We start from the raw sequence: 144,179 nt of genomic DNA on the forward strand, positions 1-144,179 counted from the left end.
TTACATCTGGCTTTGGCTCGCAGGGAAAGGATGAAGTGACTTGGAAAGCTGTTGCAGAAATACAGGGGCAGAGAACGCAGTGGCCTGCTGCTTTTCATGATTACCTGATACTCTGCCCAGCGCTCTTGGTAAGAAGGTGGCTGATACACTCAGCTGGGTCCCGACCCTGCCCAGAGGCCAGTGGTCTTGCAGTGTGGCTGGTCTCCTTTGGCACAGGGAGTCGTGCAGGTAGTCAGACCTCTCAGAGCTGTTTGAAATTCCTGAAGGTACCACTATTAATTGCAGTCAGCTATAATGAACCATGCAGGAAGTTTTCTCCTCTGTTCCCACAATGAAAAAGAGAACTAAATTTTTTTATTTATGTTTTTTTTTAAATGACATGCACGAGCAGAATGGGCATCCCATTTTACAGATAACACAAAAACTCAAATTCATGTTGGAGCCACTTAATTTCTACTGAAATTCTAACTCCATTCACTGAGGCTGGAGTGGGATTCATTTTTTTAAATCATTTTTAGCCATTGCCCTTATGCAGTACCTGTTTTGAAGAACTATATTTTCAAGCCCTTTCCTCTTTAAAAGGAAATGTGCTCTAAAAGAGTGATCCCCAAAAACTGTGTAGAATATGGACTAGAATGCTGGTGTGGAGGGAAGAAATCTGTGAAAAACCCCAAAACTAAGGGAGCTGGAGGAGATGGACAGGAAACCTATTTTCCCATTGGCACCTCTGATTTTGTGACCTTCCTGTAACGATAGCAAATTTGGAGCTTCCAACAGAATGGGAGTGCTTTTCTCAGTTTAATAGGTAATGTTATAAATCTTAATGTTAGAGTCTATCTGGTTGTCTAAGTTACTAACAATAAAATGTGAGTCTAAGCATGTGAGCAAAGCATTGTCTAATAATATGTGCTTATATTTCGCTCACAGTTTCACTCACAGTAGGTCCTGTGGAAGAGCCATAAGTCCATGATTCAGAGTGAAGTCATGAGGTATGACCATAGGTCACTTTCCTTGATTAGCAAAGTGCTATATGCTACTGGGAATGCAAGCACATACCGATGGATGTTTGTGTGACTTGCCCTCCCACAAACTTTATGCAAAGAGGCTGACAGTGCTGTTAGCAACTACAGTCAAATTTCAATGTTCTCTGTTATAAGCGTGTATAAACCAAGCAAAAATCCCCCCCAAAAGAAAAATAAGGAAAATAAAATATGAAAGAGCAGGCATTCCCTTTCTTTGCAGATGACAAACCCTGACCTGGCATTAGATGTCACACCGACGAGACGGTGCTACACGTCTTATTATAGCATTGCACCCGTGCTGTCAAAGTATTTTTTACCACTTGTGTGGTCTGTTGTGATGGTCATCTGTCATGCTTATGGGTTCAAGGACAAAATGGCTGGTTTATGTAAGTGTTTCTCCATCATCTCTTGATAATGTCATTAGGTTAGAGATGAAGTGTCTTGTGATTAAGTTTTTGAGAAGTTATATTCAGTCACTGTTAATTGTTGGCAGATGCAGATATATTTATTAGTAATTAAGTGTCATTCAAAAGGAAATTTACAGTTATCTTAAAGTTATTTATTTTTTTAATGTGAACGTTATTTTAGATTTTTTTTTTTTTTTTTTTTAGTCATTAGAGGTTTTAGGTTACCTACATTGGCTTAAGGTCTAGCTGGTTATTTTGTATTTTATTTTTCTGCCTATCTTGAGAAATAAATATTAGGCAAAGCTGAAATCTTCTTAGGCTTTCTATGTTTAATGACACATTGCTAAGAACTTTGAGGATCCTTTGAATCTTTACTGAGTTTTTTAGAGTATAATAATTAAAACAAATGGTTGAAAGCTAAGCAATGTTCTGCACTAATCCATCTGTCATATTGGCCTTTAAAGCGAGTTTTATTTTTTACCAGGAAGATAATTTTGGTAGAACTATCCCTCCCTACTAATAATCTGTGAAAAGTTTTTACAGAATTTGATTATCCCCTTGAGGAAGGTAGAAATATTCCATGTTGCTAGGTTTAACTTGTTGTCATGCAATCTTGATTTTTCTTCTCTGTTGAGATAGCTTACTTGATAAAGCACATGAGTTCAGAGATAAAGGTTGAGCAAAAAGGAAGCAACACAGTTGTGAATGGTTTTAATGCCACAACTTTACTATAACTATACCATTTTCTCGTTGCTTCTGCAAGTGCCCTGTGACAATACAAGGTTTCATTTTTGTGTTCTCCAAACACACACAGTCTTTTTTGTCAGACTGCAGCATGTTCATGAAATGAGGATGAAGCTCTCAGTGGAATGTTGTAGCAAATTTGTTTTGTGAATCTGAAAGGTCTGAAAGAGAGGAGCTTTATTTGGCTCCCTCCAGTGTGTCCCTGTTGAGTTGCCAGTGGGTCTTTAGTCAGTGTTTTTCCATGTCTTTTTCCACCTTCAGCCTGTTCAGAGGTTCAAGGTAACCAGAGTGCTCCAGGGGTGTAACTGATTCATTGTAGAGTCCAGGAAGAGTTGAAGAAAATATGAGCAAAAATCCATCCAAGAAAAATAATTATGGGATTTGGAGGAGGTAGGTAGGGGACCTTGTGTCCTGTATGTGTGCATCCCATTGGTACCTCTGCTTTCTGTATTTTCCCTGCTGTAAATGGAGAGCCTCATCAGCTGAGGCTCTCTTTAACTTCTGAAAAGTTTGAGTTCTCGAGTATATTATCTGTGTAGCCCCTGTGTCATATAGCAGAACTGATCTCAAAATGGTAACCTGGTCAGCTGTCTGCGGTTTGGTTTTGTTGTTTTTTTTTTTGTATTGGCATACAGGAAGAATTCTTATAAGGTGGAAAAAATATCAGTGGATTCAGTCGTATTTTTTTGCTGTTTTTTTTTTTAAATAGAGCATTATGGTGGCATGAAATTTTCAGGATGCTTTGAATGTTTGATCTGAAAATGAGAAAACCTCATAGGCTTCGGAATGAAAGTAACTGATACTGGAAGGGGATTAAAAATAAATACTACAGAAATTTTGTAAAATATTTTAATCTTATGGATGAAATATTTTTGTGAGTAATAAGTAGGACAAGGGTTCTCTTGGGGTTTGAGCCTTTCATTTCTAATGTATCAATTCTTTCTTCTTTTGAAATATACAGGGAAAGTGCTAAGGTAGCCACCTTACTCCATAATCTATTATTTGAAAATAGGCAATTAGGAGAGCAAATAATTTAATATTAGTTGACAGATCATTAGCCTGTAATACAAAAAGAAGGAAAAGTCAGGAGCCTAAGGAAGCAGTAGCTATATTTGGAGTGAGGAAGAAAAAAAGGTCTTAATAGTGACGCACAGTAATAGCTAAAGAATAGGCACAAGAAAGCAGAAAATTGCTGGTACACAAAAAATTTGGACTGTGTCTCGCCACTGAAGCTGAGTCAGCTTGAATCTGAACACTAATTGGTGCTCATGGCCTGCTCTCTGTACTTCTCCTTCATGACCTGGTCCTGTCTCAGGTGATGGTGTGTGCTGAGTACCTGAGTGAATGGCAGCTGCAATGAGCAATTTTGGGCCTCATTTCCCAGAAGGCTGGGTCTTCATTAGGAAAAATGTGTTATGAATGACTGAAAATAGAGTCAAGCCCTGGTGAAGATAAAGTAGCTGGAAGATTTAATGTGCTAAGATTACATGTATACGTCCTCCCATTTCAGGAGGGAGGAAATGGGAGAATATGTTGCAATAAGGGGGTACAGCCTGGAGCATGAGTGTGAAATGGGAATTTCGTGAGACTGAAATAGGAAGCTGGACAGTCCCATGAGTAGCCTTTTAAAATAGAGATTTTCTTATAATGAGTGATTTAAGGCCACCACAAACCTACAGTCAAATGCCTTGGCTTTCTAGATCACATAATTCATAGTATGGCAACAAACCTTGTTATGGATCTTTCATAATGAAGAAGGAAAGGTATAGGGGATACCTACCCTACATGTCAAACTGCTGCCAGACCTGTAGGTGGTAATACACGTACCACCTGTGTGAAACCATTCCAGTAGATAACAGCAGTAGCAGCAACAGGACATGAATGTCCTAAGACAGGGAAAAGTGCATTCAGCAGGAAAAAAGGAGACATGTTTTTCTCTCAGGAATTTGTAAAGACTGGGTTGAAACTAATAACTAATCCTTCACTCTAGGCAAGTCAGTAAAATGCATTCTATTGTTAATTTTGGGGGATTTAATTTTAGGTATGATAAATCTCTAGCTGAACAATCACCACCTGAAATGCAGTTTGCCAATTACTATGTTGTGATTTTGGATGGCTTTTAATTTTAACTAACTGTAGTTAGAACAATCATTTTGCAAAGCATTTTTGTCTTCTTTCACTTTTTTAAGGAAAATTTTTTTTTAAAATTAAATTTAAATAAAATAAAAGTTTGTTCTTCCCTTTTTAGTGTTCATTCAGAACACTTACCTTTTGTTAAATTTTCTTTTCTTCTCTCCCAGTATTAAAGGTTGTCTTTAATTACTCTCTATTTCTTCATGGCAAATTATTAGGAAGTAGAATCTGTAATGGTGATTAAAACAAATGTGAAGTTTTCTGTATTCTCTCAGAAACCTGGATTCTGAATAGCTTAGAGTAATATGCAGTTCTTGAATATTATCTAATTATATGTGTGTTTGTTTTGTTTTAGTGTTGTTTTTTTTTTTAAACAAATCCCTAGGAGAGTAGAATCACTGCTCTCTTTGTAGTTTTAAGTCCCCATCCTGCAAAAATATTTGCATAACAGTTTAGTAGCTACTCGCAATTTAGGAGTATATACCCTTCTGAGTTTGAAGTGCATTTTTAGAGAGACCATTTAAAGTACCTTCTAGATTGCTGGCTGGATATCTAGTTACGTGAGATTATTCTATAGGCACAGTTTAGTATAGATCTCGTTAAAAATTATATGTATATAACATCCTTCATTTAAAATAAGGATGTGGAATTTCAATGACATGTTTGGACTGACTTGGCATTGAAAAATGGAGATAAATAATAGACATAGATTTATGGAGGAAAGACATCTTAGTTGGAGAACAGGTGAAACAAACTTGGTTAGTAATGGAGCCTGTCCCTCCAAAATCTGAATATAGGGTAAATATAATACGACATATGTCGTATGTCGGAAAAAATAGGGAGTGATCTTTTGAGTCAAATGGTAGCTGACAAGGCTAGGAGCTCTCGGGAAGACTATTCCCTCTGGTTACTCTGGTTTTTTCTTTTGTTTTATATTCTCCATGTATACATTTACGATTGTAACAGAGGAGTCCCGGATTCCAGCAACACCTTCTGGCAAGGTTTTCCTTCAGCTGCTTTTCCGTCCCTCCTCTCAGTTAGATGAGGACCCTGCTTATGGAGTGCATAGAGGTGCTCTCGGGAAACTGCTTGTGCTGGGATTCATCTCACCTGACTTCAGACGTCTCTGGGATCGATGCCTAAATTGGAGGTAGTCACCCTAAACTCCTTGTGTAGTCAAAGGAGAGACACATGTATTTTTAGTACGCAATTTCCCCGATCCATTTTCAGTTCCTTCTGGCCTGTGCCCTGTTTCTTTCCATTGACTCTAACAGAAGTCCGGGAGGGGGTATGGGATACCAGATGTAGGTATATCCCCCCTGTCAGAGGAATGATGCAGTTCTGTATAGTAATTGACATTTTTAATGGGTGTTGTCAGTGCGTATTTCATGAACAGCTTTCTTTCACTAATACAGGAGAGCAGAGTAGAGGAGGAAGGATCTTATAACACTGATTTTGGAGGAAATGAGATTATCTAAATAGATAAGTAAGCAAATAGTTTCCCCTAGATTTTTACGTGAAATTGAAGTTTTTAAACACAACTACCTCGGCTTGTGCTGATTCTCGATGAAGTGCTGCTTCTGTGCAAATGTACAGACTCTTTAATGCATAAAAAATGGCTTAGGCCCAAATGAAATACTACAAGTTTGTTCTACGACTTCATTTTCTATGTGTTTGTGTGGGCCAGAAGTTCAGGGTACCCTACAGATATGAACCATAACCACAAAACAGGAGACTGAGTTGGGATTATAGATGACTGAAATTTTCTAATGAGCAGAGATGCTCTGTACTTCTAATTTCAGTTAAGGATAATCAAAACTTCCTTGCCTGCTAATTTGTGAGCTATGGAATGATCTCTTTTTTCTTTTTTTTTTTTTTTTTTTTTTTTTAATAGAAGAGGTAAACTCTTCTGAAATATTGTCTCAGTGCTGGAAATTCCTGAGGTAGTCTAAATGGAAAATATTAATCAGTATTTTTGTATTTATAAAACTGATATTTCAGGCCACAGAGATTTACCCTTTGTGCCTAGAGTGAGCCCAATAGTTTATGCTTGAATTAGGAGTGCTTGGTTTGGTACAAAAATCTGTTGTGGCTGGTTCTGACTGGCTTATGCCAGACTCTTTTAAAGATGCAGTTCTCTACAGTCCTTCACTTTTTCTCTGTCATACATAAAAATCAATTTCTTGTGTTTTAATTGTATTATGGATTCATATAAAAACTTTACAAAACTATAAGCTAATTTAATGCTTATTGTAAATGTCATTCATAATGATACTCATGTCAAAATTAGCCTCACCACTCATTTCTCTTCACCACGTCAGAGAAGTGTATGAGCTGTTGACGAGGGTCGACATTTCATCAGAGACCTTTGCAGTTTTCTGGAAGCCCTGACTTCTGGAGGGGAGACACTAATTTTTTATTAGAAAAAGAGGATAATATGTTTTAGATCTCTTGGCTCAGCTGATCTGCAGGGAAAAGCCTGAAAATACGAGCTTAATTACTCCTCAGTGTCCAGACACCACAAGAAAAAGGGATCCATCCTGAGAAAGATACTTTTAAGAGGCATTTCAGGAAGGGGATTGTTTCAGAAGGGGTAAAGGCTGACTAATGAGTTTATAATGCCAGGAATTGGTAAGACTGTGTTCTGGAAGTGAATTCAACCTGTGCAACTGGAGGCACAGAAATTACTTCTCCGTTTTATCTTGTGTGTGATAGCTAACAATTTAATCTGCTCTGTTTGTTGTGCAGGTCGGATGCTCTTCCTGGTTAGAGGATTACTGGAACAAAAAAGCGCCTGTGCTTTCGAAACAATTAGTCTGATCCTCCAATTGTTTGTGTGTTATAAAGCAAGATAATCTTTCAGATGTTAAACAGATGTGTTTAGATTCTGAATAATTTGACACTCAGTAATGTGCTGGGTGTTCTGATCACCCAGTTGCAGGCCCATGTTTCATTTGGAGGTCACCTTAACAAAAGGAGGTCTCATATGAACAAGAACTTGGCGTGCCTCTTTGATCAGTCACTTATGCGAAGTTACTTTCCCTTTCAAAGAAAATTCTTGCTGAAGTATGAGATGTGAGGTTTGCAGGAGTCCTGGCCGATTCAAGGTTGACTGTTGTGTAAAACAGTGTTGGGCATGACCACAGTCTCTTCTGATCCTTAGATCTCTTATCCAGTTTGTAAAACTTGAGCAGGAGTGTGTGAGCAGGGAGGAGCAATTGAAAAGGATGGGAGCTGGATTTTCTTCAGGGCCTATTTGTCCCTGGTGGGATGACTGTTTGCAAAATGAGCAGTATCTTCTCCCTTTGACAAAGGGGAGATGATAACTTTTTCTGTAATAAACATTTATTTCCTTTGAACTCATCCTCTTTGTCACTTCGGTTGCGCCCTTTCTCATCATGTCCATTGTTTCCCAGAGTTTTGTTTCAGTTTGGTTGTTGGTGGACAGAGGAGAGGAAATGAGCTCTCATGTCAGGGAGGGAGGACCAGGCTGGCAGATGTGCAGCACCACTGGCAGTGCAGGTTGTCTGGGCGCTGTCAACTACTGCTGGCACCGCTGGAAGTTTTAGAGAGGCTGGTGCTGGTGGCGTTTTACTTTAGCCCAGATGCAGAGTTATTCCTCAGGGATGTGTGTCAGGATGGCAGCTGAGGCTGGTCATGGCATGCCTTCCTCCTTCCCTGAAGAACCCTAAGGGCTGCTGCCACGTAAAACAAACCCTACCCCAGTTACCCCCACTACTCCCTGATCCCAAGCACAGAACAGCTGCTAACATTGGCTTGCACAGATGTGTGCTGGTGAAAGGAGTGCAGGCATCCTTCATCACGCTCTTTGTTTGGGTTAGGCGCTTTAAAGTAGGTGCTTCAGTATTCATTCACTGGCTTATCCTCTCTGCATTTCTTTTTCTTGATTTTTTTTTTTTAAGGATATCAACTTGTATGAGACGAGGAAATGGACAACTGTCCCCATTAGAATTGCCGCACAAATTGGCACTGTATCATTTCCTTGTTTATGCTCAGATGAACTTTGGTTTCTGTCAGTTCTGTTATTCAGATGATGTGAATAAAATCTGACAGTGTAACAGAGCACTTGAGACATGAATAGTGTGCTTTAACACTAACCTGAATTCCGTGGTTCATTAAATAAAGGATGAAAAGAGCGTACTAGTCCACAATCAGATTGTCATGTTTGCAGTGACTTGGATGCTCTGTTACCTCTGTCTCTCTGTGTGCTTCTCAGGGAGTTTTTAAGTCACAGGAAAACCACTTTTACTTGCCCACGCTTTGGCTTCCTGATTGTTTCAGATTTCTAACCCCAAGGTAGTTGGAGCTCATACACTCAAAGTCTAGCAAAACTCATTGTTTTCATACCCTCATTTGTCCTCATTAGTATGTCTCTGATATAGAGATTAGAAATCCACATGATTAGAAAGAGGCTCAGCTTTATGCAAAACTATTCCTTCTCCTTGAAGGGTGGTAGATCAGTGTTGTGTATCTCCTTGGCTGGCACCATCTCTTTCTCCATCTTTTTTCTCAGATATTGCACTGTCAGAAGAGGGAGTGCACTGTGAACATCACTGGATGAGAACACTTAGTCCAGATAATTTTGATTTCGTGGCTTAACATGCAGTGATTTTACAACTATATATAAAACCAATGAAGCATTTAGACTGTTAGAGGTTCCAAAGGTCTCAGGATGTGGCTTAATTGTTCTAGAAATGAATCCGTTGGGATATGAGTGTAAATCTGTCTTCTCGTCGGTCTCTGTAGTATAGTCCTTGTGCTTCTGAGGAAAATGTTTGACATTTCAGAGAAGAAAGAAGTAATATAAAATGCAGGAATGCTAGTTCTTCATATAGACCGGGGGATGTTGTAGATAAAGCAGGAACACACCGATTTATGCATGTTGTCATATTCGTGTTAATTTGTTATCATTTTTGAAGTGGTAATATCCTTAAAATAAGTATAGTTGTTTCTAAATGGTTTATTTTTAAAAAGACGTGTTCAGTTCCTCTCTTCAGCTTTCATGCTTACACCTCAGACACATTGCAGTGAAGAAACTTGGCTTGATCTTCCAGACCTCATCAATTATAGCCAGGTAGGCTTCTGACCTAATACAGCATATATGCTAGTTCTTGATGACATAGGTAACACTTAGCTATTTTTAGTTAGCCCCACTCATATCCCATTAATTCTTTATTTCAATAGCCTGCAATGAGGATTGGCTAAAATCACAAGACTAGGATCAGAATTAGAAAGAGTTATTAGGAAACTGAAACTTTTGTTATCTCCCTCACTCGTACAGAGCTCACAAGGGAAGAATACCATGCTGAGGCTGCTTTTCCTACCTACCTCACCAAAAGCAGTTCTGAAATAATTTTTATTGTGTTGTATTTGAAGATGGTGATTTAAAGCCTCTTTGTAAGTATATTTTGTTAAGCAGGCAAAAGACAACGCAAGGACACTCAAATGGCTTTCCATTTTGCCATGGGTAGCAGATGGGGTCATTTAACAATAAAGATTACTAAATGGGCAACTTACACACTGTCTCTGTCTTCTCGCTACAATTACATACTCTCACACATATATCATCTTGTCCAGAACCGTATGCATACAAATAAACTGCAAAACCACTTCCAAAGCTATTGTAAGAAAGGAAAACAGTGTTCAAGTTTTATCTTGTAATTCCTTCATATCAATCACTGGCTTGTACCTCATGTTTATTATTCATACGAGAGGTTGTAAGGTGGGACATCTTTTTTATGCAGGACAGATTCATTTTCTGGTCATGGATTGCAGATATGAAGGGGTTTTGTTTATAAACCCATTATGTAAACTCTTTGCCTTGTTAGTAGTTTATAGAGCATAGACAGCACAATTCTTTTCCAACTTAAATAAGCCTTAGACTGCTGTAACTCTTGGGAATTCACTTAAGTTATTCCTGGTTTATAGTACTGTAAGAGAAGAGTTGGAGAATACTTGGCTTTAAGAAAATGGAACAGGTTTGAATTTTGCTAATACCTGGCATTATGCATTCCCAGAACCTTAAAATTACGTGTGTCTTGTAGGAAGGCATTTTCTTTGTCAGAACGCTCCTAATAGAACTTGTTTTGGAAATCAGGAATCTACAGCATTCAAACTGTAAGTTTCCAAGTCTCTGCCACATTGGATTTGAAGTGTAATGATGTCTAGGGAAGGGTACATTTATTTTTTCAGCCTGTACTGCTTGCTTTTGGAGCTTTTAGATTTCCATAACCAAGGTTTGCATCCCAGTGTTCATAGAAAGGAAACCTAGATGTGCAGGCTATATCCAAATTAGATGCAAAGTTATGTGCCAATATTGCTTATGAGAATGCTGCTGTGAAATTGTACGTGTTTTGTACAGGACTCAGTTCTTTATAGGTCTGAAAATGGTGGGATATGGAGTCTTTTCTCAGCTACCTCTGAAGCTGACTTGGTTAGGGGACATTAGCTTCCTTCAGAAATCCTTCAAGAGTCTTTTTGGTAAGATCAGTATCTATCTGTTAGACCAAAGATTGAATTTAATTGAATTGATACAAAGTGTGTAGATTGGAGAAACTATTAGGGCTGACTGCGTGGGATGGGTGGCATCATCTGACTGACCCACCACTGCCTGTGCTGTTGTTGCTGTGGGCAGGGAATCCTCTTCTCCAGATCTGCCTGAAAGGCACCATTTACATGCTCCCCTTGCTTTTCTCTTTTCCTTTTTCTTGAGCTGTCTGTTTTGACTGTGCAAGTCAGCAGTCCTTAAGGAAAGTCACCTAGCAAGATCATCAAAGCACTGACTTATGTTAATAATAAAGCAAGAACATTAGTAGATCCGTATTTTCTACCTCTGAAGGAATACATAGGAAGCAGAAGTTACTGAACACTTGGAAGGATGTTTAGCTAACAACATTGCATCCTTTTCAGAAAATTGCTTCTCTGACTAGCGTCTAGTCATTTCTTGAGTGACCCCTGTATCCTACTGGTTGTCTTGGTATGTTTCCTACATTACTGGTCCACACAGTGCTCTTCTGTTGCATTATTAATGGTAACCTTTTCCCCGCAAGCTGTCTTGTTAGTCAGGCATTGTTTTGACCACCTGGCCTGAGTTATCCGGGAGGAAAATGTCAGTGGACAAACTTGTAGCTTGTTTGGTGCCCCTTCAATAATGCTGCTGTTGTTTTGTGAGTTTTTTTTCTACCTGTGGTAATTTATAGCAACTGCCACGCTTGAAAGTGCAGAGCACAAAGTTGTGCCTATAATCATGGCTAAAGGCAGATCCCTGAAACGTTGAGCTTTGCCTTAGTGCTGTGGTTTGCATCAGGATTTCAAACGAGGCAAATCGTTCATCTAGGAGAAACAGAACAGCAGCAGGGAGCCCATAGCCAACCAACCAACACAACCCCCTGCTTGACCCGACATGTGATCAGAGAAATGCAAACACAAAAACTTTCTCTGGAGAAATGTTTGTGGATGGCAGCTAGCCTCTGTCTTGTGCTGCCATATCTAAGCATGACTGGTTGCCTGAGGTTTGCTTTTTTTTCCATAGGAAGTGTATGATTGCCTGATGTTCACCAGTGTTTCTTGCAAGGTAGCTGTCAACCTACTGGGAATTCCAGATCAGAATAATAATTGCAGGATTATCCTAGCTCTGCTGGGTGGTGTTTCTTTCCTAATGCTTCCCCTGAGCTTTGTTTGATGTCTTTTGTGAGTCTTTCTTAGATGGAGAAATGGAAAGAAATACTTGTTTTGCTCTTCTAGCATTTCCTAGATAGGAGAAGGGTTATGAATATTAAATTTTCTATCTATTCGTATTTTCACTCATTTACTGTTGCTATTTTCCAATAAACACTTCATTGTAATAAATATTATTGAAGGCTCTGGCATATGATCATTAGAAGTAGCAATAAATATTCGGGGCTTAATGTTGAGCCGGTCTAACGGAAGACAGTGTTTCTTGTTGGCTCTGGTAACTTTGGATCATGCCCTAAGTGCTCTCTCAGACTTTTGATGTCTGCTCACTTTCCAATGAACTCTGATAACCTTAGTGTAACTGAGATGCTGAGAGTGTTTAAAGAGTGAGAATAAAAGGAGGAACTGAGTTATTTGACACTAGATCTGATAGAGAAGGAAAAGAATAATGTTGTAGGAAAGAAGATGTAATCTTAAATATTTACCGCTGTTGTCGATGTCTCTGGACTGATTTAATATGGCATTATAAAAAAAAATAAAAAAAGTAAATTGTGCCGGACACATTTTCATTCTATATGAAAAAATAAATTTAGCTGCAATCCAGTAAATGTTTAGGAAAGTAACAGATATTTTCTTGTATAAAGAACCTAAGATCAATATCACTAACTTTTCAAAAGGACATAAAGTTGTGCTTTTATTATATGTTATAAATAACATTGTCCTTCATATTGTGTCCTCAGGCAAACAGATCAGGAAGTCTTTATGGAGCAGAATTTGAGTTCAGTGTGCTCAGGTTTTTGCTGCCTGTGTCTAGGTTCCACATGTTTCCATATCATTACTGTGTTTGGGTTTTTTTCCCTAAAAAAGTTTACCTGCTTTTTTTGGGATGGCTGTCTTTTCTAGGGTTACTACTTTAGCCCTGGTTCAGATATATATAGCTAAAGAACAAAATACTGCCTTCAGAATATTCCTTTTAGAGCTAAGCAGGGATACAGTGCCTGGGATAGCTACAAAAATCTAATTTTTTCAGTTGCTTTGGTGGAAGAATAAAGTGTAAAGTAGCTCTTGTAACTTTATGTTTAAATGTTATTAGTTTTAGTGAAGTTACGTGGAAGTTAAGCCTTCTCCTGCTAAGCACACAGCTGTTGAAATGAATGAGTTGGTTGTAGTTTCTGTACTGCTCATATACAATTTGAAAGCACATTTATGTACCAGCACACTCCATAGCTCAGTACAGGGTTCATACTGCAGCAGAAATGGGTCCTGAGTGGTTTTATAGCCACCATGGCCAGTGTTTTTCTTCTGGCCAGTGAGTGGTGAAGAGCCCACACACAGCTCTTACCACCTCCTTGGACCCAGAATCAGAAATTCTGGGCAAATGGTACCCGCCTGCCTGCTTAAGAGCATGGGCAGTTTTCAGGCAGGGCAGAAGTGAAGTTGTTATTTGTTCCCATATAAGCCCTGTTTCAGGTGTTGAAATGTTTCACTAGGCAGTGGTCAGCCTAACCCAGGGTGGTGTCCCAAGAGCTACCAGTGTCAAAGGGCTCAGAGAAAAAGTTGCAAAAACCACCCTGGATAACAGCTTCTCATCAGCTGTTATCTATATGTTATTGTCTGTTGGGTATATTTTCACATTGATGTAAGGATCTATTTGGGATTTATATGGACAGTGTTAGATCCACAACCTTAATCTTTGTGTTTTTAGTTTGACAATTAGATTTAAATTGGCAGTCATGGTGATTTATATTTAATTACATTTTATTGCTGACTATTTTTCTGGCAGTATCCTGTCTCTAACTGTCCAGGCTGGCTTCTGAAGGGAGCTAGTTAGAAAAGTGCCCCTCCAAGGGCAAGGATTAGAGAGGAAAGACTCTGAATGAAGGGTCTGTGCTGAAGGAGGAGAGAGTGGTCAATATAGGCAGAGTAAATGAGTATGATGTTTTTCCCTGACTTCTGTTTCCATTTTCTTCCAAGGCATATTACCATGCAAAATTTGCCCGAGCTGTCACATGTCTAAGGAAGACCTCATACGTACATAAAGGCAAATGCAAATTGGAAAAAAAAAAAAAAGCCTCTACTGAAGTAGTTCTTTTAAATAGCCTAGTAATAATTTAAATAACCTGTGAATTTATAGGAGAAATATTACACAAAAATATGCATCTCTAGAAGATGCTTGTTGGGCCTCAATTGATTTGTTGGATACAGATCAGTAAGCATTAAATTTATTATTTCTGGTTAGTCTTAGAAACCCACCGAAACACTGAATTATAGCATGAAAGAACACATGTTTAGGGTTGATTTTATTCTTAAGGCAAGGGCTCAGCATTAGTGTAGAGCTTAAATCTCGCTGCCCCTGTGAATTCTTCCCCAAATCATTGTCCTTTTTGAAGCCTGGAGCAGATTTGCTGATAAGGCACGAGTCCTTGGTCTTGATAAGGAGGTCCTTGTGCAGAGAGAGCCAAACCACCCACCTCCGCTGGAGCTTGCTTCCAGGAGGGACCACCGCCATCCTGGTCCTCCAGCATGGTTAGCTGCTCAGTGGAGCTGGAGGCTTTGTCAGGAACGCAACAGTGAATTAGCATCAGATGGCTAAAGCTGTACTGCCCATAGCTGTCTGCTCCACCCCGCCAGTCGTAAACCAACTTTGATGTCAGGTTACCTTAAAACGCTGAGCGGAAAAGCAGGGTGAGTTAGGAGTTGATTCATGAGTGGATCAGACATCCCTGCCTCCGGGGCAGCAACATCTGTTAGGCAGGTGGGGAGGAAGGCAGGGAGTGGTAGCAGCTTCAGCTGTCCAATTTTCATCTGCTGCTGCATGTCTATCAGAGCCCTGCGGTCACAGGTTGCCCTTGATTAAAATGTCCTTCCCGGGCTGAGAGTTGCTGCTCATTGTTCTCAACGGCATTGAGGTTTACAGGATCAAAGGTTCTGGCTTTGCTCGACATATGGCCACAGGCCTATTGCAAAAGCAAACTCTTCCTACCAAATGCGCCTGAACTGTGCGATGCTTTCTCCAGCCCTCAATGTGGGGAGAGGGAGGACTGCAGTTTGAAACTCCAACAGCTGCCTTTTCCTCCTGCTTTTCCAGTTTTTCTGATATCTTCTCCACCTTACTGGATTTGTCAATATCTACACTTAATTTTACAAATCTCAGTCATTTTCGCTGCTTATGTTGCACTACAGTTTTCTAGCATGGTTCAGGAAATCTTTTCGCTGTTCAGACCAGCTGCATGCAGCAGTTAGCCACCCAATACCACAGGGTTAGCCTGGTCAGCAGCATACTCTCTTTTGGGGCATCCCAGTTGTTCTCAATCTAAAGCCCACCTATCATGGACAAAAATCCGTGGTCAGTCCTGGACTTTGCAGCCAAAATAATTAACCTTAAAAATTTGGGTGTAGTTTGAATTTTTTTCTGCTTTGTTTGGTGGCTTGCTTTTATCTGTGGGAGTCTCTATGTGGTTTTATTAAAAATGATAATTGTCATTTATGAATGGTTTCCTGATGTCTTGAAGACCACAGACTGAGGAATGCCAATCATCTGAAAAGTCTTGCCAGTCTCTGAGAAATTTCAGTCACAGCCAAAGTCTTTATTAGTAAAGCAGAAGTTGCTGAGAGTTGTCAATTATGCTTGTATTTTCTTGACTAACCTCTCAAATTCATGTAAGATGGAATGAGTTGGTTTCCCTGATGAAATTTATCTGGTGGCGTACTCTGGAACTTTACCTAAGCTACACTTAGACTATATGCTGGGGTCAACTATGGTGTATCCAGGTGTCCTCTGTATAGAAGCTAGGTTTCAGGAGTAAAAGATGGCTTGGAATGCATGTAGATGCAGAACTGGGAGAAGGTATGAACTCCTGCCTTGGAGTGGAGTGCATGCCAAGCCTGGTAATACAGATGGAGCCCAAACCTCTTCTGTTTCTGCTTATGATGACAAAAATAGCATTGCTAAATAATACTGGCTTTCCTCCTGGCATGAAATCCATTAAAAGGAAAAGACAGGCACTTGTTCTTGTCTTTTATCCTGAAGCAACTAGTTGCATTGGAAGTGGTGCTGAAAGAAGGAACCTCACTGTAGGATGTTCTGGCAGTACTTACTCAGCAGAGACAAACAAGGGGGGAGAATATCAGAAAACAGGATATATGGGTAAGCAGGACAAGCCATGTTGTAAAATGTTTCATCAGAAACTGAAATTTTTCTCCTTGGTTCTCTTCATAATTTTTTTTTTAAATTGTTTTTCAACCGTTGCCTCTTATTTATATGTATTAGTGAGAAATACAGGAGTAGTACTGCTGGTGCTCAGACCCAGCCTAAGTGTAAAAGCTGTAGTGGAGCTTCTCTCAACTCCCATTCACTCTGAGCACTGGAAAAATAAAAATGCAGATGCCTAGAATAGGCAAAAAAAAAAAAAAAAATCAGTATTCCCAGTGAAACACATCCTTATAGTCTCCAAAAGTTTCTTCTGCCTTTCCTATAGCCAGTTCAAATCCTATTATTTTACAGTTATGACATTATTATTCTTCTAAGATGGCGAATCAGATATATACCTTAGAATAGGAAAATATTAGGCATAACGTATCTCTTCACTCATTTTTAGTCTGCTGCTAATGAGCCAAGATTGACTTGGCTCTGTAGATGTACAGGGCTAGATTCAGATTAGACACTAAATACACTTACATCACAGGAAAAAAAGAAGTTGCTAGTTCTCTGAAAGAAAATGTTCCTCTTCTACGCTTTCATCTGCTTGCTTTCTCTTCCTTTTGCAGACCCCCTAAATTAATGAGGGATTGTTTTTTTTCAGTTAATTAGAACTATTAACTAGATTATTTAATTATCCGAAGTTTAGTGAATCACTCTGCTTCTAGAGTGAGTAAGAAAGATTTGATCAGGTAAATATGTATAGCTCAGGCAAGTATCTGTTTAATGTGGGAGTTGGCATGGGTTTGTGCCAAATTTTATTTTAGTTTGGTTTTTTTTTTTAGTACAAAAGGCAAGATGCAAATAAAGGTCATCAGATATTCAATCTGTTTCTGTCTCTCTGAAGTGAGTGCTAGTGATGCATTGGTGAGGTATGGTGTTGGGTGTGCTCTTACTTCTTCCATTGCTTTCCTTACTCCTTTCCTTCCAATCAGGGTCTCTCTCTCTTGTTCTGCCTCAAATTAATGGATGAAGATAACTACAACAGGTGGTGTCTCCTGTGGGCTTGCATATGGTTAGGGTGGAAAAGGCACTACAGCCACAGACAGACTTGCACTAGACCCCTAGCAGACATTCCCGAATCTCTTTTCCACGTAGCCCTTGCTACGCAGCGGGTCGCAATGTGTCTAATCGCACTGTAACGAAGGATTAAAATCCGTAAGTATGACCTGCCTCAGAAGAAGAGTGGGGAACAGGGAAGGTGTTGCCAGTCCCAAAGTTCCCGGCATTTCTGACTTGTTTCCTCCCAGGCAATCTTCCCCAACTCCTGTTCTCATATGTTCAGCTTTATACTTTTGCAGCTTTCACTGTAAGAACTGCTACTGAGAGGATATAAGTGAAATTGTCAACCAAATGTTTTTATTATCATCTTTGAAGCTTTATTTCTTATGCTACATCATTTTTCTCATTCAGATCTGCTATTCTGAGCGTGTGCCTCAGGGAAGCATTAGAATAACATATTGACTTCTGCAGCTCCTGCCTCTCTTCTTTCTCTAACAAGCACATACACGAGTTTAAGACCCAGGCAGGGTGCATGGAGCCATCATGCCGACGGCTGTTGAGCTCAGTTCCCCTCTTTGACCTTTAACTATGTCTGCTAGAGCCTGCTCTCAGACTCTGCCTTGCTGGTGCCCAGGGCGCAGGCAGTGCCGGATGATTGCCTGCACACCTCCACCTCACCTCTGGTCTTGGGCAGCCTTTTCCATCATGTACTCAGTTTCCTTCCTAATAATTCCTGGTTTCAAACATTTTCTCTGTCTTGTAATGCTAAGACAGCATTTTCCACAGTGACTTCAGGGCATCCTAGTGGTACTACCTAGTTTAGAGCCATAACTGTGCATGCGCGTTGAGGATTGCTGCTTCCATGTGTACCATGAGGCACTTGCCAATGTAGTGCTTGCCAAGCGACAGGGTTATAATATGTTAACATGCAGTTTTTTGCAATTCTTTGTAGCCAGCTTAGGTTTGATTCACCTGGATAATTTTGTGTCATGGTCAGTTTGGCACTTTGCGGTCTTCTCTCTTCTCAGATTGATTTATGGAGACGCTGGGGATGCAGAATGGGGTATAGCACAGACAGCCCTGGTAGTCTTGCTCTGCTGCAAAAACTGTCCCTTTCTTTTTGTGTCTTTTAACTGGTTATTAATCCAGGAAGGGATCTTCCCTTCTCTCCTGGGTACTTTTTTTGAAGTTAACTGAAAGTTTGGATGTAATTAAGCACAGAATGTAAACCTTTGGGTTCAGAGGCGGGGCCACAAAAATGATCAGAGGGCTGGAGCACCTCTCCTGTGAAGAAAGGCTGAGAGAGTTGAGGTTGTTCAGCCTGGAGAAGAGAAGGCTCCAGGGACACCTTATTGCAGTCTTTCAATACTTAAAGAGGGCTTATAAGAAAGATGAGGACAGACTTTTTAGCAGGGCCTGTTGTGATAGGACAAGGGGAGATGGTTTTAAACTAAAAGAGGGTAGATTCAAACTAGATACAAGGAAGACATTTTTTATGATGAGGGTGGTGAAACACTGGAACAGGTTGCCTGGAGAGGTGGTAGATGCCCCATCCCTGGACACATTCAAGGTCAGGCTGGATGGGGCTCTGAGCAGCCTGATCTAGTTGAAGATGTTCTATGATTCTAAGTTAATTAAGCAGGAGGAATCTGGGTTGTGTTTGTCTTTTCTTCTTCAGGAAAGAAGTTGTGAGTGGGGTAGATCTTTCAAAAATCATGAAGGAACAAGATGATATCCTGTGCAGACAGAAAAGCATACCTCCTTCAGATGGTTCAGTCTTTGTTGTGGTGTCTTGGAAATAGCATGGGTATTTCTGCTAAGCACTCTGCATCGTTAAATACTGTAAGATCTTTGCATTATTAATTGTTCTCACATTCTTTGAAGCAGGAAAACAGCCAAAGGTTGATAATCTTAATTCCCAGTCCCCTTATATAATTTAACTAGTGTTCAGTGACCTTTAGCTGGAGAATGATTTTTCAAAAGCCTTTTCAAAATCTATTTTTTACATGACGTCCATACTTTCAGCTATGCCTGAGATTTTGCCAAGCTTAGGGGAAAGTCAGGACATTATACAAAACAGATCATCTTGCTTCTAACCACACTCCAATAAAGAAATAAAATAGATCAATAAAGCATGTTGAAGCCATTATAATCCAGATTTTGGAAATTCCTATTAGCAGAGCACTTGCGGGTATTAACAGAAAATATATTTTCTGTAAGGATGAGTGGCTGCAGTAGCTGCTGTCGCTCAGTGACTGAGAGCTTTCTCTGCATGCAGATATCATGCTCAGCTCCAAAATGTGTCATTCAGGTGGAAGACTTAATATGTGCCTTATTATGGTCAGATTGGTAAAAGCAGAAGTATGTCAAAAATCTGATCACCCTTCAAACTAAGCTAACCCTTTTTTTGGAAGCTTGGAAATTTTTCACTGAGATGTTCGTATCTATGTAGTCCTGATTGGGCAACAACCTTTCTTCCCCCCTCTTAAGATAAAATGTCAAATTATTTAAACTCTGTTCACTTGAAGATACTGATGGACAAATAACGGATACGTAAGCAATAACAAAATCATCAAATTCGGTAATATGTTATCAGTGATCCAAATAGCAGAATTCATTGCTCTTTTTAACCAAAAGCAAACCAAAATCCTTTGTGTATTCCAGAGCAAGGTATTCCCTGGGGAAAAAGAAAGTCCAGAAAATGCTTATTGCTTGACTTGCTGTGGCATATTTCCTATTGTAATAATGAAAATTTCCAATTTTCACCTGTTGTAGTTTCTAGCTATTCACTTTTTATATGCATAAATCTTCAAGAGTAAGTTCAGGAAATTAAGATAGAAGCAACAAAAAGAGATCAATTTTTGCTGTCTTTTTTAAAAAAAGTTTTACTTTGTTTGAATGGTTCCTCTTATAAAATAAGGTCCATATGTTGCACATTTTGAACTACATCCTAGACTGATCATCAAAGAAATGGAGAAGAGCATAGAAATGTGGGCAAGACTGATTGATTTATTAATTTTTAAGGAAACTATTCCATCATACATTGTTCACATAAGGAAGAAAACCCCAAGTGTGAAAAGGTTGCAATACAGTGAAATTTCTTATCTTAAAAAAAAATCAGGTTTTAAATGAGCTAAATTTTTCTGTAGAAGTTATTCTTCCAATTCCTCTCCTTATGATGGTCATAGAAATGTAGGCAGAACTGAATTACTGTGTCCTGAGAAGGCCAGAACTGAGTAGTCAGCAAAACAAATGACTAATGTCTGATTAATTCTAAAGTAGCTGAGATAAAGCTGCTATAGGACTATGTATTTATTTGCTTATAATGTTCCTAGCCCAAAGTGTTTTGCTGAGCACTGACATGTTGGGTAACTTGTGTTGTAGGGCATGTGTTAGTTTCCTATAGCTCTGGTAATTATAAGTACAAGAGATCTATAAAGCAGTCAAGTTACTCCTCCTGCCAGGTGAGGATTGTTTTCCAGAGTAGGTGTTACACTTTGTTGTGGTATTTAATATCTTAAGGGTTCAAGCCTCCAGAAGAGCATGTGAGTCTCTAACTATGGTCACCCCCAGCTTCTCTGTGAGAGCAGAAGAAACACAGCAAAATGAAGAAGTCAACCAGCTCCCCTTGAGCACATGGGCTGTGGGCAGGAAGTTTAATGCGTTTTCCTGTTCTCCACTTCATCCCATTTTTCTCAGTCTTATTTCTCATTACTTCTTGAAATTTAATCCTTATACATACGAGTAGTTAATTCTAATGGACGTCTGAAGGGTGAAGCATTATATGCCAACGTGTGGTGTCAGACCTGGAAGGTATAAAATGGAAGTATGATTCTGTCCTTCCTCAGGAGACAACGGGCACATGCAATCCTTTTTTTTGTGTTGTGCTAGGAACAAAATAAATGACTTTTATGTTTGAGTTCTAATGCCCAAGGCTAAATTTATAGAACCAGCAGTTGCTATAGATGTAGTGCTGTTTGTGATCAGACTTGTTTTGGAAACTGCTGACATGGATCTCTAGCTCAACGGTTTCTGAAGTTAATTTTCCGAGTAAAGTCTCAACATAACGGCTAGAGCCATTAAGTCACTTCCAAAGAGATTTTAACTTGCAATGAGTTTGTCACTGTTTGGAGACATTCCTAAAGTAAATGCCATCTAGATTTTACATGATGTCACATCCAAAGCATATTCCCTGAAAAAGGACACACTCTAACTAGAGGAAACAAATACAGAGAACAGACTTTTTGTTCTCCAGTTATTAATAACTTTAACTTCAAAATTGAAGTACTTTAAAGAAGTACTGCTGCTCCAGTAAAGATCCTCAAGTAAGTCCTTCTTAATAACTATTGTTCCTACCCCCGTTAACACCTAAAGCAAATAGAAATGAAGCTCATAAGTGCCGGAGGGAAATCAGCAAAACCTTTTCTGTTGAAGTCACCAGTTACAAAATGTTGCCCTTTTAAAGCACATCCAAGCATAACAGCAGTCTCTTTCTCAATAGGTTAAGTAATCTTTTTTCATTTGAAAGGCTTTATTTGATTGTGTACTGTTAGAGGGTGATTTGCTGTTTTCCAGTATTAGTTTACAGGGACTTCTGTTGCAGGAAAGATTTAAGTTGTTTGTTTTTCTGGTAGGATTTTTTTTGTTATTATTTTTTTATTGACTTCCAGAACACTTTAAATGTGAGGTCTCGTAAACAAACCTGTATTTTCATGAAGTGACATGTAGGATTGCAGACCTCTGTGTTAGAAGTGAGGTATAATGATCTATAGCTGTGAAGTTAACAAGCTGTCAAGCATTAGGTATTTAAAAAAATGAAACTGTTGTTTACCCTTAACTATCCAAAAATACTGATATACAGGCTTTGCACCAGTTTTTAAAAAGTCCAGTTCTGCAGTACAAGGGGCATTTATTTACATTTTCTTGTCGTATGATTTTTAGTATTATGAATAATATCTTTTTTCTAGACATGTAAAATATAATTAAACCTTGAATATATGCCTGAAAGCATTCTGATAGCAAGAAGTCATTGTAAATAGTGCATTAGTGGGCCTCACTTGAAGCTGAATAGTATCAAATTGCTTATATTCAACAAATAGGAATAAGATACTAGTTCCTGATATAGAGGAGCATTCCTTGTGAAGGTGGCTTTGCAAGCAGAGCTGCTTGGAAAGCAAAACTTGCTGTCCTGAGTGCAGCTCTCAGCTGTTTCTGGGTCCCAGACTAATTTTGCTGTGTGGCTCTCTGCCGCTGTCTGTCCATATACCAGTTCGGTCACTACTGGCTCAGGGTTCTCCACCCAGCCCTCCACTGGACAGTGGGAGTTTTCTCTTTGCCTTTTTGGCTGGGATTCATTTGGTCAAATGTAGACCTCTATGGTGTGTCTCCATCTGAGGAAACTGCTAGACTCCATTTGCAGTCAATGGAAAAAAGTATGACTGGGGCATGACTGATCTCGTTTTGTGATATGTGAAACAGGTCAGATGGCCCTGGCCCTATAAATGCCTTTTTCTCTGCTGTCTATTAACAGAGCCTATGGTGCAATCTACAGTTGAATGTTATGAAGCCTACCTTACGTGACCTGTCAAATCTTAGTCATCTAAACCTAAGTGTTGGCAGTTAAATATATGTTTTGGGGAAATTCAGAATGGTCATAAACCCAGGAGGAGTAGTAGCCTGAGGAGCAGAGAGCTGTGAATATGAATATTCACCTACTTGAGGTCAAGGCTTGCTTGAAAATGTTGGCCTGTCTCAGTTTACCATCTTGCAAAGTACAATAATACTGTTTTTTAGTTGCAAATGATTTTGTGCTCTCCATAAGGTAAACCAGGCCTACAGCCAGAATCATATAAGAAATAAAACATCAAGGAATGGCAAGTCTTACTCTCTTTGCACTGGCCATTAAAGATAACTTGATACAAAACCTGATGTATTAATCCTGCTTTTCATGTGCGTTACCATCTATACCCACAGGACAATAGGATATTAATTACTGTAACAGTGCTTTCTGAATGTACCCTTATTCTGTAAAAAGAATATTTGGTACCCCTTTCACGTTGAAAGTGTGTGTATGGAATTGGTAATATATAGTTCTACCTAAAGAAAAAGACACATCCTCTGTTTCAGGATGCCTGTGGAATAAGATTTGCATCTGTGTGACATTTGCGTTATAATGCAGCTCTTATGCATTGACCTTTTGGCTCTGGGCAATGTTAAAAATGCTGAATTGCCTCTTAGATGCAAAACAGCAGCAGTGTCTCAAATACAAGCTGAAAGCGTATCGCTAATAAATGATCAACTGTTTGCTGTTAACAGCAGCAGTCTGAAGCCCTTCATCCAATTTAAGTGATACCTGTAATAGAAGTTCTCAGTTTGGCCATTGGAATCTAAGTCACGCAGGATGAAAGCACGTTAAAATGGTGAATTAATATAGCTGCTTGGGATTGCAAGGAGAAATTAATAAGAGACCGTGGGATCAAGGTTGGCTAGCTGTGATTGAAAATTAGAAGTGTTGAGCACTGTGTGATTTCTTTGGTGTAAATGGAATGAAAGCAATTTTGAAAGCTTAACAAGTCTGTCTCCCTGTTGTTCTTTGTAATTCAAAGCAAGTGTGTTTGCTGGTAATTTCTGCCAGTGTCTCCTGAAACCCCAAGATTTAGGGAGAATAACTCTTTCTGTTTTCTAAATTCTAATCTTTCTTCTTACTCCTTCTGAACACGGGAGTCTGGGTTAATTTTAGAGGGGAAATGCAATTTGAATGTTATAAGCAGTGGCATCTAGGTGACTTGCAGAGGAACTCTGCAGCCTGCCCTGGACCCACGGATCCCCTTTTGAGATGCCACAGCTTCTTGCTAGTCCCAGTGCCTGGATTTCCTTTTGGTGGAGTTGCGATGCAGTTGGACCATGGGCATGGAAGATGCAATTTGATTCTTTAAATTATACCTTCTTCTGAAGTGCCCTGCAATGCAGTCTGTCCCAGTCCTCTCCATTTGATACATAAATTTGAGAATTAAATATATTTGATCTCAAGGACGGTCTAACTTCCATCTGCTTTTTGGTATATTGTGTTATACAAGTGCAAGAAGAGGAAATATGACCTTTTTCTAAGATAAAATATTGAGTGTCCCAGTGCCAATGGACTGTGATGGACGATGTAGTATCAGGAGTATTACTGCTACGAGGAATGTTTTTCCAGGCTTACAGTTTGCAGGCAGTGACAGACAGATAAAAGAAGTGACTCAGGTACTTAACCGTAGGAGACACCTACACCTGCTGATATAACCTCTGTATGGCTGGCAGATGTGATACACGATCTATAAGATACCTGTGCCCAGCTGGAACATCAGCTGAGGCAGGAAGATACCTGCAACCATTGCAAATGGACTAGACACCAGTGTCGAGGTACATGAATTCCTGTCAAAGTGGTGAGAACTTAACAGTGGCCTCCCAGACCTTCTGTTTTATTAAGCTCCTTAGGATGACAGGTTCTGCTCTGCTCTTCCCTTACTGGCAGGGTAGTACTTTGTCTGCTAGCACTTGTTTTAAAAAGCTAGCAAGGCCAAATTTGGTGATAATATTTTGTCAATCACCATTATAAGGGAAGAATAGCTGGGTTGACACTTTTCAACCCAGCTGAGTAATTCATACTCAGAACTCATAATTTCTGTAATAAATAGAAGATTTTCATGTTGTATTGGTTTCACAAAGAGAGGCTTTATAGTCTTTAAATTGTTCTGTGGCTCTTCTTAAGGTGAGTGTAAGTGAATAAACAGGAAAACATCACAGTAAGGTTTCCAGAAGTTGTTTAAACAAGCGCCACTTTGGTTCCATGGTGTATCAAATCTGCCTCATAAAATGACAGCTGCTGCAGCTGATAAAAATGTAAAAGCTATGGTACAGAAAAAAGGTCATACGTTACCTTTGTACCTATACAATAATTAACTACTGATCAAGAACTACTGTCTGCCACAGAGGGGTAGTAGGTTTTTAAGTGCATGGCCAACACAATCATTTACACCTTTATGTAGTTAAAGCAAATAATTCCATTTTATTTTCAGAGAAAATGTGTAAATTTATGCCTATTTTCAAATTAATTATTTTATATTGAAATAAAAACAACAAACATATTGCTTCCCTAAACACTACATCATTTTCCTCCTTAGAACAAGATGACTGTACAGAAGGAAATGGGAGATGTGAGCTTCTAATGCGTCAATTAATTTCTAGCAGTGCCTTAAACGATAAGGATTTAGTCTTGCAAGACTCTGTAAAGCTGGGTGAAATTTTTCAGTGAAGATGGGGGAAAGAGAGGAATCTGTGACATAAATAATTCCTATTCTTGGACAAACTCTTATTGTGAGGACTCCTGTAAGGCACGACATGGCCTTAAGTCATCACATAAGAAATTTAGGTGTGTGAGGGCCTCACGAAGATACAGTTAGAAACACACTTCCAGACCTAGTAAGGAAAGGCAGAACTACTCAGGTAAGAGAATACTACTTGGAATAATACCTCAATAATTCTGCTTGCTGATTAGATGTGCATTTATTGGCAATTATTGTTGTGCTGCTTCCCCCTCCCTCCCCACCCCGAACCTTCTTTGTACTTTCCAGTTTTTCTTTTTAATTAGTTCTCTTCTTTGGTCCTAACATGTAGGAGAATTAAACAAGGCTCTTCAGGCTGCTAGTAAGATCAAAATCTGTAAAATGAAATGGAAGATGGAAACGAAACTTTGTTTGAACATTAAAGAAAAATAATTATGATGAAGATCATAATAATAAGACGAGTCTTCAATTACCACAGCAGTCTGGCCACGAAACTATACAAAGGGAAAAAAAAATTCTGCCCTAGCATCTCTCATTTTAATTAGACTGTGTCATTTTTAAGTGCTGCCATAAATTTTACCACCAGGTTTATAAATCCTGACTTTGGGCCTAAGTCTGATTTCAGATCAGGAGGTGCTATGTCCACACAGGTTTCCATGGATTTACTTCAGAACAGCTTTGATGTAGGCAAGGACTTTTGCCTCTTGTGTAGACCAAACCAAACATAATACAAAGAAAACAGCAGCTGAAAGAAAGCAGCTGCAGAACAACAGAGTATCAGTGAGCCTGGATTTTAGGTGCTACAATTAAAATTTTTCACTTTATGTGCCTCTGGTATGTCTATGGTGATGTTTAGTTGCTAGATAGGAGGGGATGTATAGATATGAATAATCTGTGAAGCCTACTGGAACTGGCATGTGCTAGGAGCTGGTAAGCTTTTCTGCCTGGAGCCCAAGAAAGGCTATTTGTAAAGTAAGATAGGCAATATGGCTGTATGGCCAGGCCCAAAGAGTTGTGGTGAATGGAGTTAAATCCAGTTGGCGGCCAGTCACAAGCGGTGTTCCCCAGGGCTCAGTGTTGGGGCTAGTTCTCTTTAAAATATTTATCAATGACCTGGACGAGGGGATCGAGTGCACCCTCAGTAAGTTCTCAGATGACACTAAGTTGGGCGGGAGTGTTGGTCTCCTGGAGGGTAGGAAGGCTCTGCAGAGGGATCTCGACAGGTTGGATTGATGGGCTGAGGCCAACTGTATGAGATTCAACAAGGCTAAGTATTGGGTCCTGCACTTGGGTCACAACAACCCCATGCACCACTACAGGCTTGGGGAAGAGTGGCTAGAAAGTTGCCTGGTGGAAAAGGACCTGGGGATGTTGATCGATGACCAGCTGAATATGAGCCAGCAGTGTGCCCAGGTGGCCAAGGCGGCCAACAGCATCCTGGCTTGTATCAGAAATAGTGTGGCCAGCAGGACAAGGGAAGTGATCATCCCCCTGTACTCGGCCCTGGTGAGGCCGCACATCGAATACTGTGTTCAGTTTTGGGCCCCTCACTGCAAGACAGACATTGAGGTGCTGGAGTGAGTCCAAAGAATGAAGCTGGAGAAAAGTCTAGAGCACAAATCTGATGAGGAGCAGCTGTAGCCTGGAGAAAAGGAGGCTCAGGGGAGACCTTATTGCTGTATACAACTACCTGAAAGGAGGTTTTAGCAAGGAGGGTGTTGGTGTCTTCTCCCATGTAACAAGCAACAGAACGAAAGGGAACGGCCTCAAGTTGTGCCAGGGGACGCTTAGACTGGATATTAGGAAAAATATCTTCACGGAAAGGGTTATCAAGCAGTGGAACAGGCTGCCCAGGGAAGTGGTGGAGTCACCATCCCTGGAGGTATTTAAAAGATGAGTAGATGTAGTGCTTAGGGACATGGTTTAGTGGTTGACTTGGTAGTGTCAGGTTGATGGTTGGACTCGATGATCTTAAAGGTCCCTTCCAACCAAGATGATTCTGTGATTCTGTAATATTAAGAAAAAACATACAGTAAAATTTGATGCAAGTTATCCTATTGGGAATTTTTCTTCTCTTATTGAAGAGTTTTGAATTTAGAAAGCAAAAAGTTGTCCCCACGACAATCTAAAGATAATAAAGTCATTCCTTCAAGTGTTTACAGTGTCTTCTGAGAGAAAAACCTTATGCTGGTGTGCTCATTTTAACTTACTGAGTCTACATAGCATATGGAAAGATTGAGCTGTAAAAAGTTAACTTTGACCACTTCTGAAATGCAATTATCTCTTAAGAGTGTGCGACTGCATTGACAAGTTTCATAGAGGAAATGGAGGAGGTAGGAAGGGAGGGGAGCAGGGGGCCCACAGGAGCTGCCAGTCGTTGAACTGTAATTACCTGAGTAGAAATTTAATTAGGGCGCTGTCACTGACAGAGCTGATTTTATAAAGTTGCTACCCAATCCTTATTGATCCTAACTGGACTCTGAATTTATTGTTCCTTTGAAAGATCAGCTATTTTATGTAATGTCTGTGACATGCTTTTTGGAGAAATCCTAAGTGGTGGCTTTGGGATGGGGAAGAACTCCTGAAGCGTATGATGATCTTGGATCATTTGTGCAAACAATAGACAGCTTCAGTTTTCACTCTTAATAAGACACTGTCCTTTCTCTTATTTTTATGGTAAAAAAACTGCCTCTGTGGTAGTGAAGAGATGTTGTTGGTAACTCTACACAAGTTGGTGGAACTCAGGAAGGTTATCTCTTGACTCGCCACATCCCTCAGGTACGCAGGCAATATTTTTTTCAAAAATTGCTCCTGTGCTGCAATCAGCATGTTTGCAGCCTTGCAAAATGAAAGAAGCTGTATGTAGTTGTTCATCTTCAACGGGCTTTCATTTCTGTGCAAGCACAGCGGTCTTGCTGGGTCCAAATTACCGTCTCTGGGCACCATGAAAACTCTAGGGGATTCACTCGTTAAATCAACCCTTCAATGAATATACATGGAGGTTGCTTTTTTCTCTGCAGGTGTGTGACTAGCATATCCATTTAGACCAGTGAGAGACCTTTGTTTTAGGAAAATTCTTATTGTACACAGGGATTTTGTTCTGTTTATGCTGTAATTTTTACTCACATAAAGCTACATTTAGTTTTATGCTTTTTCTTTTATTATTTTTGTCTTCTATTATAAGCCTGCTAATAGAAACTTCAGACCTGTACAACCTCCTCTATTTTTGTGCATTTGGGAATAATTGGAATTTTTCCATCTTTCTCAGTTGGATTTTAAGTGTGACACCATCTTTCCCTTGCATCAATGCTGAAAAAGCCTGTTATAACTGAGGTGCAACTGCAGACTTGAGTAATGACTTAATACCCACCCTGATCTCCTGTTACATTACCAGAAGAATAATGTAATTGAACTATAACATCATTTTGGAAGTTTATAAGTGGGATTAAGGGGAGACCAGACATATTTTTTCTAGTGTGTGACTTTCAGAGATACTTCACATATTGCAGAAAGCTATTAACAGGTTATAGCAGCTATGGAATGTATTTTAAAGGAAAGCTAACTGTATAATTATTTGGCTTTGATGAAACTGCTGCTGGTGTCAACTGCCTAGCACTAATTTCAACGCTACATTGGAGCAGAACGTAGATAGTTTTACAGTCTTCTGTTGTCCTACAGCTAGAAGTACTGGTGCCAGTATTGCCTGATATTGCTGTTAACACAAAAAAATCACTGCCCGCCACAGTAAAAATAATATTTTTTTTTAAAATAAAGTACAGCCAAGCGTATTAGAGACTTCATTGTCAAAAGCGATCCACAGAACACAAAATTAGAAGTACATACTGCCATGTCCTCATTGCAAAGGTTGTGCTTTAGCAGTTTCCTATTCAGCAAAAAAACCCTAGCATTGGCATCCCCTGCCACAGCAGCAAGGTGACCGCACAGCTTAGCCTTTTGCTCTGGTCATTCGCATGTGGCTGAAGATTCCCTTGCATGATGGATTTTTCCATATCTTTTCTTACTGTAGTTATTACAGTTTTAGAGTCGCTGAATGTTTTGACCTCAGTTGCAACCTAAGCTGATCCTCTTTCTTTATGTTCTGCTCTGATATTATTTTCCTCTTCTTTTGTCATACTTACCTGGTTTGGGAAGACAATTTTAAGTACCAAAAGGTCAAGAGCTGGGAATGTGACTGTGACAATTAAATGTTCTTAAGATTTCCTCCTGCTATGCTATAAATTAGTGAAGACATTTCTATGAAAAAAAAATTATTAATCTTAACATGAAGTGGAGGTAAAACTAAAAAAAACAATGTACAGTGTTATTCATCATCTTTATAGGTAATTAAATAATTCCATAATGTCTTCATTTTGATTTTAAGTATGCTTGAGTGTGTGATAGAGAAGTGTTAACAGCAAAGTTGGAACAGGTGGAAATGCTTCCTCATGGACCTCAAATCTTTTTGACCTGGCATTCATGACATAGTGATATGCAATTTCCAGAATGAAGACCTGAGTTATGAGGCAGCTGTTGGGAAGAGTTGAGGAATGCAGGCATGTATCGTGTTATGCTCCCGCCTTATAAAACGTCCATCTCCCACACTTATTCATATAGAGAGTTTTCAGCAGAGGAGCAGTGCAGAAGCTATGCATTGAACAGTAGATTTTAAATGGAAAACGTTGTCTGCTGGCGTGTTTTATGTGTTGCTGTTAAAGTAGGCTTTAAACACAGGCAGAACCAAGCTTTAAGCAGAAGATCTATTCTGCCAAGTAATTTTGTAAAAACCTGAGGAATAAGGTGCTAGAGTTGTCTCAACTTCTGTTAGATATTTGGAGTCATATGTGCTGTCCTTAGGAGGAAAATGAAACAGAAGTCTATTTTTAACATAAAATCCTGCTAGCCCTGCACAAGTGACACGACTCAGGAAGATGTGCTGTGTTGGATGGTCAAAATGGTCAACAGGTTTGTTTTCAGTGCTACTTGCTGTCCATGTACCACTGTTGTCTCAGATCCTATGTGTACTCATGCAACTCCTTCAAAGTCAGTGATGTTTGCATTGACTTCTGATGTAATTGATGGCATGCTCTGAGGGCAACGAGCTGGTGAGAGCAGAACGGTTGAAAGAAATACAGCCAAGGACTCTTTGCGAAGCTGGGAGCTAGGCAATGTGTGATTGTGTATATGAGATCAAAACATTAGATGTAGAGTAGAAACGGAGCTCCAGGTCTTTATAAATCTGCAAGTCGTAATAAAAAGTGTATTTCTGGAGACATTCAGGAGGGATATTCTAAAACACGTCATTGAATATTCTTCCTCTGACCTCTTTTAGGCATGGAGTAGAAGTCCCCACTATTGTTCTTCCTCAGTAACTGCATAACTTTTCTGGTTTATTTTGTCCTGAGATGTTGCAACTGTAGTAATACATAAGACATCTCTGTTCATAGATAGTCTTTGGTTAGACTCTGTTTCGTCTGGTACTGTATTGCCCCATAGTTTAGTATTATTATGACTTTAGAATTTTGCTTTCTTATAATTCTTACTACTTCTGTGCCATCAGCATTTTTTCCCTGTTTTACCCCATTTCCCCCTTCACCAATAAACAAAGCAAAGAGCATTAGTGTTATTACAGTTCCATTGAGTATATTGTAACTTAATGACCTGCGTTTAAAAGGACTCTTTTTCAGTTTTTGATCTGTAACAGAACTTTCCTTTTATTTTTCTTAATTACTGAACTTACTTTATTTCATTGAATGTGAAAAATCTGTAAAAATCTTTTTGAAACTCTGAATCTGAATCTACCTTCCAACTTCTGTTTCTGTTTTAGGAATTTTTTGCAGTTGTCTAGAGGAGGAGGACAAATCTCATGCTCAGAAATTTCTAGTGAAAATTCTCATGTAGGCATTTTCATGCTGTCTACAGCTCAAATGGTTGTCATCCTACTAATCTTAGGTAGTGTAGAGTTGTGTGTGTACATATACATATATATCCTATATAAAGTATCAAGAATCAAACATTTTGGTAGAATTCTGTGCACACATTGGGTTCATACTCTAAAAACAAAACACAGAGGAGACTAACTGCGACAAATTTATTATCTCGGCATCTACCCACAGGGGTGAAAACCCTGCAGTTTTCTGATACATGACAATGTTTCTCCCTGTCACCTCTTGTTTTTCTGAATAGATCTATGTGCTATTGTGAAACTCATTAGAAAGCTGGGCTGTTTTTCAAAGCTAGCTGTTCCCTTGCTTGACTGGGGTGGAGACATGCAGCAATAAGTTGTTTCTTCTGTGATTCCTTTTGTGTTCCCAGGGTCTGCTAGTCCCAAGTATGAGCAAATTGTGCCTAGCCATGCTTATATGGGTAATGATATATTTTTTTGCCATCCAAGGGCAGCTTCTTGCATTTTTTTCTGCCTTAAGCAAGATTTTCTGCCAAATTTTGTCCATCACTGTGTCGTAATAATAATAATAGTGTTACTTTTGCGTAGCTAGAGAGAAGCTTGCTGTAGATTGGATCTAGCATAATAATGTCTTGACATATACTAGAGTACACGCAATTGCTTCAACTGATAGTTAACATCCATGGGAATGGCTTTTCCTAGAGATATGGAGCTTAAAAATAACCAGTGACCCTCTGACTCTCCATCTGGTTGCACTTGGTTTAAAGCTGGGCTGTGTAATGCTAGATAAGCAGAGGAACTACACTACCTTTTGTTATGAGAGCCTTTTATGGCCCAGAAGGATTGTATGAATGTCTCTGAAAAGCAGAGGAGCTCAGGGACAGGTCAGAAAGACAAACACAGGAGGGGGAAATGATGCAATATTTTTAAGTTCCTCTTTTCCCTGTAATACACGTGCCCTACAAACCCTCTGTTCCACTTTTCCCAGTGTTGTTTCCGCAGTTATCAACATTTTCTTTGCCCAAAGATATGTCCACACCTGTATATTTGGCAGACTACCGGCTTTACTTTAATGCTAGGTGTTGGATATGTGGTCTTGTTTCTTGTTTTTGTTATGCTGCCATTATCTGACCTGGTGCGTTGTAAAGGGGCCTTGTAGCAGATATACTCTGCTGTAAGTTTACCTTACCTAGATGACTCCTTTTACCCTCCTTGAGTGTTATGGGGCAGTTAATCTGATAAAAACCTCATTCTGCCGCCTCCTCATCTGAAGGAGCTTGCAATTTATCCCTCTTGTTGATGCACATAAACACATGTCTTAAATGGGTTGGTAGGTAATCATTATCTTGAAGTGGCAGGCAGTAATTGCTGTATTAAAATTCTATGTAGCTTATTTGCCATGCAGGACTGCAGCAGAATTGTATGTACCTTGCCAACAAGTTTATTAGGGATGCCTTAGGAATCATCTTTTCCAATTTTTAAAAAATTAATCACGCATAGTTTTCATATTAACTTAGAACAGGGCAAGGGGTGAAAACAAGACAGTTCTTGCAGCACACTCTGCATGTTCTGTGGCTTTTTATGAGCCCAGTCCAACTCTGTCTCTGCTGACCCATACCTGAAAGAAGAAAAGGAGACGTATTGTACTGAATCCACCTTCTCCAGGCAGGGTTTCTATTCCTTGTAGAAAAGATACAAATTAAAAAAAAAGTTGGAGTTTCTGAGCATTTGGGCTGACCTTGCCAGCACTGCAGTGGCTATGGTAACATATGTTGGCATGTGTCACGATGTTAACATGGTGAAGGTGGAGACGCTGTCTAGCAGAGGTGCAGAGTATTTGCGTAGTACAAAAGATGACAAATGACATAACCTAAGCCTGCAAAAGTACTAGTCTGTTAGTGATACTGTTTCTACACCAGGGATTTTGCTATCTTTATTTGCGTTGACAAAGTGATTTATTCTCCTCTTCACTACCAATGGGTGTGGTTGTAATGGCAAACCTTGTTGTATAGGGAGTGTTCTCTCAAAAGAATAGGAAACCCTCTCAAAAGTATAGGAATTACAGCAGTCTAAAGAGCTGCTTTTGCACATCTAACAATATTTTGCGGAAGAGACAGAGGCTAACATGGGCTTAGTAGTTGCCCACCTTTATGTAGCTGATTGCAACAATTTTAGTGAAGCAGTGATGATCTTGCTCAGCTTCCCATGTTATGAGGAAGTCTTTGGTTCTGGTCCATCAGTAGAGCTGGATGAGGAATCATGTTGTACCATGTGGCTTTATTTTCCATAGCGTTGGGTCCAGCTGGGTTTTGTAAACTGACTGAGTCTTGTTGATGTGTTTACACTACAGGTGGGAGAGATGCCTGCCACATCAACGAACCGGTGTGGATGGACAGTGGCACTGGAGCAGCCACAGCAGTGTGAATACCCGGGGTGAGAAGATGCCTGTGTGTGCCCATGTACAGAGCGGTCTGAGGAATTTCTGTTTCATAGACTGATTTATACTTGGAAATTAAAGACCAAATCCCTGCCTTAAAGGGTTTGCAGCCTAAATCCTAGTGAAATACATGGGACTACTTAGCAGATGAAAGTTAAGCATAGGAGTCACTGGGTAGGTAGTGGGACTTGTGATGTTAGCTGTGAATACAAGAAAGCAGAAGTGGCAGGTGATGAAAACAGAAGTCCCAGGATCCTCCCGTGGTCCACAGTCATTTGGAGGCTATACATTTTTTTCCTTGTTTTAAAAGCAGAGTGAAAAATTCCCTCTTGTTTGTTACTCACATGGGGGAAGTTTTGAGAAAATTACCAAAATTTTACATTAGAAAACCTGACATGTACTCTAAAATAAAGCCCATTTTGCTGTTTATAATTCACTAATCTGTAATGATTTTTGCAGCAAGTAGTGATGCCACAAGCACAAGATTATGATGAAAGTTATGAAAAAAGCAATAGAAGCAAATTACATATTAATAATGGATATACTGAACTCAACAGACAAAGTAAGGTGGACTGCTTTCTGTTTATAACAAAACAAATTGCTTGATAGCCATGTAAAAATAAAATGATCAGTACCATCAGCATCTAAGCAGTTACATGCTGAGATTAGTCAGTGATTATTTCATTGGATGAGATTCTGGAATAAGCATAGTTAAATCACATAGACTCAGCCATGTATTTCTTACTACACTGCTGTGCAGAAAGTAAATGTAATGATTGCTTCCCTTTGACTTTTCATGCAGCTTGTGTAGTATGATATATAAATTTACTGTGTTCCTGATTACTACTGCCAGCTGGTAGAGTTACTTTTGAAGTGGAGGTGGTTCATATTATAAGGTTCAGCATTTTCTTGATGGTTCATGACAGAGGTCGTTGTGCAGCCAACATACATTTCTTTAAAAAACTGGATTCAAGAAGCTGCTTATGGACCTTCATCCCTGTTTCCTCCCAAGAGAACATAAAACTGATTTTTTTCTTCCTTTTAATGTGGTTTTTTTTTTTCTTTTTTTTTCACATGTAACCGACGTACTGGAAGTAACAGTAGAGTTACCAATTTCAGTGTACAAATGTTATTTGATTCAAAATGAGGATCGGCCAAACTTACTTTGATCCATGAAATCTGTCGGAATATTTTTGGTTTTTTTTTTTTTTTTTTAATTTACTATTATATATATATTGAAAAAGTTCATGGCTGATAATCTGCTGAGCGGTGCTTTTTATGTCTAGAAGACTCTACCTGAATAAGCAGGAGTTTAAGATCTCTGTGAGAACTGAATAGCATTCAAAAAGTTAATGCCTTAAACACAGCAAATGGGTATCTCTTGAAGGGTGTTATGGGCTCGTTAAGGTCTGAAACATAGATGGACTCTCTGATGTAAGGTAGTTGAACAAAGAATATATGAATTATAAGAAATGAAACAAGTATGGTGGAGAAAATCCTGCTTATTTTATTCTGACATCCAAATTACCCAAAATTACTCCAAAATTTTTGGATCCATATCTGGAGCAGAGTTGGCCCAAATCAAGTTCACTTGCAAAAGGGCGTGAGAGGAACATATTGCACTAAAGCATTCTGGGCAAGAACAACCCCATGTATGAGTACAAGTTGGGGACAGACCTGTTGGAGAGCAGTGTAGGAGAAAGGGACCTGGGGGTCCTAGTGGACAGCAGGGTGACCATGAGCCAGCAGTGTGCCCTTTGTGGCCAAGAAGGCCAATGGCATCCTGGGGTTTATTAGAAGGGGTGTGGTTAGCAGGTCGAGAGAGGTTCTCCTCCCCCTCTACTCTGCCCTGGTGAGGCCGCATCTGGAATATTGTGTCCAGTTCTGGGCCCCTCAGTTCAAGAAGGACAGGGAAGTGCTAGAGAGAGTCCAGCACAGAGCCACGAAGATGATTAAGGGAGTGGAACATCTCCCTTATGAGGAGAGGCTGAGGGAGCTGGGACTCTTTAGCTTAGAGAAGAGGAGACTGAGGGGTGACCTCATTAATGTTTTTAAATATGTAAAGGGCAAGTATCATGAGGATGGAGCCAGGCTCTTCTCAGTGACATCCCTTGACAGGACAAGGGGCAATGGGTGCAAGCTGGAACACAGGAGGTTCCACATAAATATGAGGAAAAACTTCTTTACTGTGAGGGTAACCGAACACTGGAACGGGCTGCCCAGAGAGGTTGTGGAGTCTCCTTCTCTGGAGACATTCAAAACCCGCCTGGACGCGTTCCTGTGTGATATGATCTAGGTAATCCTGCTCCAGCAGGGGGATTGGACTAGATGATCTTTCAAGGTCCCTTCCAATCCCTAACATTCTGTGATTCTGTGATTAGTCTGTTGGTTTGTCAGCAGTGAGATCAGTCTCCTCCTGTACTAATGTACCACTTCTTCCTATCTACAGCTCGAATTGGCTCAGCCAACTTTGTACTTTGAAAAAGTTTTACTAAAAACAGTGAAATACTACTTGTTTGAGTTTTTTTCTGGGGGAATTAGTTTGAAATATTTAAGCACTACAAAAGTTTCTGACCTAAATGAACAGTGTAAGAGACCCAGGGGTCTCCTTTACCTTTGGCTTTTTTTCCACCTGGAGAAAACTTGATGTGCTATAATCTGGCTCTCAGAGGTCCCATTCCGAAATTTATCTTCCTCGTTTTTGGCATTTAGATCTGACCACTACTTCCTGAGGAATTTAAAAGGGAAATGTTGAGATGTTCGTAGCTTAAGTGCATACAGATGTCAAATTGTTTTGTGAATGATATTCAGCAATGTTAATGAAAAAAAAAAAAATCCTATGATAGAAATTAGTGAAGATCAAGATTTGTTGTTTTTTTTTCTTTTTTCATATGTTTCCTTGAAGTTGTTGAAAAATACATCTTAGAAAACTTCCCTCTAAACTGAAAGCAAGGAATTTAAAGAGCATGGTGTGGGGTTTTTTTTTAGTATGAGTGAATGGTCTAAAACAAAAGAAAAAATTTCAAGCAAAAATGAAGAGCAACATCTTTTTTTCTTTTTTTTTTTCTTTTTTCTCCCCCTCCCCCCCTCCAGATCTGAAGTATGTCTGAAAAGGGCTTATACAAATTCATGGTGGAGATGTGTTCTGGCAATTATAATAGTGATAATTCAGATGCAACTTTTGTGTCAAGAAATCTTGGAACTGCAACTGTAGTGATCTTTTCATGGCCTGCAGGCAGATGGCATTTGTTGGGGAACTCAGTTTGCCAGGCCTTGAAGAACTGCTGTGGTGGTGGCATTGAGTAGGTATACAGCGGTTTACAAGGTAACCAGAAATGACTTATTTATTGTGAAAAAAAACCTTCCTAGAAGAGAAAGGTGAGTAATACTGGGTCAGTATTAACCATAGACCTCTGGTCTTACTTTTTTCCACTATAGAAAAAAACCTTTGTATTTTTTCTTAACTTTTAGTTGAGAGTGCACCAAAGGAACACATCAGGATATCATGGAAAGGCTTCAACATGAAATATGCAACTAATTGATTAAACTAGCCAAACCTGGAAAAATGGTGAGATCTCTTAGTTACAAAGTTTGTTTCTCCAATTTTCTTGCCATGCTAAGCCAACCTACTGTGCGTGAATAGTAAGTCTAGAATCAGGACAAACTGTGATGTCATTAATGTTTTGGAGATGTAGATGAAGGTGAAAGCTGGCCAGCTGATGGGACGAGGCTGCGCAACGTCCAAAAGCAGCGGTGCTGCGTTTTGCATTGGTGGAGGTGTCACTCTGAAGGCTATCTTTTAGCGTGATTCACCCAGAGCATTTCTGTTTTGTTTCTGTCTGCAATGGCTTTGGATGCTAACCCAAAGATGTTTTTTTGACTGAACAGTTTTGTTGACATACACACTGGGGACACGAGAGAATGCAGAGATAAGCATGCAACAACTGAATTGTGTAAATGAGCAGTTGTGACCCTGAGTTGTTCCAGTGGTTCTGTGATTTAATACTCTCTGCTTTGAGTGAGATTTACTATACAGTCTACGTTCTCAGAGTCTGTAGCATAGAATTTCATTGTGCTAGAAGCATCTGTTAAATGACTTCCAGCCTCCTTTATGCATTAGTCCAAAAGGGGGAAAATATATAGAATAGGAGGCAAAAAAAAAGAAAAAAAGGTTTTATTGCAGGATAGAAAGAAAGGAAGATTTAAAAAATGGAAATAAAAAGAAACTGGCATTTGCTAGTTGAGTGTTCATGTTAATCCTCTTTAACACACACGTGACTTCAGCTGGAAAACCTCTCACATTTTTCAATCTGTTGTGGAGCAGCAAGCTTCGTGACAGTCATAAGAACCTTTGAAAATCTCTAAGCAGTTTCTAGCCCCTCTCAGCATTGCTCTCTGACTTTGTAGGCTGACAGACTGGCACTGCTCAGAGACCTAGGACCAAATGATAAATACTAACCCTGCTTCTATGTATTTCAAATAGTCTGTTATACCATGACTAGAGGTTCAAAATGACATGTCAGAAATTGATGTGTGGATTTAATACCATTTTTTAAAAGAGACTTACACACAATTTTTAGTTTCAAAGTGGAATTTAATAATTTGTAGCATGTGCCATAAAAAACATACCCTGGAATTCCCTGATTTTGGTTCTCAAGATATTTCAGAGCAGCTACTACAAGTACTGAAAGGATGAAGCAGAGCATAATTATGAAGGCTTTCCCTCTTGAATGACCATAAAGATAATAAGTTTTAAAAAAAGATGTAGCACAATAGATCATTTTGTGTCTTGCATTGTCAAAGTTGGAGTAGGTTCATACTTTGTCATTTGCAGTACTTATCCAGATTAATTTTAGATGTCTCAAGGAGCTGGATTTTACTGCCATATATGCCCAGAGCTACAGACACAGGGTTATTTCATTGTTTTTTCTTTACTGGGAGGTATCTTAAACAGATTATCAGGAAATATGGGCTGACTGAGAACACTTTCAAAAATAATTATGGCTCATATGGCCTGCCAGTATGGAGAAACTATATGACAATGGTTTTAGACCTTAAAATAAAACTTTTATCTTTGACAATTCAGGAGAAAGACCAAAAAGCTAGAAAAGAAAGAAAATAGTCAGTCTTGTTGGTTTTTTTTTTCCCACCATTAATTTTTCTGTATTATCTAAACATAAGAACTGAGAACAGCTGACTGCGTGAAATGCTGTTATATGCTAAGCTTGGGTGGAGTTTATTTTTATCTGTTTGGTGGTATCATACTGTCTTTAGTTTGACTAAATTTTTAACACAGTGATACTGATGGTTCCTTTCATATTGTATGAAATGAGATATGTAACTGTCTGGAAACACCAAACAAGTCATTTAGCTCTTCACAGATCTCATCAATTATGACAGCTTGGATTTTTTTGTGTATAAATGCTTCAGTTAGATTGGTTGCCAATAAACATTGTAAACCTATGGAAACTGAATGAAGGGTGAAACATGGAGACTATATCTGAAAAGATCTATTTTGCATGGTGATTGTGGGATGAAATGTCATGAATACATATGAGGATGTATTTTGCCATGCCAAGGTATTATCATGAAATCAAATTTTGATTAATTGGTGCTGACAGACTCTTCTTGCTAGTTGATTTCCAGGTCCTAGCTAGTATTAATGAGTGCAACGGCAATTTTGATACTGTGTTTTATAAATATAAGGGTGTCAGTTATGCTTTCATGCACAGCTTCTTTGTTAACTCAAAAGGTGATCTGTAAAATTCACACATGCATGTAAATTTAAATGAAATTTATCTTTTCCTTGTTAAATGATGCAGTGAGAGATTAAAAAACATCCTGGAAAGTGAGATATCCTAAACAGAGGGAAAACCCTTTGGGAATGTGACCCTGAGAAGTATGGGAACCTGGTCCGCAAATCCTACTGCCACTAAAATTCTTATGGCAGGTAGTAAAGCTCACTGCAAGTGTTGAATTGTATTTGAAATGATTTTTTTAAATGAAATAACAGTAAAGCAGTGTATAACTGCACTTAGATAAAGCTTCTGACAGGTGATATTTGAAAGATAAAACTTATAAAGGGACAATATAGGAATGGAAGCAGTCAGGCAGGCTTGGGGAGTGGCCATCAATTTATGCACACAACTGCATTTTCAACATAATTAGCTGTCTAATTGAGCATTATAATTTAACTGACGAATTTAAACATGTAATTTATTTGAATGCACACTGCTTGTAATCTGTTTATAATGTTTTGCTCTTCAGGATGGTGTCAGGCTCTAGAAGAAGAAAATATCCTTCTGATGGACAGAAAAAGAACCAAAAAGAGCATATTGAGGAGCCCTGAAAGCAAACAGATTTCTGTAATTTCAAATCAGAAGAGGAGTATGGAAGCAGAAAAGCAATGCAGATAAAGTTAAGTACTGAGCATAACTGTAAGCAGCATCTTAATTTTAAATACCAGAGATGATGTACTGCACTTTGTGTTATCAGGTTATCGTGCAAAGCTGACTACTTCAGCTGGCAGCTAGGTAGGAAGGAGATTTTGGTAACCAAGGGGTTTAAACTGCACTTCTGTCTTGTCTGGAGGAAAGAAGTGTCCCTTTCTCAAGGTGATGGATATTGCCAGTAGGTCTGTGTTTACGCAGGGGCAGATTCTGACCCTGAAGTTAATAGGCTACACTACAAGGTGGTCACTGAAACAGAGGTGTTTTTTTACTTCTGCACTGATCATGCTGGAGTGGTGCTGGTGCCTGCCTGCCATTTTGGCTGCTATTTCTCTCCTGCAGTCCTTACAGCAGTGCCTCAGGTATGGCTGGCTCTTTTCATATCGGAACAGTGACAAAGACATATAATCCCCAGGCTCTGTTAAAATACACACAGAGAGTAGCCTGTCAACTGGTTGCAGAGAAAGGAGCCAAAAGTCCCTTCATTCACGCTTGCATACTCCCTGGTGTGCCGAAACGTTCGCTCTCTGGGTGATAGCTAAGCACCTGGACATCTATTTTCAAGGCAAAAACAAACTGATGCATGTTTGGTTTTGTTCCCAGAATTTTTTTTTTTTTATTTTCAAGCTTTATTTGCTGAGTGAAATAATTGCAGGTTTCCTTTTAACCCAGTAAACTTTTGTACTGTTACACCTCATTATGTATTTTGTGGTGCTGAGTTTTGAATCTGCTGCTTCAATTACAGAAACTGCCAACAGACATATGAAAATCCAGAATATAGAGGCTGAAGCATTCCTGCTTTTTAGCTTTGGAATGACTTTTGCGTACTCTGACAATTTCCCCTTATAAACTAAGTTAGTGACAGCTACAGTTACAGAATGCAAGAAAACTAATGCAAAATTTTACTGCCAAAATAGAGAAGAAAACAACTTTTTCAAACCAGAGATTCACACAATTCCTGGCTTTTCTCCCCACCTTTCTCTCTGCTCTCTGCCCTCCCAAGTCAGTAATTATCAGAAGTGGACAAGAGGAAGTAAATGCAAGGCTGTGCGAGAGGAAATAAAAACGTACGGGTCTTTTACCCCAAGGAGTTGCAGCTTTCCTTCTGACAAGACATATTGTGATTTCATGTCATTTGAGTTTGTTAATGCTCAGTGTAGCATAAGAGGTGATGGAAGAACTTCTGGCCCTGGTGTATGTGACGTGAGGAGCTTTAGCTTCAGTCTTTAGCCTAAGTGATTAAAAATGGCATTTGTATTGTTTTTTTAAATCAAATGAAAATGTACTGACTAAGCAGATGATACACTGGACTGTTTGGAGTGCGAAGGTTACTTCATTTTCAGATTGAACAAGAAGAATTCACTTATTAGGAGATCCTGATATGGATTTTATAATCTGGATAGGTAAGGCTGGAGTAGGATAAGCTCACAAGATAAAATTAAAACAGGGTATGTAAAAAGCTTTCCTAATTCTTGGAGAGACTCGTCTGTCACTGTGGCTCCTCTGCATTGGTGCATAGGTTCCCAAATGCATGGTTGCATGTGTGTGCCATGCAGAAAGCAAGAGGAAAGGGAACTCCTCCAGGAAAACTGGACTTTGTACCCTTCATGGGGAGATGAAGGGAGAGTTAGGAAGATGGGCAGTGGCTCAGAGCATCATTTCTCATTTCCAGTTCTCTGACAGAGTAGTTGTCAGGAGGTTGAATTTCTATCTTGCTGCCCAGTGTGTTCAGAATAGCTTTTGTCAGGAGAAGCAATATTAGAAATATAATGCGAAATGCATTCTATAAAATAAAATACTTTACTACTTTGATCTTTCAGTCCTTTGCACCGTGCTTCATGGTGATACCCTCCATTCTGTGAAGATTAGCAAGGCTGTGCATACGAAGAGTAGAGCATATCAAAAACTCTCTGCTCTGGCTACAGGATTGGTTGGTACTTTTTGGTATTTTGACTGTTAGTGCCTCTTCTGTTCTTCCTTGATGATAAAGGAGCAACGAAGCCTTTCCCGTTTGGAAGGGGAGGACCAGTGGAAGGGAAGAATCAGTGGTATTACTCCCAAATTACCTGTAATAGAGTAGTTCCTATTTTAACGATATTGCTCGTTCTTGCTGTCACGTCTAGAGAAAAACAGAAATTCCCATCTTTGTACCCTGAGTCGAGCTGAATAGAGTGCACTGTCAGCAAGTTCGCTGATGACACAAAACTGGGAGGAGTGGCTGACACAACGGGAGGCTGCGCAGCCATTCAGAGTGACCTAGACAGGCTGGAGAGTTGGGCGGGGAGAAATTTAATGAAATATAATAAGGGCAAGTGTAAAGTCCTGCATCTGGGCAAGAACAACCCCATGTATGAGTACAAGTTGGGGGCAGACCTGTTGGAGACCAGCGTAGGGGAAAGGGACCTGGGGGTCCTAGTGGACAGCAGGATGACCATGAGCCAGCAGTGTGCCCTTGTGGCCAAGAAGGCCAATGGCATCCTGGGGTGTATTAGAAGGGGTGTGGTTAGCAGGTCGAGAGAGGTTCTCCTCCCCCTCTACTCTGCCCTGGTGAGGCCGCATCTGGAATATTGTGTCCAGTTCTGGGCCCCTCAGTTCAAGAAGGACAGGGAACTGCTAGAGAGAGTCCAGCGCAGAGCCACGAAGATGATTAAGGGAGTGGAACATCTCCCTTATGAGGAGAGGCTGAGGGAGCTGGGTCTCTTTAGCTTAGAGAAGAGGAGACTGAGGGGTGACCTCATTCATGTTTATAAACATGTAAAGGGCAAGTGTCATGAGGATGGAGCCAGGCTCTTCTCAGTGACATCCCTTGACAGGACAAGGGGCAATGGGTGCAAGCTGGAACACGGGAGGTTCCACATAAATATGAGGAAAAACTTCTTTACTGTGAGGGTGACCGAACACTGGAACAGGCTGCCCAGAGAGGTTGTGGAGTCTCCTTCTCTGGAGACATTCAAAACCCGCCTGGACGCGTTCCTGTGTGATATGGTCTAGGCAATCCTGCTCCGGCAGGGGGATTGGACTAGATGATCTTTCAAGGTCCCTTCCAATCCCTAACATTCTGTGATTCTGTGACTCTGTGCTGGAGGGAAGCAGATGAAATAGCTGAAGAAATGGCACCAATGCCAAAAAGCAATCTGGTAACTGCTGTTTCCCTACCGAGGTTTCTGGTTGGTTGTGCACCAGTGTGGACAGACACACAAGGCTGGCTCATCTGGCTGGTCAAGTCCTCCTCTGATGTGCAAGGCTGGCATAGCCAGAGGGGCAGGCAGGACAATAAAAAAGCTCTGGATTAAACTGCTTTGCTTGGTGCAGGCTCACCTGAGCTATCTGGGATAACGATGGGTACCTGGATCAAAGAGTAAATTCTACATTATTCATGGAGATTCACTGGAACTTGGGCATTCATTGCCCCCTGGAAAGGGGTATGGAAAAATAAGAGGAAATTCTGAATGGCTTCTACTTTAGCTCAGAATTTAAAGAGTGTGCTTTAAGTGGGAGAAAAGGTGAGAAATAAAGATGAAAAATGAAAATAAAGCAACAACGAGTAGCAAGATATCCCTCATGTACCAAACTCATTACTGCCATGTCTGAGGAGATGCCTTTAAATCTGTGTTGTTTTCAGAAAACCAAATTGGGATATTTTCCCTAGTTTCTCTGAAAGTGTTTAATAAATTGAAGTTAATTAATTATTAATTAAAAAATATACTTAGATAATCAGCATGATCTCTCTGCTAATAGGCTATACTTATGTCCAAATAAACATTTATTCCTTTTTTTTTTTTTTAAATTAAGAATAAATAAAAGCCTGCATTGCGTAACCTGAATAGAAATAGATACAGGAGAAGGTCAAGTTTCCCCCAACTTAAATTTCTGCGGTACTTTGACCTATTCGCCACTAAGTGTTCACATGATTTTCTGTGCTCCCTCTTTCCACATGCAGAAGGAGTACCTTTTGCAGGGAGATATTGTGCTACTCGAAAATGACCATAGTTAAATTCATGTACTGTTTTTACTCAAGTACATTTGTACTTTGACTCATAAAGCTGATGGGGTACCCTCTAATGGGGACATCTATATACTCAGGACTGTATACTTAAGGGGAAGGTCCCTTCTGTGTGTGACAGGTTATGCAGTGGGGAGGATTTGCTTTTGCTATAGAGGCAGCTGACTATATACATTTTTTTAGTCTATGTATTGGCTCCAAATTTCAGCAGTGTGTATGTGAGAGAGGAGTGGGAGTCTTTCATTGAACCCCTCTCTGCCACCCTCCCTACGGTGAAGGGCCTGGGCCCTCTGCAAAGGTGTGAGCACTACTGATTATATCAATTTATTTTAAGGCAGCAGTCCTCACAGTGTGCTTTTATAGAGCCCTCTCAACTCTCCTCCCTGAAGTGCAAGCAAGATACTAACTAAGAAGAGTAAAACACTGTAGTTAGCGTCTGTTTTGTTGTAAAAGAGCCTATGACAAAAGTGGAGGCATTTGGTAGAAGAGCTTTCTCTCTTAATCTTTAGACTGGATTAGATGTGGGAGGGATGGAAAAAGGCTAGAACTGGTACGTTATACACAGAGGAGGTTGAGCTGTTGGCTGTTTATAAGCTTATATGTGAAGCATGAATTTGAAATGTACTTAGAAATCCATGTCACTGCTTTTTGTTGTCGTGGAGACTTGACTTCTGAGGCCCTGGATAACCTCTACCTCCCTGCAAATGTGGTGAGGGGGAAGAGGGCAGATTTCTGACATGGCAGCTGTTTTGCACAAAATTTTGAAGTCTAGACCAGACAAGACAGAGACACCCTCATCATGCCCACGCAGTGCATGCATCTGCTGTACATTGGCTTCATAATCTTCTTACTAAATGCCACAAAACATGATAAAATTACTACGCTTGAATAGACAGTGTCTCTGAAGGGTATATTGTGAATGTGGAAAAGAGGAACTTGGCTTTCAAAGAAGAAGCAGAGGCTGAGCTCAGCACTAAGATGCTCTTCTCTATTGAAATGTGCGAATAATATATGGAGCCGCACTAGTACAAACTGCTGAAGCGCCTTGGCAGTGCTCCAGACGAGTGCCCTTTCTGATGGAGTTTTTAATACTTCAAGAAGACATAGTATATGCATTTAGATGCCAATAAAATGATTCCCTGTAGGATCCACAGGTTGCATTTCGACGCTAAATTACAATGACAGTGAATGATTGGCCACCAATTACCAGTGAAGCATTCCTGCACACACGTGCTTTTGCTTTTCTGCAGTTTGATCCCATCTTGTGGTCAACTCTGTCACCGCTTCAACCCTTAATTGAGAGGCTTCTGTTCGTCTCTCTCAATGCACGTGTTGTGCCATTGCTGCTGATGCTAAAGAAGCCCAAACCACCTGGCCATTTATTGACTGGAGCCTGACCTTACCGTGTTCATGACCTGCAAGAGGTCATTGTAGCCAAGACTTGTTTGGTCTCCAGACAAAAAGCTACATTAAATGAACCAAAAGAGAAATCCATAGATGCAACTATTGCTGCATCTGGCAATTGAGAGAGGAATGAGAAGGGAATAAAAAATCCCATTGCAATTATTCTTGGGTAAGAGTGTAGTTTTCTGTTTCAGAAAAATGAAATAACTTTGAATGTATGCTCCATCTGGTCTTAGTTGTGTGCAACAGGAGGGGAGTGAGCTTGCAAAACCTGACAGGAAAGAAGGGTGACCTTCTGTTAAGGGTGAGAATAAGGAACTGGAGTTCAGATTAAGATGAGTGATCTGAAAGATTTCCCCATAGAGTGCTCAGTAAATTAAAACTTTGCTTAAATTCTTTAAATTCTCCTTTCCAAGATTATGGATAGATTATTTTGGTAACAGAATTCAGTGGCTGAATTTATCTGTCACACCTGTGAATTGGGATAAGTATCATAAACCCTTTTAAAAAAGAAGGATTTGATTCATAGTGGGAAAAATGTGATTCACATCAAGTACGATGCCTGGCCAAATAGAGCGAGTAAGGCAAATGTCCCAGGATCCTGTTTCTTGTATACATGATACTGTGTAAATTGTATGAAAAATACAATGAAAGTGAATAAGGATGAATTAAATAGCCAAGCCTAAATTTGATAATCTAGGCAGCTGTTGTATGAGTTCTTCACATTATAAGCCTTTTATCTAGTGTGAAGAATTCTCATCAGGAAAATGGAGAAATGAGCTAGGAAAGAAAACGTTCTCAGTGCTAATTCTGTCTCTATCTTGATTTTTTAAGAAATCCTAATTTTTTTCAGACGTGCTGATTAATTCTGTTCACATGCCCAGCCTAGCCTGAGACAGCTCAAGTAAAATCCTGACTCCCTGAAGCCGACAGCAATCTTGCCATTGTGCCAGGTATCTGGCACATGCAGTTTTGACGGAAATTTACCCTGAGGTCTTGATTTCTGGAAAGCTGTGGGGTATCTCAATGTTTGCATCCAAAAGCTGAGGAACAATAACATAGTGACTCTGAAAATTGTTGTCTCATTCTGCTGATGAGAAATGCAAACACAGAAAAGTCAAGAATAATATTTATGTACAGCATTGCTTAGGTTAAAATTGCATGTATCCTGAATATGCAAAACGAGATCGTATAAAACGCAATCATGTTTTCACATACACCAGGGCTTCAGTAAGAATTGGCTTTCTCCCATGTGGAGCTTTCTTGCCTAGTACCAGGTGCTAATGATTCTTGTCCGCTTAAAAAAAAATTATTAAAAAGTCAAACTGTTCAGCTGAAATCATCATGCCTTTTGAAATAAAGCCTTAATAGTGAGAGAAATAGGACTTCTGAAATCCTTTTTTTTTTTTTTTTTTCTTTTCCAGCTGAAAATTGACTGGCAGCTATCAGCAAATTGGAGACAGATAAACTTTCAGAAGTATTTGCTTTCTGAACTGCTGTCATTGTCTGCAGTCTTCTTGGAACCAGATTTGTATTTGCTGACTGCATAGGCATTTTGTTGGAAGATTTTTACTGAGAATACAAGAAATAACATTTGAATTGCTTTTGGATTTCTTATAGGATTTTGTCTTAGTTTTAAAGCCTCTGAGCTGGATGTGTATTTCATTCTTTCTCATTTTTTGTGTTTTTTTTTCTAAATATCTTCTTTCTATCCAGCACAAAATGGAATGCAAAATAATTAAGCGAGTAATTTGTGAGTCTCTGACTACAAAATAACACTCCCCTCAACATTCTCAGCATTTCCATTTTTAACTAAAGCTTTGACCTGTAGTAGAGACAATAACAAGTTGTTTTATCTTCTCACAGTTCTGTGTTTGCATTATAACTTAAAAACCTGTCCCAATCTACCGAGATTTTTGTACGCTTCATGATGATACTATTCTCAATTCCCAATGACACCTTTTAAAATTGCTTACAGATTCCACTCCCCCCAACACTAAACTATTTCTCAACACTACAAAAGGAGCAGAAAATCCCCAGTCAAAATTTTTCAATGCTAGATTATCTACATGAAACAAATACTTTTAGGTATTTTGCCCTCCTTTGACATTTGAAACCAGACTACCGCCTTCCTACAGGGCTGCTTTCCGAGGCTCACAAACAGCTCGGCATTATACAGAGAAGACTCAGCTCAGTTTTCTAAACAACTTTTTCATGCCATGCCACCCACACAAAAAGAGTTTGGGGCTTTCTTCGCCTCTTCAGTCTTGATATACTTCCTTTTTTATTCCCCTGTCTCCAGTCAGTGTGGCAATGTGTGGCCTCGAGGCTTGGCTTGTGACTCTTTGGATTTACTCGATGCAATAAGCTGATATACAAATGCCCAGAAGGATTGTCAAGGTATGCTCGTTACACCTAGAAATTAAGGTTTTTTTTGTGGGCTTGAGAAGTGGAAACTCAAGTCCAGGCTTGAATTTTAGGTCCTTCACTTTGCTGTGTGTGTGTGTTGTAGCGTTCCCATAAAGGGGAATGCTGTGTGTTTGTGTGTTTTGTTCATTCCCAAGGGGAAATACCAAAATTGTAGCTGCTTTGGAATCGGAGATACAGCTGTGTGCAGGTATTTGGCATAAGCTCTACTAGTGTGAAAAACAGAGGTGTCCCTATATCAGGCATCTTCAGCCTGTGAAGGACTGTAGTATCATTATTCCCAGTGATGCCTGAGTATTTCTTTTGCTGGAGTAGTGTGGCGTAATTGACAGAAAGGTTGTGTTATACGCACCTTTGAAAGGTCCCAGCAGTGCAGTGGGTCCTGGTTGCCAGAGCCCACCGATGGCAGCAGGCAAGGAGCATGAGGAGCTGACTCCTTCAGTTAGTGGCTTAGCTCTTGGCAGGGTGTAGGCATAGGAGGATGCATGGGCTCGACCGGTAAGGATTTCTGTTAGAAACAGACAGCGGGTAGGTAGTTCAGGGCTGATGGTGAGATTCAAAAGGAAACCATTTCACAGGGATGATCTCAGTTATGCTTTAAAATGTTTGTTCAGGAGAAGATGTATATGAATTGAGGAAAAATAACAGCCAGAGAGAAACAATAAAAGGCTGTGCACAATGCTAGCTGCTATTAGAGGTTGAAGGTTTATTTTCAGAGCATTATTTTTAGAAATGTAGCTTCAAATAATTTCATTGGTCTAAAGAAAATTGCACCTTATACCTGTTTGTTCTGTTTTCAGAGTGGATTTTTATGGAAGAACAGGGCTGTTCTGAGTGTTGGACAGGTTAAGCCCTGTGCTTTCAGAAGAGCTCTCTGAAAAGACCCTGAGCATTGTGTGTTGTGGTTGCATAGTGATACCACAGTCTTTGCTCTGTGATGAATAATTCAAAAGAAAGTGGCTGGTGGGCTACAAATAATTGGAACAGATTTTGTGAGTATACTGTGTAACGGGGGCAGCAGATAGTAATGGGCCTTTTCCAGCTTCTTGTCCTCCTTGGGGCTGGGCTCAGGTGATGGAGAGTTCTCAAGAAATTTCCAGAATATAAGAAATAACCCCCCAACACCAAATAAGTATTCCTTATCCTGGATGGAACCAATAGTTGGAAATAAGGCTGAGCTCAAAGGAGAAAAAGTGGTCCTGTTCGTTTATTTTTAGTGGATAGCATTGAGAAGCAGTGTACCCAACATACTCACTGGTAAGACTACAAATAGCGTGATCACTAGCAAGCTGCCAGCATTTAGGAAAAACAGTTTTCTGCACCCAGCCTTCTTCATTTTCCACCTTTGAAATGTCACTGGGAATTTCACATGGTCCTAAGCTTTGCGTGCATATCCCTATACCACAGAAGCAGCAAGCACCCTTTTCCCTGCGTGGGAGAGCGTTAATAGCCATGTCCAACGGGCAAATGTGCATTCTTCTGGCTAGTGGTCAAATGACATTTGAAAGCCTTTATACTGTCCAGTGTTACTGACTAGCTGATGCAGACAGATGGATTGCTGGGAGCTGCTTTGGGATCATCTAGGGGGTTACTGAGCTTTTGGTTTGATCTTGGAACCATCTTCCTGTGTAAATAAAGGGTAAACATTAGTTAAGAATGATTACCTTAAAGTATTAGATATTTCAAGAAGTCATGTGTTTCTTCATTAAAAAGCCTTTGAAAATTAAAATGAAAGTCATCAGCCCAACCCAGTTCTGTGGTTAAAGCTTTTTCCTGCTTTGATTTGATCTAGTTACTTACTTCAAGCGTTTGTAATCTTAATGGGGGGCAGCTTATGAAATGTACATTGGGGGGAAAACAATTCTGCATAGCACACCACCTACTCGTGGCTTTGTAAGTAACCGGTGCCGTGAAAATTGGCTTGGTCTGGAGTGTGTGGTGACCAGAGGAGGTCCTGCCCGCAGCCGTCCATGGCACATGCTGGAGAGGCAGTGGCTTCCCTGAAGGGTCGGGCACATGGTGTGGTGACAACAGGAGTATGAGCTGTACAGAGAAGTGAGGGATCAGCTGCTGTGTGCATCAGCAGACGAGGGAGAAATAGGATGTGTTCAGAAATTAGGCAAGTGCTACCAGTATGTAGTCAAAAACTGTAGCCACTTATGTTTTCGCCTGTGTGCATTTAAACCAGATAAGCTTTATTTATTTATCTTAGTGCAAATTGTTACAGGTGAGCTATAACTGAAAATGAGGCTTTAAAAACACTGCAGTTTTACAGCTGCAATGCATTGATACTCCAGGACCTCCTGTTACTCAAATAAATTTAAAAGCACAGTAGTGCTCTGAGCTCAGTGCCTGCTTTACAAATGATAAAATGTTTTAACTGCTACCTTTTTTTCCCCCCTCAATCCTAGGTCCTAATTAAACAGTAACTGTAAGAGCAGTGATGGCAGTAATCATTTCTCTTTGCACTGATCTAATCTGAAGCCACGAGCAGCTGCAATAGTTATGCTATGAAGGATTTTTCCCCTCTGGCATGTATTGCACAGGCTGTCTCTCGATTAGGTTACAAGCGCTTGAAGGCTATTGATTTTTGTTCCGTTTTGTGAAAACGCTCCTCTTTTTAACAGTTTAATTTCTCAGGTTTGAATTTTGAATGATCAGGTCGTGAAACAAAAGCATTTATGCGTCTGATTACCTGTTTATGTGCTCCAGGAAGCTCTACGATAACACAAAAAAACCCCTTTCCGATTCCTGAGCTGCTGGAGATCCCGTGCTCTGGGGTGCTGTCCTCCTCCTGCCAGATCACACACGTGAGGTGGCTGCAAACGTTAATAGTATTTCTTAAGGGGAAGCGGCGTTGCTTACCAACATCCTAGAAACACGCTGCGTGTATGAAAGTGACTGTGCTGTGGAAATAACCCTGAGTTCTCGTTAGGCTGATTTGGGTGTGTTGCTAAGCAACTCAGGGTAGTAACAAGGGGGTTGTAGATCTATTCTTTAGGAAGGTACAAATCCCTGTAGAAATTTCCAGGTAAGTAACATAGATGTGAGAGAGGCTGATCAACTGCGACACAAGAAGTAGTTAAGCCCTGCAAACTTAACTTTTGTTAAGAGGAGTTTTTCGAGAAAGAAATTGGATTAGACCCAGGGGTGACGTATCCTGTTTGATTTCTTTTCCCCCGTGTGCTCTGACAAGCTTTGTGTTTAGGCAGGCTTTTTTTTCTGGCTCTGAGTTGCTTTAAAAAAATTTGGGAGTGTGTCTTGGGGTGTCTCGGGTGATATGCTTAGCTTGATTGGCTCGGTTTGCTTGCGAGTGCTTTGTTCTTCCCACCACCCTCAGGTCAGTTGTGCAACATGCCCCTACGCTTTAAAAAGGAAGAACAAAAAAAAAAAAAAAAAAAAAAGAAATGCTGAGTAATGCCAGAGGTTTCTCAAATGGCTGATGCAAACCTGGAGAATTTGCATCATCATTCAGCTGGAGTAACTTGGTATGACAAGAGCTTAAATACAAGTCCACGCGGAAGCTGAGCTGGTTTCCAATGATAGGGCAGTACCAGCTTGCAGTGTGAAAGCGCAGGTGTTCCTGAGCAGGGCTCAGACCACACTCAAGGCTCAAATACACTTTAAGAGCTTGCTACCTGTGAGTAGGAGCAGCTGGGAAGATAAGAGAGGGCAGAGGAAGAGACTAAGTAGTTGGCTACACAGAGAGGAAATAAAAAAAACCTTGAGTTTCTGCTGCAAACTTTTTTTGCCTGTGCTTGCTGTCGGTGTGCTGGTGGCACTGTAGCATGTTCAGGAAAGCTGCTGTAACCACCGTCTCTAATAGAAGCTACTTGCAGGGACAAGCTAATGGCAGGTTGCCCTCTATGGACAGTGGACAGCCAGCCCAGGAGGGAAAAGTTGTGCTGAAGAAGAAAGTGACACTTTTGAGGGGGATATCCATCATCATTGGCACTATCATTGGAGCTGGCATCTTCATCTCTCCCAAAGGGATCCTGAAGAACACGGGCAGCGTGGGCATGTCCTTGACTGTCTGGACAGTGTGTGGTATCCTCTCGCTCTTCGGTAAGTCCCTTAAAAGTTTCTAATTGGTCCAGAGGGGCGGCTGGTGGATTATTGCTGCTATTTGTCGGATTTTGCCATTGGATAGCAAGGCACAGTGTGGAAATTGAGGACCAATAGGGCTACAGAAGGTTTTGCTGTGTGATAGGCTGCATGGCAGGCACAGAGGTATGCAACCCCTGTCCCCCCGGCACCTTGTCGGTAGAGATTGGAAGCATAAATTATTGTTTCTTATGGGTCCCTGAAGGAACGGGAGAAGTAAATGACCATTTTACGCTATACAATGTGCTGTATGTATAATGTTTTTCTTCTGGCTGTAGGAGGTAGTTTATGGTTTGCTTGTAAGGCCCCTGGCAGCTGGGGATGCAGGTCGCTCTGCTCAAACACTGGCGAAATGTTTAGACAGCTCGACTTAGTTCCCTTGAGGCTGAGCAAAGTCTGAGAGGAATAATTCCCACTGGACGTAAGCTGTATTGGCATGAAAGGGAGTGAAATAATAACACTAATAACCCTTCTCCTCAGTCTTGTATTACTGCTCTTCACTTTATTCCCCGCTCACAATGTTGCTTTGAAAGGTTGCGCTGCAAAAAACAGCGTGACAGAAACAAATTTGTAATGTGAGTTTTGTTGCTGGCCTGCCTATTGTGACAGCTTTTGCTATTTTTGTGTATTTTTGAAGAGCACTAAATTCTGAAAAATGCCGGTTTATTTGTTCTGTACACAAAGCCCCCGTTCAGAGTAGAAAACCCCACCCCGGCCTCTGCGGAACAGAGGGTCCATTGACCTACTTAATGAGTTAATCTCAAAGAAGCTGAAGAACTAACATGAGTATTGGCTTTATGTAAAACAGAAATGACTTGTTTTCTGGCAGGAGGTAAAGAGGACAAACATGGACTAACACGTGTCTGCTTAATAGGTGGAACATGCAAATGCCACCCTGTGTAAATTGGCTCTGAGATTAAAAGCAACATGGACTGTTTACAGACTAAGCCCACACAAGCCAAACAGACAGTGCAAGCGAGGACCCATTTCGGTCAAATGTTAACTGTATTGATAAAACGTGCAACATAATCTGTTGTACAAATGTGGAAGTCCTGCCTATAACCAAAATTCACATATAAAGAAAGACCTCAGATACCATTCGTAACCCTGTCAGAACACCTTGGTCTTTAGATTTAGTTAAAAAAAAAAATCTGCTTAAGCATTGCATTTTTGGCTTTAATAGCTGTAATTTTCTGGCTGTGAAGTAAAGTCTGTGCAAAAAAAAAATCTCTCTTATCAGACTGATTTTCTAGGTCATTTTCCAGATCTCAAGATATGAAGAACTGTGTAATTTGGCCCAGCAAAATATACTATTTCTCTGAATGGACATGTTACAGTCATTTTTTTCATATTTTTTATGGCATGGATGTTTTTAGTTCCCTGCATGACTTAATTACAGTAAAATCACATGCAAAGATCACTTAAGGTCTTGCTGAGGCTGTATGTATAACATCTATCGAAATGCAATTTCATTTCATCCTGAACCTCAACAGAAGAAGCTGGCAAGAGAAAACCCATCAATAGCTTTTTTTGTTTTAATGTGGCTGTAAGAATTCCTTAAGCACATTTTCAGGTAAGCTGAAGAGTTGCAGATAAAAGTTGCCACGTTGATGCAAAGCCCCAAACAAAGCAAATGAACAAGGATGGAATTTGTCGTAATGTGGTACAGCTTTGATGGGCCTGTGCGTGTTATGTGGTTTTGATAACTGTAGTTTTCATCTTAAAGTGCTGCAGCATAAAAGCATGCAGGGAACAGAGCCGAAATGAGTTCGTATGTGTTGCTGATCTTAACTCCATATCATGCGGTGTTTACAAACTTTATTACTGTTTTCATCTGGCTTCTCAGACTCTTCTAAAAGGGCCACCTACGTTTATTGGATGTCATACACTTCTCTACTGATGTGGTCTACCCTTGGAGCTGAGAGTCCACTGGCTTTGCAACTGGGTGATGGCTCATTAAACAACAGTAGCAGATGGTGCATGGGTGAAGAAGGCTTCATGCAGACCCTCATAGTTGCAGCGTGCTGTTCCTGGCTCTGTAATGGCAGAGGCCACGCGTTGTGCCAGCAGCAGCCTCGGGGAACTCTCAGAGCTGCCGCTTGCTGGGGATGCCACTAGCACTCGCTCCAAAGGACCCTGAACCATATCTTCATGAATTTGGCCCCCCTAATGCAGCAATGTGATGATGATTTGGGTTTTATTTCAGTCAGTGTATAAAAGCACCAAAGGATGAAATGAGCCTCCTGCTATGAAAACGTGAAGTTGTCTGTATTTAGGGTGATGCAGAAATGAACTGAGCTTTCATTGCATTAGTAGTACACAACAACACTGCATCAGTGCTGAAAAGCCAGGGCTAAGCCATCCCCTGAACTTTGTGTGTAAGGTGTTGGGAGTACTATTGAGGAAAATTCTTAATCTGCAGTTCCTGCTTCTGTATTTTGGCCAGTTGATGGCTTCGCCTGTGGCTGAGGAGGGGGAATACAGTTTTCAGGCTTTTCTTCAGAGGCTGAGGCAGGCATCTCTGAGGCTGAAAGGAGCTGATTGTTGTTTGATAACAAGCAAATGTGTCAGAAGGCTTTCACTTGGCTGTGGAGTCAGGCTGGCTGGGGAGCCGGGGTAGCTGGCGTGACATAGCGTTTTGTTGTCCCTCTTCATGAGATACGGATGAGTAATGAAACGAGTTGATAGCAAATAGTTTGTTCAGTGGCTTACACGTAAATGTAACTGGATATATGTATGGTTTGGTTAAGTGCAGGTCTAGCTGAATGAATGAAAAAAGAAAATTACTTGAAAAAAATGTTTAAAAATGTATCAAAAGTAGTTGTGATACCACAGCAGCTCCATTGTTTAGCTTATAAATGTTTTGAAAGGTATTTTTGGATATCTCTCGTGATGCTACAGTTTAATTCTCACAGGTGCCCTCTGCTATGCTGAACTAGGAACATGCATTAAGAAATCTGGTGGTCACTATACCTATATCCTGGAGGCCTTTGGCCCATTACCTGCTTTTGTAAGAGTCTGGGTTGAATTACTCGTCATTCGGTAAGTGCATCATGGCTTTTCTGTGTTTCTTTTCTGATGACAATACGCTTTTCAGTCATAAAGAAAAATCTCCAATACATGATGGGAAAAACAAGCCAAATGTATCTTGGTCAATGAGTTATGTTATTTTAGAACACAGAGAATTTAACAACGCTGTTTTGCTCATCAGCATTGAAACATTCAAGAAGACATACATGCATGTATGGGGGGAAAAAATGATTCTGAGAAAACTGCCCACCACACAAATTCAGCTACTTGCTTTAATTTTGCTAAGCTTACTGTATCCATTAATGTCACTAATAATGCTAATACCCATGCCTATATATAGTATAGTGGAAGAGGACAATCACCTTTATTTTTTTCTTAGTCTTGGTACTAGCTTTTGGAGCGGTTGCTGTTGTCTGTGGATACAGGAATAACTCCTGGTGAAGCTATTGCCCAGTAGTTTTCAGATTTGGGAGCACCATGTATTCTTTATATGTCATTTTGGGTCCCCATTTTTTGTTTTTGTGGGGTGTTGGAGAACTTAATGCCTGATTACTATGAAAAGCACTAACTGACCAAATAAACATCATTAAGTCCTTATATATCTAAAATGTCCGAAGTATTGTTTTGGTATGTAAGCCTATGGCTCATGCAGCCCTTGACAATGTATAGGTGAATTACAATATGAAGATACCGAATCATATCAAATCAATTTTCATAATGTAAATGGATCTTTGTATCAAACTCAAATGTGGCCCTTCGATTTTTTAAAAAAAAAAATTTTTTTTTTTTTTTACAGTATTGCTGAGGCTGGAGAGCTTGTTACAGGTAGAACAGGACAACTCACTTACGCAAAATGACTTTGGGAACACTCCATTCCTGCCTCAGGCTGGTTTGCACTCTTTTCCCCTCTCTCTTCTGCAATCAGCAAATTAGTCACAGAAGCACATGCCTCATTTCAAATCACAACCATGTTTACATAATATTGACAAGTTCTAGCACAGACTGTTGAGTTTTAAAAGCACTGACGGTGCTGAGTCATTATGAATCTATAAATCTTTATCTTGTTTCCGGAGGAAATAATTGTATATGTCAGATGGTCCCTTACATCCTCCCCACCCATATGTAACCTTTGAATTAACAGCGTAATTTCCATCAAACGTGATGAAAGAGCAGATGTCTTAACCATATTAACTTTTTGCCAAAAAGGAAAACCAGACAGAGGAAACAGGCTCTATGTTTTCACCGTGAGAAGCACAATGCTGTGAACGTAACTATATCATTGTACATCACAGAATCAACAGAGGAGGGTAATGTTAGAAATCCCCCTCTTAACCTGCACCTTACCAGGCAGGAGGACCGTATTAACCTGGGCACAAATATCCACAAGAAACCAGGCTTCATAAATCCCTCTCCTCCCAAAATTATTATTTTTTTTTACATATGACAGTGTCCCAGGAGTGTCATGAAAATGCTCTTAGTCATTATGATCTGCCCCACACCCAGAAAATAACCGTCTTGCATGGGAAGGAACATCAGTGGATTCTTTAATCATCAAACCTGAGAGGCAGCGAAGGAAATGTACTTGTTATAACTTGTGATGATCAGAGCAGTGCTGCGGAAACTGTGTGGAGTTTTATATCCGACTCCTGCATCAGTAAACTAATTGGCTGCTGCTGTCAAAGAAGTTGAGGCCTAATATGTGTCTTGGGTTTTTTTTCAGTACATGAAGTTGCACACACACTTCTCAGCTAAGCCGTTTTTTCCTCTGAAAGATTGCAGATTTATCACATCCACAGGCTGGTGGAGCAGCCGCAACCAAAATAAACATTTCCTGCTCTTGTCTATCTTTTCAGTCACTATTTTACAGTCTAGGACACACTTAGACTCTGCCCACATACTGATTAAACTGTACCAGCATCACCTGCTGCTTAGATGTGCCTTACGCTGCGCTGCTCCTCATCCAGTATAAGCAGGAACTTTTTTTCTCCCCAAAAGTCAGGTTGTGGGTATATTACATACATTCAAAAAAAAAAAAAGTTCTCAACCAAGTGAAGACAACTGTGTGAATTTATTGTCTGTAGTGCTTAACTATGGTGGTTGCTAAACACAGGTTGAGTGAGAGCCACTGCCAAGTGACTCACTCACCTCTGGTATGTGCTGGGGCACTGTACCTGCTCCCTTCCTGGTGGCTTTTTGTGCTCCTTGCCCTTCACTGAAAGCTGCTAATGCACTTTCTGTCTGAGCACACAGCTGTTAAGGGACTGCAGCCTGTCTTTAGGGTTGCAGTCAAAAGGAAAATGCCCCAATCCTTCAACTTCCACCTCCATTGATTGACTACACTGCCAGCAACGTCTCCCCCAAACATGGGAAAACAAAAGACACAGCTATTTATTAGAGGTATAATTTAGGAGCTATGTTTTTAAAAACATAGTGGTGAGGATAGCAGTGACTGCCTCTTTAAAAAGGCCTTTCTTAAAATGAGAGGGAAACTTCCAAGTTCTGGTAAAGGAGCCAGGACTGAGGAAAAAAGTCTGTGAAAGCTCCAAATATCTGATCCTTCATCTGATCTAGGACACTTCAAACTACTTTTGGCAGGCTGTGGTATTTAAAAGCCAGAAGCCTGGTGATCTTCTTATGCAAATCAGAAATATTGCACCGAGGTAAAGTCAGTAAATGTCTGTGTAAATCCATTCGGTCCCTGAGTGAAGGCAAAAGTTGCAAAGCCAGTTGTGGGCCAGTAAGAGGAACAGTCCTCGTTCATGGGGGACACACAAGCACCAGCCCTCACTTGTCCATGCAGAAACTTTCCAAGGAAGATACTTCTGTTCCTTGCTGCTCTGCAGTTCGGTCCAACGCAATGTGTGACATTTTGGTTGATTCATAACGCGAAAAAAAGTGGGTTTTGTTTCAAGGGCGAAACTCTCTTGTGGAAAATTCCTTTATTGTTTGATGGAGAATAATAACGTCTCTGCAGAATTTTTACACTGTTCCATAGCATTTTTAGCAACTATAATTTTATTAAAATTCTGTAAGGTGAGGCATTTTTTTATTAAATGCTGCAGGTTTTTCCACAAGAAATTTGCATGGACTGTTGTTTAACTCGGAAATCCTTTGAGGCAGAATCATATGCCCTTTTGTCCTTATTGTGTGTGAGCGTGTGATGAAGCACAGAAGCCACCAGCTGTCCTAAGAAGGGTGAACGTATCCTCCCAAACCAAATGTGAACAGACCGCTGGAACATGCATACAGTGTCTGATGTGAGGCACGGGGTAATTTGCTGTTAATATGTGTCAGCGCTAAGGCTTCTGGCAAACATTTAGCTTGTCTCAAAGAGAAAGGCTGTATGAATACTACGAGTATTTCAAATTTGTAAATGCAACAACTGCATGCCTGCCTTTCTTCACATTTCTCTGTTTCATGGTAGGTGCTTTCTGTACTTCGAAGATTTTTGCTCACACTTGCAGTGCCAGGAAGTTGTTAGTCAATACAATGAACAAATTTGCATTTTAGGAAATCCCATTTTAATTCATTTTTTGCATTATATCAGATTTTAATAACAGACTTAGGTATGTTTTGGATACTTAGTAAAGCAGAATTCTCAGCTTGATTGAAATTGATTTGCTTGTCTCTCTGAGGGGTGAGATATACCTGGCCACTAAAATTCAGTCCTCAATGACTTTTACTCAGGGTTTTGCCCATGTAATCTAATTCTGGCTGTGTTTACTTCAAACGAGTGAATGAAGATTTCTATTGATACCTTTCATTTCTGTTTAGAGGTTTAGATTGGATATCAGGAAAAAATTCTTCACTGAAAGGGTTATCAAACATGGGAACAGGCTGCCCAGGGAAGTGGTGGAGTCATCACCCCCGGAGGTATTTAAAAGACAAGTAGATGTGGTACTTAGGGACATGGTTTAGAGGGGACTTGGCAGTGCTGGGTTAACGGTTGGACTTGATGATCCTAAAGGTCCTTTCCAACCAAAACGATTCTACGATACTATGCTAATGGCTGCTTCACATCATGGAAGTTGTAAGAGCGATCCTGGTAAGAAGTGTTGCTGTCAAGATCAGAACTGCAGAGCAAAGCTAAACTGCTCATGGTTTCCTGCTATGTTCAGAAGTCATGGCACATAGCAGCTTAGTTACAAGCAGGCACCAAAATTAAGTGTAGTTCACAGTTCTGTGATAGTAAAGTTACAGCATGATCCTATAAGAATATCATCTATATACTATTGCAGATTAATTATGTGATTTTTTTTTTTGTTGTTGTTTTTACTCTAGCCCTGCTGCCACAGCAGTGATATCATTGGCATTTGGACGTTACATTTTGGAACCCTTCTTTATGCAGTGTGAAATCCCAGAACTTGCCATTAAACTTATTACAGCTGTTGGCATCAGTAAGTATCCAATTTTAGGTTTCAGGGAACGGTTAAGATGATGTAAATTGAAAAAAAAAAAAAAAAAAAGAAAAAACCCAAAAAGTAACTACACACTGATCAGGTAGTCGTTTGCTGTGAATCATTACAAAAATGACTGTGCATCCAACACCAAGGGCATCAGCGTGACTTTTTGCCTGGGTATCTGTGTTTGTGAACATACGCAGTAGTAAAAAGAATAGCAGACTTTATTAATGGCAGGGAAAATCTACTGCCAAGACTGATTCTGTTGCCACTTGAATTAATGGCAGAACTCTCATTACTTTTGTGGAAGCAATTTCAGTCCCTAAGAGATGGTGAGCCAGTGCCAGAGATATGGAAGAATGATTACCTGATTTTAAGTGCTTTGCTCTACCTCTGTTTTAGGAGGCAATCAAGTGCCAAGTATGATGCCATGAAGAAATGTAGTTCTCTTGAGTGGAGCACAGGCAACATGAGATCATCTTCCCTAGTCCTGCTCTGTCCTTCATAGCAATAAAACTTATTGAGGCACTTGCAGTTCAGGAAGCAGGAACCCAACTGATGGCTTTGGGAGCAGGGTGTACAGCTTGGTAAAAACGCATGTCTGTTACCAATTAGCTTGTTACTCTTGCTAACTTTGCAATTAGTGTAAAAGGGACCATTCAGGGCTAGAGAGAACCAATAATTGCCAGCGGAAGGAGAGAGGCTACCCTGAGATCAGGACCTTCAGAGTGTACCTGGATTGGTGCGGGAGGCTGCATGAAATGGGAAGGCACAAATGGAGATGTGAATGGGACTCTGGAGCAGTGTGCCTGTAGTGCTGGAGACTTATTTCCAGTTCTGTCTGGTCACTGGTGATGATGCTCCTTGCACATGTGCGAACACATTCGCATTCAGCTGTGCTGGGAGGAGAGTGCAGAGTAGACCTGAGTAATTAGTAACAGATTGTTCCTTTCAATTTGGTCTGTGCATGTACCAGAAACAAAAGGACCAGGAAAGGGTATTAAGACATGCAAAATGATCAAAGGCACACAGGAGACCCCTTCGGTTTTGCACAATAATAGGTTCAGATGACTTTTTCTTTCTTTGGGGTAGGGAGTTCAATTGACATTGAAATTTGCAGTCTCCAGGTTACTGTGGCTTTTTGTAGAGCTCTCTTGAGAAGAGTTCCCTTCTGCCAGGAGCATTAAAAAAATCAGTGTGTGACCACATTTCTTTCTAACTTAATTACACACAAACTATAGGTTTCATAGGAATAATTGAATTAAGGGCTTGAATTTTGAGGTCAATGACTTTTCATAGCTGCATCTGTCTAAAATATTTCAGTACAAGATAAGGGTGAAACAGATGTTCGGTAACTTCAAGGTCACTGAGACAGAAGGAATGTTAAGTGAGGACTCCATCAAAGCATTTTGTTAAGTGCATGCGATTCAAGCACAATAAGTGAACAATTTGAAATAGGTTTTTATTGCTTTTAATTTGATTGAGAATCTGTGTGATAAGCCAGGGCTTCGCAAAGTAATTAAACAAAGAAGTAGCATAGCAGGGGGGGTGGAGTTAGGCTGAAATAATTACAGCCTAAAGGGAGAGAGGAGTTCACAGCAGACTGCTCCTATGGTGAGCATGGGTCTGTACGGCACAGGTAGGATGAGATGTCATTTCACCAAAAGAAGGGATTCTTGTGGAAAGTCTGTAATGGTGAATGGGACAAAGCTGAGGAAAACGGTGACGCGTCAGACTAGAGGCTTTGTCTTTATTCTTTATAGTATGTTCTACAGAGGAGTTGCATTTGTAGTAGGTTTTGATCATATACTACACTTAAGCTCAGGGTTCCCAGAGTGTATGACCATTATTCTTGTACGGTAAGAAGTAGCTGTTGTGGTGGTAATTGTCGTGAATGTTTTGTATTGTGCATGTCGGTGGAGTGATAGACAAGATTAAAGTGGTGTTGAGCTGAACAGACACACTGGAGCCCTGAAGATCTTATAATCCAATGTAATGGTGCCAAAGGTAGTGTTTGCTTCCATTGAAGATTTTAAGTTAATCAGAAAGGGAACTGATCTCCCATTTGTCTTCTTATCCACTCCTGGACCCTTCTCCCTCCTCTGCCTGATAAGAGTGCTCACTCCCTATCTGTCTTTATTGTGCAGGGGGAAAGGTAGTGGGGAGCACCATTAAACTCTGTCCTTGGGTGAGACTTTGTTCTGTAGTTTTACCTTGTCATTTCTGATCATACTAGAAAGGGCAGGGAGAGATTTTTAAAAATCTCCAGGTTATTCCCCTGCCCCCAAACATAATCAGCATATCTAAACGATTTCTGACAGATGTTTGTCTAAACTGGTCTTAAAACCTCCAGTGAGGGAGTTTCTAAAGCCTCACCTAATACTCTAGCCCAGTTTTTTCTATCCTCGTCACGAGACAGCTTTTCTCTTTTTTTTTTTTTTTTTTTTTCCCCTCACCTCAACCTCCTTTTCTGCAATTTAAGCCTATCATTAAAAGGTTGCCTGAGATGGATGCAACCAGGATTATGATGGGGAGTGGCAAATGCTATTGCTCCTCTACCAGCTGCAAACAAGTACTTCTCGTAGAGGGGCTACAGCCCATTCTGCTCCCTGCCATTCCACCTCAGTGCCTCTGCGGTGAAAAAGGAACAATGGTGCTGCAAAGAAGTTGTAGATCAGATGAGAGCTAAAATGAAACTACTGGAGGTGGTGACTTTTAAAAAAACCCTCATTCTTGGTTTATTATTTATAGGAAAAGAGCATGTGCTGGGTACAAAATTCCCCTCTAAATCACATCTGTTCTAAGCAATTTTGAACAATCTGTAGAAGCAAATTTTCTGTTCCACAATATGGTGCTTTCATTTTTTTTTTTTTAATTTTTTAAAAATAAAGCAACCAACCAAAAAGTCCAAACATTTCAATGGCTCAGTAGAGAGAAAGATGCTTGTGTGGAGGTTCTTTTCAGATACCCCAGCATTCTGAAGCAAAGGCTACCTGTTCTTTTCAAACTTAGAAATCACTTTAATTCACTCGCTATTTCCTAAGCAGATGTCTGTGAGGAGAAAAACCTAGGCAAATAACTGGCTATGCATATTTCAATCTGTCAGTCTGCCATAAACTTTTCCTAAACTCTGTCACATTTAACTGTACCTGAGAGAAGAGCAAACACCTCAAAGTTATCTAATTACTACAATTTGATGGAAATAAGTGGCCAGGTAAAGAAGAGAGAACCTGGATGTGTCCTAACATAGGGAAGGACAGCTGAAGAAAATACAAACAAGAGACCAGGCCTTCTAAATGTCCAGCTTTGCTTGAGTTGGACACAACAGTCCCAGGACACAAAGCAGAAGGGATGCCGTCCACCCTTGTTCTGATGCCGAAGATGGACTTTTTAGGAGAAAGAGTTAAAAATTCATTTGTTTCTTTAAGTGAAAGCTGGTAGACTGCTCCGTGTTTATTGTTTCTTCCAATGAAGAAACATCCTATCACCATGCCTACTACCATTGCAAAGCATGGTGATAGTGCAAAAACCCCCTATGTTCGTATATTGCTTTGTTTGTATCTCGTAATTCTTCTCCTAATGGTAAGCTTAAATGTACTGGTAACAGGAAGGAATAAATTCTGCTGTGCAAAGGTATTGAACTGTGCTATCAATATGTAACCTGAATAGGTACGCAATCTTAACTGAGCCTGTTCTAATCTTTTCACTTGGCCTCCATATCAGAAAGCAGATAAACAGGTTTCAGCTATTAAAAACCGTGAGACTGAAAGCAGGTTACCAACTCTCGCATGTTTTTACACTGATTCATGGATATTTTGGGCATTTTATGCCACAATAATATATAATTTCCCCCTTCTTTTGGAGGTCTGACAAAAAAACCCCAAATACCCCAAACTATGGCTGTTAGAGGCAATATTATGCTTTAAAACCAAGGTCAGCTATACAGATCTATCAGTTCTTGCTGGCAAATACTCCAGCCCAAAGCTTTACTGGCATAAATTTGGTGTGGATGTGAGTCTACAGTTAGTTGCTTTGTGGGTTTTTTTTTTTCATCATGTGAGATGTTACAGACATCACTCTCTACTGATGACAGTTTTCAGACAAGCAGTTTAAATTAAGACATCTCTCGGCTTGCAGGGATAGCAAAAGCTGCTCAGATGGGTGCTTTTGTGCCTCCCGTGACTTCATTTTAATTGACGCATTAGGATCTGCAGGATCTACAAATTGAGGGTGTTTTTTGCTTTGTGTGAATGCCTTGACCCTAAAAGCCTGACAAGTGAGGGGAGGGCAGTTTCCTTGGTTTCCCACTGAGGCAATTGTACATATATTCTTGAAAAGTAGGCCAGGATGTAATGCTTACTGCTGCTTCTCCCACTAGATTTTGTTATCCATCTATAGTTGTGGCTGTGTGAAGGAAAGAGATTGTGAAAAGCAATGTGATCGGTGTTACCATTGTGTCTGACTGTTCATGAACCCAATTTTGTTCTCCCTCCATACTCCCCTCGGTTAAGATTCATCTCACTTTTAGTTAGGTGTTTGGTTTAAGGTAATTGGCTATGGTCCCCAAAGAATTAGTGGAGAAAGAGGGAAAGAGACACTTCCTGAAGGCAACTCATCTCATCTGAGATAGGTATCTGAAAGAGGTGTTATTATTCATCCTCTGGAGGTAACTGTCTCTTCCTTGAGAATGCAGCCACACTAGATGCCTGACTTCTAGTTAGCAAAATTAGAGATGAGTCCTCCATTCACTGTCCTTTTGTCTGGGGAGTTGCTGATTCCTTCTGATCTTTTCTGTGATCCTGTATCAAAGCATCTGCAATCAGTTTCTTGAAGTATCTCCATAAGACCCTGCTCGTAGAAGAGAGATGTTTAATAATGACCATAGTCCCAAGATGTAATTTCATTCTCGAACCCTGGCACAGCTGTCATATTCTTTTCCTGCTCTTTAGCAGCTTTCTTCATGACTCCTCTTCTCTGTTGCCTTTCACTATCCAGTTGCTAACACAACCAGTATGGTGCTGATACATGATAGCAGTACAAGCCCTACATCCCTATATGTCTGTTATGCCCATAGAACTGCTAACACTAAATATTATAAGACGACAGTACATTCTTGTAGCCTACTAAGTCCAATAAAATGAAATTCAAAAAAAATACCAAATTGGTCTCAAACCTTCTAACTTAAGTCTTAGCCCTGCAACCTGAACTACTATATTTGTGCAGTTGTCCAGCTCTGCAAGGGACTTACTCTTCTAGAGGACCATCAAAACTAACGTCACATACACTGGACTGACTGCAGGTGTAGTGTCCCTTCAGCTTCCCGATTAAATGAAGGTCCTTGCAGTGTCCATTTCACTTTTGCTATTTGATTAGAAAGCCTCAGATGAAACATTTGGCTGGCTTGAACTCATGGTTGAGGATGGAGAAGGTTTTAACTTCATGAAAATACCAGCTTGCATGTTTTTCTTTCAAGGCAGTGTAGCTCTTATACAGATCTGGCCTTGTGATTTGTGTGTGGCTGGCCAGCAAGTAAGGTTATGAGTTTCTGTGTGAGTTGACATTGGTATTTGTACGAATTTGCCATCCAGTGACATTCTGATATGTGTATCAGGAAGGTGAAACCGATGGATTAGACAACCTTGAGAAGGGCTCTCTGCAGGGAGGATGCTCACGTTACCTATTGTGACCTGTGTAAGGTAACAGATCAATTGCTGCAGTCAGCTTGAGCTCTGAATAAGCTGGATGTCAAATTGCAGATACTTTCTTACATGTGAAACTCTTCTTTGCCATTTTCTTGCGGCCTGGTCCCTTCCTGGGCTTTGTCTTCTGGTAAAGAAAAGTAGGGTAGTATTGGGGCAGTAATGAAACAGGCCCCTAGATTTTTCTGTTTCCTGCCAAGTGTAGGTATATAGGGAAGTAAAGTAGTAAAAAATAAGTACTTGGATCTCAAGTGATGCTTTGCAGAAGTCCAAATAATTTCTTTGTGACTTAGAAGAGAATGACTCAGTCCTGAAATATGGTGAAATACAGAACTGGAAAAACATTTTGACCTTTAAGTTCTTTTTTTGGTGAAAAATTTACATTAAGTGATGTTGAGAGTTTAAGTTGACTTTGGTAAATTGTTCATTCAAGAGTGGGGCCCTCTCTTTCCCAAATAAAAATTCCAGGACATACTTTTTGTATTTTTTTTCCTGGAATTTTAATTTTGTTAAAAATATCTAAAAAATACATTGGAGTCTAGATTACTTGGAATTCTCTCCCTTTTCCATTAAAACAAAACTATATTTGGTTTAAACTGAGAAGATTTTTTTATGATATGTTTTTTGGCCTTGCTGGTGAACAGAATCTATATAAAAGACTTAGGATAAATCAGTGGATTTTGCTGCCAGAAAGCTTGTACCGTGCCAGATTTACAATGCAAGCTCATACCAGCTAGCTCCCAGACTCTGTCGGGAGATGGCAACTTGTGTTTTTATGCATCCCAAGATGTGTGATATGCCTGATGATACAGAAAAATCAGTGTTCTTGAGAGAGTTTGAAGTACAGGAGGACTGTGATAAGGAGATAATTCATTAGTTCCATACGATGGCAACAAAGAGAAGATGAGTGAGCTGTAGCAGAGCGGGGAAAGGGACTTTTCATCTTGTGAAATGACTCACATTTTCTGTTCTTTAGGTAATTTTTTTCTTTTAGTATCTAAACTCCTTTATTGTTCTGTTTTGCGAGAGTAATTGTTTAAATAAGCTAGAAAAACTTGCACTCAAATTATAAGACCTACCCTCCTCCTGTCAGTCAGTGCTGTAGTAAAGGCCAGAAGATGCCCTCCCTGACCCAGAAGAAGATGTGAGCCAAGCAGGCAGGGCGTGAAAGCCCTTCTCACTTATCTCTCTACATGTTGGTGAGGTGCAGACCTGGGCTTTGTTTTTAAGAAGTAAAAGGTTTCTGCTTCTTCACCAATTCCCAACAAGGACAGGCATGTTATTTGCGCTCTGGCCCTCTCGCATCTCTGGTGGTACGGCAATGAGGGAGGAGAAAGAGCGGAAAGAGGAGTTGGGGGTGAATAGGATAGTGAGTGACAAATTTATGCAGGGCTTAAGTGAGGCTGAGAAAATTTAATATGATTATTAGTTGTTATTGTTTTCTGAAAATGCAAATCTCTACTCAAACTAGAACTGCTACTGAAATCTGTTGTGACAAGGGTTGGGCAATTAATTTCTTTCATCCAAGGCAGGGTCCTGCCAGCCCATCGTCTACCGACAGCTAATGATTGTGGGTGAACGAAGCTGTAATTTGGTGTGGAGGGAGCCAGGCAGAGGACAGAGAGACAGACAGGCTGCGCAGTGGGTCAGACAGAGGGGCTCAGCAAAAGCGTTTCGTGTGGAAGGGGAACGTGAGAAGTGGGAGGGAAGCAGCTGGAGAAAGTTATCAGGGTGTATTTCCTTTAACACATCAGGGTGTATTGTGTGCATGGCCTCTCTGCTGTCAAAGAGTTTTGTGGCGATTTCAGCCACATGAGTATTTCTTTCTGACTTTTCTTTTTCCCCTTGCAGCGCTGGTGATGGTCCTGAATAGCACGAGTGTCAGCTGGAGTGCCCGCATTCAGATTTTCCTTACCTTTTGCAAGCTTGTAGCAATTCTGATAATTATAGTCCCTGGAGTTATCCAGCTAATTAAAGGTATGAAATGAAAAGTAAATGCCTTTAAAGTGCTTTTATCTTTACCCTCCCCAGTCTTTCCCCACCTTCCTCCACCAAATAATGCTTATAGCAGCAAAATCTCTTAATTAGACTGTGCTTGTTTAACTGAAGTTCTGTACTGTCATGTAATTGATTAGAAGTGTAACTACACTGGGATGAACTGGTATTTCCTTCAGCATGCCAATGAGTCTATTCAGATCAGACTCGGTTTTCAAGTGAGCGACAGGATTGCTCTTCTCTGTAACTTGCCTTTGGCGTGAACTTTGTGAAAGGGACAGGATAGGTTTTAATGACAGATGGGCATACCCCTCCCCAAAGCACATGCCTAGTCCAGGCAGAATATGTCTCATTTAACTGGGCTAGTGCCTAGTCCTGTTCGGTACTTGGTATGTGGTGGCAGAGGGGGGGTCAGAATTGGGGAAATATATTCTTCAATTTTTCATTGTATGTAGAATAATAGAATGGTTTGGGTTGGAAGGGACCTTAAAGATCATCTAGTTCCAACCCCCCTGCCATGGGCAGGGACACCTTTCCACTAGACCAGGTTGCTCAAAGCCCCATCCAACCTGGCCTTGAACACTGCCAGGGAGGGGGCATCCACAACTTCTCTGGGCAACCTGTGCCAGTGTCTCACCACCCTCACAGGAAAGAATTTCTCCCTAATGTCTAATCTAAATCTACATTCTTTCAGTTTAAAACCATTCCCGTCGTCCTATCACTACATGCCCTTGTAAAAAGCCCCTCTCCAACTTTCCTGTAGGCCCCCTTCAGGTACTAGAAGGCAGCTAGAAGATCTCCCTGGAGCCTTCTCTTCTCCAGGCTGAAGAGCCCCAGCTCTCTCAGCCTGTTTCATAGGAGAGGTGCTCCAGCCCTCTGGTCATCTTGGTGGCCCACTTCTCGACTCACTCCAACAGGACCATGTCTTTCTTATGTTGGGGGCCCCAGAAAGAAACAGTATCATGGATGCTGTTCTATCACTTTGGTGATGTAAATTGTGAAGTTAAAGATGCTGTACTGGCAAGAGAAACTGTAGTTAGCTATTGCATTCATGGGCTTCTGGCCTGCAAGTACTGGATGCTCATGCTGCATGCGTGCTTTACTTCTAAGTGAAAAACAAAAGCATACAGCTAAAGGCAATAGTCTGGGGCTAACTCTAGCGTCGGAAAGGAAGCAGAAGTATTTGGAGGACCAGAATTACTCTACGGACTCTATCAGTGTTGCTGCATAAGCAAGGAGTGTGAAAACACACCTTTGCTCTCCCCAGCAGCACCCAGCATGGACATGGCTGCACAGGCCTTTCCTCCGCTCTCTGGAAGCCGTTTGGGTAAAGCCATGCTGGCAGAGAAACTCTTTTCACTGACAGACTTCAGCTACCTGAAGAGGCTTTTCCATTACAGCCCTATGAGCAGCGGGCGTGAGATGGTGACCAGCCCCAGCTCACTCTCCTTACAATGACACAGACAAAGCACAAGGAGCCATTCAGCGCAGAGGGTCAGAAAAGGGAGTGCTTTTTAATGAATAGGTGGCAGATTTTATCTGACAAAAATTATCACAGTTGTTGGCTCTGGCCCTGGGGATGCTCTTTTGTGCTGCTTCACAAAGCCTTCCCTCCGAGTTACCAGCACAGCGCTGGGCTCTGCGGTGAGCTCGGTTTCTCAGGAACAGGCGGCTCTCTGTGGTTAGCAATAGACTCTGAAATAAAAGTTTTCCTGTCTAGCACTCTGCTGATTCACTATTTCTGTTTTCGTGTTTTTCACTTCCTTTCTGGCAGTTGCAATGCCTCTTCCTTCACCTCCTTTCATGTGCAAAATTTCTCTCTGTTCCCATGCGTCCCATTTTTCCTAGACCTTTGAGGCAGGCCTTTGGGACCTTCCTCTGGCTACGGCTCTTCCCTTACCCAGAAAACCTCCACCTCTGAGGGCTCAGTAAAAACTGAGTAGAAATATTTAAGATATTGGGTTTGTTTACCTTAAAAATGTTGCTTGTGAGTGAAATGCTAGCAATGTTCCTTCTGATTAAAATGTTAAACAAGTGAAATTTTCCACAGCAAAAACTACAGACCTCATTCTGCTCTTTCATGTTGATGTAAGTCACTGCAGGAGGTGACAGGGCAGTGAGTGTCATCAAGCTCAGAATGCTTTGAAAAAAACTAATAGGACAAGTTCTGCTATTGCATGACTAAGGATGCCATGAAACCTTTTACGATTGCTGGCAGACTACAGCTACAAGGGTTGGGTCAGGAATTAAGGTCAAGGGCAGAATCTGAAGTCAGTGATCTGTTGGATGATTAAATGTTCCATGGTGAGGTGTATTTATTTGTTTTAAAGTAGTAGGTGACCAAAGAACTTATTTTTCAATATTGTTTTTGTTGATGTTGCAGGAGAAACACAGCACTTTAAAAATGCATTTGCGGGGAATGATGCCAGTATTATGGGATTACCACTTGCTTTCTATTCAGGAATGTATGCCTATTCAGGCTGGTAAGTTGTTGAAACCTATAAGTATTTGTCCTGAAAACAGACACTAATGCTCTAACAAAGACATTTATTTATATGAAGAGATGAGTAGGATGGTCTATGTCTTTTGCTAAACTACATCATGTAGTAAGGGTAGATCTCACCACTGTTCCGTACGCTCAATAGTTATTCTGCAAGCAGCTCTACAAAGGAAAGATTTTTTTTTTTACAGTGTACAATAGGTAAACACGCACTGAATACTAAAAAAATCGGACTTTTATTTACATTCTTAAGACTAGAAATAAAGGCAACAAGAAAGGAACGTTCTTACAGTTTGTTTAGGTATTGTGATAATAGGATAAAAGGGATAATGAAGCTTTAATTTTTGTTGAACAAGTCAGTAATTACATGAAAAAATCCATTAACTGTTACAAAGTTGTGGATCTCCATCCCACTTGTGTGGACCTCAGCCTTTGCTTTGTAAAAGCAGTATTTGAAGAATAAGAAGCAAACCACGATAACATCAGTATAGACCACAAAACAAGGTAAAAGAAAATAAGTTCTTATGCCTCTTGCTCAGAGAATTGGACCTCACTTAACAAGAAGTGCAACTGGCTTCCATAGAAGTCAAGTGCTATTGACTGTGAGCAAAGGCATGAGAACCTGCCTTCAAGTATCCTGCTCAGAACTTACTTTCAAGTTCTTTCCCTCTCCCCCACCAAAGTACACAGCAGCTGGTTTGAAAGGCGCCACAGCTCTTCAAATCTGCCTTACGATTTATTCGTGCTTTGCGAGGGCTCCACATTGCATAGGGCCAACATGCTTTTGCAGCAGCCGTGTGGGGGGAGGAAAAAAGAGACTACAATACACAGAGTGGGCTTATTTTGCGATAGCTTTGTCTGCAGGTCTTCCCTTTCCATATTTCACAGGCAGCCAAGTTCTTTACCTTGCACAAAAGGCAAGGGATGAGAGATAGGGGTTTTATTTATTTAATTCGGAGGGACAATGGGCCGAGCGTTTGAGTCCTCTGCCAGCCTGCAACTCCCTGGTTGCAGGAGCATTATAAACACGCGCACTGAAGTACTGAACAGAACTTTTATATTAAATGGTGGGGGGTGAACCCAAGAGAGTCCAAAGCCTTTATCTGTGATAGATATACAAGAAAAGAGCCTGGCATTTTGAAGTCTGAAAGAAATTGAACTCATTATGCGGACAGTCTCTACCTTCTTCCTCTCTCTCATACAACTGCCTCTCTCTCATATCCTTACATGTGGTGGTTTCTCACTTTTAAAATATTACCCAAACTGTATGTTTTTCTATGAAGGCAATTTTAAAAGCTCTTTAATATTATTCACCACCGAGGCACAGTTTGTTTACTGTAAAAAGCTGCATCAAAAATACTGTTATTCTGTTGCTTCTTTCCCATTTCTTTCCATTTTCCACTTAACATTCCAAACCCCTGCAATAAAAATAATCTCTGTTTTTCCTTTATACCTTCTGACTTTTATTTCAAGGTCCTTATTTGCCACTTATAAAAGAAATTATCAGGAAAAGACCTCATTTGGCTAGTGCTTCTTCCCAGCTGCCTATTTGTCTTTGTCACCAGCTCAGATTGATTGCCTCAGAGCACAGAAGAGCAGACCATTAAGTGGAGTGTCAATACCCTCGCACTATCAGTTTCATGGGGCTAAATCAATCCAATAAGCCAAATGAGAAGGAGCGTTGCAAGTATTGGTGTTGTGTCCCAGGATGCAGGCAGAATTTTATGCATATGCTATAAAACTATTCACTTTTAATGATACAGCTTTAAAAAACAAAACAAAGGTAGTATCACTTATATATGTGGGTTCATACTCTGAAGAGCAAGTGCAGACTATTGAGTGTATAAAATGCTGGGTGAAAAAGGGCAAGTAGAGAAAAGAGTGCAAGGAAGCATGTTTTTGCATCAGTAAAAGGACTGACGCAGGGCTGTCAGGTTACTTCTGTCCAGAAGTAGGACTAAGACCAGAAAGAAACAGCTGAATGTCTTACTTGTCAGAAGCCATGTCTCCTTTGAACTATCCCAACCCCTTCTTTTGTGCTCTGTGCACTAGCAAGTTCAGAAACAGGTACTGAAGTGGTTGTATAAGATGGCAACTCTAGTTTTACAGAATTTCATGCGCAGTCACAAAATCACATATTTTTTAAAAACTGTGAGCCAGCGCTAACTTGTTCTGCTAACCCAGATCTGGTCCATCTTGTGATGGAGAAAAGTTCCCAGACTTTCTGCCAGGTCAGGTACCATTTGTTTATTCACTGTAGCACTGTTGGGTCAGATATCATTTGTCTTCCTATATCTGTCCTAAAAGTAGAAAGCCAGCACAAACACTGTATTGACTGCTCTGTTTAATTAGCCAGGATGGGACTTAGTGCCCATATCTGAGCCAGGCACATCTGTGTGGTCCAGCGACACACAGACCTAGTGCTAATAAATGCACAACAGAGGGTTCGGTGACCTTGAGGCTTTCAGTTGCTTTGTATGCAGGGCTGTGCCCAGTGAGTAGTTCCTATGAATTCCCATACGTAGCTGTCTCTTGGACGCTGCTGGAATACAACCAGGGTGCAACTGGTACTGGAGGTTGTGCAAGAGCACGCAGGATTAGTAGCCTGGGTTTGTGATCATATATGGCACACTAGTGTCAAAATCCTGGTTTTAGGAAGGGGTTTTTGAGGCTTCATGTATTTTTATTGTTAAGAAGTCCTTGCTGAGTACCCTGATGAGAATTTTTGCCAAATATAACCTGAAATTTTAAAAGGCTACAGCCACAAATCGAATACGAGGCTTGAGGGTGCATGTGTGTTTGTGCGTAGGATTAGGGTAAACCTTAATTTGTCTAGTATGCTGGGGAAAAAAAAATTAATTTAATTCCACACTGACATTACATAGCTTTTGTCTGTTTTCTGCTTTTCTGTCTTTTCTGAGAATTCCCTTCCTGAGTGTGGGGATGAGGGAAGGTTAAATTTCACACTCTCCTTAATCCAAACACAGGTCTGCAAAGTCTACTGTAATTAACAGCAGTGCTTAACTAAAAGCATCTTCTCGATTCCTTGGGAAAGAAATACAGAAGAGAATCTACCAAACCCTTATAATACATTTTATAACTCTTTTCTAGGTTTTACCTCAATTTTGTTACTGAAGAAGTGGAAAACCCTGAAAAGTATGTACCTAATGTTTTTCTTGACTTTTCAAAAATGGTCGTAAAATTTAAAATCCTATAAATGTAGTGATCTTCAGAAATTCTGCATGCTGGTCAAGTTGCTTGCTTTCCAGCAGAACTGGTATCTATTTGAATTGCAACTGCTTGAAGATTTGCTATTTTTGTCCTGTCATGACCTTGTTATGCATTCTGCTTTTATGTGCACAGAAAGCAGAAAACTAAGTAGATCTCCAGGGTTCTGATTCTGATTCTTCCCCTCAGGATACAAGCAATTTATCAGTGGCTCCTTTCAGTGGAAGTTACTGGTATCCTGTTAGGGAAATCTTACCCAAGAAACTTACCCGCTGCAATATTTGGCAGTTTTGCTATGTTTAAATATTAATCAAATACTTAGTTCTACTTGTTTTAGATGTCTCAGAGTTGCAGGATCTTGAATACACATAGCACAGCATCTGATCTAATTAAGCTGAACAGGGGTTATTGGTGGGAGTCTGTTTCAAACCAGAGACGAATAGTCTCACGGCGCCTGTCTGTAAAATATGGAAAGAAAAGCTGTCCTGTTACAGAGAGTTTGATTTGGCAGATCTATTTTGGTAGAAATGTTTTGGTACATGCAGCCAGTAATAAAATAGTATTAACCTTTTCTAAAAATCAAAGAAATTATGCCTTGTCAAACTAAATTGGGTTCTTTAAGGAAATTAACAGTTTACTTGATTAAAAATTAATGGATAGATATAATTTTCTTAGGTATTTAAAAAAAGATACCTGTCTGGGTACCAAATAACTTACTGTTTAGAAAAACCCCAAGCACTGTACACCCCGAGAATATGAAGCTACATATCTGAGAGGTGTAGAGAAAGGGGTGAAAAAAAAACAAACCAAACAGCCATCGATGGGGAGCATGCAGAAGGTTTTTAGTTGGTTTCTTCAAAGTCTGAACCAAGCTTGGTGCTGTTTGGTATTTTCTTCAGTGACCTGACAATAATTATAAAGAAATTGATGATAAAACATGAGGATGGCAGAAAGACTGGCAGATTTCCATTGTTTCAGTGCCTTTGAGGGGTCTTGGGTGTTAACGGGCTCTTCGAAGTGATCAGGACATGTATGCTGAAGAATGTATGACTGGAAGCTGAAACCAGGCAAATGCAGGTAGAAAATACAGCATTAATATTTAACAAGGTGGTTGACTAATCATTAGCACAGCTACCTGTGTACAATTGGGTTTTTCGTTGGTAGTTGTCAGTTCAGACAGAACGCCTTTTTAGAAGCCGTGCTTTAGTAAAACACAAGTCATTTGGCTTGGTGGAGAGCAGCTGGCTAACTCTTCCCAGGATGGGGGCATGCAGGAACTCAGGCTAGATGATGTAGTAACAAATCTGAGTTTAACGAACAAGGATCTGTGTGCTTTATAAAAGTCAGGGGAGGCAGACTTTTGGAAAAAAAAAAAGCAACCCACTTTTTTTTTTTTTAACTTTTGAAAAATTGCTGTATGGCAGACTGACTTGAAAAGAAATGTGAAACTAAATAAAGGAGGGAAGTGATTCTGGTCCGAGACTTCTACTGCTTCAGGAAATTCTGGGGAGATGGCTTAGGAGCCAGCATCTTGGTGATGTGATCAAAAGCATTTGCTAGCAGCAATATAATTTGTAAATTATCATGTGGTTACCATCAATACTGTGTGATGTTTTTAAACACGCACATGCCTACCGCCCCTTGGGACTTTTTCTACGCTTCTGTGTCTCTGCAGTCCTCTTCACTGTATGGTGATTAGCTGAAATTATTGATAGTTTTCACTACAGCTATTTTGGTTTATGCTGACTTTTTTTCCTTGTGGTTTGAGTCAGAGGAGTGCATATTTTTTGAACATGTTGCCCTCTGCTGCGTAGGACAGAAAGGCATAGTTCCTTTTTTTTTTTTTTTTTTTTTTTTTAGCTAAGCACCCATTGAAGCATGTTGTATCACAGCTAAGAAAAGTGGTGTGGGTTAGATTTCGGAGTTTTCTTCATTGCGGCTGGGATGTGAGGGAGGGAGACACTCTTTTCTGCCCCCCTGTTAGGAAACCTTCTGTGTTCTCTAGGTTACCCTTGGAGAGCTGCTGAAGTTAATTGTGCTGCTAGTGGGGATGCAGGACCGGGGGCAAGCTGCATAGCCTGGCTGGTTTGGTGTATTCCAGGACAGCTGTGGAGAAAACAGCTCAGTGTTACATGTGCAATGTTGTCGCAAAGCTGTTAAAGCTTCCCTTCATCACTCCTCTTCTTGGGGTTGCACTTTGAGAGGATGAGAAGGAAAGATGCCCAGTGTTTACAGCAGGGTGCCTGGGATCATGATCTCCACGCAAAGGTACAAATACACAGTAGAAGAAACTGGGATTTTAAACATTGCTAACTAAGTGGCAGGTGATGGCAGGGCAAGCAGATTGCTACCTGCTGTGCTGATGGAGACCTCGGCACCACCTGTAAACGGGGATTCTGGACTCTGTTAACCTGAAACAAGCAATTAAATGAAACAGTTGGAATACATTTTTTATCCAGCTGCCATGTGTGAACGTCTCTGTTGGAAAGACATCCTGCTGAATGAGGGCCTGCTCCACCACTGTTCCCAAAGATATAGGGCAAAGGAATAGTGTGCAGTTATCCCGGGGGCAACTGTCTCAGCTCCCACCAAACTCAGTGCAGGCGTTAGGTGAGCCACTAATTGTGCTGCTGTTGGGGGCATTTATTAGAACCCAACTACTTTTTTTTAACCTAAAATGCTGTCTTTCCTTTCATTCTTGTTGTATGCCTTATGTTAAAGGTTGCATGTAGTGCTGCGGAGGCATCATGTAACTGTTTTTGAAAGAGTAGAGGGAAGTACAGGCTTGAACCCCTTAGAGTCTGTAACAGCTCCAGATGTGCAATTTGTCACGTTTGTCGTCGATGCTTAGGGATGCAAACTACTTACAGGGACAGAGGTGAGCATGGTGATGCCTTCCGCACTGTGTGTGCCAAGGTAAATGTTTGTCTGCAAGTCAGTCACAGTTGCGTATTTCCAGGTGTGCAGCAGCTTTTAAAGTACCTGACGGCTGGTGCTGAGATGAATGATCAGCACCGTCCCTGCGTTAACCAGCCTGCTGCAAACCCGCAGTGAAGGGTACTGAAAAAGTTTTGGGGAGGATAGCAGAGTTAGAGCTGGGGGAATGCAGAAATGCTCTAGCAGAGAGAGGAGTTGCAGCGGAGCTGCCAAGGGCACACGTTTGTGGAGACCTGGCTTTAAGTCCCTTTTTATCTGGAGAGTCCTGGACTCCCTCCCTGCTTTTGTGGTACTGTGGCGGGTGAGAGAGAGAGATGGGTCAGGGCCTAGAAGATATCCTGAAATGCACAGGAAGGTGGAAACAGCTGCTTTTAGACATCAGATTTTTCCAAACAGGGATTGCTTTGTTTGCTGTGGTGTGTGCGGCACCGGGAAAGCTTGGTGGAGTACAGCAAGTGCGACTGGACAGGTAGGAGAGAGGCAGGGGAAAGGGGGATGCTCGTGACCTTGTGCAGGCCTGGAAGCCTCGTGACCTGAAAGTCCCCTTTGCGCTCCCTCGCACTGGCTGTTTGTGCAGGCAGAAAGGGCTGCTGAAGGCTGTGGGAACCTGTGTAGGTGCTGCAGTCTGTCCAGGTGCAATAAATTGCAGATTTAGGTCTATAAATAGGCATTGAGATACCTAGGCAATATGAAAACCTAGACAGAGCGAGCTGACACAGCGACAGTGGAAATGAGCCAAGTGGAGAGGAAGTGCCCCTTAAATTATAGAAGGGAGAATGGAAAAAGGAAAAAAGAATCTTAAAGTGAATGCCATTACCTTTTGAACAGATTTTTGGAAGTGGTGCTGAGTTCTCCTTTTGGAAATGTCACAGTCCCTTCTTTTCTGTAAGAGAAAAAGGACATTATTATAACTCCAGTTATCACAAAATGTAAAAGTAACTGTTTCTGTCTCCTGCTAAACCCCCTTCTGATGTCTCATTTTTAAACCTGGATTGATTTCTTTATTCCTCTTTGTTAAAGTATTTCCCTCATACAGCATTAGTAGGACCTGAAGCACCATGAAGTTGATGTTTGTTTTACGAGGAGCTGCGGTTGCAGTGTTCAGCTGCTTTAATGTACAATTTTTTTTTAAAAGAGCCTGAAATAATTTTATTATCAAGAATATGTGGGACAATGTTGAAGTGTAATGATAAATTTCTTTTACTTTTGAAAATTATGCTTTGCATATGTGTGCTGGGTCCATCGCGATTGCTGTTTGAAATGAAATATCAGAATAATCCTTGAAGCAGAGCTTCACTAAAATAACCTCATGCAGCCACGTCACGTGCAGCTTTGATCTTTTTGATTTTCTTACATTATAAGGATCAACCCTACTCAAACTGAGGTCGTATTGTATTGTATTGTCTAAATAATAAGCAAATGAAGGAACAGCCAGGTCTCTGGGAGAGAGTTTGTCACCTGAAAATTGTCAGGAGCCGTGTTGCCTGGAGCAGTAAATTTAGAGGACTGGAAATCAAGCGTGTTGAACTTTCAAACTCATTTCTTATACACAGTCTTTGAGCTCATCTGTATTCTTGAGCATCCGCTCTGTACTCTCAAGAAACAAACCAAGCTTTTTCAATCAAGACCCTAAAAGCAGCTTGTGCCTGAATGTCATTTCCCTCCTCCCTTCCCAGGCAGAGCAGGGTCCAGGATCAGTGCTCTAGGTTGTCAAGAATTTTGACGGACTCCAGAGGAGAAAGTAACACAGGAGTGTTTTTACATTACAGCAATGTCTTCAGAGCCTCGTCAAAGTCAGGGCCAGATTGTGTCAGACGCTGGCCAAAGATAATCCTGTTTTTTAAAAAAAAAAATATGTTCTCTGCCCTCAGTATGAGCAGATGATGAGCCCGAATGCTTCATGTTATAAAGATTAGGCTCTTGTTGGAAGAGAAATAAAATATTATTTCACTTAAAGGAAGAGAAACTAAGACTCGAATTCCTTAATGACTTGAAGGAAGTCTGTGATCAAGTGGGCAACTAGAGGCATTGATTCACAGTCCCACTTTAACTCAAAATTATATTATTTCTTCGGCAGTGTAAGTTTTTGTTAGTGTTGTTGAACTTAGGAAATATTTTTCCTTTAGTGGTCTTCAATTTCAGATGTATGAAATGATAGGAGATTTTTAAATATTTTACAGCAAAAAAAAAAGTTAGATTCCTTTGCAGTTGCAGTTAAGTATAGCTGCTATTTGGCATAATACTTTGTTCTTTTTTTTTTCTTTTCTTTTTTTCCCCCCTTCCCTTATTGGGCCATTTCATTTGCAAATATTCGGTTTCTGTTTGTAAAATAACTTTGGTCCAGCCCAGGCAATCTATCATTGTTTAAAAAGTTACACAGTGCAAAGAACATATTATTGAGATGTATAGTGTTTATAAGCCTGCTCTCAGATTGATAAATCATGTCTTGTGCTGTTGAAAAGCCAAGAAATGAATTGCTTAGCTATGACCTTGGGGTCTGAGATTAGTCAGTTTGTCTATTAGATTTTTCCAGTGTTCTTCTCACTTCATTTATTCCTTCTTTTCTAAGGAACCGAGAAGCAGTAGATGTATAGCAAGTCACCAAGGCTTGATGTCATCAGACATTTTGTAAAATCAGGATATTAAAATGTTTGATATAACCTGTTTTTAAATTGGGTTTAAATAATGTGAGTGTCATGTCTAATTAATCTAATATGTACCACCCATTTGTATTAATTAATGTTTAAAGTCACACTTTTCATCTATGAGGACTGAGTGGGAGAAATGTGGTATTAGAAGTTTTTTTCACGGTGCCTCAGCATCATAGAGATGCAGATGGATGGGTGGGGAATGGTGGCTAAGACACGGAGACTCTTCCAGCTCCCGAGATGTTTGTAGCCATCTGATTTTTTGGCACTTCACATTAGCATGCGCCCCCCTTCCAAAATCAATCAGAAACTTGAACTACACTGTTGCTCACTGCCAGTCTAGACCCTGACTAGTTATTCCTAGTAATCATAACAATGAAAAATATTTTCAATGTTAATTGAGAGGATGCAAGCCTTTGCCATTTCTGCCTCTCTGCTTCTTTGTTCATTTTTGTTATTTTATAATTTAATGACAGGCTCAACTCAGAAGAGGAATATTAATATTGATATTTATTATCTTAGGCACCAGAAAATGAATAAAGTCAGAAGTTTATCTCCCTGCAGCTATGCTGTCTATCATTTCAAACACACTTCATCAGTGGTTTTTATTCAGGAAAGACAAATGACGTAGTTGAAGCACTGAACTGGGACTCAGGAGATCTGGCTCAGGCACAAACTTGCTGTGAAAATTGGAGGGTGGGTTACTTCATCTCTTCTCCTCCTGTTTCCCTCCTTTTTCTTCTCTCCTTCTTTTCTCTATTCACTTTATGGAATGGGAAGTATCACCTCCTAGCTTCATTTCTGGAGTATTTATGTCCTTCCAAGGTCAAGGGTAAGCCATGGGCTACAGGGAACCAAGAAAAGTTTATTTGGATTTAAAAATCTAAGCGCCTACTTCTTGAACTGAAGATTTTAGCAGATTTATTAAACACTGGGTGTGGCTTCTGTAGGTCCCGGTCCTGTAAAAGGCTCATATGGTATCAGTGGAACAAGGACGCCTGTGTAGGTCCCTATGTGAGTAACTAGCACCTGGGGGTGTTCCCCATGGGGAAGCAATCTTGTTTTTAAATAAACTTTGGACAAGCCTTTCTCACAAATTAGCTGGGCATAAATACAGTTCCTTCCTTTTAAGTCTGACACTGGGTGCAGGTACCCTGCCTCATTATAAGCAGAATAGCTTTGGTACCTGAATTTGAAATCTTTCTTGTAAAAGATCCATTTGATTCCAATTCATTTTCTTCATGTCAGGCTACAGTGCCAAATATTCAGTGCAGAAATTATATTATTACATTGTGATATTTTATCAGAAGGTAAACAAAAGAGACAAATACTAATCTTTCAAATATTTTGCAAAGCCCATTTGCTCATGTGAATTCATCAGATTACTTAAAGTGAAAACCAGGTCAGTTAAGTGAGCATTTGCATTTTTTTTTCAATATATTATTTGTGTCTTGGCTTATTTTTCTAGTTGAACACTTATTCTCCATCATAGAATGAGGATGTTCTAACTACCCTCTCCCCAGCTATTTTTATGTGTTACTTCAATAGAAATCTTATTCTTTCTAAATTTTACTGTATCTAACAGCACAACAGGCTACCTAAATTCCCTCAGCTAAGCATCTTAGAAGAAGAGATGTCCCAACACTGGTGAATCCAACATCACTTTCCACAGTTTAATTGTCCCCTGACTGAGGGATAAAATGATAAATTCACAGTCACGTCTTCAGAACTATAAAATACTTTAATAGGGAGATGAATCTGCCAAATAAAGAAAACAAATTAATTTGCTAGGTCAGATATACTTAAACAAAACCAAGCATAGGTTTTGCTATTTGTAATTAGTATGAAAAGACATTTAATCAAGAATGTAATTCAGTAGTATTTGTGTCTCTTTCTCCCTCCCATAATTACTAGCTCATAGGGGAGCTGGCTCACCAGCATGAAACTGTTCTTGGTAAAATGAACTTTACTTTTACTCTCTCACTAACCTTATTAACTACTACTTGCATGCCTCACATCATCAACTCATTCATTATAGTTTTTTATAAATGACTGATAATTCATGTCTGAAACTAAGTATTTCAGTCTTGGATGTTTTTTGATGGGTTCAGATTTCTAAAATCTCAGTATAGGAACTGATTTTTCGCACTTCATGAAAATAAATGTTTTTTAAATAAGGGATGCTGCTGCTTTTGCTGCAAGCTGGAAATTCTCTTATGAGTGGGATCCAAATGTTCGGAGTTGCTTTGCCCTTATTTATAATCTTTTTTCGCTAAACTTCCTAGTTTGGGAGACTTTAATTGTCCTATAGTTTGGCACATGGGGGTTTCCCAAACTGTGTCACTTGAAGACAATGGGTACAACATTGGGCTGAGAATTACTTGACAAAATATTATGTGAGAGGCAGTGCAGGCATTAGCTGTGACATGATATGCTTCATAAATACAACTTGCTGGTAGGAAGGAGTAATTATTACTTAATTTTGCACCTGATCTCAGCTAATTTTTTGTGATAGTTTGAGGCAGCTTGTATTCAAAAACAATCACAAAGCTGGGACAGGGGGGAGAATTATTGAAAATACTCTATGGCCAGCTATGACCTCAGTTTAGACATAGTCGTATTGCAGTCAGATTTTCTTGAAATGCTTCCTAATTCCTAATGGGGATGCCAGTAAATCAATAAGGAATAAATAAGCTTTTATAAAAAGCCACCAGACTTCCTTCAGGACATATTACTTTTGCTGCTGCACTGTCCTGCATGTCGATGAATGGAACTTTTAGAGTCACAAGTAAAAGGATCTTGAAGGAAATGTCCATGCTGGGACAGGTTCATCTGAGTTCTTGCTCCAGCTTCTCCTTCTCTCTCCCCTCTCCATCCCACCCTCTGCGAGATGTGCTGTAAATACCCTAATCTTGTTCTACCAAGGATGGATGCAATTAAGCGAGCCACATGTGAGATATGAAAATGTTTTGAGGGCTGCAACTTGTTTGTGGGCCATACTTGGGGCCTGTCTGTGATAGGGTTTGGTGAGGGTCACAGAATCCACAACATGTTTCCAACCAGCTGGAGTGAAGAAGGGAAACTGTGATTTTAACGGTGTTAGCAGCTTGAGTTAAAACAGGGAAAAGGTCAAGATGGAATTGAAATTGTAACCCAAATTAAAATCCAAATAGTTGGGTTCTTTTTTTTTTTTTTAACTTCAGTTACACTGAACTAGATTTTTGGATTTGATAATGTGGGTTACCCTGTACTCTTGCAGTGCAGACTTTTCTTTGACCCTGCAATTTTCAAGAGTTCCAGCACACTAGGTACCATATATAATATCTCATAATTAACTGAGGATGCAGATTCAGTCATTTGGTTCTTATTTTTCCCCATTCTAAGCTGTTGAACACTGATTCCTCCTACCACATCTGGGTGTCCCTTGCCCCACGGGTGCAACGGGTCCTCCTCAGCAGCAGTGCTGTGTCATAAGGGAGGAAGCAGAGAGCACAGCTGGAAAACATGGTGTGCCACGCAGTTTGAGTCTGGAGTGATCCAGATGTGTGCAGAAAGACACTCTACAAACCTGAATCCCCTACCTTGTCTTTGACACGTGCATCTTGTGTCCGAGCGGTGCCTTGAATTCACCAGAGCAACACATGCAGACAGCAGAGGGGCTGGGAAGATGATGCACTGCATGAATTCACCTGTCATCTGGAAGAGGGATCACAGAGAGCAAAGGCTTCAGCAGCAGGGATAACAAAAGGGCTGCAGGTTTCATTGGGCACTATTTCTCTTCCTTACCTCTGCAGACAGTCGGAGGTAGCTGCTGTGTGTGTGTACTGCCTTCCAGAGGTTGCAAGTCTTCCTTACGCATTTACTTAGCGACTGACCTAATGGATACTATCACAATCTGTAATGTTCAGGAATACGTATGTGACACACATTCAACATATGTTATTATTTTTTTCCTTTCCCCTTTTGCAGTTTCTTCTTTTTTTTCCCCACCCCTTGTTTTTGGTGCTTATATCAGTGCTGACTCCTGTGGTGCAATTCCACACCATGAGAGAGAGAGATGATCCTCGGGTAGGCTTTTCAAGCACCAGTATCTTTGTCATTGGTAGCAGCTTTCTAAACACCAATTTAGCATTTGAAATGGTTCAGCTGACTTCCAGACTTTCTATCTTCTACTTCCACTTTATTATCTTTCTATTTTAATGTAAAAGAAAAAAAAAACACCCTGATGTTCTGTTTAGAAATTGACTGCAGTGAAGAGCTACCTGTGACAGCGTTTAAACTGATATACCAGTCAATATGTGTAAATTAGAAAAGAGACTGATGTAATCTATAGCGTCTGTAAAGATTTCAAAGATGTACCTTGATCATTAATTAAGACAATAAGGATGTCTCATAAAATTACAATTGAGGAGACTAATAATTCACTATCGAATGAAGAAAGGGAAGGTCACTTGTATAATTACCCGTTCTAACATTTATATTCCTTGTATAAAATGCTCCTACTCACACAAAAGTCAAGCTTATGGCCGTGGAAATATTCAGGACTAGGAAATGCAGATTTAATACCTAAATTTTTGAAGTATGATTTGTTATTTCTTACAGTCAAAGCTAGCTTGTAACACATGCCTGGCAGGGGTGTTTAAGGAAGAGTGAGTGGAAAAAAGGAAGAACAAAAATGAATGCTGTAGATGCAGGGTTAGATCAGTATTGCTGTGCTGGGTTTTAGCTGTGGATATGTGTATTGAAATTAATAGTGCTGTTACTATCCTTTTTCTCTTAATTGTCTGATATAGGATCTGATTCCAATTCCTTTTATGTTTCAAGAATGTAATAAAGATATTGCAAAGGTGTTAGCACAGAAATCAGAAAGGCAGTCAGCTACCTGCAAAATCAAGGATATTCACCAAACGTAGCTGGAGGATGGAACGAAAAGATAAACTGCAAAGGCAGAGGCCATAATACCACAGTGATATATGCCAGAACGCAGGGTTAGTAGTGGTTCTGTTCCTGTGCGTGCTGCTAGGAGGGAGGAGGGTCAGGCAGGACGGGAGAGCAGGCTGCCTGCATGATGGTCTCCCTGCTAAGGCAGTGTCTACACTCAGGCTTTCACTACGCTTCAGAAGCCGTTGCTTTGGTATGTTTGTTTCTGTTTGCATAGACACTGTGATTTAAGATAAAAGGCCCAACTTGAAACGAAAATGACTGAACGAAATCTCTCAGAATTCTGGAAACACTCGAAACTTTTTGAAGCTTACTTGTAGTTCTGAAAATGGTTCATTTAGGCAGGGTCCCGCTGAAGGAGAGGTGTCTGCTGGGGGGAGAGGTTCCTGCAGGCTGACTGGTGGAATGAGTGGACAAGCAGGTTCGTGGGCTGCCGTGATGCGTAGCCTTATTTTTCTGATCTAAGAGTAGTGGAGAAAGGGGGTCTGGGCTAATCTCTTCTGCAGGGGATGAGGATATTTCAACATTTTGATTTTCATAAGTGACTGCCTTCGTCAATGTAATGCTGATGTAAGGTGTCGTGACTGGGTAAGGGTGAAATTATTGCCCTGAGCGTACATGGAAGAGGCAAACATCTGCATGGAAGTGGATGCTTGAGAGGCAAACCCTCAATCAGGTTTCTCATCCTCTGCCAAACCCCTGGCACCTCTTTTGAGGAAGCAAATTTCAGGAACTCATCTGGAGCTTGCAGCCCTCCCTCGTCCTCCGCAGCGGTGGAAGTGTCTCCTCGGGGTGCCGAGCACCCCGCAGATTTGTGGCTGTCACGGAGAGTCTGGCAGCACCTCTGGCTCCGAGTTTCCCAGAGCTTTGGTGGATTCGAGTCGTAGGGGTGCGATAAGCCTGTATGCTGGCTTCAGCTGGGGGTGGTGACTGCCAGGGGGTCTCCGCGGTGGCTGTTGGGTTTGCCTTGCACAGCACAGCATCGCCGTAGAGCCAGTCAATCCCTTCCAGCCCTTGTGGCTTGGTTTGCTTGCTGATGCGATAACCTGCTGAGTGCAAGGTGTGTTTGCTTTCCTTTCTGTGTTTGGTTTTTTTTTCTTTTTTTTTGTTTGTTTCTGTGAATCATTGTTACTATGAATCAGCCCTGCTAAGGAAGTAAAACAAACGTTTATTCATAGTCTTCCCGGGTAGTTGGCAAGATCCTAATCTGCTTTACCAGCAGGCTCATGTAGTGTAACAACAAAACAACGTAACCTTCGAAGATTCCACTGCCCTCCGTTTTCCTTCATTTTCACCACCCGAAATACATGCAAGACTATTTTAACATCTGTTTCTCTTGGACTGAGGGACATAGCAGTGCCTGTACAGAAGGGTGACAGTATCCTGTTTATGGGAACCCCGAGCTGCTCAGCAGAATATTCATTGCAGGAATAAAAATCTCTTGCAAGACTGATGTACTGCTAAAGGTCCAGAGCTGTAAAACATACTGTATTTTACTGGAGAGATCATGGGTCTCTCAGGGCTAAGCTACCTCTTCTCTTAGCTGCAGTGAAGGTCCCAGGCTCTCATTAGACATTGTTGTTCCTTTTGGTGGTTCATAAGCCTGACTGAATTTACTGGAAAAGAGGAGAGAGAGCAGTGCATTTATGGTAGATAGAAGAGTGAGTAAATTCACCAGATTAGTTATAACCAGATGGTGGTGGGGGGGGAATGTCCAAGTAGGTATCAGATACAGCTGTGTCTATACATTTACTGAGTCCTTGGTGCCAAACACACTGGGCCAAATCAGCAAATGTTTTGTCTAGGTAAGAATTACTGGTTTTAGAAGCATTTTTTTATTTAACTATGATGCATTGCCTCTCTGTGTGCTAACGCAATGCCTGAAAACCCTGATAACCGCTATCAGACCATGCTGTGGGCTCACAGCTGGGTGAGGTGACAAAGTGTGTGTCCAGGTGAGGTGGTTCAGAGCCTGCCCTTTGATACAGAGTACGGTCACTGCGGCTCCCCACAGCCTCCACAGAGATGACTGTGGGCTCTGTGGGCATTGTACTCTCTGTGAAAGAAACTAAGTGTGGTTTGTATAAGTTTTGCTGCTGATGCTGCTCTGCAGCGTAGGCAAACCTCTCCCGGGTTTTCCCCTTCCCACTTTAAAAGAGAAGCTCGGTTTCCTCTGACGCTGGTGCCTTTATTTCCTTATTTACCAACGGCATTAGCCATGGGAGAGGCAATTCTGAGCACTCGCCTTAATGTTTTGCTCTCAGATTTAAATCTGGGTTTCAAATAGCACTGAAATCTCACTGTAAAACCCAGCAGAAGCCAATAAATTCCTTATAAAATTGAACAGGTGTAGATCAGTCTTTGCTCACGGGTACTGCCAGTGTAGGTTACATCCTGCATATAGAAAAAAGGGGAGTCTCACAGCTGGTTTTCCTGTTATGTGTAAAAGCAAGCCAACACCCACTGCCTATGGGTAGTTATATATGGCAGAGACTGCCAGTTTAATTCACAGTGTGATGTTCTGATGTGTACCATGGTGCAGCCTTTCCTGGCTGCAGAGGAGCAAGAGCTTCTTTGTGCCCCTTTTTGTTTCCTTTTCCCTTTAATGCTGAGCCTCCAAAATGACACAGTGCAGAGTGCTAAGGCAGTGTTAGGTGAGCGCGGTGTTATACCAGAAGCAGTAGCAGCATCTTGCATGCCATTAACAGTAACCTTTCGCTAGAGCACCATCTAAAACTTCTCTAGGATGATGCTGGCAATTGACAGAGAAAGTGAGATAGCATGTTTTACTGGCAGAAAATACAAAAAGGGAGAACAAAATACAAATAAAGGAATGGACTACTAAAATTACAAGGGTAGTATGTTCTTTATTGTACTTATGTGCATCAGACTGGAGTTTTATAACTGTGCAAACAGTTATTAATGTGCGCCATGTCACAAAGAGTACTTATCCTTTAGAACAGCATCGTCAAAATATCAATAACAATGGTATTATCACACACAAGAACATTAATATATTCCGCTTGGTTCAGCCAGCAGAATAACTTACTCAACTTTTACACCGCTTTTTGGATGAGACATTCAATGGGGTTGTCTTATTTGATTATTCAGCTTTAATAAGTAGTGAAATTGCTGACTTGTGTTTAAGATACGTAATAGTCATATCAAAACAAGACAGTTTGGCTTTGTGCATCTTTCCTGTAGATAAGCATATCCCTTTCTGTGTGAATTTCCATCAGAGGAGGCTGTAGGTTCTTCTTACCCAGCGAGTACTCGGATTCCTACTGCCCTGCACAGCCTTTCCCTACGTGGTAGCTGTTTTATGTGTGTGCTTATGGGTGTAATGGTGTTCTGGAAGTGGGTCACTTACAGTGTAGCTTATACTTTGATAACTGGCTGTGAGTATGTTGGAATTTCAAATACACAGTGACAGTGATATTTTAAGGAAAGAATATTGTTAACTAACAACCCATAAGGGTTTTCAATCATTTAAATTGCAGTACAGCCTATACCCATGAACTGTAAACTAAGAGGATTTATATAAGATTATAATGGCTCCAGAGGAGCTGTGAAGTGAATAATCTGCATTTTACAAGTTGCACTGCTGTGGTCTATTATGTCAATCCTCATTCACTTGTAACACTTGTTGTTGAGCAAGTACTGTTATTTGCATCTTCACCTTGTCATTATGTTTTGCTCATTGCAAATAGATGGACTATATAATAACAGTATTTAATTTTCTGAAGTGTGGTGGAATGAAATGTCCCTTAGAAGAGTAGTTTTGATATCATCATTTGAAAAGATCTAACAGCAATGGAGAGACCTCCTCCAAAGATCGTGAGAACGGATAGAGAATAGGAGCACTCTAGTATGACAGGAGGTTTAACTTCTGTGTGGGGTTATTTTAGAGAAAAGAAGAATTAGATTCATCCTACAGTGAAGAAATGACAGGCACTTCTATTTTTTCATATCTGTTTATTACAGGAAAAAAAAAAACAGCTGCTAAACAAAACCAGATAAAAGTAAAGATTTATTTACAGAGAGCATAGAAAGCCATGAAATTCCTTTTCCTTGGGCAAAACTTCATTAGAGAATGAGCTTCTCATGGGTCTAAGGACAAAATATTTCCATAGATGTGAAAAATAAGCAGAAGCACTTTAGGATTCTTGCTTGGTGCTTGTGAAGGCCATGAGAAGAGTCTTTTTCTTCGTTGCAGGCTATCCCAGACACAAGTAGGTCCCAAGTGTGGGCCACCTGGGCATGGTATTGACCGTTGTCAGAGTCAGGATGCTGTCCTAGAGCAACTACCCTGGGGCGTAATGAATTACATATTTTCTCTTCTCCTACGAAAATAATTTCCCCCACAGTGGCCCAAATCCTGCCCTCTGCTTTGTGCTTATTTTGGTTACTGAAACAAGCCTTGCAAGCACTTTTGCTAAACTAATACATAAATTTGTTCTGTTCCACAGAGCTGGGTGTTTCCTCTAGGCTTACTCACGGATGCAGATGTCAGGGAGGCTGGTACTGGACAGTGTGCTATGGAGTGCCGGGATCCAGGGCTTTTTGATGGCACCAGTACATGGTTTTTAATAGGTTGATTTTGAGTCAGAATAAGAGTGCAGTAAGTTCTGTGTAAACCATTGTTATTTTAGCATGGAAGAGTAGCATATCATTGATAGAGGGTACACTGAACAGCATGCAATTGCAAAGCCTTAAAATCTGAAGTCTCATTGACCATATGTCCAAAATCATTGAAAAATATTCAGAATTCTGGCTACTTCATGTCACTATCCAAACTGAAAGAAACTTGGCTTACAGAAAGGTTTCAGTACTAACTCTAAGGGTTATGTTTAAGATTTCTCATCGTGGGCACAGAAAAAGGAAAACTCAGCCTTACTGGTGATTTTGAAAATCCTGTATATTTCTCTTCATGACATCACTTCATCACTTCTCTAAAAAAAAAAAAAAATGCTCTTCTCCCATGCATGTGATTGTAGTTCAAGTGTTATGAAGTTTTAGTGAGAGGGGATTTCAGCTTGCTGATAATTCCTTTCTCAAAGGCACTGAAGGTAATAAAATAGAAAAAGTTGATATTCTCATTTGAACTCCATTCAAGCGCCTCCAGTTACTGCATGCTGCAAAGGCATATTTCAGCTCACACTTGGAGTTTTCTGGATTTCTTTTCTGTGTCAGAACTTAGTAGTTTCTTATAGAGTTATTTCAGGGGGCTATATGGGCTGTCCCGCGTCTGTAGCCAGTCTGCTAAGGCTGTCCTTAGCAAGAGCCTCATTTCCTTGCTTTCTGCAGAGAAAACTATTTATCTGCCAGACCAGCCCCCTTCATAACAGTGCAGTATTGTTAAGACATCTCCTTTTAATTTCATTTAAACCCTTTTATATCTTTTAAAATGCTAATGCTTCAAGGCACCCGCAGTTACCATTTTTCTCTTTTTGAATTCCTTCAGAAAGAGTGCCTTTCTTGGTAAATGATATTTCAGTTTCCATGGTGCTCCTTATTACGAGTAGCTGCTCTTTTCATCACCGAATGGTGCAATTTTCATTCATGCCGAAATATCAATGGTAACATACAGCAGCAAATTATTCCTTTATGATCCTTGGCATTGTGGAAACTTTCCTGCTTAAAATTAAATGTCAAGGAATTTAACAAAGATGAAAAATCTGACTCCTTTTATGCACACACACACAGAGGCACACACTCCTCTCTCCATCCTTCTGTGCACCTAAGCATTTGTCTGCCCTTGTTACCATAAGGAGTCATTAATATGCTACCACCGACGCTTCCTAAGAAGTTCAGCTGCAGGCCCAAGGGGACGGCGTTCCCTCCTGTACCCTCCGCCAGAGCTGAGAGAGGTGTTTTGTATTCAAGCTGCTTGTTCCCAGGCTCTGAACTTGAGCAGCTCGTTTTGGGCATGATCGCAGCCTCGACAGCCTGCTCCCTTGCATTACTCAAAGTGTCACTTTGCCTTTTGCCGTGCCATAAATCAGAAACATATGCCCTCAGTATAGACAACAGAAATACACACAGATCAAGGCAGGGCTCTGCTTCCGCTCCAGCCCTGCTGCCTGCAAGTGCTCAGGTACCTGCGGTAGTATGGGAAGGGTGCTGTGATGGGCAGCATGTTTTTTAGTGGGATTAGTGCAACCTGGTCTAGTGGAAGGTGTCCCTGCCCATGGCAGGGGGGTTGGAACTAAATGATCTTTAATGTCCCTTCCAACCCAAACCATTCTATGATCCCTTTTGCAACCGTCGCAGTCTCTTTCCCTGGCCATGACATTATTGTTACGTGGTAGCCACTGCCTGCTGTCTTAGGTTTCCCAGCTATGAGGCCTGATCCACTTATTTCTCACCTCAGGTTCCCCTGTTTCTACTGCTAAATATTCCCTCCAGCTACTGCCAGCGCTCTGCCAACTGCTGCCTTTGTGCTTCGTGGGAAAGTGACCATGCAGGGTGGCAGCTCTGCCTGCTTCTAAGTCTGCAGAGGACTTCAGGAGACTCTGTCTTTCCTTGAAAAAGCGATTCTGCCTGAGGAAAGTAGACCCCGTTCATAAGTCAGATGCTCAGGGAGTTTTAATAAGTTCAAATTCCCAGGAAAGCCTCCTGTAATAGATGAAGCTACTTTTAATACGCAATTATACCACACCCTCCTTTTTACATTTATTTTAGGTGTGGCAGTGAGGTACGTGTCTGTGTGGAGCAGTTACGAGGAAGTTAGACCCGTGATCCCGTGCTAGAATAGAGCTTGGAGGAAGTGCTTTGACTCTCCCCTCTCCCCTTCGTTTCCATACATGAGCTCAGTGCAGGCAGGTGTTTTGTTTTTACAACCCCATGTCAGGTTTGTGGTTATAGCTTCCTTACCTCCAAGCAAGCACCGTGATTTACTATTGCTCCTCACCATAATCTATGCTATGGGCAGTGCTGTAAGCACTTCCAGCAAATAGGCCTCAGAAGAAAATAAAATGCTTGAGCTTGCGAAAGAGCAGAGGTGTTCCCTTCATCTCCTGGTTGAGCAGGAGCTAGGCAATAAAAGTCAAATCTCAGTTTTTGCATCTCTTGTGGAAAAGGTCACAAACTTCCTAGGGTACATGAAAGTTTCCCACAAATTAAATAAAGGGAGGATGTCAAAACGATGACGTTAGGTAAAAGCATGGAAGTCATTCATCAGCCCCAGGAGTGACAATGTATTTGTATTTGAGTCCTCTGAATTTAGACTATGTTGCTTTTTAAAAGGCAAGCTTTTGTGAAAGAGAGTGGCAGACACTATTTTAATTACAGAACCAACCTAAACCACACCTTAATTGCAATACCCTAGATAAATGAGCATCTTCATCCAAGCATCTTCACTGTCATTTTAGGTTTTGAAATGCTAAATGCAGATTCTTTGCTAGAGAGCCTGCTCAGCTGCTGCCCCCATTTCCTGGCACCTGACTTTTCTCCAGTTAAACCTCCCAAGCTTTCTGTGGACAAGCATGTCTGAGTTTCCAGGGCAAGCCTAGCTCCATGCAGGGGTGGTTAGGCCTGACTATTGCAAGGTGAAAGAAAAGCCAGCTTGGGTCCTTGGGATCTTTAGGTCCTTGGGAGGGGTGTGACTTGGGGTCAAGTTACAGTGCAAAATTAAAGCCAGGTCTGATTATTCATCTCTTGGAAGCAGTCCTAAACTTTGTGTAATAGGTTTGAAAATGAGGTAATGTGAAGATGTTGGATACTGGTACTTGATGGACATATGGAAATGGTTTATCAGAGGTGACTGAGAAGTCACAGGGGATGATTTATATCTTATGTTTCAAGTCTGTGTGCCATTTCTTTTTTAAAAGAGATATTTTTTAAAATTAAGCCCCCATTTTACTTGCATTTCATGTTATTTCAGCAGGTCTGTGTACTGCCTCTTGTGCTCGCTTTCTGGCTCCTAACAGTGCTCATGCCCTTGCTGTACGAGCAACACGCATGGCTAAGCAGAAACAGTGTGACTAATATTTCGTGTTGTAACCTTGAAAGTCCTTTGTGGATTTAGCTGTCATCTTTAATATCTGCTGTCTGGGCTAAGTTTTCTGTAGGAATGCCAGGAATACTATCCAATCCATGCAAAAAGGTTCAGGATCTTGCTTAAATGTGAGACATCTCTTTAGCTGGCAGTCCAAGTTTCAGAGGAATCCATTCCGCTCTTCAAAGAAAGGTGTTTCATAAAAGGTGTTGGCTAGGCAAGTTAGCACTTGGGCCATGATGTAAAAGAATATGGCACTCTGGTGAGGTCTGGCTTGCCAGCCTCAGTTGGTACACCATGTAACCGCAGCCAGGTTCAAATCTCTATTAAAATAAAGCAAATCGCCTTGCTTTATTACCCTCAGTCTCCTCCTCAGAGCTGTTGACAGGTCTGCTCCTGCTTGGGACTTCAGCTGGGAGGGTTTGCCTAGAAGGAGATGTTATGGAGAACAGGGTTAACCTGTGCAATTGGTACCTTTCTAGGTCTTAAGTTTAACCAAGAGAGTATTTATGCAAATTCACTCTTTAGGAAAGCCTACTGGAAAAGGTATTGAAAATATTTGAGAAGTTAATAAAATCTACTGCCCTTCCTAACACACTTGTAACGCAGTTTGACCCTTTAAAGTCAGTTGGTCATAGAAGACCTGTTTTATGAACCGTAACCAATTATAATCCAAATCAGTGGAGCCAAACACCAGGAAGAAAGCAAGTGATTAGGCACAGCAGAAGCTCTTGCCTTCTCTTGCTAGGTGATAGAAAGAAAGAAAGTGTTTAAATGCAGATTGCGGCCTGATTCTTCCCTCTCGTATCCTAGTGTCGTGCTCTGCAGATGTCAGAGGTACAGAACCAATGTGTTGGAAGGGAGAAGGGAGCCCTTTAACGCGCGCTCCAGCAGTAACATCCGTGGAGCGTGTGGCGGCGTAAATGAGAGCGCAGCTTAATAGCTAATCTTTCCTTTTATTCATTTCTCCCATGGAAAATCATAATCAAAAGAAGATGAAGAGAAGTCACGTAATTTAATAGTGTCTGAGCTGCAAGCCCACAAACAGCAGCTCCAGTCTGGAACATAAGGCTGGAACATATTGTGAGGCAACGAAGGGGGAGAAGCGGTGATCTGCTGAGGAGAACCTTCACTACAATAAACAAAATAATAATAGCTTGTTGCTAATGTCAGTCATTGTTGAGACCCATATTAGCATTTACAAATACATGGATTCAAGAGATGCTGTGATGATTCCCATCCCCTTTGTCCCTCTGTTCCTGGCTTTGATTCTGTCCTAGGAGGTGTCCTCCTTTTAAGTTTTGCATCCTCCTTTTCTAACAGATGGCTGAGATTGTAATTTTTTCACATGTTGACATGATGAGAACCATTTGATCCCTTCAGTGTAACGGGCTGTCTTATAGGCTGCTTTTTGCATGAAAAACATGCATCAGAGATAAGTAAGTTTACATCAAAACATACTGCTTTGCTCTCCAGGGTTCAGGATTGCTATAGCTCACAAAATGACTACCCAGGAATGGCAAGAGATATAGGTTGGGCTCTGGAATGTGGCACTTACTAAGCCAAGCCTATACATCTTCTGGTCTTGCACTGAAGTCCTGGGAATATTAAATTACCAGGGCTCTCTTGCTGCTTTCTGTATTGTATTTGGTTATTTTTTCCAGTGTCAGGTTATTTGGATAAATTTGCACTTGTGACTTCTTCTGCCAAGCTTTGGCCCTACGGACGGTGCAATGGATGATTAGATTTTTTTAAGAGTGCCAAAATCTGGAAACAGTTCATTTGGAAAATTGCTTAACAGATTGCAAATGGTGAATAAATTATTGCAAGAGGGAACTTTTGAAAAGGATCTTGAAACTCCTGCAGTGGTAAATTTTCAACTAAAGAAATATAGCATATACAGGCTCATGCTCATGAAAAACAAGGAAATCCTTGCCTGGAAACCATGTGAAGGAATTAGGACTTTTCCTTTTTTTTTTTTTTTAAATTAAATTTAAATGTAACAGAAAATATCTTTCACAGTTTCCATAGCACATTAAAGATGTGGTTTATCTCACCTAACTTTACCAGTAATTAGTTGATTTGTTTAGACCTTGTTTATGTTTCCCGGCTGGGTCCCGCTGGCACAGCTTTTTCCAGGACAGTCGACCCAGACCGTTTGTAAAACCTGGATTTGAAATGGGCGCAAGGAAGTGATTTTGGTGCGGCTTCTGAATGACAAAGAATGCGGTGACGATGTGTTTCATACTTGTGAACTCAGCTGACATTTGACTGTGTGTTTCTTGTTTCATAGAAAGAACAGCCCACAATGGTGACAGCGGTGACAGCTCTTAGCGCTCGCTGTTTGTTGTTATAAAAGTTGTCATTAAGCTGGGGTATGAGCTGTAGACTTCTGGGAATGCTTCTCAACTGATTTATTGACATTGTTCTTATCCCCAGGTTCTCGCTCTGGCTTTCTTTTTCCCTTTTTTTTCCCCCTCCCCTCCCCTTACTCAGTCTACTCTGTGTTTTTTCTCTCAAAAATATTTGTAGTGCAGTACCAGAGCAGATTATCAGAAGATCTATGATTCTGCAACACTGAAGGTCACGTCCAAAACCCAGTGGATATCCTGATTAACTGAACCCTGTGCCCTGGCTCCAGGGCCCTTTACAGGCTTTAGGAGGAGGAAATTTGCTTCCAAGCCATACACCGTAGCTTGGCAATGCATTTCAGCCCTGCAGAGCCACAGGATGGACTAGCTGTATTACTAATGCTGAATTTCTCTGTGATGGTAGACTCTTCAGTGGCTTTTTTTTGTGGGAAGCGCAAGGTAGATGCGCTCTTCATTTAAGTTGTTATGGTTTTTCATTACAATTGCTTTGTATACAGGGCAGAAGGGGAAGATTTGGCTTTGAATAGTAGCTAGGGATGAGTCAATCTTAAAAAAAATGCGTGGAGGTTCAATTCAGTTTTCATCGACATTAGAGGCTACACTAATTGTCTCTAACCTGATTTTATAAAGACTTTTTAATTATATTGTCAATATTTTCCTGATTTAGCTTTCCTCAGGATTTTTTTTCCTTTTGATACTGTTTTTCTTCAAAGTTCTGGGAGAAGAGATGAATATCGCAAAAGACACTGCTGGCAGCGGCTTCCCCTCCTACCTGAGGGGCAGCCTGCTTGAATATGGTCTTGTCAGTAACGCATGAGACATGTCCAAATCATTGTATAGGTCTGGGGCTAACGTCAGCACCTGAAGGTTTACTCAGAAAAACAGCTGATTTGAAAATGGTTTTTCTTGATTTTGAAATAAATCTGTTGAGATTTCACTCTGAGGTGAAATGCAAAAGGAAAGCACTGCCCCTACAGTAACCAGTAGCCACTTCAATGCAAGTTCAAGTCCTGGGCCTGCTTTAAGTAAATAAAATATTGTATCTGAGCACACACAATGCTATGTTTTTTAAGCCATTGGCCATTCTGAGGTCTTTACTGGTTGGATGAGATTTCTGTCTTGGTTCGAAGATATTTTTCCTAAGAAATGTCATACTGAAATGGTCAAGTTTCCCATCAAAAGTTTTAGCTTCAGTGAATCAGTCTTAAAGCGAAAATATTTTTTTCTTGAATTTTCTGAATTTTATTCCAGTGCAGTGACTGTAGTTCATAGCAGAGTTTGATAAGGATATCCTGTTGCAAATTGGGCACTGCCTCTTAAATTGAATGGATAGAAAAGACACGATTAAAGCTCTCACTTAGTGGTTTTACATATGGTTCGTACCTGTCTGTCTGTGCTTTCAGATGATTCGAGGACCAAATGTAAATCTCAACTGAGGTGTCAGTGAGAAGTGAACCATACTGTATTACTCATTCCTAAAATCTTGAAAATCTTTCATTTTTCTCTAAATCTGTCACCGAAAGCAGTGCCTAATAAGCAGCACTCGGAAGGGCTGTATTTGAACCTATGGCAGCCCTCTGCATGCCTGCTCCTGCAGGGACACAAAAGGAGGTGCAACCTGAGCGCTTGCTTCGCTCAGAAGATGAGGACTCAGGCACTTAGAAGTCACAGCATCCCTTGTGCTGCTCCAGGTGTGAGTTATGATCTGTGGGCTTTTTAATGAATAGTGTTTGCTGTCTAGTTCTGGCGTGTTACTTGGGTTTTATTCTTCTCCTGAGGTTTTTTTTGTTTGTTTGTTGTTGGTATTACTATCCAAGGGGGTTAGTGCTCTTCAGCATAACAAGGCAGGACCCACAGTTCGGAAGCATGATTTTTTTTCTTCACCTTAGTTTTGAACTGCCATTTTGTTTTAGAGGAAATTAGACTGGGATTTAAATTAGCAGCAAATACAGCAAGCAGGTGTTTGGTAAGAGAAGGGACAAAATTTAAGTTTAACAATGTGGTTTCAGTCATTCAAATGGTATTTGTGAAAATAGTACACATGTGCTGTCTTTGGCTGGAAACATTTTTGTAAGGCTGGAGTAAGTGCTGATTTATCCAATAGCTTGGTGGTTGAAGCATTCATCTGTGGTGTGGAAGATATAATTAAAATCTCTGTTCTGCGAGGCTTTGAAACCACGTATCGCTACCTTGAATCAGATGCTAAGTGTATTGAATTCAGTTTACACCCAGGTCAGGTAAGAAGCTTAACCAAACTGCTTGCAAAATATCTGGCAACTGACCTACATGAACATTTGTTTGCACAGACATATTACCAACACGCAGTTCTGCAGTATTTCTTGAGTCAGTCACTTTGTGTTTTTTTTCCAGCAGTACAGCGCTTGTATTCTGGGCTGTTTGCTCTGGTCCTTGCCATTGCCTTCTCCATCCACAAGCACATCCCACAAGCTAACTGACTCCCCTCCTTCCAGTTGCTTCACCTGAGACTGTGGGTGTGAAGTAGGAGTGGGTTAATGCAGTGTCATCGCGTCTACCCCGATTTGATGCTGCAGTATGGCATGATCCTCTGACCTACCTGTGTGTCTGGGCTAATGCCAGTATTTGACACCATGGTTTCTAAGGTGGGCAAGATGTGCAACAGTGATACTGTCCCACTTTATTTAGTCTCAGTTTTCAGCTCTATAAAGGCATAGCAATGTCAAGGATTTCTTTGAGAAACAAGGACTGGTAGTGAAGAGGATCCTTAAATTTTGACCCAGCTGTGTTTCTTTGAGGAAAAAAAATCAGAACGCGATGAATCTTTGTGCTGATTTTCAAAACACCTTTTCCTTTGAGTTAATTGCAATAGTTCTTTAGGACTGTGCTTGTGGCCTCTTCTGGGACACCAGAATTCCTCATTCTGTCTCTCCTTTGTCCCACCGGATGGGGCTACCTTCACAACAAAGTTCTCTAAATGTGGCAACCTTTGCATCTCTTCAAAAGCACTCTTAAAGTAGACAGCTGGAGGGAACTGGCCACGAAGCAGGAGCTCTCAGCTCTCCTTAGAGGGAGCACACATACTACATCTTTCCAACTGCAGCTCTCGGCCCTGGAATTAAAGGACCAAACATTGGTTTCAGATCCGAGTCTCTTCTTGGTGTGATGCAGATATCAATGATATCAAGCAATGATATCAAGTGGAAAGAGATTAGAGTAACACTTGTGGGATCTAGTTTTCGTTCCTAACTCAAACATTTGCCTGCAGTGTGGCTTCAGATAAATTAACAGTACCTCTGTTCCTCTTTAAAATAGAAATAATTCTGCTTTTCTGCTTTGTTGACTGGGAGAACATGCTACATAAAAGTTTGGCATTATTATTTATTTGTGTTTTATTGTTCTGTCTTTTAGCTAAGATGTCAGGGGTTTTGTAGTGTTCAGCACTATTTGTGCTGTGCTAACAGTACAAATTTGTGCTGTACCTGTTTCTATGTCATATTCTGCCACCACATGTCCCTGAATAGTGAGCAAGATAATTCGGATATGGTAAGGTGTGCAAGGGAAGAATTGCACACAGGAGGAGAGGGCAGAATTTCACATGCTAGACATTTTGGCAACCAGGGGAAGGTGTCAAACCATCTCCAGGTGGGCAGTCATTGTTTGCCAGTAGGTATGTTGGAGATGCCACTGTGATTGCTCTCCTGATAGACAGAGAGCTGAATCACCTGCATCTGTCATCTGCCTCATTGCTGGTTGAAGCACTGATACCTGCTGCCTTCTTATTGGGCTCAGCTCGAAAGTCAACATGGGTAGGCACCTCAAATGGGCCATACTTTTTGTATGGGAAGCCTGGGGACCACAACCTCTTGGCATCCCCAAAGGACTCCTCCCTCAAATGGTTTCTCTGTTCTTCATTATAAACCTATTTGTTTTGTCTAGACCGTTTTGTTTAGATGTGTTATTTCTTACTGGTAGTTTCTAATTGTGATGTTTCAGGATCACCAAATGTGCATTCACCATCATTAGTGGCTTCTTCTCATGTTATTTGTTTCATGTTCAGGGAATAGCAACCAGATTGCAAAATAATGAGCTACCTTGTGTATTTCAGAAACATACCCCTCGCAATATGCATTTCAATGATTATCGTCACAGTTGGCTATGTGTTAACAAACGTGGCTTATTTCACTACAATCAGTGCTGGGGAATTGCTGCTTTCAAAAGCTGTAGCAGTGGTAAGTTACAGAAGAAAAATACAAAGCTATATCCCTGCTGCAGTTGTGTTTGTTGATATATTCTTATTTCCAGGGGAAAAAAAATGGGGGAACACATCCAATCAGGCTTGTCTATGGCTCCTCTTTTCCACCACATATTAGAATCCCGGAGAACTTAGTCTGATTTTTGGCTGATGAGTGGGATTGCACTTAAGGCTATCGATAACATTTGTAATGTAATGTTAGACCGTATTTATTGACCTGATATAACAAAGTCAATAGGTCTTAAATTTTATAGCCAAGCAGATGCTTGAAAAATTCTTTGCTAAATTGTAGGCTGAACTCCTGGGAAGCAGGAGACACAGATATTTGTGGAAGTGGGAGCTCTGAACTATTTTTTGTAGCAAGAAGCTGTAACGCTGTCTCTGCACAATGTGCGTCCTGCGTACTTAGGAAGGGAGTTGCTGTGAATACTGGAGTTCATTTGAGAAGGATTTGCAAGGCAACCTGGCTTGGAAATACTACTTTGATTGTTCGTGCTGAATTGTGGTGACGACACTGATCTTTGTATTTATGGTATCTGACTCGCAATGAGGAAATAAAAATTTCCATTTTCTTTCTATTAGTGACACTGCCTGTGGCTATTTCAATTGATGTGGCATTTAAAAAATTACCAAATTCTGCAGCTCATGGGACATTTAGAAACAAAATTTTTTGCAAATCTGAAGAAACTTGTGCTTGTCTCCTGTGGTGCCCAAAACTCCAATGAAGGCTCTTGTGGTAACCTAGAACAGTAAAGTATGAATGGAAGGACTATAGCACTGGGTAGCATCAGCTAAGTAAAATGAAGGCTGTAGAAAAAAAATATTAGGTATGCAGATCAGACCTTGATCCGTTTCAGACTGAGTCCTCTTTTTTGGAGTCATAGTGGTCTAAACTGACATCAATCAGGGCCTGATTCCACCCCCACAGCATTGTCTCAATTGGTGATCTTCCACACGCAGTCAGGAGTAAGGGTGGGAGACCTCACCTGCAGTAGCCTTGGTGCCACAAAATAAGAGGTAACAAATCCACAGCACAGCTTTCAGTGAGGGATGCAGAGAAGGGGTGTAAATAAAACTCACCATACTTATTAAGAATTTGGTAAGAGAGTAAAATTTCTTTCATGTTTTTTGAAAAATCACTGTATGTTTCTCTCTCCTCTAACAGACCTTTGCCGAACGACTAATGGGAAACTTTTCTTTAGCTGTACCTGTATTTGTTGCTCTCTCCTGCTTCGGATCTATGAATGGTGGCATTTTTGCGGTTTCCAGGTGAGCATTGCTAGTATTACTGGGGTTGAAGGGTATGGGATATACACTGAAAGCAAGGAAGCAAGGGGAAGGGAGAGTAGGATTCATTCCTTTAGCAGGAAATGAAAAATGACTATAACGTTTACTAGGTGTGGGGCTTTTTCTCACTTTGTTCCCATTAAATTTAGTATCTTATTGTTAAAACTCTTTGAATGGTTTGGAGATGGATCCCTCTGAGCGTAGCACTTAATTAATGGCTGCTTTGTTTCATGTGAAGGAGGGAAATTGGAGGGAAAATATTAACTAATTCCAAACACTGTTCATAGTGTAAGGTAAGGAGGGGACACATTCAGAGATGACTTTGGTTTCTGCGTACGGGCTTCTCCTGCTAGTCTTTTCATTCAGAATACCTCAAACAAGCCTAAGAAGTGCTGCTGTGCTCTGTGACTTTTGTGAGCTGCTTTGCCTAGTCACAGTAATGAGCCCATTTAAAGTCTGTCCGCATTTATTTCCCACCAGGATGTTCTTCGTTGCATCCCGCGAGGGTCACCTTCCGGAAATTCTCTCCATGATTCATGTCCGCAAGCACACTCCTCTGCCAGCTGTCATTGTTTTGGTAAATCATACAAAACAAATGTTCCTGCACAAGAATTCATATTACAGGCTTGCTCTGGAGGATTTGAACAGAATTTGGGCATTGCTTGAGTCTCATTTATTAATATGTACGTGGGCTTTGGGCAGGGCAGAGGACAGTAAAGAGAGGAATGAGATTTGGGAGTTGTTCTTATTCTATCATCTCCTTGCTATCTTGGTAGCACTTGACTGCCTGTCGCTGCAGCCTAATTCTTGTCTTAATGCCCTTTATTTCTAAGGACCTGCTAGTGATGAGCTAGTTCCCTTTCAGAGAAACAAATTCCAGTTAAACAAACAAACAAAAAAAGGATTAATTTAACTGAAAGTGCAGCTAAACCCCAGCATCTGGGAGCACCCTAAAGGCTCGTTATACCACCTTATAGTGAAAAATGCAAGCAATTATGCACTAAGATAATGGAAGGGGAACCCTCAGCAGTGCAGTGTAGCAGTGATTAAAAAAATGAGAGAATGTGTGCCTGGGTAATAGTCTATGAATTGTCTAAGGAAAACCACCAGTATTATAGTGGAAATCCTATTACTGACTTCTGAAATAGCGGCAGAGCTAAATGTTGACCATGTGTTTGCATTGCAGACTAATTTGTCTGGTAAAATGTTAAGACAAAAATGTCAAAATACTGATCTCAAACCTCAGTTTGCATAGTACCAAGAAGATTTCCACTTAACTTGCCATCTTCATAACTGTGGGTGTTCAGCCCCTCTTTTGGGACCAATGACTGTAATGTATCTGGACAGACCTCTGCATCTGTGGGGAGTTCTAGCCACAGCAGAAGACGTGTGTGCATCTACGAGTGTACGCTAGTAAGGTCAGATGCTTGTACTGGAATTTAAATCAGTTTTAGCTATAGATGCCTATAAGCTCACTTCTGAAGTGCCAGCTGAAGTGTTGAATTTTATATGTGCACATACATGTAAGCATCCAAATTTTGAAGATTAGGCAATGTGGTTGTGATTAAAAGTTTTAATGGAATTCATTTTCCATAAGCGTTTACTGTGCATTTTATTTCTTTGGGCTGAAGCTGTCATACCTCTTGGGTAAATTGCATTTACTGTTTTCTGTGGAATGAAATGCACAAAATGTGTTAATATTTTATTTTTTTCCTAAAAGACTTTTTCTGCTGTTGCATCTGGTCCTGTTACACCACTGCATTGATTTCCTTTGAAAAAGCCAGATTCTCATATGAAGATGGCTTTCCTTCAGAGATCGTAATTTTTTTTCTTACTTTATTGCAGCTAGAGTGGTTGCAGGGTACATTCTGCATCAATAGTCTGCATTTTAGCATCTTCTTATTTTCTTTCTCCTGACAAGGTGTAAGAAAGGAAAGAGCTCTTGAGGAGAAACTGAGGAAATGTGCACATTCAGTGTTTGAGGGTAGTTAAATAAAAAAGCATTTTTAGGAATTAAGAAATCTGTTTATGTATGTATGTCCCGGTGTTTGATAGATGTGTGTGTAGCAACTCCAAGAAATCATGCAATCTGATTGTAACCGTACTTTATTTTTTATTTCTTGGTAGCTCTCCTTCACTGTCCATGGCCCTTTCTTGCACTATTATGCTTATACCTGAGATTTTAAACTTTTAGGGGCTGAGTCTACATAGAGGAAATCTTGCCCAATATAATTCAGTGGTAAAATTTCCTTTGACCTTTACAGAGAAGGAGTTTGCTTAATATCTGTGTGTAAAGAACCAAGCACTTTGTAAGTCATTAGAGGCTGGAAGCCAGAGACCCAGATTTGAAATATTGATCCTTTTGGTTCAAATCCACATTGTCTTCACTGCTTTAAAAAAAAAAAAAAAAAAAAAGAGGCTGTGAGTCTAGATAACTAACACAAGTTAGTTTTCCTTGCATAAAGATTTAGCCCAGTGTTTAATTGCATCTGCAGTTGACTTCACCTGTTGCCTTGTTATAAACCCAGAGAGGCTGTGGCTGCCAGGATCTTCTCTCTTGCTGAACTATAAGGGCTACGGTGAAGCTGACTCATTCCTTCATCAAGGACTGTGTCATCGTGGGCATCGGGTGTCTCACGAGGGAAGTGCGGACTACCCTACAGAGTTGATCCAAGTTACAAATACTCTGCTTTTGTCCAGAGATTACCCTGAAATAGATCCCTGTGTAGTGCCTACACTAATCATCTAACCCAGGGCACAACACTTTCTACATAAGCTTTTGCCTGCCTCACAGAAGCCCTGTATCTCGGAACAGCTTTTTAATGAGGAAATGTATTTATTCTCGTGTTCCCTCTCCTCCTTGCTGTTCAGCAGCCACCTGAGTGACAGCTCAATGCTTCTCTCTGCTTAGAAATGTTTGCATTTCCCATGTGCAATAAGTCTACACCCTCCAAGCCTGAAAGACACGCTGCAAACACAAGCTGGTGGCAGCTCGGTGTGCCCAGATGGCATCCCGTGGTGTGTAGCTGCCCCTTACCATGTCCTCTTTGCTAAGTTCCCCTGTTGCAACCTGGGGCGCTATAAGATTTTTTTCCTTCCCCAAGATACCTAGAAACCTCTGCTTTTGTATGATCAGATGTGACCAAAATTTAGCTTCTCTTACCGTTTGCATCAGCGATGAGCGAGTAAAACTGCAGTGGGCTGATATATTTGCCAGGTCCCATGAGAACGGTGCCCAGGATGCTCAGGCATTTTGGTGACGCAGTGGGCTGTGTGCCTGTGCATTTGTCTGGGTTACAGGGGACAGATGTGTATTGATCGCTTATGGCCACCCAGGACAGATATATATTGACTGAACGTGGTCTCAGGGGACAGCTTGGTATCGATCACACACCTGATTGCATGACACAGGCAGGGCCGAAGTCTGTGGCCCTCGAGTGTCTCTGTGAAAGGCTGTGCTGCTTGTCCCCATGGAAAAATTTGACATAGCTGCTGTAAAATAACAGATCAATCCACTAAACCCCTCTTATGCTCTGAATTTCTTTTGCAGCATCCTCTCACAATGATAATGTTATTCACCGGGGATCTCTACAGCCTCCTGAATTTCCTCAGTTTTGCCAGGTGGCTTTTTATTGGACTAGTAGTTGCTGGGTTGATTTATCTCAGATATAAACGTCCTGATATGCCTCGTCCTTTCAAGGTAACCTCCGCTCTCTGCTGTTCTACATGAATCCTTCTCCCTCCTATCTGTTGTGTGGTCAGACAGTAAAGGAGCATTTTTCTGATGTAGAAAGCTAACCTCTTTTTCAAGAAAAACAGTTAATAGAAAATAGTCTTTCACACTGAAGGGTCTCCTTGTGTTTTCCTGCAAGCTCCCCAGCGCTACCCCAGCTGCGTTCCCTTCTGAAAGATATTTCTTGCCTATTCCCTGGTGCTTTGGGGGCAGCGACCGAAGCTGCTGTGCCAGAGTGAAGGTGTTTGCTCAGTTTTGCCTGTCTGTCGCATTGAGGCAGCGTGATGCAAGCTGTGTGAAAATACCTCTAGTCCTGTGTGGTCACACAGGGTTCAGACTGCAAATATTGGGGTTACATGTGCCAACCTGATTTTCAGCCAGTCCTCTGTTTAATGTCTCTTTTGATAGAGGCCTGAATAATTTTGCCACCAGAATTCATGTCAGGCGTAAGCATTAATATTAAACATTTATTTCATTGCTTATCCAGTATAGGATATGCCAATTTGATGTGCAAATAAGTTGTTAGTGCTATTATTATGGTATTTGGGACTTGCAAGGGATTTGCAAGTCACAGTTATTGTGAACCCAGAAAGAAAATGCTGAAGTCTGGCCCATTGAACAGTAGCTGTTTTGGCCTTGGTTCTGCCATTCTTCTTGCTTATTTTAAGTAACATCTTACAAAGTAAGTTGTCCCATTGTGTATCTGGAAAGATAATGTCCGTCATGAAAAAAATGGAGGAATCTTATCCCTATTTATATATGGCCAACTAGCCTATTATGTGAAGAACTAAGAATGTGCGCTGTCGCGTTCTTGTAGGTATATCTGTAAATAAGAAGGTCAACAGCACAAGCTATTTTGCTTTGATTAAAAAAGAAATGCTTTGACAGTGCACAAAAGAGGAACAGCAATGCTTCAAGGCATGAAAGGAAGAGAATAATCTCCAAGGAATTCTCCAATTCTCCGTTACACCAAACATCTCACAAGCCATGCCTGTAGGCTTTTCCTTCAGAGAGGTACTAACATAGTGATGGCAGTGGCGTTCTTGAAAATGGAGAGAATTAATCTGATATTAATTTAATTGTTATTTTTTTGTACTTTCAACAGTGACACTGATAATGCTATCAGTCATACAGTCAGAAAGTGCTTTTTCAGTAGCTATCAGTTGCATAATGCTATCAAATATCTTTATCACTAGTCAAATTGGTGTTTAATTTGCTCTCTTCCTGCCAGGTTTTGATTTTTACCTTAGGAAAAAAATCAATATGTTCTTAATAGTTTTAAAAGGTGACTTGAGCTCCTGGTTGTGTTTTAAAATGTTTTCTAATAGGTAATTATCAAAGAGGAAATCTTTACTGCAGTTAGTGCTGCTTACTTGTCTACTGGAGGATTAGAGAAAGGACTTTTGCAATGTAACTTATTTACAGACCTTACGTTTTAAGGGACGTAAAACACGGTAGTGTTTTAGTGTGTAATTAAAAGACTTCTATGGTACTTACTGCATAGCTTGGTTTCGGCAGACACTGACATTTTGTGTGCATGTTCTAGATACCCGTATTTCTCCAGAACTATCCTGTACTGCTGGGTTTTATCCAATTTGCATGTCATGGAACATTAAATGCCGTAGTCATTCAATAACAAGGTCAATGTAAAGTAATGGTTCTTTGTGTGGTTATGTTTCAGGTGCCTCTATTTATTCCAGCGTTGTTTTCCTTCACCTGCCTCTTCATGGTTGCACTGTCACTTTACTCTGATCCAGTGAACACAGGGATTGGGTTTGCAATAACCCTGACTGGAGTTCCTGCCTACTACCTCTTTATTGTGTGGGACAATAAGCCAAAGTGGTTCAGAAAGTTCCTAGGTAAGCTCCAGTGGGACTTCTCTACTTGATGCTGACTCTGGGAATTTCTCAGGGCTCCCCGTGTTGTGAAATCCTTCCGATCGATCCTCTCGGCTGCTCTGAGCTGGGGATGACAATGGAAGTTTCTTTTCGGCACATACGATAGCGTTGCTCTGCCGGTTACAATCAATGTCCCTTAACTAATGAGATACGTTTACAGCAAGCCTATTCTTCAGCTAGTGATTGACTTTAAATGATTGGATGCTTCTCCCCCTGCCCCCTTCTCTCCCCTTCAAACATTCGATTCCTTTTAAATTACCCATCTCTCGCCTCTGACTGTTGGCCTGTGCTAATGGAGAAAGTATTTCACTCCTGGGATAACCAGTCTGGAAAGTTAAACATCAGAGTTGTGATGAGAGGATGGGCTCAGCGCTCTCTGCTGAGACCACGCATCTGTGGAGTATTTGGAATGGGACAGGCTCTGTCAGACTTGGTATGGGGATGTTGTCCTTAGTGGTGGCTCCCAACAAAATGGCAGCAAAATATGCCATGCCTGACACACCTCTGTGGAAATTGTTTCTGTGCTTCATGAAAAATGCCTTCCGAGTGACATGGCTGTAGTATTTCACACCTGAAATACACTGAGAATCATTTTTATACCATTTCTGAAAGTTTTTGAAAGCATTTGTGGAAGTTCTGATGTGTTGGAGAAGGGTTATTTGAGGCATTTCAATTAGAAAGAAGTCAGTATCATTTCTTACAGCTCCCCTTTCTTTTTTGTTACTCAGCATGATAGGTTTCCAAAACGGAGGTAATTTTCAAAAAATGAAACAAGAATATAGGCAAAATATTTGAGGAATGATGGATAACTTATTAAACAAAACTGAAAGAATATCTCTTCTGCTGCAAAAGAGAAACTCAACCCATGAGAGTTTTCAACTAAAAATAGTTTATTTGTATAGGTGCTGAATCAAAAATGCATCTTGTCTTCCGTGCTTCTGTCTTAAGGGATGATTTAAAATGAGCTGCTCACAATAAAAGAATGGGGTTTTTAGGTGTATGTTATTATACTATAACCTTTTACATGTATTTTCTCTGTGTAAATACAGGTTATATAGTTATAACTTATCTGTGTAGGATCTGTGAATTTCTCTCTCAATTCATGCTGGGAAGTCCATAGACAATAGGGCAGAAAGTATTTACAGAAAAATATGTTAGTTTAAGGCTAGCACACTGATCATCTTAATTTTATATCCATAAATCTATAAATTACTTGCAATGTCCTGGAAATGGTTAGAAAGCTCCAGTGCAAATGAAAACACTTGTATGGAAAAGGACATTCTATTAAATAGCTTTTTTTTTTTGTCTGTTTATAATTTCTCAACCTTGACATTTAGGGACTAGGAAATTTTCCCTTATCAAACCCAGGAGATTTTTGGCATTTTCTGTGAAGTCTCAGAGGTTTTGCAATACATTTACTTGAACCTTTGGCCACAGGATGCCAGTGTTGAACTACGTTACGTGGGTGAGAGGAAAAAATATTCTCTTTAAGGTAGACTGGGTAGATGCGAAGCTTTTTCTGCCAGCTGTGACAATGAAGGTGAATCTTCTAGCTTTTCAGATAACACAAAATTCTCCTCCTAGAAAGAAGGGCTGGTGCCTGTGTAATACCTATGGATGGTCAGAGTGCTCTGGCTTGAAGGGGAAAGCAGCGGATGCCAGTTAGTGGAACAGCTTGTTTGCATTGCAATTATTATTCTCAAAATAACAACAGTACTGATGGAAAACTGATGCTGATAGTTTTGGGGTGGAGCAGAGTGGAGATTTACTTGTTAAATAAAAAGATTAGGTTGTTTTTTTTTTTTCTCAGAAGCAATAAACCTTCTGTGTGGAGTCATTAAACTGACATTATGTTGTGCGTGTTAAGGGAGCTCCATTGTATAGCCTGAGAGCATTTTTCAAAGGCATTGAATGAGGATAAATTCACTTAACGTACCTCTGTGAGATATAGGAAAGAAAAGTCATTGGGCCGCTGCAAGCTTAATATTCTAACCTTGAAACAATATGCGTTAGGTGTACATAGGAATGAAAGAGTAACTCCAGACACGAGATAAATGACAACATGAAAAAATGGGATTGTCATTTAAGAGGTAGATTTTTGCCAGATTAACTGGGTAACTTTCTTTGAGAAGATAACTGATTTTTCTAGACAAAGGAGAACGTGATAGATCCAATCTACTTAGGCTTCAACAAAGTGTTTCGTGTAGTACCATGGCGGGAGTCAAAGCCTGTTAGTCTGAGCACAGCATCATGCTACCAAGGCTGTTCCCAGGCTGCTTCAGCTGCGCAGCTCAGCGCACAATGAGGATGGTGTGGGGCTCTCTTTCCCCATTTCCAAAGTCACCTTGTTGGGGAACTTGACTTGTTCAGCTCCCGAAGACGTGCTCTGGAGAAGAGCAATGACTGCTGCTCGTTAGCCCTACGTGGAACATGTGCTATTTAAGTAAAGGACAGCACTGGTGCAAAAACACAGGGGTACAGACCAGCCCCACATAAGATTAGGCTGGATATTCAGAATAGGTTTTCTAAGGATCAGAGGAGAGGGACGTTGAACAGCCAGAATGAGTAGTGGGATAAAAGACCCATCCTGAAGATGAGTACATTTATGAAAGGCTTTTCAGGCTGGTTACAGTAGCAGAGCCCTCGAATGGATTACCCAAGAAATCCTCTCCGAGGCTGAACGTCTCTGTTCTGTACGTTTTGACTCTCCTTAATGGCATTTACATTGCCCATGCTCCTTACCAAATTGCTGCATTGAACAAAAGGTAACATCACAGTTTGTGGGGTTAATAGGGTCTGGGTGGTCTTTTGCAGTGAGAATGACATTTTGTTCTCTCCTCTTCCAAAGAAATTTTGCTGTAGCACTAGATGTGCTGGGACAAATCATTTTCAGCTAGTACAGGCTTCATTTGACCTCTGCTTTCTTACTTTTTGTAGAACTAATGTGAAAATGAAATAAGTGAAGCCTAGCAAATCCTACGAAGCAGATCAGTGTGTAAAAGCATGTGGCACCAGCACCAGAACGTTTCCATTTGGGCTTCCTCAGTTGAAAACCTGACCTTAGCCTCATATTTGAAACATCTATTTCCTTACAGTGGATTGAATTGCAAGGAGCTTAAAAGTTGAATCCTGCTTTCTTCATAGCCTGAGCCCATGCTGGAAAAGAGCTCTGTTCATATATCAAAATGTCTCTGTCGGGGTTATTTACAAACACCAGCGGATGACACTTGCTCACTCAGGACGTAGTGTTATATGCTCGGTTTGCTTCTCTTTGTCGAGTTTGTGATATTGGGATCCGCAGGAAATCATCTGAGCATTTTGCTGTCGCAGATTTCATGTCCAGTCTTAACACGTATACAGTAAATGACTGCTTTCTTTCCTCACTCAAGCTTTATGTGGTGCTTATATAGATACTAGGTCTGGATTGTTATAAAGGTTGTTCCCTGGGACCTATTTACAGTGAATTCTCTTGAAAGGGAAAATTAGGGTTTAAAAGTGTATGTGTGTGGGAAGTTGTCTTTACTGTCATGACATGTTAAGTTTTCTTGTTACAAATGTGAAGCTAGCCCTGTAACTCCAGGTACTGCCCAAAGCAGATGATCTAGAGATGCTGACTGGGGACAGATTAGAACTTTTTTTGGGGGAAAATACACCTCATGCTGTCTTATCCTGAGTATATTGCAAACAAAAAACCTGAGCAAGCACCCCAGCCCCCCCCCAACTTGTCTGATTGCTCCTCCATGGCTTCATCCCAGCACAGAGCAAAACTACTGCGTGGAAATAAGAGTGGCAGCCGCCTCCCACCACAGCGAGGGCAAGGTCTTGCTGCAGGTGTCTGTGTGCAGTTTGTTGAACAAGATATTAAAATCACAGCCAGCTCTCGAGATGCCCAGGCTTCCCCTCTGCTGCCATGCCCTTTTCCAAGAGCTGTTACACCACAGCTCAGCTTGACAGAAAGTCTGTTTTATTTCTTCTTCCTTTGCTCAGCCTCAAACCTAGAAGGGGTGGGATGGCAGAGGCGAAGCCCTCCTGGCTTCCTGCTGCTGGCTTTCCTCCTGCCCTTCGCCCTGGACACACTCAGCCCAGCTCTGAAGCCCCCACTGTGGGTAGAGGGGGAGGCAGGAGGAAAATGCAGTCCCTGTTGACTCTCAGCCTCTCTGACCCCATCAGTTCACAGTCTAAGGGCAACCTGGTTTTGCACTGAACTGGTGACCTCCAGGGAGAAGAGCAAAAGCTGGCAGAGTCTGCCTTAGGAGAGCAGGAAAGTAGTTTTGGTTCATATCTTCTGTGAGCTGCACTGTTTTACCCTCCTCACTTTACACTGGTGTAAGTGCTGACGTGTTGTGCTAGACAAGGAAAATCAGAACTTTCTCTTAAAACAACTCCTGCTTGTTTAAAATGGGTTACGGAAAAAAAGTGACAAGTGAAAGGAGTGGTAAGAAATGATCTTTTACTATTCTATGTGTAAAATAACTGTGCCATTTATGAATCAGTACCCTAAAAAGAAAGCCACCAAAAACACCAGACGGAAATAAATGTCCAGAGTGACAAAAAGACAGTGTGAAGTTGCTTCGGGTGTGTGATGTTCTTAGACCTGTGAAGCTTTGTAATCATTGTTTCCTTTTAATTTTTTTTTCTTTTTTGCTTAGGCAGATCTTGGCAGAGCCAGATTAACTTGTGTGAACTTGTTCAGCCTTTTATTTAAAAATAAGCAGTTGTGCAGAGCAGTCATGGTTTAAGATAGCCCTTAAATGCCTGCAAACCTTTATTGAACAAGTTTTTACCTCCATACCCTTCCATTAGTTTTGTATATGTATAGCCTTGGATCAGAGGCAAAGAAAACATAGTTAAAAAGAAAAAGAATTTGGATGAGGCATTTAAATGATATAGGCACCTGGTATATATGACCTCTGTGAACCCCATGTGCAAGTAGGCTGTGTAGCAGTTAAGATAATTTTCCTGGCTGCTTCTGCCTTCTTCCCCCACCTAATTTCCCATGTGTATGCTTTTATCTTTGCAGACAGGGTAACTGTAACATTGCAAATCCTGTTGGAAGTTGTCCCATCAGAGGAAGACCAGAAATCATGATCTTCATGTACAGCTTTTGGCTTGGTGTTTCATTTCAACCTGAGGAAGAAAGTAGGGAGATTTCTCCCCCTACCTAATGTTCTGCAAACTGGAGGAACAAGTCACAGCTGAGATGGATACCGAGCAAGTCAGTCAGCAGAACTGTGTTTTACCATGTTACAAATTTTTTTTTAATGTGACTGGTTTGTATGTAGAAAGCAAGAACTTGTGCCATGAGGGAACTCATCTCTTCGCTATTTCTTTTGTTACAGTGTCATATTTTAACAAACCGTAGGTTCGTCAAACTAGGATTTTGGTTGCATTGTCACTGAAAATAGGTTTAAGCAATGTGTAAGTAATAGTCAGGTGTACTGTGAAGAGTGTATCCTGCTTCCTGTCCCTGAAGAACCCACCTCTCCCCAGAGAAAGGGTGAGATAAAGCTGCTGAGTTTCACTTACCAACGTTCTTCCCATCACTCCGTTTAGCAGCCCAGTTTGACTTCTTTTGGCTCACTGGGAACACCAGCACACTGATGCAGAAACACGGCAGTTTTCACACCTTTGTGGTGGCAAGTTCAAGGTTTCTTCATTCCAGAGTTGTTATGCTATAGCCGATGGGAACATCTTCTGAGAATTAATATTTCTGCCACTGGGGCAGGAAGATTTTAGCCTGAGGGCAGTAATTTCATACATGTTAAAGTTTCTGCCGGTCTGGAAATGATTACTGTTTTTACCAATGTTTCTTTGTGTACATATGTATAAGTAACGCAGCAACTGAGTAATAACCTTCAAATGAGTCAAAACATTTGAATGTGACCTCCGCAGCCATATGAATATTTTCTACCTGGAAGCATATGGACCTGCAGTTATCAGTCAGGCAAACCTGATTTTACAGTTTTATATCATTGTTGGTGGGCAGAAATTAATAAGAGTCACTGGTGGGAATACTGTACAGATATGGCAATAAATGCAATATCTTTTTATGAGTAAGCGATAAGGCAAGCTACAACAGATTTGTTGATTTGAGTAGGATACGCACCTAATCTCTGGGCTTTTCATTCAAGCTCACTCCAATTAACTGGGCTTTGAAACAGCAAAGAACTGGTGCTCTGCCAACGTCGTCTTCCCCGTTTTATCTCAGCAGAAGCAGAGAAAGGCCATCAAAACTGGTAAAATCAAATGAAATTCATATTCAGAATGACGTTTAAGCTGAGATTTGGCTCAAATATGAGCTGAAGTTTTGCCCTTTTTTTTTAAGATAGTTGTAGATTTTTTTAAGATAGTTGTAGATACAGAAATTTTTAATGCTTAGAAATTCAGTTTTATATTGTTAGTCAGAGACTACTCACGATCAAGGTTTGTTATCACTCCATTAAGAATATAATGCTTAAATATTGAATGCACTACTTTTTGAGGTGTTTGCTATCAGCAAGTCATATGTTTCATGAAAACTTTTATGGAACTAAGCAACATTAAACTTCCTAAATTGGGAGAAAAGCACAACTAGTAGCCAGACCACTACAGTAAAGGGAGACTGTGTATTGTATATGTGTTGTATATATCCAGAATATCTACTGTTTTAAGGGTGTACAGTAAAATGTCTTAAAATTTATACATGTTTTTCTTTCTTGTATTTCTATAGGGAATTTCACAGAAGTAGGGAAATGGGAGTAACTGGTTGTGTAGAAGAGCAGTAATTTAAGACACATTTTGCAAACAATTTTTTCTTTATTTTTTTTTTTTTCTGTTTACAGTAACTTAAATTGTTATTTGAAACTTTTTTAAGCAAACATTTTGAGAGAGATTTTTATGTTGATAGTGCATGTGTTTAATTGCTATGTATGTCTGGGTCAGAAGTCTGCTTTTGAGGCCATCTCCTGCCATCCCAGTTCACCAAGGTTTGGCCTGTGTCATCACGGAGCATCTTCAGAGTACACAAACTGCATTTCTCTCTGATGAAAATGAACTGCCTGATGCCCTCCAGGAGCACACCTAACATCCTCCTCCGCTAATGGATGCTGAGCATGTGGGATCCCACCAGAGTTAGTCCGAAGCAAAACCTCCTGAACATTGATAGCGTGGATGGCAGGTTTTCAGCACCAACTGTTTAATTCCATGAATTCACTCCTATTGTGCCACATTACTTGAAAGTTTAAATGTAGGCAGTGTTAATTTCCAGAAATAAATGGGCTCTGTAAATACAACTGAATGTTGCTTTATTTTCCCGGCATGGACTTTAGAGTTTAGAAATGTTTCTGAAGCCTGATTCAATGACCACATTTAACTAGGTTTATTTCAAGTAAGGGGTTAATTTGTCCCAAGGGAAATCCTCTGACTCATTGATTGTGAAGTTCTATATTTTAGGAAGAAAAAAAAATTAACTGCAAAATAAAAACCTGTTTTTTTGAAAATGCACAGGGATTCTAATTTCAGGTTTAGTTTCTTTAGCACAGACAATCACTATACAAAATATTGTAACTGGGTTTCCACTGTGTTATAAAAGTCAGTATTAAGGACTTTTTTTACACTTGGAAGTGAAGCATATCCTCACAAATGGAGGAAAAAGAGGTTACAAAAATTTTTTAAAGCATCAAGTGATCTTTTAAGACTTTTTAAAAAAGTATTGTCTTCAGAGTCATCAGGGAAATTCTTCTAGATTAAAGGATAAACTTTAGATATAATTTTTCTTATTAGTGCCTGAGGTACTCAGGACAATGAGACTACTTCTGTGGAGAATATTAATGATCCTTAATTTTTTTTCTGTTTTTATTTTTTCTTGCCCTTTGCACTTTTTTATCAACTGGACTCTGTCAAAACATTTCTTTCTTTTTGTTTAGGTGGGTGCTGCTGTTTTTCTTCTTTGAATTTGTTGATCTTCTGGGGTATAGGCAGAAGTGTCACCAAAGGCAACAGAAATTAATATTTTATGTGAGCAGCAAATACTGACGAGGTTTAGTACAACACCTCTTAGAGAAACAGTTTGGCATCTGAAGCTTCCGAAGATGCTGACCTATCTTTGCACCTCCTGATCTGGACTGCTCTGTGGCCTAAGGCATAATTTTATTAGAGGGGCACGTTTTGATTTCTGAAGGCTGCTACCAGCCCTGCACAGGCACAGCGTGGCCGACGTTTTCTCTGGTGCTACAGGCTGCAGATCTGCCCCTGCCATACTCTCCCAGCCCAGGAGTCTGCCTTGGCTTTCAAGGGGCTATCAGATGGGAGCCAGACGGTCCTCACTTCCATCCCTACATCAGCAATACATTCCTCGTCTGGACCTAGAGTTTTCACAATTTGTTTCTGCTACTCCAGGTCATCTACTTTACCACACAGGAACCAAAGCAGGTGAGAAAGAATCTCATTTTTCAAATGAGGTGCCTGTGGTCTGATAAAGTCTGAATCGTATGTGTTGCATGAGATACTTCTAGATCCACCCTACAGTTTTCATAGGTATTGTGCACTTTTTGCATCAATATATGTGGACATTTTTGGTACAAGACAAAATACACTGAGGTCTTTGACATTACTGGCAGCTGCAAAGTTTTAGGGGTGCATTTTGTCACTATGGCATGGGGTTTGTGGAGCAGTAGTGCCGACACATGGCCGATGGGCAGCACCTTGCCAGGGACACTGCGGCCTCCGGCTGTGGCTGAGGAGCAGAGATGCTTTAGCAGGACGCCTGTCCCCAGCTCCTTGCCTTGTCAATCAGCTCCCAGGCTGCAGCAGTTTGCCGTGCAGTGTTTTAAGTTAACCCGCATTGATTTTAGTCTGCCTTAAAATACTGCGCCATCAATCACGGTGTTTTAGGAGCTGGCTCTGGAGCCTCTCCACAGTGGAAAGAGGGAGGTAGCTCAGAGCTGAGGCTTCAACAGCTAAACATCTAATACCTGGTAGGAGTGTGTGTATATATGTGTGTGTACATATATGAATATGTATTTCTATATATTGCCATAATGTGTATTCAAGTTATATTTTTAGGAGAAATCTTCGAAGGACTTTTGGAAAAGCCATTCAAAATGAAGCAACTGTCATAACTTTTATGCCACATTTTAAAATTTTTGGTACATTTTTCACTTTATACAGAAATTGGTGCTTATTTTTACTCTCATTTGTGCATTTTAAAAGTTGTCTTTTAATGCTAGTGTACAGTAACAAAGGGATTTAATCTGATTTGATATAAAAATGCGTCTGATTGACATCATAAACTAAGGGCCAAGCTGGCTTAGAGAAAGACAAGCCTGAGAAAACTAAGCTACCCCAGGACGTGATGCATCCCATGCTAAGACAGGTATTTAAGGTAGGTGAGATGAACTGACCCCTGGAATTGCTCATAGCTCTGTTTTTCTTGAAGGAGGAGATGGGATGACTGGTTTAGGCATACTTAACATGTTTGGTAACTGAGCGGCAGTGAAATGAACCCTAAGTTACTGCAGCAGGTATAACAAAATTACTAAAACCCCTTATGTTCTAAACTGATACTGAGGATCACAATTACCCCCTAAGAATTACTTATTTTCAATTCAAATTGCAATAGAGGTTTCTTTTGACTAGAACATGCTACATTGTCCCGATTTTCCAGTTTGAACTAAAACCAAACCAAAGATCTTTGCTTGCAAGAAGTTCATCTGCCTTTGACTATGTATATATAAATATAATTCTTTGGTTGAATGTGCATGCTCCTGCTTTTTGATTTTCAGAGGAAAATCAGCCTTCAACTTAAGAATATTTTTCAGACTTTTTTCTACAGAAAAAGACAGAAGTTACTTATATCCACAAGGTAGGTAGCTAATTGTCTTGATGCAACAAGATGAAAAGGACTTTCCATAACATTCAGTACCTCCAGAATTTTTTGTTCAAGCATTAGACATATATCAGGATCCAGACAGATTTTAATCATTATAGGTTTTAGAAAAATGGGTGTTGGGCTTTCTTCAGGAGGAAGTAGATATTTCATTTTTCCAACATACCTGTCAAACATTGTGTTTGATGACCAGCAGAGCACAGATGGCTCGTATAGCAGAGCCTGTAGCAGAGAACGCACTGAAATTCAGTACAAAAAGTGTATTTATGTCTGGGAAGGGTGTGAATGACAAAGTCTGGCATTTTGAACCCAAGAAAAAGACATTAGTGGGAAGTGGAGGGCAATGTGTGATAACGCCTGTGTGGTTATGGGGCTGCTTCCTAAGACTGAGGTCTTGACTGCAGTGTCTGCACAGCTGCTGGCATGGATAAGGCCAGTAACAACACCAGTGTAGGAACATCACTGGACCTTCAGACATTTGAACTGGCTTGCACTCTTAAACTTACTCACACTCTATATATAGTCTGTGAAGGTGTTTTTTGTGAAAGCCTCACAACAGGAGCGAGGACAACCACCCTAAGAAAGCATGTGTGTGCCCACGCCAGTTTGTACCCTGCCTAAGGTGCTGGGGACTCCCCCTCAGCTGGGCTATCCCCCCTGGCAGGATCAGTCCCCAGGGAAGGCTGGTGCTGCCAAAGGGAGATGACAGGGTTGAGACATCCCCGTGGCTAGATAGGAGCTCTTGTCTGCAAAAGGTGGCAGTTGTGATTTTTTTTTTTCCCCTCGGACATCCCCCCTGCACTTTTTTATTCAGTTCTCTGTGATGATGAACCTGGAGTAACCCAGGAACGTCTCCTTGCCTTAAACACTTACTGGTGACTCGTTGAGACTTGGCAAACTGATGTGAATTTCCGCCTTGCCTTGAGAAGCCTACAGATTTTTCTAGCATGTTAGTCCATGTTTAATTTGATTTCTGTTATTGTCTTTTTGCCAAAGAACTACTGGGGAGCATGTCTACAATTGACACACCAATTCTGTTTACATTTGCTTTCTTGTTTCCTTTTTATTCAAAGGAACTTTTGAAATAATTTTTTCCTTTAAGTGCAAAGACCCAAATGGATAAAACGCCTTTTTCAACAAAGGCTTGACTTTATCAAGAGAGAGTTTGGATCCTCTTTACATTCCCTGTAACAGGGATGTCTACAGTGTTGTGATCTAAACCAAAGCTTTGTTATTTTTCTAAATATCATATTGATGATGATCCAACACGGTTATAAAAGCGCTGTGGCTACAGTCAGTTTTATGCTTCTGTAGCTCATTCTCTTCTCACAACGCAAGCGACAAAACTTTCCCACTGCTAAGCTTTTCTGCAGGCCTTTTTCTGCTCCCAGTAATTCAGATAGATCTCCTTTGAAAGGGAAATACCATCCTTTCCTTTGGGGTGCACCTCACCACCTGGAGTCGGTGCTTTGGATGTTAACAAGTGACTGTAGCTGCAGAGAGGCTCCTCGCTGAGCCTGGAGCTTGTTCTGTTCAAGGGGAGCTGGACTCCTGGGTTTTATAAAGTAGCTGACTTTTGCAATCATCACTCGTACTTACAGTGTTTTATAAAATTGTTACCTAGGAATTTTGATTTTTTTTCTCCTCCCTGTTTGTTATGAGAAGTTTAAATGTTATGGGACAGTTTTCTAATTTTGCCCCATCCTGTTGGCTCTGCCTGAGAAAGCCATTTGATGCAGTTTTAGCTGCCAATCTCTCTTTGCCACTCAGTCATTACAGTGTAATTGGATCTAAAGCACATGTATAATTTGCTGCTAGCTATGCTGGCTTGTCTTAATTATGACATCCAGCTGATTTCTAAGGATACTAATCAATGAATATGCATAGCATAATAGACAGACGTACAGATGAATAAGTCTTCACGAGAACTTGAGCTTTCACGGTGCCTACATATCAAGTTGTTTAAAAGAATCACGGCAGGATCTCTGGCTTAAAGTAGCTGGGGGCTTTCAGAAAGGCTTGTGACGCAGCCCAGGGCATGGTGTGTGCAAAGCGTGAGGTGTTTAGACTGTGTATGTGTGTGCATTCTGCCGCACTTGGCAGAATTTCTGGGAGAAAATGAGGAAAAATCTTAGAGGTATAAATATGAACTCCTAGGCAGATGAGTCTTCTTACCATTTCCCCAGTGCTTTCTCCTACGTTCACCCTGACTGAAGGTTACAAATAACTTTTCACTGAAAGCATTTCATTTCAGTGTCTGCTCTGCAAGCCAGCTTTTTGAGACATCTGTATTTAATTTTAAGCTCGGTGCTATTCTTGCCCATCCACTTTCGATTTTTTTTTTTAAGCCTCATATTTTTCCTCATCTGAAAACTGTCACGTCATAGAGAACCAGTTTTCCAGGCTGTAACAGTACTTTTTAAAAGCAACATGATGACGAGTTATGGTCACATAAGGATCTAAAGCCTTTCCAAGCAGCTCCTCCCTTACAGGCTCATATAGCTTTGCTTGCAGGTTGCAACCAGAGGATCTTAAAGCTTATCACATCAAACACTCAGCTCCTCCAGGGTATCTTGAGTGTGCTGCAGTGTTTTAATAGAATCCTTGCACTTGCACTCCAACACCCCATTAGAGGTCCTGACATGGCCAGCTTGCGTTAGAAAATTTGGACACATGACAAACCCTGCTAGAGGGAGGTTATGAAAACTCTGTGGGGATATTGATAGATTTGGACAAACTGAAAGACTATGTGCACAGCAATGAATTTTATGATTACCCATCTATGTATTCTTAATTACTTGCATATTTTCAATTACCAACAACTTCATTAAAAAAAAATCTGTTATCCATTTCTAAGGGAACATTTCAGGCTTTCTGGGTTTGTTTTTTTTCTTTTTTTCATTTTTTTTTTATTATTTGGCGATTGGGATTTTATTCAGTGCAGTTCTCTCAGGTGTTCTGATTACCAGAAAGCTGGGACAGGCAAAGAAGCTTTTAAAGGAGCTCTTGCTGTATTTTTACTTGACATACGGCACAGTGCAATTCAATATTCATAAATTACTTTTGGCTGCTGTTAGTATTTCACAGCTCTGTTTGCTAATTCATGTGCCAGATATATTTAAAACGAATCATTAAATGCCAGGAGATTTGATGCCTGTTCCACATGCAGCAGCTCACTATTGAACAAAACCCCAGCACTTTGTACTGATGCTAAACCCTAGCTAGCTTTGATTTTATAATAAATATATGAGTCAGAGGCAGGCTAAATCAGATCCTGTACTGTCAGCTTGGCAGAGACGATTGATCACACCTTTCTGACAGCACTGCATTTGACTGCAAGTCTCATGCAGCCCTACTTTAGATCATACAAAGGCATCTGGATGATGAAAAGCACGCTAGCTTAGAGGATAGCATACAGTGCTGCATCAGTGTCATATTTATCTAGCGGCATGTGTACTCTGAAATGCTTCAGGCTGTAGCTCATGCTAATAATTATCTCTTGTGTTGAATACACCTTGACCCATTTTTATTCCTTTACCCATATTTTAAACAGAAATTGTTTTCAAAATCCTTCTCTAAATGGATACTTAAAAGCCTTTATCTAAAGCAGACACATGTGGGTAATAAAATACTTAGTCTCTGCGCTCACTTAGGGTTGCTACTTTTAGAAATGAAATCATTATACATTAGTCAAAAGGTTAGGTGATCACCCAGACACTCCCCTTATTCCTGCTTTAGAAAAAAACCTGTCTAATCGGGTCTCAGGAACAATCTGGTCCTACAGATTTGGGTTTGATTTGTTGCTGTTTGGCTTTTGACGATGGATGTCTGCACCAAAGCTCTGTGCTTGAAATGGGGTCTGAAAGCCAACAGCTCCCCTGGGCAGAGAGGGCGAGGGGGAGCTGCATGTGGCCTTCTCCCCTTCCTGTTGGTGAGCGGTTTGTGTAGCCGTTGTAAGAGTGCGGCTCATTTGGGAGCTGTGCTCGTGGAGAAATTGTATTTCGTTCATGTTTTGAAAGTGCCCACATACAAAACACAGACTGGTGCAGAACAATGGGGTTTTTTTTCCCTCACAATTTTTCAAGGTGTCATTTGAGATGTATTTATTTTCAGCTTGTATGGCTTTCATCTGACTTTCTCTTATATTACACATGTGCTTTTCTGTATATACATATATACATATGTAAGGTTTAGGGCTAGTGATGCAGAGGTGCATTCCTGTGTTGCAAGTTTAAGAAAATCAATAAAGTACTATTTAATGCATGTCAACTTCATTTTTAATACTATTTCTAGAGTAAATTGCAGAAAAGCATATAACCGTCCACCACGGAATAATAAATTGATATAGAATGTGTGGGGGAAAAGGCAATAAGCCAGAATCATTAGAAAGCTCAGTGCACCACTCCAGCAACACAAAGCAGTCGTAAACCCGAGGTTGGAATGGCACACAGCAAATGGTGTACACCAGTAAATCTGGCCCTAGTAATTTTATTGCAAATGACATACAAGCCAGAAAACCATTTAGATAATTGAAATTAACACTTTTAACAATGATCTATAAACCAGTGAATAATAATTAGGAGATTTTTTCAAGCTCTCTGTAATAAATCTACAGTACTTCAGAATACATTTTTCCCCAATAAAAATGAGACAAAATAAGATGGACCCTATTCTCCTTATGCATAGTTAATGGAAACGTCTTTATTGGTAAGGTATCATAGCAGCCCCTGATTTGCCAAACACTACAACTGTGCATGAAGGAAATTTTGAGCTTGGAACAAAGCTAGATGGAAATGGAAAGGATAATCAAAGGGAGCTACTGGAAAAACATAACACAGATTATTTTTTTGGATTGATGCAAATCTGCACCTGTGTTTACTCATATCAAAGCGCCTGTGCATATCGGGTCATGTGAACATAGCTCTCGGATAGTTACAAATGCTGCTTTGAAGTCCTTTGGAGAATGTAACCACCAGTGTAAGGTTTTGGGTAGTCTTTTCTGATACTCTAAGAAAGAAAAAGATTTCTATTTCTTACTTTAGCCATACCACGTTTTCAACATTGCTCTTAAAATACAACCATTTTCTTCCTTTCTAACTAAACTGATGAAAGAGGAGATTGAATCTGTCAGGTAATAAATCAGCTTTTTTGATGTTGGATCAGTTGTTTGAATCACTGTTTGACCATGTTATTGGTCACTGTCTATCATTACGTTGCCTCCCAAAGGCACCAAACGTGGAGCCTGCTATCCGACCAAGCCCAATCCAGGCGCCAAGCCTTTAAAACGGGCCTGGGAAGAAGCCTGGGTGTCAGTGGGAACACTGCCTTGCATGTTGTTGTGCACATGGGTTAAATGTTTCTCTGCGGATTAGAACCAAAACCCCAGCTGAACCCCATTCAAAACTGAGCTGCTTAGAGCAGTCATTGCAGCGGGTCTGAAATCAGTTTTGCTACCTGGGTTCTGCATGGAAATCTGGCCATCGCTTTCCAAGCTATCAATCTGAGCTCTTTCATGAATACCAAATTCACTTCAAAAAAATCAGATTCAATAAAGCAACTTCTGTAGGGGAAGCGGTAGAGTTGGGAGAGCAACTGAAATACGGTTTTGCATTAAATTTTCTTTTTTTTGCTAGATGATTGGGGTGCTTCAGAAGTACCACTGCAAACGTTTTAAAAATAAAACCCAATCCGCCAGACTTATATAAAACCTTTTCACTCTAATAAAAGTGGGTAGGGGTGTGTGTGTACAAGTGTGTGCGAGAGGGGGAATAAAGCATTACAGGTGGAAGCAGCGTGTAAGAGCAACGCTCTGTGTACTAATGCTGAGTGGTTGGCCACCAGCCATGGGGAAGGTTGGCCACCAGCCATGCTGCAATTTTGGGATGCAGCTCCAATATTCACATCTCTCATCCCAAGCGCCTCCAGCACCAGCCTTTCAGGTGCTGACACCATGGGGAAATTTGGCTGGAGTGGTTTTTCTCTGTCCGGGTGGAGGAAATAGGAGGCATGAGCTGCAGAGCATCAGCAGAAGCAATGCGCCTGGGAAAGCCATCAGCCCCCGTGGAGAGGCAGCCCGTGACCTATACCACTTGGTTCCTGCTCTCGCTGTACCCAAGGGGGTTGCTGAATTTAATGAGAGCAAAGTCTGGGGAAAAATAGGTGGCTTTTGAGAACCCCCCCAGAAACCAGTGTTTGTGACAAATGTAAGCTACCACCAGCTTGCAAAACATAGAGTCTTTTATATCGAGTTACAATAGGCTGTATAAAAGAAATAGGCCCCAAAAAATGAACATATCAGTGCTGCCAGTGTTGTGTCTATTTCTGTGCTCCTGCCTCCATGGGGGATAATTAATTCAACTCCCTGGAGAGGCAAGAGCATCTCAGGAAAAAAAAAAAAAAATCCTCATTTCCTGAGGGCAGTTGCAAAAGCTGGCTTATTTTAGGAGGCTGAAGTAAAGAAGAAAGTTAACAGTAGGGAGACAGACTAAATTGAGGATCAGGGCAATACACTGACAGAGTCATTGCCTGTAAGAAAGAATGGGCAGAGTTTTATCCCCATGAATTTCAAGTCACGGTGACTTGAAGAGGCAACTACAGGCTTAAAGTCCTCCTAAAGGAGAATGCCAGAGAAAACTGATGGCTGATGGATGAAACCTGAGGGCAGGTAAGAGGTGTCTGGGACAAGTTATATTGACTAGGACTGAGCTGAAAAGAGGTCAAAGGTGTTGTGGCATTTATTTGTACAAATACAGAATGAATATTCATATAAACCTATAAAGTTCTCTGATTTGCCTTCCATATTTTTCCCCGTATTTATGTTCAGGCAATAAATGTATTTGAGTTTGGGTGAATTCCACTATGAGGCCTGGTTCGGCTCTATGTGGATGTCCCAAGAGCCTCCACCCACCAGATGGGACCGAAACAAGCAGGAAATTGAGACCCAGGAGTTCCTTTGTGTTATGTGCAATCTAACCTTTCTTTTTCCTTTCTTTTTTAAATAACGTAAATGGTTGATACAGGTCTATGAATATAAAAGTTGCTGAATTGGCTGAGACCAAAGGTCCATGTAATCTAGTGTCCTGTCCCTGCCAGTGGCTTTTCTTCTGAGAACAAAAAAGCATCAGAAAGAGTGACAGACATAGCTTCCCTGACTTACCTCCCAGTGACTGGGAGGGAAAGGACTCTCTGAACCAGCGACAGCATCTGGATTAGAGCGTTTTATAGCTGTGAGGAACACGGCCTCAAAAAATGTGCTCTCTTTCCCTTTTTGAACCTATCTAGGAAGCAAGTTAGATAGCCTTTTTTTTTTTTGTGTTGTTACTGTGTAGTGTAAAGAATAGTAGTTTGGGTTTATGGGTTGTTTTTTTTTTTCTGTTTTGGTTTCTTTAACTTTCTTCCAGGTCAGAACTAATTATTAGGACAAACCACATATTTCCAAGTGTCCTGGTTTCATGGGGATAAAATTTATAGAATCACATTTCTGTTACATTTTGTTTCAGTTTGTGACCAGCTGTGGGATGGTGATTAAGGCCATTAGCAGTGAAAGCCAGGGCAGCTGACCCAGGCTGGCCCACAGGTATGTTCTGTAACATTAATGTCAGGTTCACTATAAATGGGAAAGCTGCTGGGGAGGGGGGGACTCTTTGCTCTGCTCTCCTCTTCCTCCTTCTCCTCTCTTCTCAACAGTTACTATCCCTGGAGGGACTTGCCACCACTCTGTGAGGTAAGTATAATTTTGTGTCTTTTGTATTAATATCGATATTGGTTTTCTTATTTTGTTAAATCTGTTTAAATTTCAACCCCTGAGTCTCTCTCCTTTTCCCAATTCCCTTTCTCAGTTGGGGAGGGGTCATTGGGTGATAGAACAACTGGTTATTGTTTAGCCCTGGGTATGAGCTAAACTGAGCCACCAAGTTTCACAAGAGGCAGCAATGCTTTTTAACGAGTTGTGTAACAGATGCTATTTTGGCCCTGGCTAAGAGAGAGACACCTAACAGATAGCTGTGCCACATGCAAAGCACTTAAATAACCGAGTGTTAATGAGTTCCCACCAAAATGTTCCTCTTAGACTCTGAAACAGCTGAGCCGAACTTCACAAAATTCCTGTCTGCAGCAGGTCCCTCTGCCCACTGCTGTGACCACAGTCAGTCCCTTCATCTTGTGAAATGTTCAGGCAAGAAGAAGAAGCAACACCCTCAGACGTGAACCAGGTTGAGATGAACCTTCAGCAGATACTCACACGAATTCCACTGAGTTCAGATGACAAAGGTGACACATGGCCCAAGGTGCCTGTCAGACACCCACCATATTCCTTTGCAGATGCTTCTGAAGTGGTGCACAAATCACCTCTCTCCTCACTTATAAAAGTGCATTGCCTTCCCTGGGAGGGTAAATCTCCCTCTAGTACTGCTTTTTAGAAGTTGCTTCTGTCCTGCCTTTCTTCACCATGAGAATTTAGTCTGGAAAGGTTTGTGGCTCCTCATCCTGCCCTCAATGCGCATGCATCTAACACAAATTAATTTCTTGATGTGGTTTGTTACTTGTACACAGACAATGCATTTTTTAATGATTGTTTTGAAAGTTTCATCTCCTTTTTCTGCTAATATTGTATCAGTTAACAACTTGTGGTTCCCTGAGAGTCATCTGATATTCAAGCGTATTTGAGAAATATTGTTTTGAATTCTTTACAATTGAGAAATTATATCCATAAACCAATTGTGGTTGGTTAAGACAGGCACATAATATTGCTTCTGTTCTGCTAGGGCACCTATTCCAAACATTTTGGTTCAAATGATAGTGGAAAGGGCAGGCACAAATTGCTTCAGTTACACTTATGCCTTTGAAGTAATAAAAAAATATATTAAAAGAAAGAAACAGATTTTGGTTGTCTGTGTTTTGGAGCATCTAATTTGATATATTTTGAGCTTAATTTTTAGACTTAAGAGGAACTTCTAGAGCCTTAATTTAGAAGTTGTGGACTCTATTTGGAGCAGTAAACTTCTTTTTTTCCTCTGATCTGTGTGCATATATCACTCATTGGGTTCCAAAAGTGCTTTGACATTTTTGCCTGCAAAGCCTGCAATTCAAGTCCATTACTAAAAGATTTTGTTCATTAAAAAAAAACAACTTTGTTTTTATTGTCTGCACTCTGGATACAGTTTATATTTTTGTATTCTTGGCAATCCTAGAAGCAGACCAGGAGCTATCATTCCAGAGACGGCTATCTCAGGTCTAGGCACAGTTATGGATTTTACATTAACAGCCTATTTTGCAGCAATCCTTTACTTCTCATTAACAAAATACAGGTCTGATGGGTATCATGATATTGCTGCTCTTTTATTTATGTTTCTGTTATTTCAAAAATTGATTGTAACTCCACTTCAGTTGGTTTTCCCATCTATTATAATATGTCATATTCAACGTGCTTCTTTCAGACAACAACTCATGTTCAGAAGTTCTGGTCCAGAAAATCTTATCTTTCTTCAGTTCTGTCTGGTTTTCATTAAGTTTATTTGTAGTAATTGGTAACACTGAGAGTCCTGCATTTGGTCTTCAGTTGTCTTACTGTCAGAAATCTTCAGTATCGTTCTGCTTTCCTTGGTAGACAGTGTTTGTTCTTGTATGCTGCTCCAGGGTTTTCTTACAGAGAGACCATTACCTAGGCAGAATACTTTTATAAATGTATTTATCTATTAATTCTGTTTTCTTAATGATATATAGCTGGTTTTACAATTAAAAAGTACAAATGATCCTGTTAAATATCACTTTATAAAAAACATTAGGAAGGGCTGGTTATTATGCTGTGTTATAATTTCATCCCTGTTTTTCCTATAAGTTGTTCTAAATGTGATACCTCTGATACGAATATTCAGTCATCTTCCCTCTGCGATGCTGAAAGTCTTCTGGATCCTCTAATCCCAGAGCATACCAAACTCCTTACAGAATGTCTCTGTATCAAAATGATTGGTATCATTTCACAGACGGTACTCCAGCTTTAGGCTGGGTTACAACAAAACTCTGTATCCTATGCACAATGGATCAGAAATTGCTGGTACAGAGAGCACCTCTTAGCATTACCAAAACTTTACATAGTCAAAATTCAGGTTTCATTTTTCACATTCTTTATTGTGTCTTTTTTTTTTTTTTTCCATGTCCTATAGCACAAAATGATTTCTCTTGGCAATTCCTTTTACTGTTTCTTGTTATATTTTAGGAGTCAGACAGAGAAAGGTAAAGCTGTGAAAGGGCTGTCTCCTTTTTGAATACATTTATTTACATGTATATAACTAAAAATGGGGAGTGCTTATTCTTGCCCCTCATTATTTTTCTCCTTTAAATGGATCACCCTGCAGCAAACAACTTATATTCCATCTGCATGAACAGCCTTCCAGAAAAAATAGGATCAGATTAAGAGCTAACTTCACAGCTGTGGATGATGCATCTTCAAAGCTGTATTTGTTTCACTTGCCTCTAACCATCTAAAAACTAAACTTTTAGTCAGTGCAAGTGTTGAAGATCTCTGCAGTCACTGAAGAGAAACTGGTCCTTTCAGGAGGTGATGTGGGCTATTCTGGTGTATGCGGGATGCATTTCTGTCTGCCTGCCTTCTGCTTTTAGTGGGGCTTTAGTTTCTTGCGTGTCCAATACTGTTGGACTTTGCTGCCTTTCACACCAATACTCTTTGATGCATCTCAGCTCACAGCCATCTGAGTACGGTGGGTTTTCTCATCGTTCCCTCTGGAGGAGTCTTGTTCTTCACCGTTGACCATGGAGAATAGCCTTAGGCTGTAGAAGAACATAAGCTACACATCGGACTTGGGGGGTAGCTGAAAATAGATGAGGTAAATCCCACTCTTTGAAGTAGTGGTGATAAGCCCAATGAGATTATCTATCCAGCTAGCAGCACATAGGCCTGGGTAAGCAGCCAGGATAATGTGCTGAGGGAGGAAAGCATCTTGCTAGCCAGGGGAACATGCAGAGAAGGGGGTGCTTCAGCCCCACTCCAAAAGGTGGCTTGGTGCTGCTTACTGGGCAGAGGGAGTGACCTGCCTTTTGCAGATTTCATAGTCAAAGAGTTAGGGAAAAAGTATTTTTTTCCTTCATGCAGACAACCTCAAAACCCAAAATTTAAAGGAGAAGGTGCCAGTGATGGGAGCCTCCAGTTCAGATCTCCCCTCTTCTGCAGTGCTGCTGGGGACTCTCTCTGTGCCTTCTCCTGAGGCTGCTCCACTTCATCCAAACCGCTTATGTGGTCACTGCAGGCAGGGCTAGCAACAAGGGCTCTGAGAGGAATGTTTCTGCATTCATGGCCATAAGTGATTTTTGCTCTCATACTCTTTCTCTCAGGTACCTTTCAGTGCAAAATGGTGCAGACAATGACCCCATTTTGTTTTCTAAAACCCCATAGTTTGTTTTCTAAAACAAATAAACACTTCAGAGAGAAATCTACTGTTTTGTGTGGAAGAAAGGCAGTATTAAAAACATGCAATCAGGAAGGATAAGAGGAACATCTACTGTTTGTACAGAAAAAGAATGCTTTACGACCCTAATCCGTTACTAAAGGTTCCCATTCATCCTTGGCAATGAGATCAATTTGTGCCGAAAATTTAGTCCTATATGTGTGTATTGGAAGTGATCTTATTAGTGTTTTACTACATCAGGTCTGATAAACTCCCCTATCTATTTCAGTTAAGCTTCTATTGATCCACTTAGGAGATCAATTTGGCTTTCATTATTTTTTGGGGGGCAATTTCATTTGTCTCCGACTGAAGTTATGAAAAAAGTGTAATTTAGCAATTGATGTGTGTGTAGTGTGTGTGCGTCTGCACTCTCATGTGTGCAGACAGACACACTCACATATACATATTTATGTAGTGGAGCTGCCTGTATGATGCTTTGAATTTGCCCTCTTGGTTCTTTGGTTCCTGATACTGTAGTTGAATCAAACTTCAGTGGCTGAACTGCAATATGGCTGTGGAAAGAAAAAGTTAATGGGTAACAGAGGCTTTTCTAAGTTCTGCTGCAGTCAAAGCTTCATCTGCAAGTCAGAAAGGGCAATACAAGTGAAAGGTTTCATCTTTCCAAAAGAAAGCAGAGGGTGGCTGGAGAAGGTGACAGATAGGCGTGATGTCTAAACCCTGGATAAATGCCAACTGCAAATAAAGTCATTGCTGTCAGGAAAGAGGATGCTTTCTTCTTTTCTATAGAAAAATGACCAGAGGGGTGGAGCACCTCTCTGATGAAGAAAGGCTGAGAGAGTTGGGGTTGTTCAGCCTGGAGAAGAGAAGGCTCTAGGGAGACCTTATAGCAGCCTTCCAGTACTTAAAGAGGGCTTATAAGATAGGGACAAACTTTCTAGTAGGGCTTGTTGCAATAGGACAAGGGGTAATGATTTCAAACTAAAAGAGGGTAGATTTAGACTAGATATAAGGATGGAATTTTTTCTAGTGGGGGTGGTGAAACACTTGGATGCCCCATCATTGGGAACATTCAAGATCAGTCTGGACAGGGCTCTGAGCAACCTGATCTAGTTGAAGATGTCCCTGCTCATTGCAGGGGGCGTTGGATTAGATGACCTTTAAAGGTCTCTTCCAACACAAACTGTTCTATGATTCTGTGATTTTTATCAGGTAATTTAGGCAACGCCATAAGTGGAAGGGAACAGGTAGGGAAAGGCTGTGAGAAAAGCCCCTTTCTCCAAACTATCTGCCAGTGGTTTTCAATTTGACTTACACCAGTGGAAAGAGAAATGGCTCTTGGAGGTGTGGAATAGAGAAGAGATCTTGGCCCACGTAAGGGCTCGCATCTTGCACTCACACAGGGTAAATACTCCCCATTTCCCATCGGCAATGCATGGATCAGAACTGTGCCTCTCATGGCTGCCGATACCAGGAGAAAAAAATTGTACAGGCAAGAGGCTACACTCATGGTGAACTTGAAACAGTTTTTTTAGTACTGCCATGGCAACTAGGCATCGCTGCACTTCTCTGAAGTGCATGAAGTTGAAGTCATTGAATAATCACAAAAAGAGGTGTGAGAAAGGGCGTAAGAAGTACCCCTGCTGCGTTATTTTTCTCTGTAGAGATGTCATAGAATAGTTCCGTTTATTTATAGCTATATTAGCATAAATTCATCTTCAATTTTTCAAAAGCTACTTTGCTGTAAGACTACTCTGTGTCTTTACCATTGCTGTTTGCACTCCATAGTCAAATGAAGTTATTAGGAGAAGGCCTATAAATTCAAGTCATTACACTGAGTATCTCCCATTCAACTGAAAGTAGCTCAGAGTAATAAATTGAATACATAAAAAACCCTTCCAAACTGATAGATAGAGGTCTTGACCAGAGATTTGAAGGCTCTGAGTCACCTAGCAAGGACAACTGGCACTTTCTATGCCTGTCTTGCTTTGTGCAGTAAAAACTGTGAACACATTTGTCACGGTTTCCATTCAGGCAAAAGACAACTGGTGGGAATGGTGGATCTGACACGATGTACAAGACTCTCAGAAGTTCCTAAGTGACTGGGGAGGTCAGTGCGCTCCCTATGGTCAGATCTCAATATTTCCATGGGTGCAGGTACCCTGCCCGTGCAATACGTCTGAGCTATTATCATCGTCCTGTTTCTAAGAGGCAGCAGATGTTACAGTCTTGCAAACTGTCTTCTCATCAGTGGGAAGTTGGGGATATAAAGGCCAGAGTTTCCTTGTGAAACAAACTTGTTTAGTGCTACAATCTCCACTGCAAATCTTGCAAAATAGCATACGAAAACCTCGCTTTTCAGGAAAGCCTGACACTGATGCAAATGCTAAATTCTTTGGAAGTTACTTATTCACCTCAATAGCTGTCAATAGACAGTCTAAAGCAGAGTGTGAAATACCTTGCTTTTCCAACACCCTTATTCTACTTGGACACACCCTTAGTTGCAGACAGCGCAGTCAGCGCTGCTGCAAGGATGGGTCATGGATTCACAGGGAGCAGGAGACCTCCTGGCGTGGGATCTAGCAGTGCCACTTCGTGACGCCCTGCAAAATCATGCTTGGATGAGCCGGAACTGTTGAAATATCCTGATGTTCAGAGCTCTTTAAAACATGGCACTAAGCGTGCCTTTCTTCTCAAAATATTGCCTTTACAGTGCAAACTTTTGTGAAACTCCTAATCTCAGGAAAAAACTTTCAAATCAAAAACTGGGGTACATTATTACTAGCTACTCATCATTTCCATTGATTAAAATACTAATAATAGTGATTATAATTTCCTCTCTGTATATTTCCTTTCTGGTGGTATGGCAATTTTTGCACCATATATGTGCTATTCAGATGGTTCCTCTTACAATACTGACTCAGATTTGCTGATAAATGTGCAAATTGCAAATGCAGTCCCCAGCTGATCAGTCCTTTCCTAGTTAGGAAACTACTTCTGCCACCTATAAATAGGTATGTGCTTAAGTGCTTTTCCAGGTGTGACTTAGAGACACAATATTGGACAGTGTGGGCCTAGTAGAAGGCAAAACATTTTAACATGCTGTACAGTAAGAGGCACCATTTATCTCTCTTACATATAACCTTTTTTCTGAGGGCAGAATTTTTGTTTAGCATAAGTGACAAACTGTGTTAATAGCAAGCAAAAGAATAGTGTTTCTGTCTTGTACTGCTGCTACATTTAAACTTTGCAGAATTGGCTTTTTGGTTATCAAAAAAAAAAAAAGCACAGATTAGGAAAAGGAAAGGGAAGAAAGAACCGCTGTAGGACTGCGCAAAGATAAGTCACACAGCTGCTGTGAAAGAAGAGTTCTCTTGCTGGAATGTCAAATAAAAAAGAAAAAAACCTGAAAATCAATGGAATCAATTCTAAAAGCCATCTGGTCCCTATATGGGTGGAATTAGAGTACAAATGCAACTATCTCCCTCAACCTTTCATCTCTGGGAAAGGTGAAATTTTAAGCCATGATATCCTCCATTACTCATCTCATTAGTCATCTTACTATTATAATTGGTATTGCTAGGCTAGATGCCTGCATTCCAGCTTTTAACCTACCCCCGGTGAACAGGGAGTGGAATTAATCAGCTCTCTCAGGGCTGGCTGTCCCTCTGCGAAATGTCATCAAAAATCTGAGCACATTTTGTGAGAGGGGGAAGGATGTTGTTCTGGAAGACTTCTTTCAATGTCAGCGCATTTTATAAATGGGCCTCAGGAACTGGACATTTTCCTAGTTGTGCTTATGAAATAATTTGCCATCTCAAATGACAGAGGAATTCAGCTCAGGATTAAAATTGCCCTGGTTTCCTCCCTTTCTTTATACCTCTGCCTGTTGATTCACATATTGCTCCATTTCTTTATAGGACTTTTAGATTTGCAGACCAGAATCACAAAAAAAATTGGGTTGGAAGGGACGTCTACAGATTGTTTGGTTCAGCCTCCTTATCTAAGCTGGGCAACTTCTACGCTGGACTAGGCTGCTCAGGACCATGCCCAGAGGAGTTTCGAATGCCTCTAAAGAAGGAGATAGCACAGCCTTTCTGGACAGCCTGCTCCAGTGTTTGACCACCCTCAGTGAAATTCTGTTCCTTGGCTCAACTGGTGTCTTTTTGCCTCTTGTCCTGAGGCATGAACAGGTATTTTTCAGATATTTTTCTGTCTTACAAGTCTAACTCTACAAGTGACATTTTAAGAGGAAAAACAAAGGGAAGGAAGGGGCAAGATGCATTTAACATTTGCTCAAATATGTTAGAAATGAGGGAATCATTTGATGACTATCATAGACAATTGTACTATTGATGTCTAGGTTAGAAGGGTCTACAGAGCACCTATTCCACTTGTCACCAGCCTGCACAGGTCGCAAATCACTCTCATACCCAATAATCAACATAAGACTTGTGGTAAGTGAATCAAAGGCAAAAATAATAATGAACCACAGGAAGCAGCACTGGAGAGAAGCCAGGGACAAAACCAGAGAAAGACTAAGATTAGATCCTATGTATCTGTATGTGTATGTACATAAGCACCGGTGTCCTATGTCCTTATGGCACAGCATTTTGCCTGGTAGAGCACACATCTGAGCCCGGGGATCCCTTTGTACTCTGCACAATAGAGGACTAAAGCCCCCATCTTTTTGTCCTTGCCAAACCAACAGGATATAAAATCTGTCTAGACATTTAAATCTGGCTTACAGGCTGATACAGAGTGTATGAGTAGGACAAGGAACCGGGGACGTTAGAAATTATTACCACTAAGAGTCTGTGAACTTTTAGACAGTGTTTGCAGCGCTCCAGGGAAAAGAAAACCTCTCCCGCTGCATAGCACGGCAAACATGCCAGGCAAATGTGGCCAGCAAATAAGAGGATTAAAATGGCAGAAATAGCAACCCACACCTCTAACAGGCTGAGGATAATAGTAAAATAAAATCTTACTTTTTAGGATTTAGCATGTATAAGTGATCTTCTAAGAAAAAAAAAAAAAAAAAAGCAGGTGCTACTGCTGATGGAATAGTTAAGGCAAGTTTGGATCTTAAAACCAGTAGTAGTTTCATTTGTAAATATGGCTGTCAGCATCACCATCCCTGCCCTCAACTATGAGGCAAAGTTTTTGCATCTCCTGAATTTTTGGCTTAAGAGCTTTTTTCCGACACAGGCACATGTATGTTTACATATACAAATGGTGAATTGTTTTCCTGCAAAAGTGTTGGTCAGGAACAATTAATTACTTTTACCCCCCAGCACCAATGTAATGACCAAACCCAGCTCCAGGGCTAGAGAAATGTAGACCTTTAACTTTTGGTGCTCCTAAGCAAGAAAAAGGATGTATTTTATCACCGGTTGTTGAAATTTATGGCTTTGAAATAAAGAGCTAGCTACAGGCTGACTCAGCAGAACGTACTTGTGGCACGGGCAGAAGAATGCCTAAGTTATTTTTGAGGGGGAGAGTATGCCATCTAAATTAATATAGAGGAATTGCCTCATAAGTCATCTCTGCAGTTGCGCTGCACTACACTAGAGAGAAGACCAGAGTTCAATGCTATACTGCTTTCGCAGATGTAGTACCGGTTCATCTGTTTTGGATCTTCATGTCGTTTTCACACAGGTGACTTGTAATGACACTCAGATTAAGAACAGAAACACACTAGCTAGACCATTAAACCCACCATTAAATCCAAGCTAATTCTTCAATGAGTCTACTTTCCATACCATGAGGCTGTACAGTGTTGCTGATGAATTCAGTGAAAAATTTGAAATATAGTGTATTCCACCAAAAGAGAAAGAAATGAGAAACACATAAAAGCAGGCAACACTGCACCATTATTAGTGTGTTTTTCCTCTACCTATAGGGAAACCAAAACAATTGTATTTTAAAGATTTTAAAGCATATGCTCACCCCCAGTGTTGCATTGTGTAGATCTTAATTTCAAACTTACTATGAGCTCTCTGAAGAAGTCAATATTGGAGAACAGAGCTAGTGGAAACCTGAGGTTTCTTTTCACAGTCTTGAGGTATTCAGAAGCCTGGTGCTTTGGATAATATTTTTTTATTTTTAGGCAAAAAAGACGTATGTGTGTGAAAATTCCAATGAAAAAACTACGGAAAACTTCCTTGAGAAATTCACGGAGCCCCTTACCTGTGACAGCCTGCATGTGGGATCTGCTCCTGGTCTATGAATCATGGAATAGTTGCTGGGCTCTTGACAGCAAAGATGCTTCCAGGACAGACCTTGGGTTATATCAGAAATAGTGTGGCCAGCAGGACTAGGGAAGTGATTGTCCCCCTGTACTCAGCACTGGTGAGGCTGTACCTCGGATACAGTGTGCAGTTTTGGGCCACTCACTACCAGAAAGACATTGAGGTGCTGGAGGGAGTCCAAAGAAAGGCAATGAAGCTGGTGAACGGTCTAGAGCACAAGTATTATGAGGAGTAGCTGATGGAACTGAGGTTGTTTAGTCTGGAGAAAAGGAGGCTGAGGGGGGACCTTATCGCTCTCTACAACTACCTGAAAGCGGGTTGTAGCAAGGTGGGTGTTGGTCTCTTCTCCCAAGTAACAAGGAATAGGACAAGAGGAAACGGCCTCAAGTTGTGCCAGGGGAGGTTTAGATTGGATATCAGGAAAAATTTCTTCACGGAAAGGGTTATCAAGCATTGGAACAGGCTGCCCAGGGAAGTGGTGGAGTCACCAACCCTGGAGGTGTTTAAAAGATATGTAGATGTGGTGCTCAGGGACATGGTTTAGTGGTGGACTTGGTGGTGCTGGATTAATGGTTGGACTTGATGATCTTAAAGGTCTTTTCCAACTAAAACGATTCTGTGATTCCTGAGGGTTGCTCCACCTGGATGGAAACCAGCCATACTTCTTAGGGCCACTCTCACTGAAGTCAGCATGTTCCTGATTAGTATTTTGTGTTTGAGGAACCTGGTGCATTTCAATGAAAACTTATTTTGCTGGAAATTTTCTAGCTCGCTCTGTTTGGGGTATTCTCTCAGACAAGCTTTGGCATTTATTAAGACAATTCTCTGGTCTGGCTTTGCTCCAGCAAGGCATGGCCTCGTTCCAGTCCACTATTAATGACAGTACAGGAGCGACACATACCAGTCTGCTCTTTATTATGCAGAAGAAACAAATGGCACAAAATAGACTACTTAACAATAGGGAAAATGTGAACTTGACAGGGCTTAGAAGTGGACTAAACATAGTTAGGCACTGGCAACTGTAAGAGGCATAATGTAATCACACGTTCATGCTTTTATTGAGCACAAAATTCATTTGAGAAAGAAAAGTGGAGAATGCTTCACTCATAAGAGGTATTGCTTGTAAGGAGATAGCTGATTTCTCCAGGGAGTTGCTTGATGAGGGATTGATATTTTGTTCCCTCAGTTTTATTTTATTTTTTTTAGGATCAAAACTGTTGCTGTTACAAACTATAACTTTCCTTTCCTAAGTAGATGTTTCATTCTTTCTGATAGGTATTCAAGGTTTTAGCACTTTGTGACAACACTTTGAAAACTAAGAAAATGCCCTTTAGCTCCCAGAATATCTGTTTTGAAATTCATTGCTTGCACTGTTTGTTTGCTGACTGTAACATTGCCAGAACAGAACTGAGATGCTGATGACACGCTTAAGCAAAAGGAAATCATATAACGCAGGATACTCAGTACAGCCCTGAAAATGACTGAAGTGCACCAGAGAAAGCAACAAGCTGTAGCTTTCTCTTAGAAATGGCTTGCTTTTGAGGCTCCTTTTCTCAAAGGATTGAGCTGCCAGAAGACCAGGAAGAGCACTGCTATGAGTCAAAGAAAAGAAGAAAACACCTCTACAGCATCTCCAAAAATTGCACTAATTCCTGTGTGCTGTTTTGTTAGCTAGTCTCATAACAAAAGTTTGAAGATGGTACTTAAATACTGTAGGAAGTGCAGAGAAGGGCAAAACGTGTGCTGTGGGGAATTAAATGAATGTGTTATGTATGAGAAGAGGTTTGGAGAGTACAATATCTCCAGGCCTAGAAAGAAGGTGACAGAAGGGGATCTAATTGCGTTATGTAGTCCCTAAGGAGGTTCATGTAATAATGTGTGACAGAATGTGTTCACACTTGAAGGGAACAGATAAATAATCCATAGACCTTGTTTGAAAGGAAGGAATGAAAAGTTCAGACTATCCATGAAATCCCTAGTATTTCTCCCAGAAGACTCTCAACAGCATAAAACCAGGCTAACAAATGAACTAATTATACCAGGAAATATATATATGTATGTATATATACACACATAGAGGTATATTTCAAGGATTGGATGTAATAGCTGACCAGAGATGAAAAGCATTTGTTAATCTATCATAAATAATGCACATGCATAGGTGTTTCTGCCTACTTTTTATCTACTTTTTTTTCACTTCTATTGTGCTTGTGCATGTTTTTCCTTCTTTCCCTTCTTTAAATTTTTTAAACAAGGAAAAGGGTATAGGATATTGCCCCTTCCACGTGACACAAGGTTTCATGACCTGATGCTACCTAAGCCCTTCTTCTGTTCTGGTGCCTTGGAACTGTTGCGGGACTGCTAGAGGGAGGTGTCCCTTTCTGCCTTTGGGGAGAGGAACTGTGTACCATGGCCCCAGAATGTCTCCAGAGGAGGGTCCCCATTGCCCAGAGCAGGAAGGGAAGACCTCCTGGTCAATGGTGACAGTCTTCTTCATAATGAGTGAGCGTACCTGTGCTGTTCTTCCAGTGCTCCCAGGTGAAGGCCAGTGTCCAGTGCTGGCCTGAACAGGAAAGTCTATAGAGAGAAACCAGACCTGCCCATTTGGGGCTGATCCTTCTGAACAGAGGCAGATATCAGTTGAGCATGTTCGCCTGAGTAAAGATTAAGGGCCTCAGGACTGGCAAAGGTTTTGTTATGTGCTTTTTTATTCTGCCCAAGAGGAAAAAAAAAACACAAACACGTGGCAAACATGCTGTATGGAGGAGAACAACAAAGCTAAGACAGTCCGTGACAGCAGGGTCACACCATTGCAAACTACATATTTTTTTCAAAGTGTAGACAAACTGCTATCGTAATTATGTTCAGCTGCAACAATGACAGATATGCTCACAGAAGAGATAACAATGATTGCTGCAGGCAAAGCAGTAACACAGTTGAGATTTTTCCACTGTGAGGTTACCCTGTCTTTGTACATACTGATGTATCACCCAAAGTCCAGCTGAGCCCAGGTGACCCACTGGTACAGTGTGTTTCAGGCAAACCACTTCCTGTAGCCAGAGGCACACAAAGGGGTGGCTGCACTTGGCCTGGCATTTACCTGCATTTGTTTTCCATCTTAAATCACCTTTTAAGCATAAGCTAGGTGAACATGTGCACCATGAAGCACAGCAAAGCTCCTCAGCAGACTCCAGCTGCCTGGCATTCACCAGTCAACACTCCTCCTCAGATTTTGCTCCTACGTCCTAGATTGCTGTGAACAATGGGGAGGTACGTGGGGAAGAAGAATGGGGAAAGATTGCCGGTCTTGTTATTTGGGTATCTCATATGTAGAGGTTGGAGACTCATAGGACTCCATTATAGGCATTCTGTATGTTGATCACATTTAGCAAAAATAAAATGGTTGTGCAGAGATGTTTGTGTTAGCAAATTTGTTCCAATATTATAAGATTATTTATCCTGAACTATGTAGGCACTTTGAAATATCTTGAATCTACAGATGAATTTTCTGTGCTAACAGGCAATGTATTTTTTTCTCTTAAAGAGTTTTAATTGGTCCAAGCAGTAGAAATGACCTGGTCAGAACAATGAGTTGTTCTCAAATGTCTTGAGAAGTGCACAGCGTATGCTGCTAACAATTGCACTTCACTAGCTAGTGCATCTAAATCTGGAAAGCTCAGGATTCGTTGACTGTGAATCATAGAGGATTGCTCTTCCTATGCTTCCTGGTTGTATAATACCAGCAGACCTTATAATGTCAGAAAATTAACTTTCCATCACAAAGCTTTAAATGTTGCTTTGAACTATATATAAAAATAAACTATATATTGTCTGTCACTGGTGTCCCTTTCCATTGAGTAGCTCCTGTTCCTCAGAACTGTCACTGCCAAATGTTCCTGTGCTGAATGAAGAGGAACCCAGTGCCTGGCCAATGGCCCACTGATGGGGCTTGAAGGGTGGCACAGGTACAGCATGCTAACCCTGCTAGGTTATGGGTTTGTTTGGCAAAACTGGAAACTTTCTAGAGGACTTTTAATATTTTTGGTGCTAAATCTGAGCTGATGCACTGATTGATGGTTGTTGGCAATGCAGTGATTATTCTGAGTAACAAAAAGGAGGGATCAATTCTTACTCTGAAAACACAATTCCTATGTGCATAAGGTGTGCTTTATCCCTGATTACATGTTCCTAGAGGTGAAAATCATCCTTGTTTAGATGCTGAAATCTTCAGATACTGCCTTTTTAAAAAAGTGTGAGGTAACTGAAGTGTCTGAGCATGTGCAGAGTAGAAGCACAACAAAAAAAAATGGTGGGGTTTTTTATGTTTTTTTTGGGGGGAGGTGTATTCCCAGCACCAGTTTTATGCTTTTATGTTTATTCTTTGTACAGTAGAGATCTACACCATCTCGAGCAGAAACTTGGCATGGGAAAGGTCAGCAAGATGCCTAGAAACAAACTGATAGGAGTGCCTGCTCATCACGGCAAGACCCAAGTCCCTGCATGGACCTGCTCTGACAGGACCTTCTCTATCCCAGTGTCCCTGGCTGTGTTGAGGGATTCCAAATTGGAGGACGACTTCCAACAGTTCTAGTGGATGGAGTAACCACTGGAGGAGATTTGTATGGTGTCGGACGGCTAAGGTCACTCCTACTGTGTTAGCAGGCTGTCTGTCTTCAGTACTGGGATGTTCTTGGGATCTGTGATGGCCATAAAAATGAGTGCAGAGAACCCCTGAAAGGACATAGCCCAGTATCTCTCATACCCTCCGTCCTACAGGCAGCTATGTCCTCCTGCCTTCTCTCTGCCCTTAATTTCTTCTTGGGTCCCTGAGCCAGAACACAATAACTCCCTCACATATTTGTATATGACAGAATAGCTGAAAACCACAGTAGAGTGTACGTTTGAAACCCAGATAACAGAAAGCCAGATTGTGCTGGGAAAAAGTCCAACTCAATATATTTTAAAGAGAGTCACGCTGCTGTAAGGTGCTATCACTCAAAGTCACATGATACAAAAAAAACATACAGAATATTTAATTTTAATTTAGTAGAAGTAATTTTGATTTGAGGTAGGCTGCATACTGCCTACTGAAAAAATAATTTATAGACTTTAATTGTAAAAAAGAGAGAAGTCTTTTGCTTCAAAGAGTCCATCAGCAAGCTGTCTTTCCTGTTTTATCAGTAAGCAAAGCTGAGAGCAAATAACAGATGGGTATGTCCCTTAGCGCCAGCAATGAATGTTCATGAAATATAGCACAATCTCCTTCCAGTGTGTTATGTTTTTTAACAGTAGTAGTAGGTGTGGGGCAGGATGAATAACTAGCTCAGATCAAAAAGCCTTTTTTTCCTACTGAGAAGATGGTGTTTGGGCAACGACTGTATTATTTTGCTGTGATTGTTGGAACAGAGACAAACAGCTTCGGCAGACACGTGGAATGGATTTTAGGGGATGATAAGAGTATGAGGAAGGTTTTTACATCTGGATTCAGATCCCCAAAAGAGAACAACAATTCCAGTTTTCTTACTGCCACGTCAAATGGCAAATAAGCCCGTTCTAGCCACGGAAAAACTAAGATTAGATTCCCAAGTGGGCTTAGTGCTGCGATATGAAACTTGCAGGCCCAGGGGCGATGCAGAGGGAGAGGCAGTTTGCATTGCTCAGGTAGCTGGATGGAGCAGCGGAGGGAGCATGGCAGTGTTAGATCAGAAACCTCCCTGGGCACACACGGCCCAGCCCGGTTATCCATGGGTGCTGTGCTAACATAGCTGGGGCCTCCCTGATACCCACGCTGACTTGAATACTACCACCCAGCTTTGCAGATATATCTTAAAGGACTAAGACCAGGGTTTGTAAAAGACAGCATATTGAGTAGGGAGCTGTTTAGCCTGACTAGCAGAAAGGAAGAGAAGGGTTTAGATGCCGTTTATTCAGAAATGAGGGAGGGAATGGTCTCTGTGTACGTTCAGGGTGCACAGCTGTGAAGGCTGGCTAAGAGGTAAGGGTGAAGGCTGGTCAATGCCTCCCCCCTCCAAACAAGCAAATGAACAGAAATGTCCCATGAACATTGGAGAGACCATCAATGTCGTTCCAAGCTCTCTGAGGGCTTGAGGGGATTTTGGTTTCTACCACAACCATGAGAAAGATCCTAACTCCCTGGGCATAGGTCTGGGGCTCCTCATTGATTTAACATTGAATCAGTTTTTGCAAGTGGAGCCACTTCAGCAGGAGAAATTCAGCATGTCCATAGGTGGTGAGGGAAACGCCTGCTGGTGAATGCTCCAGAGGATCTGCCACAGCCCAGATGCTGGGTAGGTCTGCGTGTGTCCAGCCTGCAATAGTTCTGTGTATTACCAACAGGCATTTTCAGCATCTAAATTTCAGGTGAAGGCACTTTCAGTGCCAGATGGAGAGATAAGTCTCATCTGGAAAATCTATTTCTTACTTTGCAATTACAAAATGCACAACTGTTTTGCATACGTTGACTATCTGTTAGTTTATGCTTAGCTCCTCGGCTGTTATTCTAGCTGTATTTGAGAGAAAATGCCAGAGGGCCAGATGGTTAAATGGTGTAAATTAACCAATTCCACTGACGTCAACTGATTTTCATAAGCAGGATATCTGAAAAAAAAAAAAAGGACTTTGGATAGAGGTGATGTAAATTCAGGTTAAACTCAAGTTCAGATAGAATTTCACCTGGGTCAGATCCCTTATGTGCTTGGGAACAGTAAAATTCATGGATATTACACCCATTCAGATTAGAGTTGAAGGAACATTTTACATAAAACTCTGTGAAACCAAACTACAGGCTTTTTAGCACTCCTGCAATGGAAGAATGAAGAATATTATACGGAGATCATGCACCCATAAAAACGTAAATAAGATGATGTATTTCTAAAAGTCAGATTGTGGCATGTTTTGAAGCATAATGCTGTAAAGAAGCCATTGTGGAAGTAACAAAATAAAAACCAAAAACCAAAAAAACAAAGCAAGAATCAGTATCAAAAGAGCTAAATATAAGTTGCATACATTATTCTGGACTGAAAATACTGCTCTGGGAAATAAACATGAGATGCTTGAGCAACAATAACCAAATACAGAAAAAAAAAAAACAACAATAACAAAACAAAAACAAAACAAAAAAAACACAAAAAAAAGATGAGACAACAGCACAAAAAATGCAAAAAGATTTGGGGAATTTGATAAGTAGATATGCACAAAAAATTCTTTGGCCTTTGTTTTTGCAGTGGTTTTTACCCTTACATTGTAAGGATAAAATCCATCAGAACAGCTGTAAAATTCCTGTACATATGTAGAACTGGGTTCCTTGGAATATTTATCATCCTGCCAGGGGAAAAATCCTTCCAAATTTATTTTAGTAGCTATTTGGTTTACTTCATTATTTTTTTTTGTTCAACCAAAGGAATATTAATTTCTCATGCACGTGTGTCAAAGAGTAACTTGAATTCAAAAAACAGTTTTGCTGAAGAAGAAATAAAATCTGAGTATTTAGGTTACCAGTGCTACATAACTGAATACTACACCATCACCTATAAGAGTTATTTGTATCCATTACATATAAAGAACCAACTGAGGAAAAACTGGTGATAAAACACTATGTAGGCATTATGGGGTTCTGATATTAAAAAGAGAAAAGTGTGAGTGGTTTATGATATCTTCAGCCTCCCAAGGCACTTATATACCTGTATCATATTTTTCTAGTTTCACCACTTTCATTATCCTATACCACTGTGAGGAGCAACATCATTTTCCTGCATTTATGGCTTGTAGTGGCCAGTTTAGACACAGGTTTCTGAGGAAGAAAGTCCCCATCAGTGCAATATTTTGCATATTTTGCTCATAAAAACATCTTCTCCGTGTGTGCTAAATCCTAGTGCTGTGAGGGAAAGGGGAGTCTGAAGATATTTCTTTCAGAACAGCAACCCTCCTGATGTATAACAATTTCAGGGGGAAAAAAAGAGAAACACTGTATTTATTTATATTTTAAAAATAATTCAGATTTGATGTTGATAAGGTGAGTTTATATTGTTTTCATTTGCAATTGTACCAATAATATTTCAGAATTTTAGCGGTAGCTTCGATACTACGAAATCCTGAGTTTTCCGTTTGCAGACCTGAGGCTGTTTCTCACAGTCCAAAGGCACAGAGCATGGATCAGCCTTTGCTATCAGCAGATGACAGAGCCCTGACTGCTTTCAGAGTCCTGACTTGCTTTTTGCTCAAAGAAAACATTTTCGAACAAGTCATACTGCTGGGTTGGAGACCTCCCTGAGGAGGAGCAAACACCAGGAGACTGCTAATTTGTAGCTCCTTTTTTTTTTTTTTTTTTTTTTTTTTTACCGTTCTCACTGTGGTTTCTATCAAATTGCGGGCTTGTTAGAGAGTTGCGATGATTTGCTGACCAGCTGGACTCACCGGAGCTGCTTTTCTTTCCCTGCGTGGTTTCGTTGTCCCAGCAAAACCCACTAGATGGTAGCATCAACTCAGCTGCAGATTCAGGCTCCCACGGGCATGCCTGGGTGTGCCTTCAAAATGTCGCTGCGGTCGTGATTTGCCTTTTTGGGGAAGGAATCGATGTTCTTTCTCTTCTGTCGAGCTTCGTGCTGCTTCTGGGGAGGGGTCTCACCGTGGAAGGGGGTACCAGCACTTATTAGGGGGTGAACTGGCTCTCAGGACTAGGGCTGCACCCACGGTGACTTCATGCAGATCAGGCTGAGGACTGTTGAGAGAAGCAAAGGAGATAAAAATGATCTCTGTAAATGGATTTTTTTTTTGTTACCCTTAGCTTACAGATTCATTACCTTGTATCTTTTGCATTCCCTAATTGTGTATTGCAATATTTAAGCTAGATCACAGCTAAGAGGAAGGTCATTAATAATGTCTAAGAATGAGCTGTATTTTAGCAGCTATAGCTTGCAACAGGCAATCCTTACTGGTGTTTGAATTTACTGTATGCTTAGATGCATCATTGGGGACAGAAAACCTGGCCCTTGTTTTGTATTTGTTTTATACTTTCATCACCATAACTACTCAAAATCAGGATTCTTTCAGAAAGCACAGTTTTAAAATGGAGCCAGCAGTGCAAGCTCCTGCTTTTCTTCTTGGGATTTAGAGAATACCTAGAACAACAGAAAAACCGACTTCATTTTCCCAAGCCAAATGTTGTGCTTTAAAAGACATTTTAAAAACTCCTTTCCATTTTTGCTGTTCTCCTGACCTTTTTGGGTCATTTAGAGTGGCAGGTATAGCAAAACAGTATGATGAGGAATGTTTTGAAGTTGTCTAGTAAGTTGAGCAGCAACTGTTACGTGTTCAGAGGGGAAGGCAGTATTTTTTTTGTCCAAGAGTAAATGAGGAAAAGGCAATACTTGACTGAAGATTACTGGGGAATAAGGAAGGATTCTTGTGTGTGCATTCTGTATATTGCACAGAGCACAGTGAATGAGACAGGGGTCAATGTACATTTTTCCAGTCACATCTTGCTGAAGTATTTCAAATTATGGGCTCTTTTTGTTTTCAGTCAAATTCTTCTTAAGATAGCTAGGCAATTACAGAAAGACTAACAGTGAGAGTATGTTAAAATCCCAGATATTTTGCTCAGAAGGCAGGTAGTGACAAAATTAAAGCTTTATCTCAGCCGTACTAAGGAGATGCAATTGCATTGCAGTCTTTAATTATATGATCACTTGGACCAGATCTTCCATGCATATAAATTGCTGTAGCTTTATGAGAGCCAATGCCAGTATACACTAACTGAGAATGTGACTCCCTTTCTTGAACAGAGCAATTTTCTGGAGAAATACATTGATTTGCTTGAATTAAAAGAAGTGCTACGTATAAAGTATTTTAATGGTTACTTACCCACAGGTGTAGGGGGTTACACAAACTTACTGAGAGCAGTGCACCAGGAAATGTGTTGTTATTATATTTCACCATTAAAGACTGATCATATACTTAAAGACTGTATCATCATAAATATGCACAAGGGGCAGAGCCCTGGAACCTGTTTTTGGCCGGCGGCTGCCTAACTGTGCAGCTTCCCCATTCCCTTAATGTGTAATTTTATAGGGCTGCCCTGGAGCCCTCTTTGAGTATTATTGCAGCATTTCTTTCACATACCTCTAACATGCCAGGAAGCAAATATAGCGCTACTAATGCCACAGCCTATTTTTGTTTCGCATCAGCAGTTAAGGGGAAAGAAGCTAAATCTAATATTTCCAGCCCTCCCCATACAATTACCTTGATTACAAATACATAATGGTTTTGCATTCGGTGTGCTAATTTGACGCAGGTTCCCTCTGAGCATTAAAGGTTGCTATTAAGTGCTAACCACTTTCGCATAGCCCAGTAGCGGTAGCCTGGCACGAAACTACTGACTTGGTCACATCTCTCTGAGGCTGCAGTGCTGGGTTTAAGGAGCAGACACTGCAGGGAGGATCCAGGTAAACCCTGCGCTTGCTGCCATATGCGTGCTCCTCCTGTGTGTCTTGATTTTTCATGAAAACTTTTGGGTTTTTTTAAACTTCCTGGAGCTTAATTAATAAACATGACAACTAAGTGAGAGCTGGCACAAATTCCCTTTCTCATCCAGCACATGGGCAGAGTAGGGTAATTGTAGTTATTTACATTTGGCATCCAGCTGACTGAACTAACTGCATAGTATCTTTTTTTTTTCTCTTGGAGTAGAGAGGCTATTAAATTAAACAGGTTAATGTGGCTGCAGCATTTCACCCCCTGCTATCCCTGCAGCCATAGTAAATCTGCCACCTGTTTATTTCCATAAAAATTCAATTACAGCACCGCCAGTTTATTCTTCTTATGTGAGCTGTTAACTTCAGACAGTTTCAGGCTCAAAGAAGTGTGTGGCCCATTCCCTTTTCAAAGCTGTTCTTTCTGATGCTCCTCCTTAGCTGCTCCAGCCCCACACCACTTGAAAATGAGAGAACAGATTGCTGCTGTGGTGCCTTGCCCCGGTGGTGCAAAAAGCAAAGCTACATGCACAGACACGCATGCACACAGATGTACACACACACACACACACACAGACGTGCACACAGCTCATCCCAAGCAGCGGGTGTGCGCTGCAGGGCACAAGCAGAGAAGAACTGGCTGTAAGACCACAGCAGCAGCAGTCAAAGGAGGTTAGCAAAACAGGCTAATGACTGCTGCAGTAAACCAGCTATCTTATAAAAATCATGCTTTTATTCTCTCCCTCCCTTCCTCTTTCCCAACTTTCTCCTCTGAGACATACAAACCCATCTTTAACAAGCCGGCGCTGACTGGCGTCCCCCTTTGTATGGGGGCCATGATAGGTAAAACACAATCTTTAAAAGATCATCCTTGAGACTCTTGTCACTGAATCAGATGCAGCCAGGAAATGACCAGGCTGGAGTAAGGCATTACCCAGAGCTATGTATTTTACTTGCAGAAGAAGGCTCTTCTGCTGGGGGAAACCCTGGTGAGAGGGAAGGGACCACGT

General features: G+C 40.7%; 1 protein-coding gene across 11 annotated transcripts; it reads left to right on the top strand.

Moving 5' to 3' along the window:
* The first annotated feature begins 1,339 nt into the window (after window positions 1–1,339).
* On the top strand, window positions 1,340–112,420 carry SLC7A11 (solute carrier family 7 member 11). 11 transcript variants are annotated; one of them, XM_068404313.1, is made up of 21 exons: window positions 1,349–1,408; window positions 2,435–2,563; window positions 5,273–5,456; window positions 33,778–33,860; window positions 36,958–37,432; window positions 40,132–40,281; window positions 42,134–42,243; window positions 47,145–48,120; window positions 50,860–50,962; window positions 51,987–52,212; window positions 55,167–55,293; window positions 59,563–59,678; window positions 67,232–67,357; window positions 69,759–69,858; window positions 72,987–73,031; window positions 98,085–98,208; window positions 99,397–99,500; window positions 99,999–100,095; window positions 103,069–103,218; window positions 104,933–105,110; window positions 110,170–112,420. In XM_068404313.1, the coding sequence occupies exons 10-21, from the start codon at window positions 52,014–52,016 to the stop codon at window positions 110,235–110,237; spliced, it is 1,434 nt and encodes a 477-aa protein (XP_068260414.1). In that variant the 5' UTR covers window positions 1,349–1,408; window positions 2,435–2,563; window positions 5,273–5,456; window positions 33,778–33,860; window positions 36,958–37,432; window positions 40,132–40,281; window positions 42,134–42,243; window positions 47,145–48,120; window positions 50,860–50,962; window positions 51,987–52,013; the 3' UTR covers window positions 110,238–112,420. The 11 variants fall into 11 exon arrangements, with proteins under 11 accessions (XP_068260405.1, XP_068260414.1, XP_068260410.1 ...); XM_068404309.1 differs by having other exon boundaries at window positions 36,958–37,242; window positions 37,336–37,432; window positions 50,860–52,212; XM_068404303.1 differs by having other exon boundaries at window positions 50,860–52,212.
* The last annotated feature ends 31,759 nt before the right edge of the window (window positions 112,421–144,179 follow it).

Source organism: Nyctibius grandis, chromosome 6 (genome assembly GCF_013368605.1).
Source record: "Nyctibius grandis isolate bNycGra1 chromosome 6, bNycGra1.pri, whole genome shotgun sequence".
Taxonomy (NCBI): Eukaryota; Metazoa; Chordata; class Aves; order Nyctibiiformes; family Nyctibiidae; genus Nyctibius; species Nyctibius grandis.

Bases quoted from the DNA above. Each gene is read 5' to 3' on its own strand.
- SLC7A11 (XM_068404304.1), top strand. From the start codon at position 51,936: ATGTTCAGGAAAGCTGCTGTAACCACCGTCTCTAATAGAAGCTACTTG. The intron at 55,294-59,562 runs GTAAGTGCATCA...TTTTTACTCTAG, and splicing joins GTTGAATTACTCGTCATTCG to CCCTGCTGCCACAGCAGTGA. The intron at 67,358-69,758 runs GTATGAAATGAA...TTGATGTTGCAG, and splicing joins AGTTATCCAGCTAATTAAAG to GAGAAACACAGCACTTTAAA.